At 45.3% G+C, this 132,581-nt stretch overlaps 3 protein-coding genes across 4 annotated transcripts; 1 reads left to right on the forward strand and 2 right to left on the reverse strand.

Moving 5' to 3' along the window:
- Positions 1-16,265: 16,265 nt before the first annotated feature.
- On the reverse strand, positions 16,266-26,468 carry FAM76B (family with sequence similarity 76 member B; the record flags this gene model as incomplete). The annotated part of the gene is made up of 10 exons (XM_084266487.1): positions 16,266-16,355; positions 16,976-17,077; positions 19,778-19,913; positions 20,592-20,672; positions 20,865-20,912; positions 22,901-23,097; positions 24,034-24,189; positions 25,654-25,708; positions 26,062-26,126; positions 26,364-26,468. 10 exons carry the CDS (start codon positions 26,466-26,468, stop codon positions 16,266-16,268), a joined length of 1,035 nt encoding a protein of 344 aa, XP_084122613.1.
- A 1,812-nt stretch (positions 26,469-28,280) lies between these two features.
- On the forward strand, positions 28,281-49,928 carry CEP57 (centrosomal protein 57). Its single transcript, XM_084279106.1, has 11 exons — positions 28,281-28,336; positions 34,045-34,201; positions 37,953-38,132; positions 38,461-38,582; positions 39,457-39,573; positions 43,489-43,566; positions 46,210-46,314; positions 46,470-46,550; positions 47,152-47,396; positions 48,041-48,185; positions 49,396-49,928. The coding sequence occupies exons 1-11, from the start codon at positions 28,322-28,324 to the stop codon at positions 49,627-49,629; spliced, it is 1,479 nt and encodes a 492-aa protein (XP_084135232.1). The 5' UTR covers positions 28,281-28,321; the 3' UTR covers positions 49,630-49,928.
- Positions 49,929-53,378: 3,450 nt separating this feature from the next.
- Positions 53,379-119,680, reverse strand: MTMR2 (myotubularin related protein 2; the record flags this gene model as incomplete). 2 transcript variants are annotated; one of them, XM_084279090.1, is made up of 15 exons in its annotated part: positions 53,379-53,540; positions 54,933-55,109; positions 57,807-57,920; positions 59,429-59,521; positions 61,693-61,899; positions 63,247-63,432; positions 64,936-65,124; positions 65,930-66,079; positions 74,263-74,346; positions 75,018-75,119; positions 77,179-77,289; positions 77,467-77,561; positions 80,741-80,816; positions 98,012-98,117; positions 119,598-119,680. In XM_084279090.1, the coding sequence occupies 15 exons, from the start codon at positions 119,678-119,680 to the stop codon at positions 53,379-53,381; spliced, it is 1,935 nt and encodes a 644-aa protein (XP_084135216.1). The 2 variants fall into 2 exon arrangements, with proteins under 2 accessions (XP_084135216.1, XP_084135215.1); XM_084279089.1 differs by lacking the exon at positions 119,598-119,680 and adding an exon at positions 105,863-106,019.
- Between the last annotated feature and the right edge of the window lie 12,901 nt (positions 119,681-132,581).

The following is a 132,581-nucleotide window of genomic DNA, read 5'->3' on the forward strand; positions in this document are numbered from 1 at the left end:
TTCCATTTGTAGAAGGGAAACTAAAAGAAGGAGAAGTGAAGTCTGGAGAAGGTTGGCAGAGGAACCAGAAAAGAAATCCAGCTCTCCTAAAACTATTGCAGTATCAAGCTCAAATCTTCCTTCCATTACTTCAGATTTAATAAAACACAAAATTATTATATTCCTGGTATCTAGCATTCTGCAGGTAGCTCGACTAGCTTTTAGGGTAACAAAACCATCCAAAAGATCCTCTAATTTCCTTTTTATCAACAGCAATTAAGGCTCATCAGTACACTCATCTGAGTTAATCTGAGCTTTCAAAATCCTTTTTTTTCCCCCTCTATGTAGATTGCAGGTGTTAAATGTCATAGCTGTAGGTTTTCCTCCTGCTTTGTTGAATAGCTTCCCCCCATTGTAATGAAAAGGGAGCACTGTCAGATATTTACTGAGATCTGTTTCTTTTCCTTCTTATGCTTCTCCATCCATGTATCTAGGAAGCCTAAGGACTTGTATTTTTCTAAAATAGCTGTATTTTACTAAAACGCTGTATTTACTGATTCCCCCCATCTTCCATTTTCTCTACCTTACCCACGTGCTTTTCTAGACTCATTATTTGGAAGTAAAAACAAAATTAGTGTCCGCAGATAAATTTCAAAGTGGTGCAAATGGATACAAACCTAGAGATGGATGACCAGAAACTCCCTCTCATGGTGTCGTGCATGGCAGTCATTCCTCCCACAATGCTTTTTATTCCCTTAGGATTGCTTTGTCCACTTATAATTTCTCAAAACAGCTTGCCATTTTAGCCAGCTGATTATATTGCTGCTGTAAGAAAAGCATTTATTCTCCATCATCTTAAGAATTATTTCTAAAACCTCAGCATAGAGACATTTTGCTCTAGGTCTTTCTGAAAGGCTTGTATTTGAATCAAGTCATAACATAATTAGTCTGTTTTACATAAATATCAACATAAAATCTGGATCTTAGCTACAACATCCTCATTTATTCACCTAAGTATTTCTGTGTTCTCCATTACTTTCGTGCTTGACCATCTCAGGTTGCTTAGTGTGTTTTCACAGGGCAGAGCTCTTTGCCTGGAAATGGAACTGAAGCAAGGATGGAGAGTTTGTGACTACGGCTCCATCAAGGGAATAAACAGACCCAGATTTGCACCCCTGATGGAGAGGCTGAGCGTGTCTCCCCACACGCCCAGGGTCTCAGGTTCCTTTGTGTGGGCACCGGCTCTGACACCACGGGGCTGTCAGAATTACACAGCTGCATTGTCTGCAGGCATTGGGACCACATACTTCTGCCTAGATAAAGCCTTTTTTTACATAAAACAGCTTCTAAAATACTCTCTTCTGAAGTGGTTGTAATTTGATAGGGAGTAATTTTTTCCATATAATATAATTCAACCTGCAGGATGTAGCACACAGTAATATTCCTCCTCAAGAAGTCTGCAGGGTGCTGCTGAGGAAGCCTGCCAACTCTTTTTGGATACTGGCAATGAGCTGAACCTTTCTCACAAAGCCAGGACGTGGATCACACAGGAGCAGCAAGCAGCAATAGGCTTCCTATTTGTCATGAGCAGGTACTACAATCCTCAACCAAGCTACTAAATCTTTTTTGCACTATTTGACAGAATGATTCAATGATATGTAATAATGCTGAGTAGCTTGATATCATTGAATCATTATCACTGATATCAGTAGGACGTGCCAACAGCAATTTGACCACGCATGCTTCCAAAGGGTTTTCTTAGCCTACTATGAAACAGCAAAGATTGGAAGAATATGGAAGTGATAAAGAAGTAACTTAGGGAGAAAGAAAGTGCTTTTAAAAAGCTCCATGATATGAAACTATGAGGGAGAAAAGATCCTTAAATCCTTAAGATGGTCTGCAGCCTGATACTCTTCATAACTCAGAAATTTGCAAATGGTTGTCATCATTGAAAGAAAACCTTGGCTATCCATATCTGCTTCCCCTTCTGGGATCCTGTGTTGCCAAGAAGTGTGTCAAGTTTCCAAGACTTGTTCTCCCTCAACTAATTTTTGTTAGAATTTTGTAATTAGTACAACTAACTTTTGTTAGAAGGTTGGCATCATGCCCAATTCATCCATGTTTCAGGATGAAACTGCTTCCCAAAGTACATCAATTGGCATTTACCTCCAGCCCGCCACATCCTGAAGGCTCATATTTGGAGGAGGAGAATATCAGGCAGAGTGTTTCCTCGGCTTCAAGGCCCTGGAGATGACTGACCCAAACAACCTCCCCCTGAGTTAACAGTGGCTGCCACACTTCAGCTAAATGATCAAATGTCAGGGTAAGAGGAGGCAGACTTCTTCGGACAGTAGACTTGCAAATAAACTTGAAACATCAGCACCAGAAGACACCTGGGTAGGCATAACTCTCCTGCCTCCAGAGCCAGGGAAACCCTGGCCCCAAACATGTACTTTGGAAAACACAGAGACCTAGACAAGATAACAATAGATAACCCATTTGGGTTCTAGCTGGTGACTGGAGGGGAGAGGTAAGCACACCTTTGAGTACTCCATGATTTTGCAAAGTACTAATGTAGGGATCATTTAAGACCAACATTAAGAATATAAAGTAAAAGAGTTATTAAATTGTGTTGATTTAGAATATTCCTGTGATTTTGGGTCTACCACTATGAAATGAATTAGCTTTTTTTCATAGTAGAGTTTTTCATTTACTTGGCAAAACTGACACCAACAACAAAACTATCCAAATGTCACTGGACCACACAAGAAAGTAAGTACATAGAAGAATGGTTTGGTTAAATTATCTCCTCTGGCCTCCTCGGAGGTAAACCAGGATTACTGAGCTCTAATGTTGTCAAAAGAGGCTTTGTAGAATACCATACGGCTAAAAACATAATGAGCTTGACTAGAGGGGAGCATAATTCTGAAGTTCAGCAGAAGGTGTATGTTTGTATGCAGTGACTAAGCATATGCAAGTAGGAGGCAATTACAGATGGCTGGAAATATGCTACTACTGCAAAACACATATGATGTTTTGTATCCCAGAGCAGAAAGCAGAAATGCTCTGAAGTACACAAGCTTGGTTACCAGCTGAGACTGGGATGTGGAATTTGTGTCGTTTAGAACCATAGCATCACACTCAGCAGTGCAGCAATCAGCAGCACAAGGGTCCTCACTTTAATTGAGACAAGTTAATACAATTATGGAGAATTAGAAGAGATAAGAGGAATGGACCAAGTGGAAAATGGTTCAGTAAGTTACCTCCAGTAAAAGCTCCATTATAAAGGTATGAGTTACCTATGAGACAGCGTGCTTGGGGCATATCGGGATGATACCTCTTAACTACATTTGCCACCCTGCTTTCGCTGCTGCATTTGGGGGGTTGGACCCAATGATTTAGCGAGGTCCCTTCCAACCCCTATGATCCTATGATTCTATGATTCTATGATTCTATGATTCTATGATTTGGAGTTGCCTTATCTATTTTTTACTATATTACAGCTCTGAGATTGGTTTGAGCTTAACAAATAGTGCTCTTAATTGTAAAATATTCATTTGAAGTGTATTAATTCTCTTAGATAGACTTTACATGTATATTTTCACTTTGATCTAAGGAGTAGCCTGTGCACTGAGAGCTCAACCCTTGCTGCACTTATCAGTTTGCCTCTTAGCTCAGGAGGTGTCCTTAAGGAGGCTTGGCAAGGGCTTGTTTTGCAAGTGTTGAGTGGGAACTGTCATTAATGTGAAGTTTGTTGAAAAGGACAGGGAAATAAACAGGTCTTGGGCCCTTCCCATGTATGGAGAGGAACAGACACTTTGCATTGGATGACAGGTTTGTATTTGGAAAAAAAGGCATTTACAAAAAAAAACCCAAAACCCAAAAAACTCCAACCTGCCAATTTCAGAACCAAACCACTCTCCACTCCTTTTTCCATCCATTTCGGTTTCAAACCACAGAAAATCCTACTGATGTCTACCAACTGATCAGAGGTGAGCTGAGTGGAAAGAGACACTTTGAGTTAAGAGAAAGCAAGAGAATGCATGAATGATGCCCTGCTTCCAATCCCAACAGCTTTTCATTGGGTGAGAGAAAAGACAGGTAAACAGATATTTATATAGATATAAAAATATATCACACATAATAGATATGAGTGTAGAATATATAATATATTGTGTAATATAGTATATTGTATATAATTATAATTTCATATAATCAATATATAAATTATATAATTTATATAAATTGGAGCTACTAACTTTTCCCTTTTTCCCCCCCTATGGTCTGTTCAACAGCCTCATTGTAGGGGCAGCAGGGCACAGAACTCTGCCTTTAAGCCTGGAAATTGCATCAACAAGAGCAATTGCATCTTGAAAGACTGGAAAAGTAAAAAGACAGGAGGATTTCCTCCAGGAATACAGGAGGTAATATACATCAGCATACTCTGGCTGGATTTTACGTGTGCAGCAAAGCTCTAAGAAAGAAGTCAAACTGAAGCCTGTTTTGGAAGAGTTACTCTAAGATCATTCACCCTTCCTCTGCTAGGAAGTTAGGGCCCATATAAAATGATGCAAAACATCCAGAGGACAAAGATGAGAATTAATTTTTTTTACTCTAAACTGGTCCCTAGAAGAATCTGGTAACTTGATAAGAAGCTGAGACTGACTGTCCTCTTAATCTGGGAAGTATGAATGGCCTTAAAAATGTGCTACAGATACTTCGTCTATTTTGGTAGAAACTCATCATTGAAAACATTTCAACTTTATCTTTAGCTGATTAAGACATACAGCCTCAAGTTGCACCAGGGGAAGTTTAGATTGTATATCAGGAAAAGTTTCTTCACCAAAAGGGCTATCAAGCACTGACACAGGCTACCCAGGGACATGGTTGAGTCACCATCCCTGGAGGTATTTAAATGGCATGTAGATGCACTTAGGGACACGGTTCAGTGGTGGACTTGGCAGTGCTGGGTTAATATTTGGTCTTGATGATCTTAAAGGTCTTTTTCAACAGAAAAAATTCTATGATAACTTGAATGAAGTCTGCTCTCCCCCTCAGTAGTCTGCCATCTGCCTTACCTCTTTCCTCTCCAAGAAGCCTCATACAAAATTTGGTCCCTCAAAGCTTGCATCTTCTGATTGTCTGCCACTGAGTGGTTGTTGTCAGGTTGACAGCATACCTTTCAACACCCTTTCAAACAACAGGACCGAGAGAGAAAATTCTCACCAGGATGAGTGCCCAGCAATTCTAACTCTCTATCCCATACTCTTTCCGAAGCAGCACTTCCCAGTTTTCTGGATTGTGCAGTGCAGTCAATCTTTAAGACATTGTATGCTCCACAACATACAATAACAAATGTATAACAGACAAAGACACTATCCTTTAACAGAGTAGCCATGGGCTCCAGACCTTATGTCAGGAACCACTGATACAGAGCATCTTCTCACTGCCAAGTAGGCATGGGGACACTATCTATTCAGCCTCCCTTTCTCATGCTCCACAGTGCAGTAACACATGGTGGCTTGATCTACACAACGTCTGATGACCTTGTGGAGAACAACTGTGGGTGGACACAGGCTGGACCTCAGCCAGCCCTGTGAGTGGGATGAGGAACTGGACTCACTCCATAATGGGCCAGAATAGCTCTTTCACTAGCTCCAACACCCAAAAACTGGGGGGTTTTACTGCTGGTAAAAAACCAGCATTTGAAGAAGAATCAAGAAGCTGGAAGTGCATTTTGCATTAAGGAGATGATGGTCCTTTTTTTCTTTTACCCTATATGCATGATCACTAATCTATTGACTCCTGGAAGACCAAATCTTACCGCAAAGAGAAAAAGTCAAAGGTGCTAATTAGCAACAAGGTAGTTTTATTGAAAAAAAATGCTAGGAGAATCTCTGAATATGCTGATCCAGGAGGGCAGGGTTGCAGCCTTCACTTTCTAACCCAGGAAATTTATTAACAAAGAAAGAAATGTCACAGAAGATGTGATAAAAATGATTAATGTATGGAAGTTTTTGCCACAAAATGCAACTGAGATTACAATGTTAGTAAGATTTAAGAAGCAGATATTAGGCTACAAAAAAATGTCCAATGGGGATACAAAGAAAATTTATATGTCAAGAGATTATTTTGTATCAAATACTATAAAATTTCTTTAACATTCTACTAAAGGAGCAAAGATTTTTTTAGACTAGATAAATTACTGTTTTTATAAGCTCTGACACTGTTCTGGTAAATAATATCTGTGTTCCTAACTATAGTCCAAAAATAAAAACCATGTTGTTTTGCCATTTTGTAAAACATACTAATTTTTTGGTTTTATGTGATAAAACATATTTATCAGCCCGATGGCAATCTTGACAGTAGAACCAAGTTTATGAGTGTACTCTGAATCATAAATTTTCTATTTACTGTTTTCCAAAATGATCTGAATTAATTATCTTTTTTTTCCCACTATCACCTAATTTACTCAACTTAAAATGTTAAATATGACAGCATTATAAATGGATTAAGAAGTTATCTGATTTTTGCTATGATTTGTTTGCCTGTACTTTCACTGAGGAGTAATGCTCTGCAAGTTGTTGCAAAGGTACTTTTCAGGGGAAAAAAAGCATCTGTTCTTTTCACAGCCACAAAACACAAAGAAAATTATATTCCTCATTCAACTCCAGGACTCTATTCTCCCAATAAAAGAAAAGATTAAGGAACTACTCTGTACTTTTGAGTTTGCTTTTTTTAACTGAACACATAGATTAAACATACATAATATTATAAATATTGTGTATAAATACATAATAGAATCATAGAATGTGTAAGGTCGGAAGGGACTTTTAGGGATCATCTACTCCAACCTCCCTGAAGTAAGCAGGAGCATCTTCACTAAATCAGGTTGCTCAGCACCCTGTCAAGCCTGACCTTGAATGTCTCCAGGGATGGGGCCTTCACTACCTCTCTGGGCAACCTGTTCCACTGATCCATCACCCTCATCTTGAAGAACTTTTTCCTAATATCCAACCTAAATCTCCCCTTTTCCAGTTTAAAACCATTACCCCTTGTCCTACTGCTCCATGCCCTTGCGAATACTAAAACCCAAGAATTCCAAAATACTGCTTTTCTGACCTAAGAGTTTGATACACATGCAAAAGGCGATTAAATTAATACTCAAGGCCTGATCCAAAACCTCTTTTAAGAAAACAGGAGCTGTTTTCAAATTACAGTGCTTGGGGTTTTACTCCCTGGTATAAAAAGGACAAGGATCTCCTTGAGAGAGTCCAGAGAAGGGCTACGAAGATGATTAAGGGCCTGGAACATCTCCCCTATGAGGAAAGGCTGAGTGAGCTGGGACTGCTCAGTCTTGAGAAGAGAAGACTAAGGGGGGGGGGACCTAATTAAAGTTTATGAATATCTTAAGTATGGGATGCAGGGAAAAATGGCCAGCCCCTTTTCAGTGGTCTGAGGAGAGAGGACAAGGGGCAATGGCTGCAAGTTGGAGCACAGGAAGTTCCGCACCAACATGCGGAAGAACTTTTTCCCAGTGAGGGTGACAGAGCCCTGGGACAGGCTGCCCAGGGAGGTGGTGGAGTCTCCATCTCTGGAGATATTCAAGACCCATCTGGATGCCTATCTGTGCAATATGAGCTAGGGAGCTGCTTTGGCGGGGGGGGGTTGGACCCAATGATCTCTTGAGGTTCCTTCCAACCCCTATGATTTTATGATTTTGTGAAAACAGGGGATACATACTGAGTGTGATATACAAACACACTTCATCCATACGTGTTTAATAAAAGGGAAGGTGGATGTCTAGGGAAAAATACTCATATTCTTGATGCCCTACATGCTTCATACCAAACTGATTTCAAATGTTGTTACTGAACATAGAGAAAATAATGTAAAAAGCCTTTAAAGATATATGCAGCATGATAAGTACTCTTTGGAACTTTACTGTTTTCAAATACATTTTTTCTGATTGTGCATATTATAAGAATTATATCATGCTGGCAACAGATTAATGGGAAAGAAATAGATGGGAAGTTACTGCTCCCTGCTCTGTTCACTCAAAACTTGCTACCAAAAATAGCTTACAGAAATGCTTCTTCATGCAAAAAATATTTATTTTACAAGCTCAGCGAAACATCTTGATGATTATGTAACAATCATGCACATAACTTAAAATGCTTCACTAACGCAGCACTCTGCCCCACAGGTGAAGTACTAGTACAAGAACTGTCTGTTTTTTCTCCTGTTCTGTTACAATGAACTGAACACAGTGAGGGAAAACTTGAAAACACCCAAACTTTTTTTACATGTTTTTTCATAACAAAATATTGTATTTAATAGATCACAGAATCAGTGATGGGTGTCTCCTGTCTCAGCTTTGGGCATCACTGAAAAGATCCTGGATCGAACCTCTTTACAACCTCCCTTTAGGTCTCAGTAGACATCGATGAGATCCCTAGAACCTTCTCTTCTCTAGGCTAAACAGTCCCAGCTCTTTCAGCTTTTCCTCACAGAAGAGATGCTCCCGTCTCTTCGTCATCCTTGTGGCACTCCATTGGACTCTCATTCCCAGGAGCTGACCAGTTAGCAGTTCCTTTACACTGCTCATAGAATATAGAAATGCAATTCACGAAACACCTATAGAGTATATGAATGAAAACACTTTCCCCCTCTACTGCAATTACATCTTTTTGAGTCCAAGACTTCTTAGAACCAGCCTGAATTTCACTAGAACCAGCTCCCTTTTACCTGAAAGTCACAAGATTTCGAATACATCCACGAACAGAATCAGACTGGGAACAAGCTGTATCAGAAGTGCATCAGACACAAAGAGCAAACCAGTAAGTCTTAAACCTTGTTCCAAGTTGTAAGGCTGTCACCTCTGTATTGCTATCCATACTATGAATACATCAGTTACATTCAGTAACAGTTTGTAAAGTTCAGAAGCTAGGTCAGCTAACTAGTGCTAACTAATGCTGATTTATTATACATCTAAATAAGACTTTAAGTTATCTGTAGCAGCTCCTTCGAAGAAAAAATATACTCAATCTCCACATTACCTGGCGAGTTCTGGAGTCGATTTTTCAATTCTAACAACGCCTTTTGTGTGACCTCAAGCCGTGTTATTGCATGGATCAGCCTCCAGACCTACAAAACAGGGATTTTTTTTTCTTTTTGAAGGTAATCAGAGACACCACCATTTAGTTCCAAATACTTTAATTTTAATATTTAACTATATTAAACATGCTAAATATTGCTGTCCTCAATTTTTCAAAATATGTTTCAATTTCTGTAAAATATATCCCAAAGTGCAGCTATTTCAATATTTAGGATCTCTTATTTGAACAGGAACAGCTCTCCACCTTGTAGGTACGCAGAAAGCACCTACAAACATTTATTCCTGGGAAATCCATGGGGTTTAAGCAGCATCTAGTGGCTAAACTTGTGTCGGCAGCCATTCCTGTTTAGCTCCATTTTCTCTTACTAAATTTAGCATCTAGGAAATACAGGGAAAAATGAATTCCATTGCTTTTGGTAAACAAGCTCCAAAGGTGTGATTGCTTAAAAATAATTTTATAAAATCGTTAGGTATCATTGCCTTAAATACAAAACAAGAGGTAAAGCATTATGGATTACTGATCAAACCCTAAAAAATAGAGCAGATATTTTATGGAATGAAGACTTAAGTATCAACAAAGGAATGCAGGAATTGTTTCAACTGCATCTTGCAAGGCACTTTGGGGTGTTTTATGCAAGATAAATCTCATGCCTTTCCAGTAAGGAAAGAACTGAGAGCTCAGTCCACTTTTGTGGATGGTATTTGTTCTTTGTTGTAGTTTTGCATGGTAGGGTTCTGGTGGAGGAGTGGGGTGGGGGGTGAGTGGGGGTGGCTGCAGGGGTGGCTTCTGCAAGAAGCAGCCAGAAGCTCTCTGTGGGGCCAGCAGAGCAAACACCAGCTGGCTCAAGGCCAGAGTTGTTGCTGACAAAGGCCGAGACCATCAGTGATGGTCACAGCACCTCTGAGAGTCACACTTGGGAGAAAAAAACGCAAGCAGCAGCTTTTTGCCACCAGAAAAAGGAGTGAGAAGATATAAGAAACTGTGCAGGCACCAAGGCCCGGGTCTGTCTCTTATGCTGCAGTGGAATCATAGAATCATAGAATGGTCTGGATTGGAAGGGACCACAAGGATCATAGAGCTCCAACCCCCCTGCCACAGGCAGGGACGCCAACCTCCAGGCCTGGATCTACACAAGGTTGCCCAGGGCCCCATCCAACCTGTCTGAATGCCTCCAGGGATGGGGCATCCACCACCTCTCTGGGCAGCCTGTTCCAGCATGTTATCACTCTCTCTGTAAAAAACATCCCCCTAATATCTAATCTAAACCTTCCCTCCTTTAGCTTTAATTCATTCCCCCTTGTCCTGCCATTGTTTACCATTTTAAGAAGTTGAATCCCCTCCTGTTTCTCTACTCCCTTCAGGGACCGGAAGGCTGCAATGAGGTCCCCCTGCAGCCTTTTCTTCTCTAGGCTGAACAAGCCCAGCTCCCTCAGCCACTCTTTGTAGGAGAGGTGCTCCAGCCCACTAATCATCTTTGTGGCCCTCCTCTGAACCCTCTCCAACAGTTCCACATCCTTCTTGTATTGGGGGCCCCAGATCTGGACACAGTACTCCAGATGGGGCCTCATGAGGGCAGAGTAGAGAGGGACAATCACCTCCCTGTCCCTGCTGGCCACCCCTCTTCTGATGGAGCCCAGGATACCATTGGCCTTCTGAGCTGCAAGAGCACACTGCTGGCTCATGTTAAGTTTCTCATTCACAAGAATCCCCAGGTCCTTCTCAGCAAGGATACTCTCAAGAAGCTCTTCTCCCAGTCTGTATCCGTGTCTGGGATTCCTCCAGCCCAAGTCCAACACCTTACACTTTGCTGTGTTGAACCTCATTAGGTTCACCCGGGCCCACCTGGGCCTGTCAAGATCCCTCTGGATGGCTTCCTTTCCTTTTGTTGTGTCAACCGCACCGCTCAGATTGGTGTCATCTGCAAACTTGCTGAGGGTGCACTCAATTCCATCATCAAAGCTGTTAAATAGTACCAGTCCCAAGACAGATCCCTGGGGAGCACTGCTTGTTAGTGGCCTCCACCTGGACATAGATCCATTGACTACCACCCCCTGTCTGCGTCCTTTCAACCAGTTAGTGGAATTCTGAGCTTACAAATGCAAGAGGTAAGACCTGTCATTCTGCAAAAAGTGAACCACTATGTGAAGAGTTGTCTAAGAAGTTTTAATTTTTTTCCCAAGGAATGTCTTTAAGTAAAACTCATCTTCAGGAGTTCCATAAAAAGAAACAACATGAGTTGATGTACCTGATGAAGGATGAATGTGAGTGCACTACATCTTTTACTTTATCTGTTGATTCAAATAAGGGAAAATAAGTTCAGTTTTTCAGCATTCTGTTCAAAATAAATTGCTATAAGATACTAAAATGAGGTGTGGGGGGGCACAACTGGAGCTAAAAATCAGCTTAGGCTGCAAATTCTAACACCTGCAGAAGCCATAGTAGGAACATACCACATTCCTAAGACTCAACCTGTAGGAAGATCACAGTGGTTCAAAGCAACTCTGACCTATTTGGTGGTCCAATTTATTTTTGTTTGTCCACAAACCTTCTGCAATCAAAAGAAGTCACTGTAAGACTTCTGCTTATGCCTCAAGGACCAATCTTTTGTGTGCAAACATGATCTAGGTTAATCTTCAGCCTTTAGTGTTCTCCAGAAGCTGGAAGGCCTCTTTTCAAAGTGACAATTAAACATAAATGAACTTGTCAAGTACTCCAGGAGTGGGAAAGCCTTAGTAAAAGGAAAACCTACACACAAATCTCTGCTTACATCACCATTTGTCATGCTTAAACCCCATTCAGTCAAAATGCAAAATTGCCTTTACCCACTAGGAGGAGAGATCCTAAAGGGAATTTCCCAGGAACGAGGGCAGTTAGAACAGAGCCAGGCTACTATAATGAAAATCCTAAAGCCAAATGGGTAAAGCCAAAGTTGGTTTCTGTTTGGGTTAAAGCCAGGGAAGTCATCGATTCATGTGCTAGTGCGTGGGACCTATCTTCAAGGATGATTTCTGTCTAATGTATAGGGACAGACACGATGGGTTCGGGTCGTATGTTGAAACTTGCACCATCACACAGCTGTGGCAACGGTATAGAGGTGTCTCTTACAGTTTTACCTACTTTTTCTAGGCCTACAGAGTGTGACCAACTGCTTCTAAGATGGATTTTACATTGTACGACTTTATGTTTCGATTCTGTTCATTTCTCAAATTTGGACTCCAGTAAACGAGAAAAACCAACAAACCTCCCTTAAGCAATGCTGCTATTTCCCTTTAAGACTTGTCATTTTTTGAACATACGTAGAAATAAGGCAGCCAACTGCATCCTGGCCTGCACCAGGAGCAGTGTGGCCAGCCAGAGTAGGGAAATGATTCTTTCCCTCGGAAGGATCCTTCCCACTCAGCCAGAACTAGGACAGCTGGTGAGGCTGCACCTGCAGTACTACGTGCAGTTTTGGGCCCCTCACTACAAGAAGGACATCAAGATGCTTGAGCATGCCTGGATAAGGGCTACAGAGCTGATGAAGGCTTTAGAATACAAATCTTACAAGGAGTGCCTAAGGGAGCTGGGATTATTTTGTCTGGAGGAGATCTCATCGCTCTTTACAACTACCTAGAAGTGGTGGTCAGCCTCTCCTCCCTGGTAGCTAGTGTCAGGACAAGGGGAAATGGTCTGAAGTTGGGTCAGAGGAAATTTAGATTGTGTATTAGGGAAACTTTCCTTAATGAAAGAGTTGTCAGATATTGGAACAGGCTGCCCAGGGAGGTGGTTGGGTCACCATCCCTGGAGGTGTTTAAAAGAAGAGTAGATGTTGTACTTGGTGATGTGGTCTAGTGTTGGATCTCGTAGGGCTGGATAGATGATTGGGCTCAATGATCTTGAAGGTCTTTTCCAACCAAAACCATTCTACTTTGATTCTATGAGTCTTGGGAAAAATGTAACCATGATTCATTACATCACTTACCATGTTACTTGTGTATCTCAGAGGTTTCTCTTCCCCATCAACCCTTACACCTCCCACTACCTACCCTCCTTCTCCACCAGAAGGACCTCAAACATTTCCTCTTCCTACCTTGTGTAATGCCCTTACTTCTGTGGGATTCAACAATAATTTGATTAATCAATTACTTTCCTCATGGAAAAGGTAAGAAATTGCACATACTGTATGAAAAAAATCTCTTCCATTGCAGTATTTTCAACCAAACCGATAATTTAGTAACTCGATGTCAATGTTGCTTCATCTCAGAATCACCCAACTTGTACACAAGGTATGTAAAGGAAGAGCAACCTCACGGTTAGCAGACTAACACTGAAATGCAGGTGCTTTTAAATATGAGTGTTGATGTTAATCAGAATATAAAAATCCTGTTGAAGGCTTTTAATAAAAAATCTCTAGATTTCAGTTAAACTGTAAGATATTTTTTCCTTCTTCACTACAAGAAAACGATTCTGTCTAGTATAATCCTATTGTAGAAAATGAAAACATTTCCTTGAAAATTAATCTGAAGATCTAATCTGTTACAACTTGTAGACAGCCCAAGGTGTCTGATCTTCCCAGAAATCTAAGTAGTAAATGTAAACATTAAATTCAGTTGGGGTTTTTTTGGCCACAGACTTTTAGCGAGAGACACAGTGTGAAGGATTAACCTGAAACACGAATTTCAGAATAATTTTAACAGGACAGATGAATGTTTTGACAAGATTTTATTGTGAAACATTGGATTTAGAAAAGGTACAAAATGCCAACGGTCAGATGTGTGCCAGTACAGTATTTCAATCGTCTATACAAGTGGACAGCTGAATAGCTTCACTACAGAATGCGTATTTAGATGTACTATCTAAAAGGGGGCTGCAATATTCACAGGCTTAAAAAGACATAAATAACTCGAGCCAAAACGGCCAGGACTGGTCAATGCTAATCAACGTCTGGAAAACAGGCTAAAAAAGCACAATACAGTACAACAATCTCCTTGCAGATCCACGTTTAAAGAACATCAGTTTATTATGTCAATAATCTACAGCTCCAGGACGCTTTTCAGGACTGGGATTCAGCTGGTTGGTTTACAATTTTAAGAATTTCATGTTAAAAATGAGATTACAGAAGTAAACCTGCAGGTATTTAATTAGAACTAAACACTCAGAAAACCCTAAAAATTTTTCAGATTGGGATTTAAAAAGTCAATTAGTTCTAATACAGAACTTTACTTTGGTCCTTTAAAATGTCCCTTCTGCAACATGAACAGACATCATTTAGTAATTTTGATACAAACATTTCAATTTGCTAGGCAGTTCTGTGTTTTAAAACTAATTTCACCAAACATGGGTCACAATTCAACTGAAAAAAAAAAACCCAGTATCAAAACACTTCTCTGAATTAGTGAACATCGTACACTTGTGTATTAAAAAAACCCCAGCTTCCCCGGAGGATAGCAGCATTCTCTACCCTAGTTCAGCCAGTTTAAATAAGAGCATTTATAAACATACAAAGTTCATTTTAGGGTATAAAAATACATGTGTATCATATGAAACAAGCTAGCTTGTTTTTTTTTTTTTTTCAAATTCATCAGTAGCCTGTCACTCCTGGAACTTACTTGAACTACTGAAAACGTGTTCGTAGTTCAGCACATGGGTGGACAGACAGGGAACTTTAGCTTTTATTTCTTTAATTAAAAGGCATGTAGCTTATTCTACATGTTTAAGCTAAATGAAATACAAGCAGTTACCCTGTTACCAACCAGTGCCCAGAGCTTTACTAAACCTTTACTTCTGTATGTCCACTTCACTCTATGCTGATTCAGAACTCACCTTCCTGAGCACAGACCTTGGGTAACACTAAATTATGCTCAGTAGAAGTTTCTGAATATGACTGATGTCCATTAGGAGCAGAGCTAAACTCAAACTGATGTAATTTAGAATCAAAATCTACTCAAAACATTAAAACACCCACCCCTTTGACACCACATCCACTCCCTTAATAGTTTTGGCTACCCTCTTCTCGTATGTGTTTTACTGGGGGGGTGAGAATCTTTCAATTCATTAAGAAGCATCACCATAAGTTACAACTAAGTACATTAAATCAGACAGCGGGGAATAAATGTTTTGAAAACTTTGAGTGTATCACTAATTAAGGACATGACATTGGGAGTACAATGCCTGCTACTGAATTAAAATTAGCGCTGTGCCAAATGGGAACAATATATAAACAAACCACTATACTCCAGTGTGGCAAGAAACATTTCACTCTTTGTTCTGGAAGTGTTTGGCATAAGCAGCACTAACAAAATTCTACACCTCACAGACACAAGCTACAAAGGTTATCTAAAGCCAGTACTCACTGTCCATAGATGAGCTAGCTCTTAATGCTGCTTCAAGCACTGCACTAGCCACTTTGATCTTTGTTTCAGGTTCCTCTGTACACACATTTATATTTACATAAAACATTTATTAAACATGATTTTAAAACATAAAAACCTTATGTACAAAATACCAACATTCCTATAAATAAACAGTTGGAGAAAGGCACTTTGCAAGAAAAATCTACAGTAAATCTTACAAAAACCACACTGCCTCTGTTACTGTACAATAGATAATCTTTCAGTAAATCCCTATCACAAGAATGTAAAACACTAATTACTTGTTATAACTAAGAATATAACCGTTACAGTTGTATTTACATGTACATATATGCTTTTTTTTTTCAGTTTCACTTGAGAGCACCATGAATTCCATTCTAAATTTATATTCTGATACAAAGTAAAAGAACAGTTGCCAGAAACCAGCAATCAGCGTCACAACAGACTTATCAACTTTTGGCTGACATCAGTGTAGTTTAAAAGACTCGGTTGCTGCTTTGTAAAAAGTACACCTAGTTTGTTATTGCATGTTGTCCTTTGAGAGAGAGAGCACTGCTATGTTCTCTATGCAATTGTTTAATACTATTGCTGGCAAAAAGTTTCCAATATCAAAAAAATAAAAACATTCTTCAAGCCAGTTGAAGTATTTCATCTGAACAGTAACTAAAAAAAGCTGCATATTAATTATAAAAACGTGTAGGAAACATGCCAACTAATCTGGTGTGCAAAAATATTCTTTCCACTACACAGGATTTTAAGGGCTTCACAGAATTACTCAAATTGACATTGAGTAACAAACCCCATGATAACCAGTTCCTCAAGGAGATGTTAGTATACTCCCACTTTTATCAAACTTTTTACCCTTTGACAATGCTGCAACCTGTTTGAGCAGTTCTCTGTTTTTGGCCTGCAACACAGACAAGAAAAGGGTTTATGAATCACTGAAGCATCTCAGATGGTACCATCACACATTGATTTCCCATTGCATTTAAGAAACAAGTGTTCAGAAAGTACCTGCTGTGAATATTCAGAGAAGCTAATGATCACTTTTCAGAGATTTGTATATGCATTTTCCACCTTTAACAGAAAAGGTGACTACATTTCCTGTGCTGTGAAATTTAGTATCTAAGGTATTGCACTGAATATCTGTTCAGTCTGTGATTTATAAGGCAATTAATTCAGGCTTCCTTCTCAATAGAGACATTTAAGTGTCAATTAGGTTACGCCGAGCCATTAAATCGGATCAACAGCACACCCACAACTGATTAAATACCAGAGGACAGACACAAAAAAGATCATAACCTTTGAGAAAGCCTGTACCTCTTCAGGTTCAAAAGCAATTCTTACAGTGAGTTTAATTCATATGGAGATTGTCTGTTGACTGCAGAACTGCTGTACAACACAGCTGAAGCTAAAAGTGGCAATGACCATTCAATGAGTTGGTCCTATTTCATTGCTCTCAGTGAACAGCCTGAACACATAACTCCACCTGAAGTATTTCTTAAGTATTGATAAGCAATTACTCACCTGCAACTGTTCCACAGTTTCCTTGTGAGCTTTCTCCATACTGTTCATCTTTGTCCTCAAGTTAGACTCCTGGTACTGGAAGTCTGCCTTCAGCTCTGTCAACTGAGAAGACAAGTTCTATGATGATTCCTCGACTGCTATAAAGGTACATCTTCTAATCAACCTGTGAAATCTCAACAGGTTGATTAGCCTCAAGAATCTCACAAAACACTTTATTTACTCTTTTAGAAAGTATGTCTATTTTCCATGAAGAGAACAACTGTACTTATGTAATCACACTGCTTGCCCAGGCATTGGTATAAAGGTGGTTAATCCTCAAAAAAAAAAAAAAAATCAAATGCAGGACTAATGATTTATAATCTTGGCTCTTCTTCCAGCTATGAGATACGTATCACAGTCTTCAGTTACATACAGTAACACAGAAAAAATCTTCCATACAAAAGCAACAGAAAGGACTCCTTCGTGTCCTTTTATACTACAATTTGTCCTACACAGAAGTGTGTTTCACTGCTTCTAGATCCACAACAATAGTGAATTAAACTGTATTAGAAACGTGCCATTAAAGCAAACGATGATTTAATTCTGAGTGTATGGTGTAGTGTTGCTGCTCCTGGGTCTCTGCCAAGACAGGCAGAGATAGAGATGGCATACACTAAGGTGAACATGTGTAAATTGTGATATTTGCTTCTATCCAAGCTGCTGAATGCTTCTTCTGGAATAATGTGCAGCTGGGTGAACTACTAACAGTCTGTTGTATATGGACCCCACAGTTTTAGGAGCCGCTTCTTAAAACAGTTTAGCTCCTCAAAGCATCCCAGACCCACCTGGCTACTTCAAACCTCTCTGGTCAACCTGGACTTATCAGGAAATTAAGCCTCTATGAGCAAAGCCCACTAGAGCAAACATCCCTAAAATGACTACTGAGACTGCTATTATCAACCTTAAATTGTGTCAAATCACGTTTAGTAAAGCAAGGTATTCCAAAGAACTCTTAATCAAATGATCCTAAATAAGGACCAGGATATCTACCTCACTACACAGACTGCTGCTTGAGGCAAGTCCTTACAGTAGGACTACATTCCACTGGTGGTAACATGTCTGAGATCCTGACACATAATAAAGTGACGAATGAGGATTGTTTGTAAAGTTGAGTTACTTTTGTTGCCACACGTTACTCATTTCAGAGGTTTTACGTTTGGAGTGCTCCAAACTGTTCAAATGCTGTCCCCACACAAATCCTGGGAGAAGGTCTTACCAGGATCTCCCACAGGCCTGGCTCAGGGTGTTTATCCCAGTACACATCTTTACATTTACCATCTCACAGTCAGAAAGTCTGCAGTAGGCTCATTTGTGGCAAGTTTTTCAGCTATGCAAACACTGTATGGTGTTTTTCTGCCCACCCCCCAGGAGCTGAAGAAAGTGACATTCTGAAAGTGATCCATGTCCAAAGAAGTCTAAGTTCAAAGTACTCAAGAGGACAAATAGCTTTAGCAGTGGGGATATTAAAATCATTAGGTGATCTCCCTGTGGAGAGCACAAAGCCAGTTACTGCATTGGTTATGCAGAGGTAGGTGATGTTTCCTTACCTAACCCTTTTGTTAGCTTTGCCAAGTTGATCAAATATAAAAATTAGGTGAGTTTCCTACTGACTCACAATCTTCTGCTATAAAAGAGATTCAGGCCTTAAGGTCTATTCTTTGAAGAAAATACCTAAAGAGAATCTATGACTACTTAGTTCTTTCACGTCAGTGGCTTGAAATAGCAAGTGCTTCAACACCAGGTATGTTATAACCGTGACATAAATGAAAAAAGGCTCAATATCTTTTACATGACACACTGAAGTGCAGAAATGAAGATACTGAGCTATAGTTCAAAAATGGAAGCATTCTCCCTTCAGAATCAATGAGCCTTTCTTAACCATCAATGTTTTGCTAGGCCACCATGCATCAATAATAAAAATTTTACTTGAAAATAGAGTTAATTTAATTATTTTTAATACAATCCCATAACCTGCCCAATCCTGAACAAACATTCTAGAGCCACCATTTACAGACAGTGTCTTAAAAAGCATCTGGTTAATCAAAGGGCAGAGAAACAGGCTCTAATGAAAGCAAAGTATGTATCTGCAATTACTTGTCTTTTCTTGTAGCTGTTAGGATGCTTGAAGGGCAAATCTCTTGTATGAGTTGCACTGTAGTCATTTGGGCCCAACTAGCAGCAACAAAAGTCAGTTTGTTGCTGCCAGGCATCTAATCTGAGCTTTTCTTCAAAGACTTGATAAACTACACAACACATACGCTACCAATCTTTTAACATCAAACACTTAGCTTTCATACACTGTACATGCAGGTTTGGACACCAACTCAGGAATTACAGCTACAGTGGCTTTAGTTTAAAACTGAACTAAACCCAGACTAAACTCCAAATGGTTATTTCTCTTCATCCCCTCCTGTCTCGCGTGCCCATCAGCCTATGTTGGTATCCAGGATCTTTGCCATGACCCAGTTTAAAACAGGTGAAAGATACAAGCCATCATTTTATCCATCACCTGTGGCACACAGCCTGAGTAAGAGAGAACCAGATGGCTGAACCGAGGTACAATGAATACCTCTGACTCAGAGCCAAAATATATTCATGATACCAAAGTCCCACGCTTGTCCTTTAAGCGGCAAGATCTCATTAGTTGCTACATAAAAGAAGTTTAGGTGATTTTTGTTTTATGCCACCATTTTGACATTGCTAGGAGTCTACAGAAGAGAAAGCAAAATGACAATGTTCTTATTAAGCAGGTGCAACTTTTACCTTTTTATCTTTCTCTAAAATAGTCTGATCTCTTTGCTGCAGAAGACGTTTGAGTGACATTACTTCTTCTTTCAGCTGACTTATGAGGACAAAGTTGTCAGTTCCTCCACTGTCTGCTGACTGATTTATAGAGCTACTAAAAATAAAAAACAATAGTTACTTGCAACACCAATAGGAAACAACACTAACTGTTTATAAAGTTCAATTTGGATAATTAATAATTCCACAAACATCCTTAAGGACTGATGCAAAAAGAAAAAGCATGTACCTGACAGAAATGGATGCAACTGGCAAACTACCTTACTAATGGCACACATTACATACACCTGCAGAAATATAATTGAGCATTAGCTTTGACGGGGACAAACACCTTTTGACTGAAGCAGCCACTTTTACTTTTATTCCAACTGTTGGGCCAGAGGCAGAATAAAGATTCAGTCTCACACCTTAAGGTCCAAAAAGACTTCTCTAGATACTAGGTCAGCTTAAAGGAGCAGATTGAACCCAGCATCTAACACCCAAGTTAGGAAGTAATGCTTCATTTCATTGGTAACTGTTGCCTCATACATAAGTTTTATTTAATTTTGCTCCAAACAACTCAAAGGCAGGAACACAGTGCCATTTTTCTCCAAATAAAGTCATTTAGTTGACTGACAGCACTCGGATGCCACCCAATAATCTGGCTGAGCAATAATTTCACCTCCCTCATTCTTCAAACCGAAAAATTAAAAAAGAAAAAAGAAAAGAAGCAACTGGCCACAAATCAGGGCTTTATTTGGTTGAAATGGCTCAGCTTTACAAAATATAACTTTACCTATCTCCATTTGATGGCTTGGATTCCAGTTTGGGTTTTTTCTTTGGAGTTTCATTCTGAATAGCTGCAGAGGATTTATGGCTGAAATCAAACAAAATGTAAACCTAAAGCCTCATACTATATAACTAGTATCACCATTTGGTACATGTAAAATAACTAACTCATGCTCCTAGCTGGAATGCTAGAGACTAGCCAGATATGCAAGAAAAATGTCCTTTAAACAGAAACTGAGAAATAAATTAAAAGGAAATTAGCAAATAGTATCATATTTACCTCTGTTTCCATAGTCCCTGATCTTGTTCTGGACTCAGACTGCTGATTCTGAAATACGTGAAATGTATTTGGTAACGGACCAAACATGCCATTATTTCTAAGTTCACATGAATGGTATCTGTACTTGAGAAAAATCCACACCCCCCTTCTGTTTTTATACCAAGTAAAGTTAACAGTTACAAGTTTTCAGTTGGACAGCTTATTATCTGTCATGTTCTTGATGATTACTCTTCACTATATCAGGATGCTATCGAAATAGTTCTTGGCTAAATGTTTACACTATTGTAAAACACAAGGGGTAGACTTCCAGACTGATGGCTAAACCTTTTGCTAGTACCAATTCCTGTGAAATTTATATTGCTAATCTTTTACTCAGCAAGCTGGTCTAAAGCCGTGTTCTGAGTCCCACGCTGCAATGTGAACGCTGCCTGTAGTGGTGCATATGTGGTGGCATAAGAGCAAAGTTAAGTTTTGGATTTCTGAAAGTATCTGCTATTGAGGTCTGAAGATTTGGTTTCAGTAATTTCAAAAGCAACTAATAATTGCCATTGATGTAGGAATGGTAGAATGTAGAAGATGGCACTCAATGGAATAGCTCCTGAATTGTATTTGTACTTCATTGTCTCTATTGTCTCATCTTAACAATAATTCAAATGGGTAATTAATTGTATTTATTGGACCAGAAGCAATAGGCCCGTGGCAGCTGACAGAGAAAGGGTGACCAAACAGAAGCACTGTGATTTGTATAGAGATACAATTATTTTTTTAAACTCACAAATATATTAGAAGCTCTATTCTGCAGTTAAGAGCTAGCTTGTTTTTATTTTAATCCTTCCTGTATCTCTGCCATACGCATTCAATTAGATTTAGCTTGTTGCAACTCAATTTGCAGCAGCACAGCAAAGTACAACAACTCCCTGCATGGCAAGAATAATTTTCTTCTTCAAAATTCCTAGAACCCCAAATTTTATTTTTCTCTTCGAGTGACAATACGTACATTTCTCTTCTCCCCATTCCCAATATCATTCTGGCTTATTCTGCTTCTATCTAAGCAGCACTTAGCAATGCAAGTTTCAGCCAAATTGGAAAATTATAAATATCAGATTGGAAAATTATAAATATCAGAAAAGTGAAGCTTAGAATGAAAGGGTTTGTGTGTCTGGGGACAGAGTCCTTACCACTGCTGCTGTAGGATTTACTACCCAACACAAAAATAAAACAAGTAGTTCTAAAATTATGCTTCCACAAGCCAATGACAGTAAGAATCACTACTACTATTTTGCCAGCATAGAAAAACCACATTAACTCTGTGATTTATGCCCAAATAAACAGGGTATGATTGTTAAGGTTGGCAAGTTGCACATGCCATGGCCAGAGATGGCACGCTGGGAAAAGTTGTAAAAGATGGGACAAAACTGTGTGAAATGTGACTGAAGTCCCAGAAACTGAACTGAGAGCATTATTTTCCTGTGTCTGTATGACAGCCATGCTCAGCCTGCCAATTCCAGCCAGATTTGACTATAAAAACTAGCAGAGAGATACAAACTGGTCCTAGACTGATGGTGATCCCACACCCTTGCTTCTGCTTCTCCACTGAACTGCATGTAAGTGGGCACAGACAAATCAGAGTGAAGTAAGCTAGGGTGAGGATACTGAGGGAAGAGGTTGTCCTGTGCTCACTGCTCACACATCCCTTTAACCCATAGGAAATAGCAACTACTGCTTAGGAAGCCAAGTTCAAGTTTACCCCTGAGTAACTTCCTTCCATAGCCATTCCTCAGGTTTCTTTTCTAGACTTGCTACCAATTTGAACACGGATGAGTCTAATGACCACCAAGAACTTCTGCTTTTTGCTGACCTCCCTTCATCCAAACTGTAAGAACACAAGGACTCTGATGGAAGAACAACATTCTGCTACTGTTGCTGATGCCGTGTTTTACACAGTGGTTCTTACTTCCTTTGATTTGATCTCAGTACCAACAGAACCCAGGAAAGGAAGAGGTACCAACAGCTATTCTAATTGCTGAGATACTTACTTATGATGACTGCTGCTGTGACGGTGATGATGGTGGTGATGGTGGTGGTGTTTTGAATGATGCTGGTCTTTCTCAGTAAGAGATGAGGATGAGGAGTTAGAATGCGAAGATCCTAGGCTCTTCCTCTGTTCTTTTGTCTTCTGTAGCACTCTCTTGTAGGACAGTGTGCAGAGCCAACACAACAACTTTCCATCAACCTTTTGGGAAATAATTCACAGCAGGTTGTTTTTTTTTTTTTCCAAGTATACTTGCACTAGAAAGATGTACTTCAACATTTGTGAGAAAAATTTGTTTCACTTCATCTGTTATCTCTGGGAAAATTCCAGATACCTCTTTGGTATGAAACAGCACCACAATATCTCCAAGGTATGCGTGTTTTTAGTAAAGCACATCTTATTCCATTTCTTTTGTGTCACTTGAAGTTACACTAGAAAGCAGTCTTAGCAAACGGCAGACTCACTCTACATCACAGGAGTGACAATAACTTTTTAAAAGGAACAAATCATTTTCACTTTAGACACCATGTACCCTCTCTCAACCCATCGTATTCCAGGCAGAATCAAGATGTCCAGCCAACGTGTTACTTGTACCAAGTAAATTCTTCTGTAAAAACAGCATTATTCTTGGGTTCAGGCAAGAGGCTTCTGAGGTCATTTCCTCAGCACCTTCTGGAATGAGAAAGTGGCACTCACCAAAGCTATTTAGGAAAACAGAACACAAAGGGCTGCTCAGAGCAGTCTGCCTCTCTGGTGCTGTACTTTAGGGCAAGGCAGGCAAATCGGAAGCAGTAAACTGGCAGATTCAAGGTACAGATATACGTACGGTCCAACGGATGAGGAAATAGAACATAAAAGCAAAGCACCAGGAACTACGCCAGCTGTTTAACCTCTGCTCCCCAGCTACGGCTGCCAGCTTACACCGAAGCTTATTTTCAAGAAGAGTGATTTAATTAAAAGTTAGCTCGGTAGCTAACGTAGCAACTGCAAGTTGCAAAATTTAATTCAACCGCTGTAAAGCACAGCGAATTTAATCCAATACTAGCAAACCTAAGTCACATCCCTGGTCACCTTTCTCTCACGGAGACGGAACACTGCTGTCAGCCTAAGTCATTCCTGCTGTGCAGCAACACTTACCTTCCTTCTTCCCTCCTCTTTTCGATCGAAAGCACACTGCTGCTTGCACTGTTCACATGTCTGAGGCGGGCCATACTTCTTCTCCGAGTTGGTGCAACGCTGGCATTTCGTGCCAATAAACGCTGCAATAATGTTACAATATTGACAAGGCTTGGGCTGAAAAACAAGGGAAGTTGGGCTGAAGTTAACACATTTAGTTTCTATAGTGCAAATGAGTATTTTCAATAACATAACAATGCTTCTAAGCTACTGCGGCTTCATATAACCCATCTTAAAGCAACTTTTTCCTACTACTTCTATCTTCAGTACTAAAGTCTCCTAAAATGATTCTCCTTCAATGGTCAAAGCCAGCCTGGATTTCCCATGAAAACCCAGGTATAGATTCAGCGAAAGAAACACATCCAATGTGATTGTTCACCTCTTGTTGGTTGGGGTTTTTTTTAACAGTCAATGCCACTTTCTCTCTGTTTTACTATATTATTTAAGAAAATACTTTAAAAAAAAACACTTGAGAAAAATAGTAATCCTTTTTTAGACTGGAAGTTTCTGAAAACGTCCCTAATTACTTGGTCACTTGATAACTCTGCTGCTCTAAGATTAGCATCCTCACCCCTGCGATTCTGCAGGCAACTTTAAAAACAAAGCAAAACGTTCAAGTACCACCATGCCTGGTCAACAACTTTTATACCATGCACTCAAACAGCAGAATACATGCCTGGAGGGTAACGCTGCTGTCAGGTTAGCAATGACTGATTATCTTCACAGAATCACACAATGTAGTTCCTTTTTTTTTTGTTTGTTTGCTTGCTTGCTTTAACAAAGTACTGACAAAAACCACTGTCAGGTCTGTCTTTCATTTCTTTTTGCCACATTGTAAGCTTCTGAAAGAATGTTCTTCGCTCAGTTTACATCTAGGCTCACAGAATGCCTGACTATGTACCAACAGCTGCTAGGTTTTTCAAAGAAGCTGAATTTCACCTAGGATGGTTTATGTCAAGGGTACAGAAGCTACTCGCTTTTGTTCCACAAGATTATCTTGACACCGTACACAAGCTACTACCTGCCGGGCACTCGGGTGCAGCGTGCCGACTCACAGGCTGAAGAAACAAAGCTCTCTAACAGAACTGAAGCTGGAGTTCAAGATGAGAAAACGTAAAGATGCACACAGACACTTGCACCAGAAGTATCTCTTCTACACAAACAGCTTCACGCAATTCACGCACACCTACATTCTTGAAGACTTACAAAAGAACTGGCAACCATCAGGTTTTCTCACTTCTCACTAAAACCACAGGCAGCTAACGGCCTTTCAGAGGGTTACTTTGTGTTCATACAGCGCAGCACCGTTGTGTTTGTTACGAGCAGCTGTACCACGGCTAGGAGTAACTGTTCAGCTAGATACAATCACAATGGATTTCAATCTGAAAACAGAAACTGCACGCCAGGAAGGAAATTGAGAGCTGCCAGCAATTTCCATCACCTTGCTGAAAGTTGAGATTTTTATTTCCCCCACACGCTGAAAAAAAAGGAACAAAGTTCTGCTGCAAGAGAACGTTGTGAAATGTAAAGACATGAAGGAGCTTTTTTAACTTGGCTACCTGGAACCAGGAGCCTACTCACCGTGCCGAACTGCTTCACGTTCTGGGCACACTTCTTGCATATCGTGTTAGTTTTGCTAAAGATAAAAATGCACAGTGGTGAATTCAGCAACAAACACACACCTTGAAGTTCTGCCCCGTGCCGTTACTGGAACAGATACACGCAGACAGAGACAGGCAGACAAACGCACACACACACAGACACACACACTGTGGTAAGGGACCAAACGAACGTCCTACGGCGTTTGTGCGGCACGCCCGTGTCACAGGCAGGCGGCGGGTTATTTTACCGCGGTTCTGCCCTCGTTAGTGTCGCCACCGGCGCGGGTCACGCCGGGGGAACGGCCGTTCCTGCCCCGGGCCCGCCGCCCGCCCGCCCGCGGCAGGGCTTCTGCGGGGCAGGCGCGGGGCGAGGCGGGACCCCCCGTACCTCTCCTGCTGGAACTCCGAGCGGCAGTACGTGCACTTCACGATGGGGTGGGCGATCCGACACTCCTGCGGAGAGAACGGCGGCGTTACTTCGCTCCCGGGTGCCAGAGCCGCGACACCCTCACACCGACCTCGCCCGGCGCCCCGCACCGCGCCGGGGGGCTGCCCGAGGCGCTTCCCGCCGGACCCCGCGCCCCCTGCCCGCCTCCCCCCGCCCGAGAAGCCGGGGATGCGAGAGCCCCGGCGAGGTGGTGGGGGGGGCCCGTCCCGGCGAGCGCTACCCCGCGCCTCGGCCCGCCGCACCTTGCAGAGCTGCTGGCCCTGGGAGAGCTCCTCGAAGGGGTAGCGCTGGTTACACTTGGTGCAGGCATAAAGAGCCGGGGCGGCCGCCGCGGCCGCCGCCGCCATCCGCGCCGCGGCCGGCGGGGCGGATACGGGCGGGCCGAGGGAGGGGAGGAGGGAGGTGCCGGGGCGAGGACCGGGGCGAGGGCCGGGGCGAGGGCCGGGGCGAGGGCCGGGGCGGCCGCCGCCGAGGTGCCGCCGCCCGCCCCCTCCCGCCGCCGCCGCGCCTAGGGAGCGCGCCCCGCCGCCGCCGCCCTAGGCCCCGCAAAGAGCCCGCGCCGCCGAGCCGCGTCCCCCTTGTGTCGGTGTCGGCATCGGCGTCACCCCGCGCCCCCCGCCCTTCCCTCCGCCCCGGGCTCGGGCTCCGGCGGCAGCCAATCACCGCCTCGCGCCAAACCTGCCTTCAAAACTCGCAGCCCAATCACCGCCCCCGTTGTCCCCGCCGCCGCCAATCCCGCCGCGGGCGCGCTGCCCTGCGCGGGGCGCTGATTGGGTGGCCTGAGGAACGCGGCACTGATTGGGCCTCCTAGGGGGACCTCTGTTTTCTGATTGGCCGATGTGCGGGGGCTCACTTTGACAAAGACCATCCTCTTCCGCCCTCTGCCCTCTGCGCCTGCGCGGCAGGTGCTGTGCGTCGCACACGAATCCTGCGCCCGTACGCTCCTCCCACGCACCTCCGCCCCTTTCGATCGATTGGCCGCAGGAGGCCGCGCCGCCTCCGTTCCTTTGAGCCCTCCCATTGGCTGAGAGCCGCCCCTTTTTGCTGCTTTATTGGGTAGAGCACATGCCGCTCACATCTGAGTGCGTGACGGACTCGCTCCCGGGGCCTCGGGGCCTGGTTCTTCCCTTTCATTGGCGAGCTGCGCTGTCAGTCAAGCGGCCCGTCACTGCGCGCGGCGCGCCGCCACGGCCCGGCTGTTGCGCCTTAAAGGGACACGCACTAGCGCGGGCTGCCCCCGCCCCCAGCGGCCATGGCGGCGCACGGCCCGCAGCGCACGGTGAGGCTCGGCGGCCGCCTTGAGGCGGTGGCGGCTCGGGGCAGGAGCGACGCTGGGGCAGCCCCAGGGGGCGAGGGCCGGCGGGGCCTCCTCGGCCGGGAAGGGGGAGGCGGGCCCGAGGCCCTAGTCCGCGCCTTGACCCGCCGGCAGCCGGACGGGAGCGGTGGTGAGGGGCAGGGTAGGCGGGAGCGGGGCCGCGTCCGGGCGGTGCGGGGCCGGCGGCCTGGCCCCTCACCCCGGCGTGGCGGCAGCAGGGCGGGCGCGGGGCTGGAGGAGGAGGAGGAGGCTCCGTTGCTGCGTGCGGCCCTTGCTGCCCCCACGCCGGGGTCTGCGGGGCGCACTCGGCGCGAGTAAGGCGCTGTAATGCCTTTACCTTCAGAGGTGGTTCTTCTAATTGCCTTGAGCCGAGACGCGGTTTCGGTTTGTACCCGCGTCTTCAGGCGTGTGCCTGGTTTGCAGGGCCAGCATCTCCTTCTGGAACGGGCTGCCCAGGGAGGTTGTGGAGTCTCCTTCCACGGCGATGTTGAAACCCCGTCTGGATGCGTTCCTGTGTGGTTTACCCTGGGTGATCTGCTCTGGCAGGGGGGTTGGACTACATGATCTTTGGAGTTCACTTCCAAGCCCTAACATTCTGTGATTCCCTGTTCGAGGGAAACTCAAGGTGCTGAGCGTAGAGATTGAACGGCCCCGCGCTCTGCCGGTGATGGGTGACAAGAAGAAATGGAGCCTTGGCTCGACAGAGTCTGTCTGACCCTGCAAGGTCATCTCTGATGGGAGCCCAGCTGAGTTTCTTGTTTGACATTGTGGCTTGACGTGTAGCTTGGGAGTCAAGTGGGGGTTTTCGATTGCTTGTTTTTCTTTGTAAGTGGCTGGGCCTTGTGTGATACTCTGCAGGAGTAGAGATTGTGAAAAGGACGTGGAATGACAGCACCCAAGGTATGTCTTGTGAGGATTTGTGGTTTGACGTCCCAATAGCTGCGTGGTGGGCACGCAGCTTGGTGTTCTCCGTTGTGTGTCTCCTCATCCTCTGCAGTGTGGCCCCATATTTACAGCTGCACCAGCAAGAGTGGTCACAGAGCAATTTGAGGACTAGTGGGTCCTTTGTGACTGGTAGATGCTCTGGTGTGCATGGAGGATGTCAGGATGTCTTAATTTAATTAAGCAGCCTGTGTTTAATTAGTAAAGCAAAGCTTTCAGGAAAAAAGCAATTGAAGATATTTTGTACCTGTTGCAAAAAGCAAACATTACGCTTCCTGAACTTTGAAAATAGTTGCTTTTAATACTTTTGGCATACTACAGCAGAAGTTTAACCAAAGCCATACTGTATTATGCCAGTGTTTGGCTATTTCCTTGTGTGCTGTGGTGGGTTGATATAACTAGATGTTGCAGATGTAACTAGAAGTGTTACAGAAATGTAGCACGCTCCTAACTCAGTCCATATCAGGGAGGCACAGGCAGCACTTCAGTTGGCCTCAGTGATAGGGGCTGTTGCTTCTTCCCTGCCCTCCCAGTAACGCAGCACCGAAGCACGAGGGCAGGCTGCCAGTTGAGGTTGTCTCTCCAAAACAGCTATTTTGAAAGCTTTTATAACTGAGTGCTTGGATGTTTTATGCTTGGTGAGCTCAATGCCTGCTTGTTCTGTTTTTTTCCCAGTCCCTACTTAGTTTTCCTGGGTTTTTGTTTTGTTTATTTTTAGCTGAGCGAGAAGGTTGTTGTGTGTCACTTAAAGCTTTGCCAAGATGTTTTTTTCTAATTAATACTTTTTGTTTCTGTTCTGAGCGCCCATATAAGAATTTATAATACACCCACTCTGATTTAGTCCCCTTTTCCAGTGCCAAAACACTGGTACAAGAGGTGCTGACTTGATGCCTTTATACTTCTTTGCTGCAGTTATTGCCTAGATACTTTCTGCTTTTTTTTTTTTTTTTCTTCTCTTTGGTTCTATAGTTTGTTCATAAATCATTATTCTTGCTGGCCAGTCTGTGTATGTTAACAAGAATAACATTAGAGGGTTTTTTTTCCTTTTTCCTACTGAAACAGAGCACTGGGACAGGCTGCCCAAGGGGGTTGTGGAGTCTCCTTCTATGGAGATACTATAGATCCATCTGGACACCTACCTGTGTGATCTGTCCTAGGGAACCTGCTTTGGCAGTGGGGTTGGACTCAATGATCTCTGGAGGTCCCTTCCAACCCCTACAATTCTGTGATTCTGTGAAACACTTGGTATAGCACTGATATTATCAGTCTGTGTGGTTTTTTGTGATACACAGTATTTCTTTACTACATCAGAGAAGTAACAATGTTATGGTAGGTCAGTTTTGCTATCTACACAAGTTGCATGTTTTCAAAAGGGTCTCTCTGCCCCAAGTTGCTGATTCTTATTAGAAAACTTCCCAAATGAGGTTGTGTCTTTTTTTAGCTCCTCCTGAGTGTGTTTAGCCTTTGGGAGCTTCAGGAGGTCACTCACAGGGTGCTACTGGTGTGTTAAGCTACCACTGCTCTGCGCTGTTAGTGTTCCCTTTTGTGTGTTTGAGTAGGCAGGTGGTACACAGTGGTAGCAGCAGTGAATTTTGGATGGTGATGTCCTCAGACCTGTGAAGGTTAAACGTGCTCAGCTCACCACCATTGCGTAATACTGGTGCACTTCAGTCCTTGGGGACTGTTAAGCTGCTTCATTTATGATTATGAGGCTTTAGTGTGGCTTAAGGAAGGAAAGAGAGGAGGTTTCGTTAGCAGGTGCAGCCTGGCTGAGCTTCAGAGCAAACATATAAAGTTCCCTGCTTCCAACATGTATTTTCTTACATCTCAGGACTTTCCCTGAGTGTCACGGTGTGATGCTCCCTGTGAGAATTTCTGAGAGCAGAAACAGACTGAAATGACTTGTAATGATTTGAGACAAAGCGAAGAGCAAAGAATCGGAGCGATATTTGAGTCTGAGGCTTGTGACAGGCAATTCCTTGATGCTGTTTTCATAAACTTTCTCAGGCTTTCACTCAAATGCTGTTAGAAGTCAGTGCTTGTTAAGCAGGATATAAACTGGTCTTTTCCTTAGATGTGCAAGGAATATATACACCTGGTAGCAAGTCATTAGGCTGAAGCAAAGAATGATTGCTATACAGTAGGCAGTAGTTCAGTATGACTTTTTCAGTAGCAGATACCTGTACAAACACTGTTAAACTCAGTGCCTGTACCCTGCTTCCAGGTGAAAATTAGAAGACATGCAACTAGGGGGAAGCCTGTATTTGCTTTGCTTTGTGTAAGTTGGTGTTGAAGTTTATGTGCTAGCTTTTTTGTTTTAGTCTGCTGTTGGCTAGATCAGTGTTACTTGTGCCAGTGAAAACAAACAAAAAGACCATAGTTTGTGGGGAGTTTATGTAATTACTTTAATTCACAGGAAAGATTTTACAGGTGGCAAAAAAAGACATCTTGCAAAATTGTGATGGTGGGAGCCCTGCATCAGTCTTTGATTACAGATTAATTCCCCTTTTCTTTTGACAAGTTTGTGGGGTACCTTTGATTTGAATCAATATCTGCTAAAAACAGGCTCTGCTGTTTGGGCTGCTGAGATTTGTGTTGTTCTTGCTGCATAAAGAAGGTACTATGTCTTGCTTCGTTCTTTTTTATTTTACTGTTTGTTCTTACTCATTATTCTGCACTCAGCAGTTGAGCATCCTGCCATACAGGCGGTATCTTTTCAGGAGTCAGGTGTAGTTCTTACATCACCAAGCAGGCTGCTGTCACTAGGCATTAACATCACATGCTGTACAAAGTTAGCCCAGTGTGGATATGCATGCACACAAAAGTATCTTCAAAGTATTTTTGCTAATATATTCTTAATTAGAGATTAATGTTTTAATTGGCTTTCTGTAGTAGCAAATGCCTGTGTGCAAATTCCAAGAAAAGCACTTGCAGTGTGTAGATTTAATGTCATAACCACAAATTGGAAAGTATTTGGAAAACACTGCATAGAAATACTGATTGAAACATTCAGTGTACTTAAGGCCCCAATTTCCTTGTCCACGGTGAATCACTTTAGAAGAAGAAAGAAGCTGTAAAGAGGCTTTAAATAACTTGCAAGTTTTCTTTATTTTTCCCCCCAGTATTATTTTTCTTCCTCATAATGTAGTTTGGGCTCTTAATTTGCCATGAGATACTTCCACAAATACTTACTGTATTTTAATTTAGGTCACAATATGCTCCCAATAATTAGAATTTGCAAAAGCTTAAGAAAAAACCCAACCTGCTAACATCAGCAATTGCTCAGTTGTCAGCTCAGGGAAGTAAATGCTCTGTGGGAAGCTGTAGGAGCATCGCACCTGCCTGCAGCCCTCTTCCCTTGTAGGTTGCTTTAAACTCTGTTACCAAAATGTTCGGTGGTGGGTACAGGTGAGAGAAATTATTTTGGCCCATTAAAAATAGGCTTTGATATTTTATTTATTTCCTTGGGCTAGGTAGCCAGGTTTTGAGTCAAAACACACAAGTAGCGTGGTCCTTCTGCGTGGAAGAATCTTGTTGGAAAGCACATGGCTTAACGGTGTCCCCACGCACAATGAGTTCACAGCTGGGTGGTTCCTTCTGGTCGTTGCATCATCCAAAGCACAGCAAATGTGTGGAAAGCTGATGGAGGCTGCTGGGAAAGCCGTGGTCTGACATGATGCATCCATGGGTTCTGAGGGAAAGGGTGGATGAAGTGGCCAAGCCACTCTCCATCCTATTGGAGAAGTCGTGGCAGTCTGGGGAAGTTCCCTCTTGAGTGAAAAAAAGGAAACATAAACCTCATTTTTAAAAAGGGAATAAAGGGAGACTTGGGGAACTACAGGTGGATCTCTCTGTGCCTGGCAAGGTCATGGATCAGATCCTCCTGGAGACTGTGCTTTGGCACGTGGAAAGTACAGAGGCAATTGGTGACAGCCAGCATGGCTTCACTAAGGGCAAATTGTGCTTAACGACTTTAGTGGCATTCTACAGTGGGGTTGGTGGATAAGAGAAGAGAGAGACTGACACCATCTGTCTGGACTTGTACTGCGTGATGTCCTTGTGCCTAAGTTGGAGAGACATGGATTTGATGGATGGACCACTCAGTGGATAAGGAATTGGCTGGATGGTCGCACTCAGAGAGTTGTGGTGAACAGCTCAATGTCCATGTGGCACCCAGTGAGGACTGGTGTTCCTTTAGGGGTTGGTGTTGGGACTGGCATTATTAAGCATCTTTGTTGGTAACAAGGGCAGTGGAATCTAGCATGCTTTCAGCAAGTTTGCTGATGACACTGAGCTGTGTGGTGCAGCTGTCACGCTGGAGGGAAGGGATGGCATCCAGAGGGACCTTGACAGGCGGGAGAGATGGGTCTTTGTGAACTGCATGAAGATCAACAAGGCCAAGTGCAAAGTCCTGCACATGGATTGGGGCAATCCCAAGCACAGCTACAGGTTGGGAGGAGAATGGATTGAGAGCAGCCCTGAGAATAAGGACTCGGGGGTGTTGTCTGATGTAAAGCTCAAAATGAGCCAACAACATGGGCTTACAGCCCAGAAAGCCAACTGTGTCTTGGCAGCATCAAAAGGTGTGTGGCCAGCAGGTCGAGGGAGGTGATTCTGTCCCTCTGCTCCACCCTGGTGAGACCCAACCTGCAGCATTGTCTCTGGCTCTGGGGTCCCCAGTACAGGAAAGAGATTGAGGAAGGTGATGAAGATGATCTGAAGTCTGGAGCACCTTTCCTGTGAAGAAAACAGGCTGGGAGAGTTGGGCTGGAGAAGGCTCCATAAAGACATTGCAGCCTTCCAGTACCTTAAGTGGTCTACAGGAAAGCTGGAGAGGGGCTGATTATCAGGAGTGCAGTGACAGGACAAGGGGTAGTGGGTTTAATCTAAAAGAAGGGAGATTTACATAGACATTGGGAAGAAATCCTTCCCTGTGAGGGTGGTGAAGCCCTGGCACAGGGTGCCCAGTGAAGCTGTGGCTGCCCTTGGATCCCTGGCAGTGCTCAAGGCCAGGTTGGATGGGGCTTTGAGCAACCTGGGCTAGTGGAGGGTGTCCCTGCCCATGGCAGGGGGTTGGAAGTAGATGGTCTTTGAGGTCCCTTCCAACCCAAACCAGCCTGTGGTTCTTTCTGTGAAAGGATGTGAAAGATGAAGCCAGTGGAAAAGACGTGCTGGGTCAATGCAGCTGTGAGGGTGCAGTGAGGAGTGACCGTGTCCTCTGCCCCAGCTGCGGTCAGTGAGCTGTTGCATCAGATGAGGAGGTGCAGAGCTGCACTCTGGAGGTCCTGGGTGTGCTTTATTGGGCTGGGCCACCTCAGTACAGTGTCTTGTGTGTTGTAAGTACAATCAGTAGTTAAGGTGGGGGCAGTTTCCCGGCTTACTGTTGTGTTACTTTCGCACAGGGAGCAGAGACTGTATAAATACATGGAGAACAGAAGTGGGACTAGCATGGAAAAGACATTTTCTTTCTGATTGTGATTTTAAGTGCGGGAGGGGGGGTGGATGTGAAAATGACACCACCTAAAGCTGTAAGAAAGGAAATAGAACTTTTGAGGTACCAGAGTCTGCCCAGTAATACTTCTGCACATCATCAGAATTGGATTTTTCTACCTTTGCTCTTGTTGTGACAAACTTGCTGAAGAAATTTTGTTTTGTTTTGTTTTCAGGATGATCTGCAGAAAACTTACAACTCTGTGTCGGGCATGGATGGACTCTCTGCAGCGTCCTTCATAGACTACCCGACGGACAAGCCGTTCCTTAACGCTGACCTGCTGCGCTCCCCGTGGAAGCCGGTAATCCCGTATCCTGAGAGCAACAGCAGAGGTAATAGTTCAGCAAGGTTGTTTGCTCAGCCGTTTCCAGATGGTGTGGTGGAATACTGTGTGTCTACATCTACACAGGCTGCAGTCTTTGTATTCCTTTATAATTTCCCAGGGATGTGCAGATCACCTCTTTTATAGGTCATTTGTGCTTCTCTTTCTGAAGAATACTGAATGAAAACATAATCCTACAGCTGGAGCTCTTGAGAGCTGTAAAAGGGAGGTGGTTGAGTCACCATCCCTGGATGTGTTAAAAAGACAAGTAGATGAGGTGCTCATGGATGTGGTTTAGCATAGGACAAGTACAACTGGACTTGATGATTTTAAAGGTTTTTTCCAACCTAGTGATTCTGTGAAAACTGGCCAACTACTTTGTGGAACTTTTCTGATATGCTTTCTTTGCTCCTTCCTCCAGTCCTCACCCTCAGTCTTTCCTCTCCTGAGTTCACAGCTTGGCTTGAAATAAGGAGACATTAGACCTCAAAATGGTTTGGAGCAAAGGAAGAGGTTTGGTGCTTTTGAAATAGGAGTTCTTCTCTAAGGTGTGCTGAGAGTATTTATCATATCAGAGAAGACTTAGAGCATACACAGAGACTATTATGTAGTGTAGTGCTGAACAAAGATCCCAATGCTAAAAAGGGAGGAGAATTTACTTCCATTTATTCTTCCTTGTTTGTAAGCTATGTCTTCTCCCTCCTTTCCCACTCCAGTTGTGGTGTTCATTTCCAGATAAAGAGTTTTATCTTGCTTGACTTAATGTGAAAAAAAAAACATTCTTGGTGAGTTTTCTGTTGTGTTAAGTGTCATGCAGTGAGATGTGGTCCAGAGCTACAAATACAGGTAAATACAGGAGGTGGTGGGGAGTTGGGAGGCTAGAGCAGGACCAATCCTTTGATGTGAGCTCAGGGTCATTGTGACAAGATTCCCTTTAAGACTGGAGTGTGCCCTCAGCAAATTGTATGGAGGCTTGAGGGTATGAAAAACTCAACATTTTTTTTCCTTATAGGGAGAAAAGTGAAAGATTTAGGATGAATCCTAATATTACTCAAATTAAATAAAAAAAAATCAACATTATATATATATCTCAATATATATATATTCAACAGCATATGTCCCTGTTACAATAATGTAATTAATGTCTGAATTATTAGAGGCTTCTATGTTAATGACCTAATAGAGAAAATTTGGGTTCTTGAGGTAGTGTTCAATATGCAGTAGATGTTCTCACGTGTTCAATGCTCTAAGTTTTGAGTGTGCCACTGACACAAAACTAAAGGAACCTTGTGACAGAGAAAAAAATTGGATGTGCAGGAAAGAGCTTCCTCATGAGTTATTGATGCAGACATGTTTGTGTAGTTTGTGTGGCATAATAACATAACACGTTGCCTTTGTGGCAAACTTTTGACTTGTCAATTTCTTTCAAGCAGGGAATCTGCCACCTCTGAATTAAGTACAGGTGGAGGGGGACAATCTGATAAATGTTGGCTTTGCCCCAGCCAGCAGCCAAGCCCCACCCAGCCACTCGCTCTCTCCTCACTGGTGGGGTGGGGGAGAGAAGCAGAAGAGTGAAAGTGAGAGAACTTGTGGGTTGAAATAAAGACAGTTTAATAGCTAAAGCAAAAGCTCTGCACACAAGCAAAGCCAAACAAGGAATTCATTCCCCACTTCCCATGGGCAGGCAGGTGTTCAGCCATCTCCAGGAAAGCAGGGCACCATCATGCATGATGGTGACTTGGAAAGACAAGTGACATCGTTCCAGATGTCCTCCTTATTCCTCCTTCTCCCAGCTTTTTGTACTGAGCATGACATCATATGATATGGAACATCCCTTTGGTCAGTTGGGGTCAGCTGTCCCACCTGTGTTCCCTCCCAACTCCTTGCACAACCCCAGCCTGCACGCTGGTGGGGTGGGGTGAGAAGCAGAAAAGCCCTTGGCTCTGTGTCATCACTGCTCAGCAGGAACAAAAACATCTCTCTCATCAACACTGCTTTCAGCACAAATCTAAAGCTCAGCCCCATACCAGCTACTGTTAAGAAAACTAACTCTATCCCAGCCAGCTCCAGAACATAAATCATATTCCTTTTTAAATATTATGAAACATTTTTATTTTTAAAAAATTTTTCAGTGAGTATGTACTGAAAATTTAACCCAAGAGTCAAATGATCCAGTATCTTGCTCTTTTTGCTTATGCAAAAATGCTTTAAAAAAATGCAAACATTTTATGGAGCATGTATTTTAGTAAGATTAAGGATGTAGGAATTAACTTCAGATGGGAAAGTAGATTTAATTGTTCTTGGGGATCCTTACCCCTCTTCCCATGCTCTAACTTCAAAACCAAACCAAAATATTGCAAAATCTTGAAACTGAGTACAGTAATTTCTGCTTATTTTGGTTTGAATTTGTGTGGTGTATGTGTGTGTCTCAGCATACACAGTTGGCTTTAATACTCTAATAAATTGTGCTTGGCCTTTGTTCCTTTCTTTAATTGCCTCATTCCTGTATTTTATTAGTCATTACTGTAACTATACAGAGATTTCAGTTTAGCTTAAACAGCAGTAATAAAGCTGTTCATAGTCTTGGCTGTGCTCATTTCAACTGAATCCTGATTATGGGAATGTAAGTAAAGTGAAGTGGGGGCAGCTGGTGACTGCTGCAAACAGGCCAAGCTCTTTGTAACGTCTTCTTAGCTGTGGCTGCTGTCACTCCCTTATTTACTTAGCAGGTAGTTTTTATTGATGTGACACTAATGTGCTCTTCTACATTTCAAGATTTAATGAGTTTTTACTCTGGAAAATTCATACTGATAATTATTTTTCCTCTTTTTGTAATCTGATGCTCAAACAAATAGTCCCAACTTTTCTGTGCTCGTACAAAGGTGGTGCATTTTTTCCCTCTAGAGTGGGCTTAAAGTGACCTTGCAGATTAGTCTGCTGTATGAGTTGTACACACGTTCCTGTGTTTTGCTTTAACAGGGCTATATGGGGAAAGGGCTTATGGCTATGGCTCCCTTTGCAAAATTAAACAATACAGCTAAGAGACGTAGTACATCAGATTACCAGCAGATGGTCTAATTGCAAGGTGATGTGAGTTGTATTACAACTGCTTTTCTTTTTGTGGTGTTGAATACATAAAGGTTTTGTTGAGTAATTGTTAAAGCAGGGAATGGAACAGCAAGAAGGAAGATTGCTCATGCTCAAAGGAGATGCGTGTCTTGGGTGGAGGTGGGGAACACAAGTGCAAAAATAGAAGAATCACAAAAGAGCTGTCACTTAGAGAAATTAAGACTGCTATAGCCTGATAGCTAACCTTTATTCTGCTCAGTGACCATTCCTGGGAATATTGTGTTGGTGTATTTGTTGTGCTAGGATGCACTTTTAGAGGAATCATAAAGAGATCCTACCACTGTTTTAACTGTCTCGTTGCTACCTGTCATTTCCTTCTGATCAAGAGTCTGAAGATGCACTGTTTGCACCTAATCTACAGAATATTTACATGTATTCTGGGAAACAGATGCATCTTTCCCAAATGTTTCAGATGGTGTGCACCAAAGGCATCTATTCATTTGATATTCACTTTAGAATTGGTTGTGGTTTAAAGGGAAGCAGGTTTTAATCCCTGGAAGGGCTTTTAGATGTTGATAAGGAACACGCTGACTTCCTTACATAACCTGCTTTTTATAAAATGTTTCGAGTTCAGTGTTATCTTGAAGTGGTGATTTGGTGATATCTAACAAAAGGTGTTTGTTCAATTACAGCAATATTTTCTGCTCTGAAGAATCTCCAGGAAAAAATTCATCGGCTGGAGTTGGAACGGCTTCAGGCGGAGGAGAATGTGAAGCACCTCAGCAGGGAAACAGCAGATTATAAAAAAGTGCTGAGTGAACAGATGCGACACAAAGAGCATGACAAGACTGAAGTGTCAAAGAGAAATCAAGGTGTCTGCAAACTTTACAGAGATACCACAAAACACCCATGTGGATGAAACTTGAGTTTTAACAATTCATAAAGCTATATTTTAATTTACGTTGTTTGGCATTCTTTACTTCACAGTGACACATGGAGCTACAAAGAAATAGCTTTGAAAGCATAGTTTGTGCTAGGGATTTGCATGCATAGAGAAGTTCTTTGGGCTTAATCAGTGTGTTTCTTTATATGGTCCTTTTTTTTTGTTTGTTTGCTTTTGGACATGTCCTGAAAACATTTAAAAAAAACCCAGGAACAAGCAGTCCATGACTTCAGTTTTCTGCCTTCTGTTATCTTCAGAGCTTGCTTCTCAGCTGGCAGCTGCTGAGTCCCGGTGCAGCCTTTTGGAGAAACAGCTTGACTACATGAGAAAAATGATCCAACATGCAGAAAATGAGAAGCTGCACCTCTTGGAAAAACAGGTGTGTTCTCAAGATTATCTCAGAGTTAAATTATACAAATCATGAGCCGTGTCATGTTGTGTTGTAGTTACTGTCATTCAGATCTTTTAAATGTGGATGTCTGTTTCATCTGGCCTTTATCTACTTAGGTGTGGTAATATCCCTACTTAAATTTCCTGCTCTTGTCAGGACCCTGGTATTTTCTGCCTTTGTGCACCTGGCGCTATAAGGCAGTGTCACAGGCTCTGATATTAAGGAGAATTGTTTGGATCTCTACAACTTGCTGCAGCAGCTCATCCTCATCCCTCAGTGTGGGGGTCCCATTTGCCACTAGGGAAAAAAAAACCACCCTCCCTTTTGTGTTTACACGTTTCAGTGCTGCTTTTTCAGTGCTGCTTTTGCTAAATAGAGGCTGAAATACTAATGCTGTATAAATAATAGTGAAGGGTTTGTTTCCCATTGTCAGTGACCATGAGATTTGCCCTTTATCTAAAATAAACTTGAATTTTGTTTTATAGGAGTACGGATCACCTCTGCCTGTTGGTATCTGTGGCTGTCCTAGTTCAGTCTGTTAAATAACTTATTGAAGAAAAAAATAATTAAGAAAGCTCTCTCTAATGGCTGAGTAATGATGTTTTTACCATGTTAAGTTTGGAGGGAGGAAGAACTGCAGAATTCTCTCATGTCTGAATCTGGTGGAGTGTGAGGTTCCCAGTATAGATGGATCAATGGCACAGTTCCTCCCTAATCGCAGCACCATTGGAAGCTGCACAGAGAAAGTAGTAGTACCTTTGGGCTGTTTGAGCTGCCTTTGTGCTGCAGACAGGAGGCTCACTGCAGATGGTCTTGTTTTATTGTGGTTTTAATTGTTTTCTTTCTCACTTCTCCCCTCAAGGGTTCGTTGGAGAGAGATCGTCTTCTTGATCAATCACATGTTCAGTCTAAATTGGAGAAGCTGGATATGCTGGAAAAAGAGTACAGCAGGCTTACCACGATGCAATCCTTAGCAGAGGTCTGTCATTTCTACTGGATACTCCAGCAGATTTAGCCTATTTATCAGCACTTTATAGCTGCGTGTCAGTAACAGAGCTGAGTAAAACTTTGTGCTGTAGAGAGAGGCAGCAACTAAAAATCTTTCTAAAGCTGAGGTGTGTAAAAACTTGTAGCTATTACTGGAAGCCTCCACAGCCAGGTAGGTTTTATAACACTGTGCTTCATTTAATGTTAACAGTGTCTGCTGGACTTCCTCTCCTGTGGTTAGTTGGTGCATGCAGGGCTGCAGGTGCTGCTGAGCTCCCAGCTTTGCCTTGTATGCTGCTCAATGCTAGTGGGTTTATTCTGTTAGGACCCCAACTGGCCTTAACTCATGGGTTTGGTGTAGTTTTTCTTTTAGCCACTTCTTTTTAAGAAAAGCAGTTTTTATAAATGAATTTGCAGAATTCTGAAGCCTGACATTGCTAGGCCTCCAGTGCTGGCTGGTTCTCAGTGGGCTTGACCCAATCTGCCTCTTCAGGATTCGTTCTGAATCGGTCGCTTTTGCAATTCAGCACGACTGTGCATGATCATGTTCTTCCTGTGTACCATCTCTGGGGTCGGCTTCTGAAATCTGGTCCACCTTCTACCTCTTCCTCCTGCTGTGGAGAAGCCACAAGACTCCCAAGTATGGGATCTACAGAGGGCCTGCCTTCCTCCAAAAGGAGTAGATAGTACATGGTTTGGTTGTGGTCTTGAGGACTGCTCTGGACTAGATGACCTTTAAAGGTCCCTTCCAACCTAACGCATTGTATGACTGCATGGAAGTTGTAAGCCCTTGCCCAGGTGCTCATGTAGATGGTGTTTTCTCAGGGGTATATAAGGAGATGTTTGGTAGTCTAGGTAATTGGTTTGTTGCAGGATCTTCAGAGAGTACAGTAATTCTTGGGAGTCTCTGACCCCATTTTGGTAAGCTGCATGTGTGGAGTAAAAGTGTGCCTGCATATGAGTGTCTCCTGAGCCTTGTTCACTGACAGTAGTAATACGTTCCTCCAGGGTCAGGGTTGAAACTTGGTTAAAGCCCCAGAGAAATCCCTGACTGCTAGCAGCTGGAGTTTGGTGGGGCTGGGCTCTTTCTATTTTTGTGCCTGGCTGGTGAGCATGATTTCAGTGCAACAGTTCTTTTTCTTGCCCAGGATAGAACTAGATGTCTTTGGGCCTTTGTCTTTAGGAATTAGTAGCTGTCACAAATCTGTTCTAGTGGAGCTGGGTGTTAAATTCACACAATTTGTAATTCTAGTAACTGAGAGAAATCTGGATTTAACTCGAGGGCATGTAGCAATAGGACAAGGGATAATGGTTTTAAACTAGAAAGGGAGCATTTAGGTTGGATATTAGGAAAAAGTTCCTCACTATGAGGGTGGTGAGACACTGGAACAGGTTGCCCAGGAGGCCCCATCCCTGGAGATATTCAAGGTCAGGCTTGATGGGGCTCTGAGTGACCTGAACTAGTGAAGATGTCCCTGCGTGCTGCAGGGGGGTTAGACTAGATGACCTCTAAAGGTCTTTTCCAATCTACCACATTCTATGATTCTAAGGTCATTTTTCTTGTGATGCTTTTGCTGTCACGAACTGTTCCCTGATCGACAGTCCTTGCAGACTGTTTCTACTTGAGCATCCATGTGTGAAGCATTACCTCATGATCCTGAAAGGGTGACTGCACACTTCTTAAAACAGTTTATCTATTGCCTCTGATCTCTGTTTTATTTGTGGTAAGAACACAGGAACATTTGCAAGTTTACTTTGAAGCAAGTAGATAAGAGAGGCTGTTTCTATAGGTGGTGTGCTGAATGGATGGAAAGTGGTGAGATGACTGCTTGTGAGCCAGCAGTGATTTGACTACTGCTGATTTCAGATGTGCCACTGGAGCACAGGTTGTGTGGGGGTCCTACCAAGAGCATTTCATCTCGGCAGAGCCACTGTCTGGCCCTATGAGAATTAAGTATTAACTTCAGACGGTTTGTCAGCATGAATATTGGTTGTAAAAAGGAACTGCTGAGGCTGGCATTCATGTGACATGCTCCTAGTTGGAGTACTTGTGCCAGAAAATGCTTCTGAGGTATGTTTACTTCAATCCTGCAGTCTCTGTACAGCTGAGAGAGGGTCTGAACATGTCTGTGCCCGAGGATGGGATTTAGGGGATGGGTTTGTACCCTAAAAGTGCTCTTTGGGCTCTGGTCGTGTGTGTGACCAGGCGGACAGAATTTGAACAGTTGTGTGTACCACATGTTTTGAAGAACTGTAATTAGTAATTGATCCTAATGCTGACAGAGTTAATAAAACCCCACTGTACCATGAACAACAGAAATAACAAATCTTCACATTCTGTTTTGGCTGTATGCTACCTGCACCCCTAGTTTTTCCTCTGGCCTCTAATTCCCAGGTGGTGAGAAGTAATGAGCAGGTGCTAATTTGCAAGGTGGTGAAACAGAGGGGTAAAACCTGTCTTCACACTGGAGACATTTGTTCTCTGGTGGAACTAATCTGGCTGTTTATCCCAGCAGCCAGTCTTTCAGAAACAGAGGTGTTCTGTGTCTTTGAGGTCCTGTACCGTTCTGTCTTCATTGGTTAAAGCTGTTGGAAATTTATTTCAGAGACATCTGGAAGGATGAGTGAGGTGATTGTGTGAAACTGAATTTCCCTTAGAGAATGGTCAAAAAGAAATAGCCACTGAAATATTTTCGTAGGGGGGGTTGGAACTAGATGATCTTTCTGATCTCTTCCAACCCAAAGCATTCTCAGATTCTATGATTTCTGGGTTTTCCTAGAATTTTTTTTCAGCATATATTGAAAACATCATGTGCTGTAAAGGGCAGAGGATTTTAAGTTTCTTAGAATATATCTGATTGGAATGAAGAAAACATAATTAGTTAAAAGGGTTCTTTTATTCAACAGGAAAAGTTGGTTCCTTTATACAGTGCCCTTGTCCCCAGTGTTTGTCCAGGGTTTTTCCTTTTAAGGCCTTTGTTTAGCAGCTGGTTACAGGAATTTTGCAGGTAATGCTTAAGTAAAACAGATTTGAAATAGTTACTATGTCAGCAGAGGGGGTTTATGAACAAAACCAGGAGTGTACAAATACAGCTGTTAGGTTGAATTGCATGCTGTTCTGGCTTAAGGTTGATTACTGTCTTTGGGGTGGGGGGGGAAGAAGTTGTTTTGTTTCACAGACCTCTGGGTCGTGTTTTCACTCTGCTGTATAAATCCAGAGTTATTTGATAACTCACACTGGGAGTGTAAGCAAGCGAATCCTGCTTTGTCTTGCTGGAACGTTTACAAAGAAATGTGGGCCTTTCCCCTTAACCTTTTTCTTTGAGAAGGGCTTTCAGAAGAGTTCTTACATCTTTTAACCACAGAAAGATGAAACCCCTTCAGTTTGCTTAAAGAAATCTCACAGGTGTCTTATAAACTTACCTTTCTCATCCTAGGAATTTCTGAGCATGTGGTCATCATCTTGTCTTTTTAAGATACAGGTTATTAGACAAAATACCTGTAGTGGTCTAAAAAAAAAGGCAAGTTTATTGGTTTGTACTGATACAAAGAGATATTAGTCCTTTTGTACTACACAGTCTTTCAGGGTAAAGTACACAAAACCTACTTTCTACATGGTGGTCTTTTTACAGCTGAAGAGAAAGCCCTCTCTGTTGCTCTCCTCATAGGCTGTGACTTAAATTCAGATACCAGTTGTGGAAGTAAAATTAGAAAAATTAAGCTTTAAGCATAGGCACTTGCTTGCTGTGTTTCTGCCTCTGCAGTCATTCTAATGATGAAGTCTTTGCTTTAAGTCATAAGTTGAGCTGAAATACTGTTGCTCAACCTCTTAGTATTGTTGGCTTCAGGAAAAAAAAAAGACTAGTTTTATTAGTAAATGCTCTTATTTTTATTCCATTTTGCCTAGAAAAAAATGAAAGAGCTGGAACAGAAACTTCAGGAGGAAGAACATGCGAGGAAGCTTGTTCAGGACAAAGCAGCAGAGGTAACAAACAGGAAATTGCTTTTGTACTCTTTATGCTGTAATTAGCTCTTCTTCCTTCAGCTTTTTGAGTAACTTGCTGAAAGTGCTTCCCTTATGTGGAATGAAAACCTTGTTTTAGTGTGGGGTGGTTTAATTTTTGGTTTGGGTTTTGCCCCTTCTCTCTGAGGTGCCAAACGTTCTGAAGTTCTCTGAGCTTTTTGGAAGCCTTTTTCCAGTGGTACCTGTACACTGAAGCTTGATTTCTTTTATTGAAGAAGCTAGTTGAAAGAGGAGTAGAAGTTCAGATTAACTCATGTTAGTCCGAGATGTACAAGGAACTCTGCTTTAAATATAACAAGGTCAACAAGGGTGCTCCCTGGTTCATAATTTTAACTAGAAATGTTGTAGGAGGAGGCAAAAAAAGAGGTGATATACTGTTAGTTATAAGCCAGTAACTACACCAGTGCTAACCTTGCTGCATTTAGTTCATTCAATAGTCATCACATGCTGAAGAAGTATGTTGGCCTGAGTTCGGAGGGGGAAGCTGTCTCAAATAATTATCAAGAATTGCTTGTAAATTATTCTAGTTACAGTTAGTTAGGAGATGATTTCTAAAGCCATGTGAGGAGGGTTGACCCAGGCTGGAGGCCAGGTTCCCCCCAAAGCCACTCTATCCCAGCCCTCCTCAGGTGGACAGGGAAGAAGAGATACAAAGAAAGGCTCATGGGTCAAGATAGGGATCGGGAAAGATCCCTCACCAGTTGCCCTCATGGGCAAAGCAGACTGGATTTTAGAAAAAAAAATTATTACTAATGAAATCAGAGCAGGGTAATAAGAAATAAAATCAAATTTTAAAACACCTCCCCCCACCCCTCCCTTCTTCCCAGGCTCAGCTTCACTCCCTGTTTCTCTCCCTCCTCCCCCCAGCAGCACAGGGGGATGGGGAATGGGGATTGGGATCAGTTCATCACCTGTCTATGCCACTCCTTCCTCCTCAGGGGGAGGACTCCTCATACTGTCTCTGCTCCAGCCTGGGGTCCCTCCCATGGAAGACAGTCCTCCATGAACTTCTCCAATGTGAGCCCTTTCCATGGGCTGCAATTTCCTTGGGCACCAGCATGAGTCCCATCCATGGGGTGCAGACCTTCAGAAACAGACTGCTCCAGGGTGGGGTCCCCATGGGGTCACAAGTCCTGCCAACAAACCTCATCTAGGGTGGGCTCATCTCTCAGAATCACAGAATGATAGGGGTTGGAAGGGACCTCTGGAGATCATCTAGTCAAACCCCCTGCCGGAGCATCCAGGTGGATTTTTGAATGTCTGCAGAGATGGAGACTCTACAGCCTTTCTGGGCAGTCTGGCCCAGGGCTCTGCCACCCTCACAGTAAAGAAGTTCCTCCTCATGTTTAGGTGGAACTTTCTAGATGAAAGTTTGTGCCTATCGCCTCTTGTCCTGTCATTGGGCACCACTGGAAAGACTGTCCCCATCCTTCTGACTCCCACCCCTAAAGAAGCATTGGTAAGATATCAGGGCCCTCAGTCTTCTCTAGGCCAAAAAGTCCCAAGTCCCTCAGCCTCTCTTATTAAAAAAATGTTCTACTCCCCTCATCACCTTTGTAGCCCTTTTTTGTACCCTCTCCAGTAGCTCCCTGTCCTTCTTGAACCAGGGAGCCCAGAACTGCACACCGTATTCCAGGTGAGGCCATGGGCTGCAGGTCCTGCTACAAGCCTGCTCCAACATGGGCTTCCCACAGGGTCACAGCCTCATTTTGGTGTCACCACCTCCTGCAGCATGGGGTCCTCAATGGGCTGCAGGTTGATATCTGCTCCTCTGTCACCTCCATGGTCTTCTTCACAGGCTGCAGAGGAATCTCTGCTCTGCTGCCAGAATCACCTCCTCCCCCTCCTTCACGGACCTTGATGTCTGCAGAGTTTCTTACATCTTTTCACTCCTCTCCCTGGCTGCTGTTAGTTTGGTTGGTTTTACCTACTTAACTGTTATCCTAGAGGCACCATCACCATGGCTGATGGTCTCATCCTTGCCCAGCAGCAAGTCTGTTTCAGAGCCAGCTGGTATTGGCTCTGTTGGACACGGGGGAAGCTTCTTGCAGTTTTCTCAGAAGCCATCCCTGTAGCTGCCCTGCTATCAAAACCTTGCCATGCAAACCCAAAACACTGCCACAGTTTCCTCTTGGATGCAGCAGCAAAGTGTGGAGCTCACTGGTGAAACTAAGAGTCCCAACCTTACCTCTTCCAGTGTTAGTTGTAGTTTGGTTGTGGTAGTTTTACTGTCAGACTTAACAGAGCAGGAAGAGTAGCTGTCTGTTAGCTCTATCCCACCGGATCTATTGAGCAGGGTTGGGTGACTTGACTTCCCTAATATTCTGTCAGGTATAAAGCACAGGTGATGCTCTGGCCCTTGCCAGCATCAGAGCAATACAGTGAGACTAATTCTCTAACTAGGATTAACGGTGAGTAGTGCTACCAGAGGAAGTATTCTTACTCAAGCCTAAATTCAGCTTGGACTGCAGAAGCATTCTAAAAGCTTGCAGCACTTGCTTTCAGAGAGCCTGTGTTTGTAACACTCCTCTTTTGCAGTTCTCAGCTTACTCTGGCTATCTGGTAATGTACTTCCAGTAACTCCCCTTATTCCCTCAATTAAAGCTTCAGACAGGCCTGGAAACCAACAGACTACTGATTCAAGCAGCATCGCCACTGCTTTCTCCTAAAGCAAGAAGACCCAAGAAGAAAACAAAACAGCCAGAGCAGGTAATATTGGGGGGAAGAGAAGGGCAGTTCCTGAGGAATTAAATAAGGGTGTGTGCATGCAGTCAGGAAGACAGGTTGCTTTTTATTACAAAGCAAAGGGGAAATGGGTTTGCTGTAGCATCATCTTGGATAAACATTTTTCTCTTTCCTTCCAGAAATGCTCTGTTACAAGCCATCTCACGACACAACCCCATTACAGACTTTGTCTGGGTGATGTGCCCTTTGTAGCTGGGAAGGTGAGCTGCTTAATTCCAAAGCTTCCTGCTCCGTGGCTTTAGCTTGGTGCGCTCCTGACACCCAGTGGTCAGATCATCTCATTTTCTTGGACTCTCCCAGTTTGTCTTCAGCCAGTTATGGATATTCAACAAGCCTCTCAAAGTGGCATTTCCAAGAATGGGCGGTCTTAATGCTGCTGGACAAGCTGTTCTTGTTAGTTTCTATTTGCTCAAACCAAAAAAATGCATTCTTGGCAGCAAACACAAAATGCCATTACGTGGTCCCCATTATTATCATAGGCACAGCCTGGTTTGGGTTGGAAGGGAGCTCAGTGATCATCTAGTGCCGCCCACTGCCATGGGCAGGAACACTCTCCATTAGCCCAGGTTGCTCAAAGCCCCATCCACCTTGGCCTTGAACGCTGCCAGGGATTCAGGGGCAGCCACAGTTTCCCTGGGCACCCTGTGCCAGGGCCTCACAGCCCTCACAGGGAAGAATTTCTTCTTTATATCTAAATTAAATCTCCCCTCATCCTGCTGTTACGTGCGCTTGTAAAAAGTCCCTCTTAGCTCTCCTGTATTACTGAGTAGGTTGGTGACAGTGCTGTTCTTCCTTTTCCAGTCTACCAGTCCCAGTCATTCAGTTGGTGCCAATGTGCAGCATGTCCTACACCTGATGAAGCAGCACACAAAAGCTTTGTGTAACAGCCGTGTTGTAAATGACACTCCACTAGCAAAACCCCTCAGTGCCGATCACCCTGCCAGCAAGAGCAGAAGGTCATCCCTGCCAAAGGAATCTTCTTCATCCCGGGAAGAGCTCTCAGAAGTGCTGCTGACGTTACAAGATGAATTTGGGCAGATGAGTTTGTGAGTTTGGCATATTCTCCATTGCAGTTTGTGAATGCAGGCGGTTTGTAGTTTTGCCCTTTGCTTTAAAGTTGGAAGTTTTTTCCTGAGGGAGGATTTAGTTTTGGGAAGTCAGTGGCATGTAGTACCTCTGTCCTGATGGCTGTGGAGGCTGTCATTTCTCCTTGCAGCTAAAATCTGGGCTGCATCCCTGTTCTTACGGGGGATGTCAGATTCGTGAGGGCTCAGGGGGAAGTGTGGTAACAGCCTGTGGTGCGATGGACAAACGCTCCCTCTGAGGACAGCTTCACTAGTCACACTGCTCGTTAGCAGAACATGGACTGTGACCCTGTCGTACAACTGTGGTGTTTAGAGACACGAAATAGTACCTGAGTGAGCGCTGGTACCTCCCCCTCAGGGGGCTGTGTGGTCATTTTGAGCGTGAGCTACTTATGCTTTTGAGGCTTCACGTTAGAGCAGGATGTGCTACTGCAATCGTGCTGCTAACCAGCAGAACTTTCCTTTCTGGTTTGTTATGGCACGGTGATCGTGTCTGGCTGCTGATGCTGTGGTATCCTAGAAGTGTAACTTCAGAGCTGGGTGCACAAGCACTAGAAGCAGAGGGAGACTGATGCAAGCTTTGTTGTGTCTGAATTCCATGCTAGTGATCACCAGCAGCTGTCAAAGCTTGTCCAGGAGGCACCAACCGTTGCAGTGAGAGAAGATCTGGAGAGGGACCTTGAGGCACTGGTGGGAAAGATGGAAGCAAAGGCAGACCAGATCAGCAAAGTCCGGAGGCATTGGTTGCAGGTGAGTTACTTATGACCACGCTCATGCTTCTATCTTAGGATATAATGCAAAAACCTCCTTACCTGAGCAGCAGTTGAGTAAAGCAGAAGTAACTACTGGAGAGCAGTAACGCTTAGGTTTAGCTTTGCTGTCCCAAAGTTAGTCTGCATACCTCCCTCTTTTTATTCCAGTATTTCTGCAGGCGTATCCTTTTGGTCTTGCCATGTCACCCTTGTGCCCATGCTTCATCCTGTCCTGGGCAGAGCTTTTGTATCTGCTCCTGCATTGCATTTTACTCTCCTCTCATCCCCAAAACAGGGAAGACTGTCTGCTGTGCGATAGCAAGTCCCACAGTATGGAAAGGCAGCGTAATCTGGCTGGGCAATGCACATGATGAGAGAGAGCAGAGAGCTGAAAGGTGTCAGTCTGCTTCCTGGGCCTGTGGTGGTCTGTCAGGGAGGTGTTTCTGGCGGGATGTCTGATGTGTCGGGTGATACCTGTGTCCTGATTGGTCACCTCACTCCTGGCATGTTGAACCAAAGCAAGATGAGGTGCCTAGTGACACCCACCTGCGCAGGTAGTGGGGGAAAGCCCTCCTGAAATCCTGCTCTTCACATTGAGTTTAGAGTAACTTGAACTGTATTTAGAGAGATTCCTAGATTCACCGAATCATTAAGGTTGGAAAAGACCTCCAAGATCATCTAGTCCAACTGTGCCCCTACCTCCTATATTACTCACTAAACCATGTCCCTAAGTACCTCATCCAACCTTTCCTTGAACACCCTGAGTGATGGTGACTCCACCACTTCCCTGGGCAACACATTCCAATGCCCAACCACTCTTTCTGAGAAGCAATTTATCCTTATTTCTAACCTGAACCTCCCCTGGTGCAACTTACACCATTGTCCTATTGCTACTTATCTGTGAGAAGAGGCTGACCCCCAGCTCATCACAACCTCCTTTCAGGTAGTTGTAGAGAGCAGTAAGGTCTCCTCTGAGCCTCCTCTTTTCCAGGGTAAACAGTCCCAGTTCTCTCAGCTGCTCCTTGTCAGACTTGTGTTCTAGACCCTTCACAGCTTCATTGCCCTTCTCTGGACACCCTCCAGGGCCTCAATGTGGGTGGTGGGATGGTGGGATGAGTGGTGGGATGTTTCAGCTGCCTGAGAGAACTGTACAACCTAAACTGAAATGAGGACACTACTTCATGTTTTCTGTCGGGTTTCTTTTTCAGCTGGAGAGACTTAAGAGGGAATGCAAGTCCAAAAAGACTTCTGCTAAGCAAATAAAAGACAGCAGGTTCCCTGTTAGTGAGGTCAAAGTAACAACCACAGTGACTACAAAAGGGAAGAATGCTGGTCCCATCAAAGTGAAACCTGGAGAGAAGAGTCGGAAGAACCTTCAGCTGTTGAGAGACATGCAGACCATACAGACCTCGCTACAGAAAGATGATATCAGCTGGGACTGACTGTTCTGCAGGAGACATTTGTGACACCGATCCCATCACACTTCCTCACGTTCTGGATATAAAGCACCTGCCTTTCTTGCTGTGTGAAAGAGACTGCTGTATGCTACCTGCACTTTTGAAATGCAGGCCCTTAACTCCATCCCTGGGTTTGGTTATGTATGTATATATTATGGTCTAGCTTAAAACACATTCCATTTTTAAGGTACCCAGCCACTGAATGCAACCGTAGGTCTCCAGTGGTTCCTTCCATGTGGTGGTTCCAGCAGCCCCTCCGTTGTCTCTGAGCACCACACGCCTCTGTGGGTTGGTGTCTGTGACATGCCCGTGCGGTTTCGCGCTGCCGTTGAGCCGCGTGTTGGGAGGCCGCTGGGGAAAGCGATGCAGTGGCCTCAAGCATTAAGGGCTTGTGTCAGTTCTGCTCTGTGGGCAGCTGCAGCATCTGAGGGAGAACAGGTAACCCCTGTTCACACATTACAGGAGTTCTGTGGAACCTTCCTGGTGTCAGTCAGTACTGATGGCAGTGGCGGGTTGAGTACTGAAAAGGAGCGAAGTAACTTTCCTGGATTACTTTGCCTGGTGACTGGCTGCATTCCTTGGCAGTCTGAAGAGTGAAACCTTTCTGCAGAAGTCCTGCTGTATGACACAGCGGTAGGATGGGGGATGATATCCTCTCTCCTATCCCACAGGTTTGGGTGGCAAAGGAGCGAGATAAACTGCAAGGGTTTGACCCTGCAAGTGCCCTGATCATGCCATTCCATCCTGGCCTCTTGCTTTTAGCTTGAAATACGTGCTTTGAGCATCTGCCCTGGTAGTGGTGCTGTTCACTTGCACAGCTGAGTAAATGTTATTTATTATGTTAATAATGTAAAGCATTTCCTATCAATGGAATGTAGAGAAGACTGAGATTATCTGCTGGTACAGCTGGGAAGTAGTGCCAGCTTGGCCTGTTGAATGAATCATGGGAACACAAGCACCCTGGCTTACCTCAGAGCTTGCTGCAGCACCATGCCCTATCCAGTGCGCTGCTGGTGCACACCTCCCTGGCTAGGGTGAAGAGTATAAGCAAACTGGGAGAACTGGTGAGCATTGGAGTTGTCCACCCTTCCCTGGAGCCGATGGGCAGGGGCTGGAGGATCAGCACAGGCACGAGGGATTTTGTTTTTAATTTTCTGTAGGTGATCCACTCCTCTCCAGGGCACAAGAGGTTTTAGCTGTGAGGGGAGAAATGTGCTGTTAACCAGACTTGGAGCCATCTCTGTTAACTTTTAGAGATGTGGGCTGAAGGTAGTTGGGAGAGCAGCTCATCCCAGAGGTTCCTCTAGACCAGTAGCTGAAGCTGCTCTCAGGAATTTTACTTGGGAGGGGGCTGGGGTTTAGCTGCTCAGAGGTGGGAGAACTCCAGCACTGCCTCTGGCTGCCTTAGCTGAGCTGGATGCAAGTGCTGGAGGCTCAGGAGTCCTTCAGGCTCCATATTTGCCTCACATAGGGAGGGAGGTGCCCAAGTTGGGATAAAGCCTACTAGGGGTGGGAGCTTCAAGGAGCAGGTGTTGAGCTGATCCCAAGTCATCCCAGTGAACCTGGGTTTAACTGGAGTTACACAGAAAAATGTGCCTCCTGCTTTTACGTGGATGTTGCTGTGCTGACGCGCTGTAAAGTGCCAGAGTTGTTTGGGCTCTTTCTAATTGTGGAATTATTTCTGTAAGGCTGAGCAGCTTCACACTGTGTCTGTGCTCACACTGGTCTGTGGAGGGCAAGAGAAACTTGTCCAAAGATCAACTTTTGTTTCCCTGTCCTCAATTTCAGCACCTGAACATGAGTGTCTTGCAAAACCATCTGCAGAAGAGCAGGAGAGGTTTGGGTTCCATACTTCCCCTGCTGTTTTATTAATGTTTGTGTGTCCTACGTGTCCTTCAGGGAGCCGTGCAGTTGAAAGTAAGAACACAGGAACCTTTCCCATTTATCCATTTTTATTAGTGTTAAGGAAACCAACAGCTTTCATCAAGAAACAAAATATACACACGTAGTCAGTTTGCTAATAGAGAATAATACTATGAACCATCTTGTATAGCGATTGTACGCAAGAGCAGATCTGCTCTTAAACCTCAAAGCAAATCCCAGTCCTTTAGAAGGTGTTTTGGGGGGGTCCTGTGCACTTGTTGACCCATGAGGTCTCAGGCCCCCTGTAACAAACGCCATGATGCTGTACAGCCGGTGATGCGCCCTGTTGGAAGGTGGCTCTGGATTTCTGTGGCAGTACTGAGACACTGGTTATGGGGAGCAGAAATGGAAACTGGGGGGGGGGTGGGGTGGGAAGCAGTATTACTGCCCCAGAAGGAATGTGGCTTTCGAAGGGTAGTTTCTTATGTGTAAATGAGTCTGCTCTTGTACTCTTGGGAATACTCTCTATGTGTGAGACAGCTGGGTGATGGGTGCGTTGAACAGGCAAGCACACTCTGGGAGCCTGTCCTGACAGCAACACAGGAGCCCAGATCAAGCAGGGCATGGAGGAGAAGCAGTCTGGAGTAAAGATCTCACACACACGTAACTTCCTTTGCTGTAAGCCCTATCATCTTCTACAACCCCAACTCATCTGTTGGGATGAGCTGCAGGGCAGTCACCGTTTCACCAAATGTGTTTTTATCTCCACTTCTGCAGTAAAATCTTGTATTAAAATTGAATCTGGCTTAAGGTCAGTCAAGTGATGTCAACGGGCGAAGTGTGCTGAGGAAGGACCTAAGCTGAGGGCTTGGAAACTGGCTGAGCTGTTGAGTCTACCAGAAGAACCTTCAGTAGCAGTTGCAAGGCAGGCAGAAAGGCTTCTTTGGTTGATAGACAGTTGCTTCCATTAGTTAACGGAAACCTGAAATCCGTTAAGTACGCTGCGAAGCTCCTGCACAGAAGTACTGATGGCTAATTCCTACCCAAGCAACACAAAGTGGGGGCTGGCAGCCAGTCAGACGTGCCCTCTCCCCGGGTGAGTATGAGGCACTGGGGGGCAGAGGGGCTGCGGGCAGCCTGGGGGAGCCACGCTCTGCTTCCCCCCTTGGAACTAAAGGTGTTTATGTTGCATCCTGGCACGGCCAATGTAAACCCTACGCAAGAGACAGAAGTTGCAGAGATGGAGTAAGCTTCGTCCTGCGCAGTCAGGTGTAGGCTGCTCCTCTACCGCCGTGTCTCACTGGTAGGAGCTGCCCTTTCCTTACCTAAGGCATCGTTCATGTGGCTTCAGTGTCCTAGATCCAAGCGAGGGGAGGAGTGAGAGGAATGGCAATTCTGTTGCTGTGCATCTCCCAGTACGTTGGCAAACACTCTCATAAATGCCGCTGCGCAGCCGGCAGGCCAGAGGGTTCCATGACTTAAGGCTCTGTCCTGGGCTCTGCTATTCCCATGTAGCAGAGGGGAGACGTGTCAGATGTGTGCGTGGATGTGTTTCCTCCACAGGACATCGTCCTGGTGTGCAGCCTCTCTAAAGCCAAGTGCTTTCCAGCACGTCAGGGAACAAAGGGCAAGCTCGCGGGTTCTTTTGGGTGGCAAGTGCAATTAGCTTGCATTATAATTAGCCACTGAGAAGGTTAATTGCATAGGGGCCCTTCTTTGTTGTTTTTGCTTAAGCTTCCTCTAGTGCTACAGTACTAATAAATTACCCTGGAGAGAAATAAATAAATAGATCGGCATCTCCCAGACCCCACGCTGGAAATCCGGAGGGTTTCCCGTGGTCTTGGGCAGGTACTTGGCAAAAGAAGTCTGTATTATACAACTGTCTGTACGGGAGCGACGCACTGTGCGGGAGAGCCAGCTCTCTCCGAGGATGAGGTGGAACGGTTGGTGATTTCTCTCTGCAGCTCCTCCACTTTCTTCTGCAGCTCAGCCCGCTTGGCCAGAAGCTCCTTGTAGCGATTGTGGACAGGTTCCTGCAAGGAAACGCGTAGGTGAGTCCTGGGAGGTAAGCAAGGAAGGCTGCACTACCACTGCTGCCCCTGGCCTTACACACAGCTGTGAGGGAAGGAGGACTGGTGGGTGGGCTACCTCATTGTCTGCAGCACAGGGACCAGGAGAAGTTGCTCTAGCACTCCAACATGCATAGTGCAGAGGTGGCTAAGCAAAACTAGTGTCTGTTTTGAAAGATCACAGATTCACAGCATAGTCAGGGCTGGAAGGGACCTCTGGAGATCAGAGTCCAGCCCCCCAGCAGAGAAGCATCACCTACAGCAGGCTGAACAGGACAGCATCCAGGTGGATTCTGAATGTCTCCAGAGAAGGAGACTCCACAACCTCTCTGGGCAGCCTGTCCCAGGGCTCTTGTCACATTCACAGCAAAGAAATTCCGCATCATGCTTGGGTGGAACTTCCTAGATGTGAGTTTGTGCCCATTGCCTCTTGCCGTGTCGCTGGGCACCACTAAAAAAAGACTGGCCCCATCCTCCTGACCCCCACCCCCCAAGAAGCACTGGTAAGATCTCAGGGCCCTCAGTTTTCTCTAAGCCAAGGAGTCCCAAGTCCCCCAGCCTCATATCGTAAGAGAGAGGTTCTAGAAAGATGATGTTACTCAACTCTATGCTGATGTTCCTTGGGGCTGCTGGCCTTGGCATCTCAGCCTGGCGGTAATTTCAGGGCTTTGGCAGGGGGTGGGGGGAGGTTAGAAACACCAACTTCTCTAAATCTTTTCACGTTGTTCTGTCAAGCTACTGAAGAGCCTTTGTCAGGTTTCTGGATCTAATGCCCTGCGTTGGGAAAACTTAACTGTGATTGGACACTGAGGCAATCCAGGACTTTCTGCCCCTTCCTATTACAAAGTGACTTTGGCATCAAGGGCCACGTTCAGACTGCTTGGGGTGCCCGTGCCAGCCTGGGTCCCTGCTGCCAGGGTCTGAGAGTGAAGCAGGGCTGCGGTCAGACCCCTGCACCTCAGGCAGCAGCAGGTTCCTAACACCACTAATCTAAATCCAGCCCCAAAACTCCCAACTAGAATCCCACAGCCAAAGAAGTCTCAGGGGTTTAGGCTCCCCTGCAAAGGAGAGAGACTTCAGATGACTGTCCCCATATTCCAAATGAGAAACTTTCCAAACTGCTGAGTACCTCCAGTCCCTGCAGATTTCGGAGGTGGTGACCTCCAGCCGAGCTCCTGCACCAGCCAGCCTAGATGCTGCTCTGCCACTGCCTGCATCTGAATCCGGGCTTTTGGGGTTTGATTTAAGCAGCAGCACCTTAAATAGGTTCCCTCAAAGGTCCTGAGCTCCAAACTGTGACAGCATTAGTACTAGCAGTGAGGGACGTAAAGGCAGGACTCCTTGGAGGAGACATACCTGTGGTTTCATCCTGGGGTTCCAGCGGATGTAGTAGCCGACCCACAGCTCGAGGTGGCGCATGCTGGCCACAGGATACAGGACGTGGTTGGAGTAGCTCACGTACAGGGGGTTAGTAAAGTCCTCCAGCTGGCTGTTGATGTAAGACCAAAGCGACACAGTCTTTTTTGGAAGACCCTGTAAGGGAAGGGGGTAGAGGAGGCTTCAGTTCCCATACGGATCCCTGCGTGTATCTACAGAGTATTTACAGTGGCATCTGTCTATCATTAGCACGGAGCTGGCTGCCTTCTGTGGCTCAGAGAACCCCACCGTCCTTGGGCTGTGGTTCCTGTACTCAAAGCCCATGGGCACACACATACCCTGGAGTGTTAGTGTCCCCTCTTGCCCACCCAACTGCCAACACAGACCAGGGGCATGGCATGGGGATGTGGGCTTGTGGATACTCACTGCTTTAGTTCAACTTCTCTTCAGAGGGCTCCTGTAGCAAAAACCCCCGCCCAAATCAATAACAAAACCCAAAGCAGGAGAACATCTGACTTCAGCCCTGGTCTAGGGGAATAATTAGGGATGTGAATCACTACAGTGAAACCAGTGTGGAAGTGGTTTCTACATTAAGCACCTCACTAGGGCTTAAAGAAAGCCCTCCCCACACCCACGTGCTGTCTTTCTTCTCTGGAAATGGCAATTGCTCCATCACTGGGGACCCCAGAGACACGGGGACAGAGTTATCCCTTCCCTAGTGCAGGAGCTATTTTTTATTTGTTATTTCTGAACTGCTGTGCTGCCAAACAGAACCACACTGGGGCCACGCAGTGCTGTCCTCAGCACACCTCTGAAATTTGGCTGCACCCATCCGGTGACAAAACGCTTCGCCCGTGGGTGGGTGAGACAGAACGAGTGTCATGGCTTCTCCCCCTGACACCAGGGGGCTCTGAACAGGGGGTGCTGGAATGGGGTGGAATGTACGCCCCTATCACCTACATCACCTTATCACCACCCACAGTTACCTGACAGGAGGTTGTAGAGAGGTGGGCGATGGTCTCTTCAGCCAAGTGACAGGAGATAGGACAAGGGGAAATGGCACAAAGCTGCGCCAGGGCAGGTTCAGATTGGACGTTAGGAGAAAGTTCTTCACTGAGAGCTGTCAGGGCCTGGAACAGGCTGCCCAGGGACGGGGTTGAGTCACCATCCCTGGCTGTGTTTAAAAGACGGGTAGATGAGGTACTTAGGGATATGGTTTAGCATAGGACAGGAATGGTTGGACTTGATGGTCTTAAAGGTCTTTTCCAACCTTGTGCTTCTGTGATTCTATACACGTCTCCCTTGGCAAACACACCCCAACCAGACCACGGGACAGAACTGGCTGGTGTGGGACATCAAGGCACATCCTTCCTAATGCCAGCAGCTCCGTCCTCTCCTGGGATAATGTGAATGCAGCAAGAACACACCGAGCCTGGCGACTTGCTGTAACCTATGTGCATGGAATGACGATATGGGCTTGGTAGGTTGACTTTGCTAGCAGGGCAACTGCCAGGAGAAGGGAGGACAAAAAGGTACCTGTTCCCAAAGAAAGGGTTACTTTGAACTGGATTTTAAAGGAAAATGGCATTTCCAGCTGTTTCGGAGACACAGGGAGCTATTCAGCCACCAGTGAGTAGCCAGAAGCCATGCTGGAAGCAGTGGGACTGTCCAGAAGGAAATGGTACAACTCTGAAGGTAAAGTCTCCACCAGACAGCTGTTTAAGCTGTTACGGAGGGGCCTGGCATTACCCAGGCCTGACCCCCATCCACTGTGGTAAATGGAGTTAAATCCAGCTGGGAGCTGGTCATCAGTGGGGTTCCCCTGGGGCCAGTTCTGTTTGTTTAAAGTCTTTACCAACGACCTGGATGAGGGAACCGAGTGCATCCTCAGCAAATTTGCAGATGACACCAAGCTTGGCAGGAGTGTTGATCTGGCAGCTCTACAGAGGGACCTGGACAGGATGGATCGATGGGCCAAGGCCAATTGCAAGAGGTTCAACAAGGCCAAGTGCCAGGTCCTGCGCTTGGGTCGCAACCACCCATGCAAAGCCACAGGCTTGGGGAAGAGTGGCTTGAGAGCTGTCTGGAGGAGAGAGACCTAGGGGTGTTGATCAACAGCCAGATGAATATGAGCCAGCAGTGTGCCCAGGTGGCCAAGAAGGCCAATAGCATCCTGGCCTGTATCAGGGGCAGAGTGGCCACCAGGACCAGGGCAGTACCCTTCCCCTGTACTCGGCATCGGTGAGACTGCGCCTGGAGTCCTGGGGGCAGTTTTGGGCCTCTCACTATAAGAAGGACATCGAGGTGCTTAAGCATTTCCAGAGAAGGGAGACAGAGCTGGTGAAGGGTTTAGAAGATAAATCTTATGAGGAGTAGCAGAGGGAGCTGGGATTGTTTAGTCTGGAGAAGACTGAGGGGTGACCTCATCACTCTCTACAGCTACCTAAAAGTTGGTTGTAGTGAGGTGGGGGTTGGTCTCTTCTCCCTCACAGCTAGTGACAGGACAAGGAGATGGTCTGAATTTGGGTCAGGGGAAGTTTAGGTTGAATATTAAGAAAAATTTCCTTACTGAAAGGGTTGTCAGATATTGGAACAGACTGCCCAGGGAGGTGGCTGAGTCACCATTGCTGGAGGTGTTTAAAAGAAGAGTAGATGTTGTACTTGGTGATATGGTCTAATGTTGGACCTCACAGGGCTGGACAGATGGTTGGACACAATGATCTTGAAGATCTTTCCCAACTAAAACCATTCTATGATTCTATTATATGATCTACCACTGCCTACAATGTCTCTAGCCCTGTCTGGCCAGCTAAAGCATCACAGCACCATGCCTTTGCCTCGGGGAGAACTTACCTCCTTCACTCTCTGCTGCTCACTGCTGCACAGGAACGTCCCGAACAAGCAGCTGTACAGGTGATCCAGGATGGTTATCAGGAAATACTCGTTGAACTCAAACGCTGTAGGGAACTTCAGACAGAACCAGAAAATGAGATTGGGATTTTAGAACAGGAATCACAAATAAACTTTCTCTCAATCTGCGGTCTTGCTAAGGAGTTGGCCTCTCTTCTTTATTTCTAAACCAGGATTTGTCTCTGTTCTTTGCCTGGCAGAATATTCAGGATCATATTTTCTCCTTCCAGGAGCAGAGTTTCTCTCCTGGAAAGCTGCTTTACATGTGCAGCAAGGAATTTTCAACAAAAGCCAGAGGTCTGAAGGCTCTGACCGCTGATTTTACACACACTCAGCGCTGCTTCAGATGGATGCTCGCCCTGCTCGCCCCTCCCGCAGACCGTGCAACCAGGCTGGGAACAAAAGGCTGAAGCTTATGTGAAATAGTGGTCAGAAAGCAATGGAAATTTCCTGGGGCCCAATGGAAATAACCTGGGTGTGTAACACAGCGCTTCCCCAGGGAACAGCAGGGAGCCATCTGGCCACGCTGGCCAGCGTGAGGAGCGGGTACATGGGCAGGGGCTGTGTGTGCTGTTGGTGTTCATGTAGGAACAATCAGACCCAGGGCACGGAGAGCTGGAACTCCACAGAGGGTCAGGAGGGACACGTGTGCTGAACAGCAGAGGCACACTGTGGGGAGGGAGAGCCTCACAAACCCCTCTTCTCTTCCCAGGCTGCCCCAGCGGTAACACCCTGAGTGCACCGGCTCAGGTCGGATGCCCACCTGTAGGAGCAACCCAAGGAGAGCGCAGTGAAAGCGACTTTGGATGGTGGTAAAGATCTTTCTCAGCCTGGATATGGATACGGATGCCCAGCAGCATCTTTTCCACTTCACCTCTTCACCCAGGACAAGCCCGAATTTTTTCAGTGAACTGTCTGACCATGGCTGACAAGTGCCATATGACACGTTGTGTGCCACAGCAGGAGCAAAAACCCTTCCATGGGGAAAACCTCCCAACCACATGGCATGTCTCCTGCCATGCCTGGTCTGAAGTGAGGAACTGGACCTATGACTCAGGAGCAGTATGTCTGCCTTCAGAAGTTAAAATGGAGCATGTGAATGTCTTGCTGCAGGTGTGGTTACAGGATCAGCTTGGGCAGAGGTACCAGGGATCTGCCTGCACCCTCCAGGCTACAGACTCATTACGCTTCTGAAGGCACAGTGGGCTGCTGAGGGTGGCTGGGGTGTCTGTCCCTGTCCCTGACAAATGTGAGGCAGCCGTTTTCTCTTCCAGGGTGAGGTAAACTGCTTCTCACAAGCTCATGTTTATTCTAGCCATGTGTAGGTGAGCAGCACCCACTAACAGCTGATCTGCTGCATCGTGGCCGTCCTGTGCACCTGTGCATCCAGGTGTTTGGCTAAACAGACCCCTAAGAAACTTGTTGCCTGAGTCAAAACAAGAGTAGAAGCCCAGGAAGGAAAAGCTGTGCAGGTCAGCTTGGAAATTACTCCTGTGGCTGGATACTGTGGCATGTCTGGGTACAGTGGCTTTGTGGACACGCGTGTCACACACCCAGCGATTTACCTGTCTCGTCATCTGCCAGACACAGTCGATGAACTGGAGGAAGACAGGAGAGCGATCTGCATCCGCGTGATTCTTGTCTCCATGGCCAACTCTCTGAAAGGGAGCAGGACAAAGAGCATGAGTCATGTGGGGCTCCACAGGGAAACTGCCAGGGCCTCCCCTCAGTCAGCCCAGCCTTTACCAAGAGCTGTAAGAAAGCTCAAATGAGTCCTGACTTCGCTTTGTCCACATCAGTGGGTAAAGGAGAAAATTATATCTGCTCCCTTTGTCTTTGAAGTGAAATTTCTTTATGGGGCTGTTTTCATGCTAAATTAAAACATGAGTTGTTTGAGTAAAGGCTCCAGATGCTCTGCTGGCACTGATTTCGGTTCATAGCTAAAGTTCAGAAGGGAAAAAAAAATAGAGAGAGAATGCTTTCTGCTTCAGTCACAGCTGTTGTCCTGGCTACTGCAGTAGTACAGCGTGCGAGATCTAAACACTACCTACAGGCACGGCATGCGGCGATAACCGTCACACAACACCTCGCAGCTTCCAACTGCTGTACAAACACTGACCCAGCCCATCTCCTGCCACCTCAAGGGAGGCAGTGATGAAAGCATCCCCTGCACTAGGCCTCAAGCCCTGACCATGCTGTGTGGCCTCGGATAAGGTGGGGGGGCTGGTTCCTTAGAGCTGGTACAGTACGTTGCTGGTTACACAGAAGCACCGTACAAAGACAGAACAGGAATGTACAAGTACCAGTGATCCTTACTGGTGCTGTAGTTCTGGTCCCCTCACCACAGGAAATCACAGAACCACAGAGTGATTTGGGTGGGAAGGGACCCCAAAGCCCATCTAGTCCAACCCCCTGCCATGGGCAGGGACACCCTCCACTAGCACAGGTTGCTCAAAGCCCCATCCAACCTGGCCTTGAACCCTGCCAGGGAACCAGGGGCAGCCACAGCTTCTCTGGGTACCCTGTGCCAGGGCTTCACTACCCTCACAGGGAAGAATTTCTTCTTAATGTCTAATCTAAATCTCCTCTCCTTCAGCTTAAACCCATCACCCTTTCTTGTCCTGTCAATGCACTCCCTGATAAACAGTCTCTCTCCAGCTTTCCTGTAGGCCCTTTCAGGTACTGGAAGGCTGCAATAAAGCCTCCTTGGAGCCTTCTCTTCTCCAGGCTGAACAAGCCCAACTCAGCCTGTCTTCATAGCAGAGGTGCTCCAGCCCCCGATCATCTTTGTGGCCTCCTCTGGACTCACTCCAACAGCTCCATGTCTTTCCTGTACTGAGGACCCCAGAGCTGGATGCAGCACTGCAGGTGGGGTCTCACCAGACCAGAGCAGAGGGGCAGAATCCCCTCCCTTGACCTGCTGGTCATGCTTCTTTTGATCCAGCCCAGGACATGGTTGGCCTTCTGGGCTGCAAGCCCATGTTACCAGCTCAATCAATAAACCAATATAATTATCTTCTTTGCACAGACAAGGAAGCTAAAATCCTCATGGTTCAAGCACAAGGTAATAGTTATGCCGCAGCAGAACCTCAGTTGCTGAGTACCTCAGTTTCTCTACCTTCCTCAGAGCATCTGACTATAGAACCCACCACCACATGTGCTGTAAGCAGGCCTTGTTCCTGCCCTTGCCAAAATTAAACAACCACAAGAGGCTACAAACCAGCAAAACACAACAGGACAAAGGCTGACAGAACAGTCCCCAAGGTGCACACAATGCCCAGCACCACACACTGTAACACACTGCTGTGACATGAGGCTACAGAGCTGCCTCTCTGCCAGCTCAAGGGATGCAGCCACGAGCTACACTTGGTTTGGTCTCAAACTGGTGATTTCCCTCAGCCGTTAAAAGCCTCCCCAAAAATACAGTGTGAGGTCAAGGCCATAACCAAACTGCCCGGCGCTCTCAGAAAATGGACTGAACTGGAAAGACAGACAAGAACCACCCCAGTGGCCTGTGCCACCTCCCAGCAGAAATCCCTGTCCTGAACCCAAACCCCATTGTTAGCTTAAGCCTACGCATGGGAACACAACGTATCAGTCAGGCACCCCAGAGATTTAGAGCAACCTGTTCCTCCCATCTGACCAGTACTGTCTCCAGGGAGGTTAAGAGATGACTGGAATTACAGGCAGAAAAAAACAGCAGCAGCATTCACCTTTCTTCTGTGAGTTCAGCTGGGAGAGCTCTCACAGGAAAGGCTGAGCTCCTGTGAGATCCTCCAAGGTGGACAATAACTGTGTGTTCAGTGCCTTCCGAGGGCTAGTGACTCACCAGCTGAAATCGGTGGCCGAAGCTGAGCCACTCCTTCTCCACCAGCACTTCAAAGCCCCTGATAGTTCGGTAGTAGCCATCCAACATGAGCAGAGAGAGAGAGGTGAGCTGGGCTGTCCGGTCCCAGCCATCACTGCAGTGTACAACCACAGACGTCTTCCCCGATTCCACCTTGTCGGCGATCCGAAGGGCTCCAGCAAGAATGAGCTGGGACAGGGAAAAAAAAGGGTTACAAAATCACTTTGGAAGAGGAGCTATGAATGAAAAATGGTCTGTGACACCACAGGACAGACCAAGGGCTCTGTCTGCCTCGAGGAGAATGGGAAATCAGATCCAACTACTTTGTAACTAGGGCAGCAAATTGGAGAACACATTTTTTGTTCCAGCAAGATGACAACACATCAGAACTGTAGCTCAGGCACAACTCTACAAGAGCCCCTGCATCAAGCTCAGTCCTTGGACAGACCAGGATCTAAACGCAGGAGCATTCTGTCTTGAAGGTGAACAGAAAACGGCTGCCTCTCTGAATTAGCAGACAGACAACACAAGCTGGGAGTTTTCAGGAAAGCAGGAGCGTAATTTGAAAACCAAAACCTGAAGAAGCTGAAGGATTTTGCCCCAGTCATTCCCATTCTACTTGGATTCCTTCATGGTTGACGGGACACAAACTCCCAGCATCTGCTGGTCTGGACCAGACAGAAATGCCAGGATGTTGAGGATCCCCAAGTCAATATGTTGGACAATCTGGGACTCTTGTGCTCTAACCAGGGCTTTCATAGTTATACGTGACCCAGTGTCCTGGTTTCAGCTGAGATAGAGTTAATTTTCTTGCCAATAGCTGGTACAGTGCTGTGCTTTGGGTTTAGTATGAGAATGATGTTAACACACCGATGTTTTAGTTGTTGCTAGGCGGTTGTAGTGTCTACACTAAGCCAAGGACTTTTCAGCTTCTCAGACCCTGCCAGCTGCACCAGAAGCTGGGAGAGCACAGCCAGGACAGCTGACCCAGGCTGGCCAAAGGGATATTCCCCACCACAGAACGCTGTGCTCTGGATATAGGGGGGAAACTCACCAGGAGGTGGGATGGCTGCTTGGAAAGAGACTGGGCACCGGAGGGAGTTTTGCATGTGGCGAGCAATTAATTTATGCATCACTTGTTTATATATCTCATTATTATTATGCTCTTCCTTTGCTGTCTTAACCTCAACCTGAGAGTTTTCTGAGTGGTTTTTTCCATTCTCCTCCCCATCCTATTGCTCAGGACCATAGAATGAGTGGCTGCCCGGTGCTCAGTTACCGACTGGGGTTAAACCACAACACCCAGGAAAACACTCACTTCCAAAATGGAACCTTCACTCTTCTCCCACTTCCCATCTCCTTAAAACTTCCCATCCTAGGAAACTCTGGTTTGAGTTGTTTCTAAGTTGAAACCAAACTCTAAGGCTTCACACTTCTCACGAATTGAAAGAGTTAAGTTCTGGGTACGTGTCCCAGTGAATGCTGGTGTGGACCTGTGGCTCCTCAGCCACAGCCATTGGGTGCAGACACATGTACCTTGATATGCTCCAGCCAGTGAGTTGACTCCAGATTAGACAGCCAGTGAGTCTCCTCGATATTGGGATACACGATTTCTTTCAGTTTTCTCAGTGATTCTCTCATAACATGGATATTGTGAATGTCCAGGAACACTAATTCTGCATTCTGATAGGCATCCTCGCTCTCGTAGCCCCCTCCTTTAGCCTGAAGAACGAAATCCATGTAAAAACCATTAAGCAAAACCATATTTTGTGTTTTATCTCCCTGGCCTGTCATGAGTAAATATCAGCTGACAAAACACCACAGCGACTGTGCCATCCAAAGCAGGCAGTGGATTTTTCTTACAGCTGGTAACACGCACACGCTCCGTGTCTCCTTCCCGCAGCACTAACGAACGCTGTAATTTTTCCCAAAGAATATCACATTACAAACTGCCTTTTTCTCTGTAATTATCATTTATCCCCATTCAAGCTGCTAGCTCATTAGCTTCACTATTCTGTCATTTACAAATTTACCATGCTATTAGAGAGGAGTCTATCCCCCACACTAATTGCCTTTCCAAAGCGCTGGGAAAGATGGATTATAAAAAAAATTAAACCCCAGGTTTAGCCCAACAAAGCAGTTCTACCATTAAAATGGGGCTTGGGGGACAGTATGAGGCTGAAGAGCAACAAGAACACTGCAACACTGCTAAACATTAAACTTCTCCAGCCACTATTTTAAAATTAAATATCATGATGCCTGAATTTGGGAAGTGCTGGGTAACCTCTGCTCCCATCGGGGAGAAGGGGGGTGGAGTTCTGGGGCTGTTAGAGGAAACTGTCTTTCAGCCATGTGAAGTGAACAATGGTGATACACAAGGCCCGGGGTGCTAGAGTCTGACCTCAGTACTACTTTGATTATTTGTTTTTCCCTATCAATCTTGTTTCAAATTGTGGGTTAATCCAAGTGGGCCTTTCACCCACTCGTCACATTGACACCTGCTGACATCAGTGCAGGTGTAGGAGTCTGGCAGAGAATCAGATCACTGTGTGTGGACCTCTCCAGAGTAGAAAAAAAGAATCATTTGAAATGGTGGTGGGAAGTGTGCTCTGAAACACAGAATCACAGATTCAGAGGTTGGAAAAGACCTTTAAGATCATCGAGTCCAACCGTTCCTGTCCTATGCTAAACCATATCCCTGAGTACCTCATCTACCCGTCTGTTAAACACATCCAGGGATGCTGACTCAACCCCCTCCCTGGGCAGCCTGTTCCAGGCCCTGACAACTCTTTCAGTGAAGAACTTTCTCCTAATATCCAATCTGACCCTGCCCTGGTGCAGCTTTGTGCCATTTCCCCTTGTCCTATCTCCTGTCATCTGGCTGAAGAGACCATCATCCACCTCTCTACAACCTCCCTTCAGGTAGTTGTAGGTGGTAGTTGTAGCCTCCTCTTCTCCAGGCTAAACATCCCCAGCTTCCTCAGCTGCTCCTCATATGATTTGCCCTCCAGCCCCTTCACCAGCCTGGTTGCCCTTCTCTGGACTCATTCAAGGATCTCAATGTCCTTCTTATGGTGGGGAGCACAGAACTGGACACAGTACTCGAGGTGCTGTCTCACTGATGCTGAGTACAGGGGCACAAACACCTCCCTGGACCTACTGGCCACACTGTTTCTGATACAATAATCATGTTCCCAGCTCCTGACAGAGGACAAAGCACCTGACCTTATTGGCAACAGCATTCACACTAGGCCTCGCATCAAAGATGAAGATTTTATGGGACTGAGCATTAGAATCCATGATGGCTTGAAGGTACTTTTCATCTTCCTTGCTTCGTTTGCCACTCACTCCCACCATTGGCTGGCTACAGCGAGTGATCGTTGCTTGACTTTCTGGATGAATCCATGACAACACCTTCAGAAACAAATGAGAAAGAAATGAAGAAGTGGGATTCATTAAACCAGTGAAGTGTTTTACCTATAATGGCTTGTGCTGGGATCCTGCCACAGATTAGCTGGTTCCAGTGGGCTGGATTCTACTAAATCATGATTGATTGAATGAAGAAAGAACTCTTCCGCCCTCACTCATCCATTCTGGTGCCATTCCCAAAGTCTGAGCAAACAAGACCTGACCAAATAGGTTTACGTCTGACTTTTAAACATGATGCAGACTGATTGCTCACTGTTGTGTGAGTCACAAACACACTTTCTCCCTCCGCAGCTGTTGGGCTGTGTCTTACTCTATGTCACACCATGTAAAAGCACTTTAGGAACAGATGTGATTCTCTACAGACCTGAGAAGCAAACCAGGGCGTTTTCAGGTAGCGCCGAAATAATCATTAACGATGTCTTTTGGCTTAATTTCATTTAATAAGCATTTTCAGGAAGTACTCCTCTACCCTGACAGTCAGGGGAGGCCAGACAGTTGTAAACAACCAAATAGGGTTGCTTCACGTTTCCTAGGAACTGAACCAGGATTTGGTCTGGGTTGTGCCACGTTATCTTATCTCCTCATTTTGGTTTAGTCTACATCTCTTTCACAATAGCAGTTCCAGCAGATAATGTTGCTTTCTAACTTCTCAAACATTTTGCTGTCACTTTTACTATCCACTGACCATTTATTTGGTCCCTGAAATCCACTAAGCCCGATCTCGGTATTATTTATGGCCCAAAGGTATTTAACAACCCCACATCAAAGTTGTTTCTTCTGTCACACTCACTGGGATGCGTCCTCTTGATCTGAAAGATGCTACTCTCTTTAGTTCCTCGTCAGGAATGTTTACAGGCACAGCCAGAATGGCAGGGTATGTATCACACAGCTCATAGCGCTCATTAATCTTGGTCAACCTCCAGCTTTCATTGGGAATTCCCTAAAGAGCAAACAACAGCGGGTTAAATGAGTTGTTCTGAGACCTCAGCACAGACAAATCCCCAGACCTGAAACTCTTGTTAATGAAGGACATTTAGGGCTGGAGCCTGGGACTGTTTTATCTTGGTAACTTGGGTTTCACGTCTCTTCCCAGAGAGGTCGATGTTTTCCTCAGGTCACTGCAGAGCAGGAAAACTAGGAGACTGCAGACAGGATCACCTATGGCAAAGGAACTGCGGAGGCTACAGATGTGGCAACACAGGCAACCCGCCTGAGGGCACCTTGAACACACCTCCTGGTCTCCTCCTGGTGCTGACAGGAGAGCCAGGAGCAGCACAGAACGGGTGACTGACAGTCCTCACTCCTCTCTCTGCACTTCGCTCAAACATGGATGGAAAGTGGAGTTACCAGGCAGGATGGAGGAGGGTAAGACAGGAGAGCAGGCAGTAAAACACCCCCCCAAAATATCAGTCTGCTTTGGGCCTTGTTCAGTGTTTGTGGCACATCTGTGGAATCCCCTAAAGTCACCAGAAACCTCATAACCATACATCTCTGTCTGCGTGGCTCTGTGATCTGGAGCATGATGCACAGCTCCCATCTTCCTCTCAGGCTGAGCTCTCTGGCTGTACTAGTTTGACTGGGCTGGGAGAGCAGGGAAGCTACACACACCACCTACCCTGGAGCTCAGCAGGTCATGATGGGCAAGCAACTACCCAGGTAACTGCCCAGAGGAGCTGTGGCTGTCCCTGGATCCCTGGCAGGGTTCAGGGCCACAATGAATGGGGCTTTGGGCAACCTGGGCTAGTGGAGGGTGTCCCTGCCCATGGCAGGGGGTTGGAACTAGATGGGCTTTGAGGCCCCTTCTGACCCAAACCGGCCCGTGATAATCTCCAGGTAACACTGACAGCCTGCAGGCTTAGTCTGGCTGATGCTGGGAGTTAACAGACCCAGACGGCGTGGTTGCTACTACTGCCTGGAAGGAGAGATCTACCCAGACCCTTGCTGCAGCAGGGGTGAGCACTGACACAAAGTGTCTCTGTGGGGAAGACAGATCTGCTACAGTGAACGTGGCCAGGCTGTTAAGCACTGTGTCTGTTTCAGAGGAACACCAGCTTTTAAAGAATGCGTGCTTCTGTTCTAGCACACAGTACTTCATTTTAAGGAGGGTGGTGGGACACCAATTACCACTGTCACAGCTCCCACAGGAAATAAACAAGACTAACACAAGTCAGATGAGCTGTGGTAGTTATGGTTGACCCACGCAGATTGCAGCTGGTTCCCAGTCAGAGCGGTGAGTCATGCTGTCAAAGCAGGTCATGGTTAGAAACCTGGGGAGAGGACATCCCCCCCTCTGTCTCATACTGGTCACATACCCTGCCTGGGAAGCACTCCTGGTGCTGGGGCCCTCCCTGGGAAGGAATCGCAGAATCACAAGGTTGGAAAAGACCTTTAATATCATCAACCATTCCTGTCCTGTGCTAAACCATATCCCTAAGTACTTCATCTACCCATCTTTTAAACACAACCAGGGTCAGTGACTCAACCCCGTGTTTCAGGGCAGCCTGTTCCAGGCCCTGACAACTCTTTCAGTGAAGAACTTTTTCCTGACATCTAATCTGACCCTGCCCTGGCACAACTTTGTGCCATTTCCCTTTGTCCTATCTCCTGTCACCTGGCTGAAGAGATCATCTCCCACCTATCTACACCTTCCTTTCAGGTAATTGTAGGTGGTGATAAGGTCTCCCCTCAGCCTCCTCTTCTCTAGACTACATTCTCATTCTGGGAGGATCCTGGCAGCTCTGCTGATTCCTTGGAATCACAGGTACCCCAAAACCCTAAAGGAAAGCGATTTTTGGCAGAAGCGGTTGGCAGAAGCGGGCATCAAGCAGTGTGCATACGCAGTTCAACCTCAGTGATGAGTGAAACATGCTCAGAGGTCTTCAGGATCCATCAGCAACACTCAGAGACTCCTCATCCCCCAGATCAGAATGAAAACTATGCTGCTGGCACACTCTTGGCAAGAAAAATGGACAAGCCCTCACATGGAAGAACTCCTTTTTGTCCTACCCCGCAACCCCACCAGTGCTCACCGAGAAGAACAAGCAGTCGCTGGCACTGCAAAGCACCCTCTTCACAGCGCTGGGCAGAATGACTTCAGTACACACTGCTCAGGCCAGAACCAACACCTCCAAAGCTCCTTCAGCTGCCCTCTCAACAAATTTGGATGAAATCTTTCCTCTGCGATAGCCAAGACCAGGAAAATCCACAAGAAGCCCCGAAAGAAAGACAAAATGTTGCGTCAGCATTCAAATTCCCTTTGAATCAGGGGGAACATCTGACTTCCCCTGGCACAGGAGCTTGGATCACAGAACCACCCAAAGAGGAATTTGGATTCAGATCGTGACTTTCTCCAAGGACTCAAAGCAACGAGCAGTAAGCAAAGTGGGCTAGAAGGGGAGCAGAATTTGCACCTTCCCAGGACATCTGCCACGATGCAGAGGAGCCTTCTGCATGTATTCATGCTCCTTCAGACTTCTGCTTTCTCCAGCTGGAACCAATGGGAAAAGCTAAACACGACAGAAAGCACACTGGCATTTCCTCATATAAGACACATTTCACTGCTTCCTGGAAAGCTGTAAGCACCCAAAAGCCTAATATCAAACCAGCCCAAACGGTCACAGATGTAACTCCAGAAGCCTCTGCAGGCTGGGAGTCACCTGCCTGCACACCTGCAGAGGGAACCCAGGCACGGCTGGCTACCAGAGGCTGCAATGGGCCAGAAGCTCCTAGGGAACTGCTGGATGTCCATGTTAGCGACCAGCATCTGCTGCCTCGACTGGTGCCCAAGGTCTGTATTCTCCAAGTAAGACTGCAAAATGTCCCTGATTTCAGAGGAATTCACATGTTTGGCTGCTCCCAGAGGGAAATTTGAGGAAGGCAGCACAGACATATCTGCAATTGTACATTAAACGTGCCCACGCCTGTTCTCACCAAGACCATCATGCACCATGCCACAGTGCACCTGGCATCCATACCATTAAACTCATTTATCTTCAAAACAGAGCTGTTTGTCCAAAGTGGTGATCCTTGGCTGGTGCCAGCCTCTGAACCGTGAACAGGTTTGGGCCTTGCAGCCCTCCTCTTCTCTACTCGACAAGGTAGAGTCGAGCAGAGCTCTGCTGTGACTCAGTTGCACAGCCACAGCTCAGACCACCAAAGACACTGCAAAGCATGTGAAAGCTGTCTGAAAATCTATACAAAGGCAGGCAATGTAAAATTGCTGGTAGCTCAAGGTTTCAAAGGATAACATCATGAAATGGCACAAAATCCAAAAGGAAAATCCCTCAAGCCCAGTGGGCAGTCATTGGGTGAGGACCAACAGCTGGGTCATCTGTGTGCTGGTGCTGACATTGCTGATGGAAGAGGGCAACAACAACCCATCTGAGAGGTGCAGAGGGTGATCCTTCACCTCTCACTGGTGCCTGTCTGGCCAGGAAAGTCTCTTCAGATACCTTTTCTGAGGTGCTGAGTACTAATGCTCAGCATTAGTGAAGTGAAATCTTAGCTATCTTGTCTGTGTGTCAGACAGCAAATAATTGTTTCATACTGTCATTTGCATACATCTTGTTGGGGAGTATCTTCATGCATGGCTAAGGATACTCAAACACATTGACTCAGAAGAGGGACGGTAACAGTCTGGACTGAAGCTATGCCTGGACCTTGCAGTGAAGGTGTTCTGTGCTTGGGAACACTCTTTCTGACCATACTGTATAACCACAGAGACACAGCCTTTGTGTCGTCTCCACACCATCACCACAAAATAGCAACTTGGTTTCCTTCTGGATAGTCATTCATGCCTTACTTTAACGACCTGAACTCAGTTATCACTCAACAGTGATATTTATCTCAAAAGAGTCCAACTCAGGGCCACCAACACGATGAAGGGAGTGAAACACCTTCCTTATGAGGACAGGCTGAGGGAGCTGGGCCTCTTTAACTTGGAGGAGACTGAGGGGTGACCTTATTAATGTTTATAAATACATAAAGAGCGAGAGTCAGGAGGATGGAGCCAGGCTCTTCTCAGTGATGGCCAGTGATAGGACAAGGGGCAATGGGTGCAAGCTGGAGCAGAGGAAGTTCCATGTGAATGTAAGGAGAAACTTTTTCACTGTGAGGGTGATGGAGCCCTGGGGCAGGCTGCCCAGAGAGGCTGTGGAGTCTCCTTCTCTGGAGACATTCAAACCCCGCCTGGATGTGTTCCTGTGTGATTTAGTCTAGGTGATCCTGCTCTGGCAGGGGGTTTGGACTAGATGATCTTTCGAGGTCCCTTCCAACACCTAACGTTCTGTCATTCTGTGACCTATGCAGGTTGTAGAATATGAAGTCTCTTCATTTGCAGGGAAGACCTACCAGCATGACACTGAAACCAGCACCTTGCAAAGCACGTGTTTAAGTTTATGCTCCCAAGGCTCTTTCACTGACAGGAAAAGAAATAATTGTCTTGCTGTTATTGCACACAGTCCCATCTCTCTACTGGACACAGCAGACCAATTCTGAGCTTAGCCACATGGGTACACCTGCAGTGGGCAGGGTCCCAAGATACACACGGGGAACGTGGTCTTGAACTCGGTGTGAGTCACGAGATACCAAGAGGCTGAGCACATTAGCTCAAGCACATCCTTACACCAACCCAGGATACAGCTGCCAGAGCTGGTCCCTCCGCCATGTACCCAGCCCATGTTGTGTCCACATAGTGCCAGAGAGCTGTGACAGCAGAGCAGCATAAGCAGTTAAACGGTGGGACAGTTAACAGTTTGATTCTCACATTACTCCCTGAAGTTACACCCAAGTTACTCTAGGATGCTGTTCTTGTACTCTACCTTTCCCACTCTGCTTGTGTATTACTGCTGGGTTCTTCTTTTACCCTCAAAACAGGGTATCTCACCTTCTGAATTAATAATTTCTGTATGTTTTCTCTGAAAGCAGCAGCCCCAGCCCTGTACTGCGGTTCCCCAGTACACACACCCAGAGCACGAGATTAGACGAGCATGACTTCTGTAGGGAAACATCACACATCTCCCACTTCACAGCCCCTTGTAATATTTTCCAAATGCTCCCCACCTTGTTAAGGAAAATGAAAGCTTTAAGTTACTCCAAAGGCATCTCAAGGCCTTTTGGTTTCAACTGAGTCTTATTCACTTTGCAATTCTGTTTTATACTCTGCCAGCCCGCATGTAATAAAAATCAGGGAGCAATTTCAGTTTTAAATTTCATTTGTCACATGTGATTCCATTTACTGACTAAATCCCAAACCTCTCTGAGTTCCTTTTGTTCTCCGCAGGTTGTTTATTACTCCCCATAGCTTTATACAATAGCAGATTTCTAATAAGTTACATATTTCCATCCTTCCCAAGAATGCTAACAGAGAACTCAGGGGTTTACTGAATATCCTTCCTAATGGCTACAATCTCTATCGTATCAACATACTTCCATTAATCTGAAGAAAAAATAGGATAAAAAAATCGTGCCACACACAAACTTGCCATGTCTGCCAGTCTATCCCACTCTAAAAAGCTTTCCTGGATGCCTGGTAGTTGGCTTCTATTTTTGCTCCACTCCCCTCTCCCTGCATCCCAGCTCCCACAGGGAAATGTCCAACCTGGCCTAAGACATACGGCGTTAACGCCTGGCTGTACCGCTGGGCTGCTCATGCCCTAGGCCAGCTCTTCTCTAATAGTTTTTAAACCAATTCCAAAGGTCCTGTAGATAGAGCATACGTCCTGCTTTTCTATTTCTGATCACAACTCATACAGTCAGAGACAGGTAATCCCGTTATCTGATTTGATGATGCCAGTTTGGATTCACTGTTAAAGAATCCCTGCTGCCGTTGAGGACATAATCCTGATTTACTGTTGTATTTGTTATTGCTTTAACAGAACCTGGTTGGATTAAGAAAATTGGCCAAGACATTCGTGCAGATAAATTGAACATCCATAGTTATAAATGCTGAAATTAAATAAACAGACCGAAATACCTAAAAGTTTTGGAAGGGACATAAAGCTTCATACTACAGGATCTAAATCAACACTAATGGAAGGGATGAAATTCTCCTCCTGGCCAACATAAACATCTACTGTGGTACGGTTTGCCTCTTCTTCAGCAGCTGGTGCTGGTCACTTTTGGAGATAAACTACTGGAAGAGATGGATTGCGTGATCTGGAACGGGAACGACCGTGGCCCATCATGGAGGAAATTCAGATAGGCCTGATCCAAACCTACTGGGATTCATTTTTACAGTTCCTGATGTGAGCAAATGCCTGAGGGCCTCAGTATATAGACATCAGTTTGATTTCCTGACAGAAAAGCAGTCGGGCTAAGCTCTTCCCCGGTGCTCAACACTGATACAAAAGGAGGCCATGACAAGAGCAGCACACGCCGCAGCGACGGCTCGGTTGTGACACACTTTACACCCAACAGTGCTACCTCGTGCAAGCAGAAACAAAGACACCATGGCTCAGAGTCTCGTTCTCTTTACAGAAAGGCTGTGAAGAGCTTCAAATCCTACACATTTAAACCTATCTGTCCTTTCACCCCCAAATTTACGGTGCTGCCAATCACAGTATAAAACCTAACGCAGATAGAAAAGCTTGTACTCTACAAACAGACATGCCAGGATTAAGACACTGGAATAATTTCCCCTGAAATTCTCCAGGGTCACCCTTCCTTCTTTCCAGATATTGTAAGATGCCTTTTGTACTCTCCCTGCTTTCACTGAGGCTTGGCTAAGTGAATGCTGTGCTTTCCAATGGAGATCACTCTGATGGCACAGGCATTCTTTGGTCTTTACTCCAAAAGTTCTCAGTCCTGTAAAGAAGCATCTTTCCCACACAGCTTGGGCTGCAGATCCCCTTCTTTATAAACAGATCTTTCCTTAAAATAGCTACCAAGAAGGGGGGTAAAACCTAAACAAAGCAATAATCGCTGCATTATCTGGGCTTATTACTCAAAGTCAACCTTAGATACAGTGTGTGTTGTTGATTACAAATGATTTGAGGATTTTAGGTTGTGGTATCTCGTTGCAAACACAAGAGGTAAGATATGTCTCACTTTCAATTAGCAGCTTAGAAGCCAGTGATCTATCTTAGGCAGCTATTTTAGGAGGGAACAAATCACCCCCAACAGTGAAGCTCTCTCTCCCCATCTGTTAATGACAGGCCTAGATAACCAATTTGGAAGGCATGCCCAGCTTTTGGAAGACTAAAGCTCAGAAAATCAATCCTTTCCTTAGGTTTTAGATGTCAGGCATCAGATGAGCAACTAGGCTAGGACAGATGTCTTGTTTTGTTTTGCTTTATGAGAAAGACCCAAATAAATCTTTACATTACACGGCCAAATTACATGGTAAATTCCTTAATTTTACAAACAAACATTGATTTTATCCTGGCAGATCTGGATGAAACAAAAGTTTACGGTGTCCAGGGCAAAACTGTCACCAAACTGTGCTGTTTCCTCAACTTGAGGATTTTATGACAAGAGTGGTTTCATTACAAAACCTGAACTTCTCCCATCTTTTCCACCAGGGAGAACCAGGGAGTTTTTAATTGCAGAGTTCCTAATAGATGGCCTACTGCTTCATCATCCCTCACACCTTCGACCAGTCTACTCCAGACACACTATCACTGTCTGTTCCAAGCTACAGCTCATCACAACACTCTCTACAACACCCCTACATTGATTCCCCAAGAAAACAAAGGCATTCTACATTTAATTTCTCTTTTTCCTTCCAAGTTCCAGTTTGAGACATCTTAGAGAAAACTGGAAAGAATTAAAACCGATGCAAGTAAGAGCTGAGGTGGGAAACTCAGCAATGGGATGCCTACCTGCAAAGCACACCCTCCATTCTTCACTGTCAGCAGTGGCTGATGACTAAGCCATAGCAACAGTTCTTTCTGCCAAAGCCTAAAGTCAGGTCTCTGCAGCCTGAGTAATCCCCACCAGCGGATGCTACTATCACTAGAGCTGCACTGCTGCCATCAATCACTGCAGTGTGGAGAACAAGCCCTAGCCCAGCCTGCACCACATTTGTCAGCAGGATCATTCTCCACTCCATGTAATTATGTCCCTGCACAGAACCTCACTTCTGAAGAGCAGAGAGGATGAGGAAGGACACAGCACAATACCCACCTGCCTTCTGTACTCCCAGGCGGGGTCATACACCTTCCATCCATTTTCTGGGAAAACTTCTTTGTATTCAAATGCAAAAAGTGGCTGAAAGAAAGAAAATTTACCATTAAGAGACCACTCAGAGTCTATTTCCAGGGTGTTTGATATCTCAAATAGTAACTCAGGACTGGTCCTTCTTTTTTTTACCAGCTTTTCTTTAATAAATACCTCACTGTCACAGGTAATTGGTACAACAGTGTGATATCCTCTATACTCCCATCTTGCTTGTCTAACTACCCAGAATTTCATGGCAAAAAGGAGTCTATTACTAAAGACAGAAAGAAAAGATTACATAGGCAAGAACGCTCTTACACATCAAGACCTAGATCCTGTCAACCATTATTTGAAGCAACAATTGCAGCATCTTAACATGACAGAGCAGGTAAACTGCATTCCAGATTTGGGGCAGTGCAGTCACCATTAGCTGTGAACCTCTGATGGATATCACTGTGCTTTGGTTATATTCCCTCTGTTATGAGAATGCATCAAGTAAGACATTCTCCATGTATAAAGAAATCCAACCCCATGGTAGCAGAATTTTCCTGGTTCCTATACCATCTAAAGTCCTACAGAATTCCTTCTAAAACAGAGTTAAAAAGCTGTTTCTCCTCCTTCAAGAAAACATACCCTGTGTGAACACCGCGCAGACAGGACTGAACGTAACAGCTTACTACCACTCTGTGTCTTTTGGTGAAAGCTGAAAAGAAAATACTTACAAGATTATTTGAAACTGGGAAAGCATATTTCATTAGGTTCTCAAATATGGATCGTCTGGTTCTCCCTTCAGGCTTATGAGCAAAGCGCAAGTTTCGGATATCCTAGGGAACAAGAAGGAAATCAAATTGCAGATTTCTGACCTGCATCAAAATCCAAAGAAAATCCCAGCCAGCAATGAAAAGGGGGTCACATCATGATGCTCTTTCTAGTACTGATTTAATACCAGACACTGTTGTACTGCAACTCTGGGCTAGTTTTAGTGGTTGTCTGCAGCCTCCGGCAAGGCCAGCCACAACTGCAGAGGAGCAGTGCTTGCTCACACAGCGTCTTGCCTTCACATGAAGCTCTCAAGCTGCTGAAAGATCGGGGCAGAGCCCTGCTCAGTGAGAAGCTCTCTCTGATCAGCAGGACTTTGTGAGACAGATCTCCTAGCTCTTACTGGGCTCTTGCACACAGCTGTGCCAGAAGACAGCTGGAAGGGACTGCCTCGCCAAGTAGTTCCACGGAGCTACTGCACATCGGGAGCCCAAGTCCAACCAGTCTGGTGAGAAGCAACCAGTGCCACGTCCCTTTAAAGCTTCTGTCTCACAGAGGATCCAAGAGGATGTCTGGAAACTCCTCCACTTCACACAGTGGCACCGTTTCCACAAAGAGTGGTAACCCAGGACCTCCTTTCCATACTCATCTACAGAATCAAATTTGGAAACTAAATAAAGCATCTCTAAGATGCCAAGATTTGCCAGCCAAGCCCACAACTCAAACACTTGTAGTAAACAGTTTAAAAGCCACCAGCAGGAAATGAGCTATCAAGTTCAAGCATATGAAGATGGTACAGCAAGTCAGAGAACAAGATAAACAGCTCAAGATGTAGCTGTGTCACAAGACTGAGATCAGGTAATTGCTCTCAGACAGAGAACATTTCAGAATGTATAAGCTGTATCTGTACTGCTCTGTTGTCGCATTAAACTACTCAGCATATCCTGGGCCAAGCAGGCTGGTGTTTTATATATATGTATATACACACACATACATATAATGTGCTGTATAGGGCCAGGGTACTTATTGTATAGCTTATGGCTGGGTTTCCCACCCAGAGAAACAATGTAGTTCTCTCCAAACCTGCTCCTGTGTGCAAATTTGCATATAGGCAAAACAGCTGAAGACTACGAATCCAGATCAAAACTGGGAACAAATCAGCTTGCCAGCAGAAGCACCCTGAGGTTAGCCAGGAAGGATCACAACTGCATCAGGACAGGGGAGCAGCTGGATGATTCGGTATCGATTATATCAGCTGCTCTTGACCCAGCGCACCCACAGCCTGAGAGCCTGCTTAGCTTCTTAGTGCCTCAAAATCATAGCAGCGATGGGACTTGTTTCCATTCCTCCATCCCAAGTGGGATCTGCTGTGGGATTCTCCCCCCCTTCAGTCTTGAGGGGGCTCTGACAAGAGCTCTAAGCTGCCCAAGACCTATAAGGTCCAGAATCCAGCTCTGCCCACCCAGCTGTCGAGGGAAGCAAAGGGGCCATGCCCTGGGGAACAGCAGAGGTATGAATTTAGGACTGGAAATGGGGTTTTATCTATTCTCTGGGTCTGCAGCGAGTAGACACAAGGAGGTGAACTGTTAATTTTTATTTAAGTTTGCATTTCCAGTGATTCCAAGGGCTCCTGAGAGGCCCATGCAAAATATGTACTGCCTTGGGAGATGAAAGAACAGTCTTGAGGAGGACTGAAGACATCTTGTCAGTCCCTCACCACAAAGCACAGCAGCAGGTAGAGACAAGCTAATGATTTAGGGGGAAACATGCACCCTTCTCGCTCTTGAAACTCGAGGTAGTGAAAGGCATCCCATACTCCACAGCGACCGGAGTTTTCCTGGGTAGTCTGCTGGGCAACCCTGAGAACCACAGTAACAGGATGCAGGCCTAGATTTCCAGTAGGAAGAGAAGACCTTTCTTAGTGCCAAGCCTGAACAAGGGTTTGGATCTCACCTTGACTCAGTGGGGCTGGAGAATCCTGAAAATTACTTTTAAAGTCAGATAGGTTTTGAAGTGCATGAAGTCATACTGACTGAAACATTTGCAGAGCTTCCTACAGTACCACATAGAAAACCTTTTAAAACATTTCTTCCCCTTCCCCTACTTCAAAATACAGACATTTACCTTGCATACAATCTCCAGCCCGTATGAATTCTCACCGCGACTGGAAGCTCCTCCAATTTTCTCCACTCTGTTGATTACACCTAAAGATGCATCTAGGACAAAAGGAGGGTCCTGTAGACAGTTGAAATTTGTGAGTTTAAAAAGGGGAGGGGGAAAACCCCCCAGCTCCTGCTCCTTTATGCCTATATGCCCAAACACATAGCTATGATTTACACAGAATTACTCTCAAAGAACACCTAGGTTTAAAGACTGAGTAGCCAACAAGAGCAGATGGTTTCAAAAGCTTACCCGTTCCATGCTTTTAAAATACAGCCTATAATTGGTAACAGTAAGGGTTCCTCTGATTGCTCCAGTGAAGGGGCAGATGTAAGTAACATCCTTAGCTTTAAGAAAGGGAAAAAAAAAAGTTGTTAATTTCATGGTTAATTTACAGGAGAAAAATTAACAGCAACAATATCTGGGGGCTCTACTTTTCAGATCACAAAGTGAAAAACTTAATCTGAGGTTCTAGCCTACAGCTAACGTGCAAGTTTTAGTTCTGTGGAAAAGGTAAGAGTTTGATTATAAACCAAACTACAGGCCAATACCACCACCTGAATTCCTCCAGCTGCACAGAACTGCTGCCCCTGTAAAAAAGGCAGAATTCAGCTGCAAACTGTTCACTCTCACTGAGCAATCAGTGCACTGCCAGCAGCTGGGAACACCACGCACAAGAAGAGAAGGTGATTCCTGCCTGGATGCATACAATGGAAGCTGACAGCAATTTGCATAAAAGCTAAAGATTGACAGTGAGCTGCTTTGTGCCACCAAAGACAGAACACAGTTCTGCATGTGGCTTTTAGGATGCTTGGGTCCTTCTGCACACCCCTGCGCAGTCAGCCCCAGGATGAAGGCCCTCATGCTAAAAGCCAGTGGAGCTACAGCGATTTCCAGCAGCCAGGAATCTGTACAGCACCCAACCACTAGTGATTTTAAGGCTGAAGTCGGTGATCAAGTTACTCTGCAACAATTCAATTATTCTTGAGCCTGAGTGATGGTGACTTAAACCAGTCCCCTTCTTAAAAGGCCTCAAACGTTTCTCACTTGTTCCAGCAAAAGGCAAGAGGTGCTGCTGGCTTTCCACAGCAAACACCTCCCCTAACTGCCCTTCTGGTTTATATCAATTAAAAATGGGAATGTTTAAGTCATTCCCTCTCCCTTCCACCACCCAGCAGACCCATCACATTTTCTGCCACTGAAGCAGTGCGCTGGCTGGGCCACGGCAATGGTTTACGTGATCACCATCAAGTACTGAGATCTTCTGAGAAGGAGACCCACTGGCCAGAACTGGCAGATCCAGGAAAAAAACCCCTGGACCACTGTAGTAACCTAAAGCCTCCAAACCCTAGGGAATCCGTTCTGCAAGGTTCTGTGTGAAGTCAGGAGGGCAACGCGCCTCCCAGACAGGTGACAGCCACCACACACAAGAGGTGTAAGGATACTGGGGTGCAAGTAACGGGACCTCAATTTCTTCCACCTTTATCCCATAAGATTTAGCCTGGAGGGAGGAAGAGAGACTGCCTTGCTCCAGGACACTGACAACTGATGTAACTAAATCATCCTCACATCAGCTCTGCCTCTGCATAGTCTCCACTGACTCTCAGGACCTGGATATGGAGAAGGATCCTTAAAAAAACAGGAGTGAGTAATTCAGAGAAAAATACACAGCACAGAATCTTTGGTTAAAAATAAATTTAAAAGATATATAGTCATTATTTATTTTAATGTACATGCAGTTGTTGGAAGGGCCATTAAACACAAAATGCTTCTAGCCAGTTCTAATTAAACCAAGTGTTTCATTATTAGCCAATTATTAAACACTTATTTTCAACAACTAGTTTGACAGAGGTTGGAAAGCAGACTCATGAAGCATAATGAAGGTGAGGGCAGCCTGCCTGGTTTTTCCACTACAATTCCCATTATTCAAAATGTAACTTCAAAATGTTTTCTTAAAAGAATTTTTTTTTTAAATGTATTAATAAAGAGAAGTGTGTGTTTACATCTGAAAATGAACAGGATGTCTGGGTAAAGAGGAAAGGTGCTAGAAATACATCTTCCAGGTAAGGAATCTCTGGCCCCATCTCAAAGTCTGGCCTTCACAGCTTGTAAGGCACATCCCCGTTCACAGTTACCCTTGATTAGCTTGGTTTCCTAGGGAAGCAACTGTACGTAACTGCACTGCGCGTGTCCACGCGTACCTACGCGGGCGGCTCGTCTGACTGTAACCCCACGCGGCCGTATGATCTCAGCAGTGTCTATCTGATAAACAGGGATCTCCACAGCACTAAGATCCTTCTTTGTGTGTGAGAACAGATGTATGAGAGAGGCCACAGTAGTGCTGCTACCAAGGGAAAGTCGAGTAAGCTGAGCTTTTGGTAGATAGAAGAGAATCCATATGGCAGAAAGATACTTGAAGCAGGATTTATTAATTCTCTCCCTTATGGAATTCCTCTCTTTTACAGGGACAATTCTGAACCACATCAGCTGAAACAATTTTTCTTCCCCTCACGTAAAACACAAAGAGAATTACATTTGCCTTTCTTGGCACTTTTAATAGGAAACAATCAATGCTGATGAATAACAAAGGTTTCCTTTTTGCTACCTTGAACTTCTTGCTGAACCAGGCACCTGCTGTCTGGCTTTCTCTGAAAGTCTCTCTCTGGTGGCTCACGGCATCATTTGCCAAGAGACAAAACACTGGTAACTCTGATCTCTTAAATCATTCCCCAGGAACCCTTCAGAATACACTCTTGCTGTCAGAGCGAGCTGTGCCTGTGGAGTGAGTTACAGCAGTCTGTGGTGCGTGGTTGGAGTACGAGCTCAGAGTCCTCAGGAAAGGAGAAAAGGATTGAGGTGGGAATTTTTTTTGTTGGTTAGTTTGGTGTTAGCTGTCTTTTGTTGTTAGGTGGGGGTTTTTGGTAGGGTATTAGGTTTTGTTTAGGACTGAAGGTGCTTTCTTCTGTATCGTTTTAAAGAGGAAGGCAGCATGTTAAACTAGCAAAGGCAAAATCTCCCACAGGCAATAACCGAGAGGCTTACTGAGCCTCCCAGACTAAAGCACGTGAGCAAAGCCAGCACATGCCAGAAGGTCAGGATGGAAAAAGAAAAAACAGAGGGAAAAAAGACCCATCCCCAATATCACAGCAAGTTCTCTGCAGCAGCACTGTATCCTCTCCTGCAACTCGTGACAGAAATTCGACACACAATTGTGCTGCCTCAGCCTGCAAAGTTACCCTGTGGCAAGTGCAATGTTAAACTGTTGATCCATGAGTCCTCAGGAAGCAGCAAATGCAAAGCTGCCCAACCCCTCTCAACACTCATGCTGAGGTATGTTGAATTTCCTTGTATTTGCTAAGCCCAGACATACAGTTCCCTTGTGCAATAACTTGATTAACGAAACCACCTGATCATGGCTCTCAAAATGTCAGCAATTCGCTGCTCTTGGTCGATAACTGCCCAGGTATTTTGCTCTATGGATAATGCATCTGGTTAACAAACAATATGGAATTTCCTCTTCACATACCCATGTCTTTAATGGTTTCTCCTGGCAGCAAAGGTGGCTCTTCCATTTCAGCCAATTTATTGGTCTCCCTCAGGACCTAAGCAAAAAAAGAGAGGTAGAAAAAGAAATTAATCATGTGTCCATAAACCAAGAAGTTTATACTTACCTGGAAAGGGTCAACAATATCAAGGACAACAAATATTCAGAGATCTGGAGGTAGTGCCTAACATCTCAACCTTTGAAAGGTCAACACAAAGCCTGGGAGAGACCTCTGTGCAGTCCTCTAGCGTAGCACCGGGCTGAGTAGAAGTGTTTAAAGCAAGAGTGTCTGCAATGAGGAGGCTGTGCAAAGCAGGCCGTGTGCTTCCCAGGTAGTGGCTTTTCATGCTCCAACCGTCTCCTCCCCAGCCCATCATCACAAGTCAAACGTTCTCTCAGAACCAAAAGGATCAGAACATACGGACCCAAAAGGATCAGCTCCTTTCTCAGTTGAAGTGATCGACTATTACCCTGACGGTATCAGCTGTTAAGCAGAGAAATTTCTAGTTTACACTGAGGAAAGCTAAAAATTTGACACCTTGTGTCACCACTGTCGTCAAGTGAGTGTCCAACGACCGCAAAGATTTGGCTCAGTAGTAGTGACTCATTACGAGGGCTTTGATGGGCATGTACAGGAGGCACAGTTTTGATTTTACCTTTTTGTGCCAAATGGCCCCTCCTCCACTGCCCCGTGGGTTAAAGTTATACCACAGGGCATTACTTTACACAGATACCATTGATTTACACAAGGCTTTTCACAGGAACAGCTGCTGCCGCGAGCAGACAGACATCCTAGGAAAGCCCAGCTTTAACTCTTAAAGCACATCCTGAGGGCTAAACCTACGGTAGGAACTTGAGGAGAAGAGCGTATGTAATCGACCAAGATTAAAGCTAAGTCTGTATGGCCAAATGCAGGCAGATTTCATCACATTGCCCACGCCTTGAACTGGCCAAAACGATCACAACACAGCAACACACCCATTGCTTGACCTGGTAACACAAGAAGCAGGTTAAGTTAGACTCTGTCTCACGCTGAAGCCACCACAAGGCTTTGGGTTTAAAGTTGGCGTGCATCCCACCTCATGGAGGCAGGTAGAGTGCAGACTCGCCCCAAAATGCTTTATCTTAACATGAGGAAAGAGAGAGAATTGTTTTAATTTGGTATCAGGAAATCCCTGCAAAGAAAATTCAAAGGAATGGCCTAAAGTAGCACTCTAGAACCTGACACGTCTGCGGGAAACTTTCATGTAGGATCACGCCAGAGGGAGAGCCTCAGGGAAGAAAAATTCTATCAGCTATGCAAAAAAATGAAAAGAAACCCCAAGGAAAGCTCGTGCCACAATAAAAGCACGTTCCAGCATTTTCACACAGTGGATTGATGTATAGATGAAAAGATTAACAAGATCAAAGCCTGCTTGAGAACAAGATGTACATTTGAAAAAACGCATTCAAAAGACTCTTAGAAAAATAAAATAGTAAAAGCAAGCATAGTCCTGGCTTCCTAGCAGGAACCTCACAACTGCACCCACTTAGGCCATCTCTTACTGGGAAGGCTGCTGGGGTAGCTGGACTGGGGTCTACAGGATGGGTAAAGGGTGGTCTATACTACGGAGCAGCACTGATGAGGAAAGCTTCTCCTCCCCCACGTCTACAGTACCAGTAAAAACAAGGTTCTGCTGGTATAACTCGCAGAAGTCTATGCCGAGGACTTCTTGTCAGCACAGCTGTGTTGGCCAAAGATCACACACCCCATCAAAGCCCTGGCTGATGGCTTTCCCGACATAACCCTGTGATGTAGACCCGCTCTCAACTCCTTTGTGCCGTTTTCTGCGCTTGAGTAACAGCCTTGAAATTAGCAGGGTAACATCTGGATTGTGCCAAATGAGAGGGAGGCTTCTGGCTAATTAGTCCGTAACCGGTGGTCATCTTTGTGGCCTTTTGTCTTGGAAGGACATTAATAAAAATACACTCTGCGTTCAGGACACGATCATAAGTTCTTTGAGAAGGTCTGTACCCAGAGCGGGCAGCAGCTGCTGCAGGGATCACTTCTGGCAGCAGCTGGTCCCACGGCTCTCCTGCCGATGTCAGCAGGAGCACCTCCAGCGGTAAACATTTGGGGGACTGGGCTGTATCTTATGCCAAAACAAATAGGAGGCAAGATACATTGAAAGGATGGACAAGGTATGACAAACAGCTGCCATGATCACCAGGTGGGCAGTGCTGAGGTGGCTTTAAACACCGTGCTGCAGGCGGGGGAGAAGAGGGGAAGAGGCAAGCGGTACAAAAGACAAAGACCTCTGTGTCAACACCATTCCACTACGAACAAGGTTGAGTGTTTTTTCGGTTTAAAAGCTGTCTCTCCCAAGGCTCATAAAACCCATCTGCTCACACACACTCTTTGAAATGTGGAGTCCCCAGGGTAAGAGGAGACTAGTGATTCAAACCTGTGCTTGCTTCAGCACAGGGCAGCGGATGGATGGCCTCCTGGAAGCACAACACTCCAAGGTCAACAGCTTCTGCCCCATCACCTCCCTGTCCCCCTTCATTGGGTTTTTTTTCCCTCCTTTATTGGCAAAGTTCAGGATAAAACTAATTTACTCCATCCCCCAACTGACCTCAGCCACACAACCCGACCTACCTCAGGTCATGCAGCACCACTGGTCTTCATTAAGATTTCAAAGCTGGCACATCACCCCTGGATAAGTCAGCGCTTCCCAAGAGACTGAGACAGACATGGCCAGAAAGCCCAGGACAAACACTTCTTTGGTGTGTTGGTCTTGGCAGCACCTGCCCAGCTCTAGACCTTGAAAGAGCTCCCAGTTGGAACACGAATACCTGAAACCCATCCTGGTAGAAACGGAGAACTGACTGCTAGGCATTTTCCTGAAATCCACTTCCCTCGATGGCTCCTTAAAGTTGATTTGGGGAAAGGCAATCTGTGTGCAGCTGACAGGGCAGGCAGCAGGCACAGGAGAAGACATCTGGAGCAGCACTGAAGGGCGTGGGGTGGCAGGAGGGAAGAAAAGTGGGTGGATGAAAAGAGGAGTTTTGGAAACATTGAGAAGAATGGAACTGGACAATGCATGTGGAGCTCTGGGAGGATGCTCACTGCCCCTATATGAGTAAAGAGAGGACATGAAAGGCTCCTCCACCTTCCTATCATCCTCCCCGACCTCCCCAAATTAAAAAAAAAGCTCATTAAACTGGCAGAAAATTCTTTTTTTATACATTAGCCTATTTTCAACACTCTAAAAATAACACTCGTGAACCCAAATTTAGCCCTCTGCAAATCCTGCAAAACAACACTCAGAGCTCCAGTGAGGCAAGGACGTGAGCAGGGGAGTCAGGGACACGACTGCAGCAGCTGGGCAGCAGGAGTGACGCTGGCTGCTGACGCAGTAACGCCGTGGAGGCAGGTATGGCATGCATCTAACTGCAGTGTCTCACCTCTGCCTGCCTCAGGCTCTTCAGCTGTTCAGTAGGAGCAAAACCAAAGACAGCTTTGAGATCTGCAATGAAAATCTTGAGAAGAGGAGCCTGAGGGGACCTTACAACTACCTGAAAGGAGGTTGTAGAGAGGTGGGCGATGGTCTCCTCAGCCAGGTGACAGGAGATAGGACAAGGGGAAATGGCACAAAGCTGCTCCAGGGCAGGTTCACATTAGATGTTAGGAGAAAGTTCTTCACTGAAAGAGTTGTCAGGGCCTGGAACATGATGCCCAGGGAGGGGGTTGAGTCACCATCCCTGCATGTGTTTAAAAGATGGGTAGTACTTAGGGATACGGTTTAGCATAGGACAGGAACGGTTGGACTCGATGATCTTAAAGGTCTTTTCCAACCTTGTGATTCTGTGTGAAGGCTGCAGCCAGAGCTGGGCAGCGTCAGTGTTACTTTGGAATAGGACCATGTTGACAGAGAGTCACACACTGGCTGTATCTGTCACAAATATCACTATGACATTTGCTGTAGGAAACAAATGCAAGCACCAAAACCCAGCAGACTACTCTGCTTTGCCTCTATGCCAAACAAGGTCTTCATTATCTCTGCCCCACAAAAAATGTTACACTTGGTAACTGAACCTCTGGGGGAGTGAAGAGTTCAGTTACACACCAGAATAACCTTTATTTCTGTCGTCTTTTCCCTAGTAACATAATTTGCCCATTCCACCCTCAGCAGCTCTCCCTCTAGATAAAACAGCTCCCTGGGATGCTGAGCACAGCAGTACCTCAGCACCTAAAACCAAGCTCATAGAGGGTGTGAGGACTCGATGCCACCACCTACCTTTGTTCTCTGCTCAAACAGCCACTTGGCAGAACAAACCCACACTTGCTACATTTAACAGCCGCTTTTCTTACTCCAGGATCCCACCTTGTGTTAGCTCCAGCCCACCTACCCGTGCCTGAAGGTGCAGAGCTCTCTCATGTCCTCCCACCCACAGCACCCAAGGCAGGAAAACCCCGATGCTGTATTGTTGACACAACTTCCACATCTCTGCAACAAAGAGATCACCTCTTCTGCTCACACATCTGGGGTCAGGGAAAGAGGTTTCCATCCTGCTACAAAGGTAGGACTGCTCCCTGCCTCATCCCCTAGCTCTCCATCCTGCGACTCAGGATACCACTGTTCTGCCAAGCCTCTCCAACCAGGAGTTCACACTGCTGCCCGACACAGCAGCCTGCACACTGCTCCCAAAATTGCTCTCCTGACTGATGTCCCTGCACGACTTCTGCAGGCAGCTCATCCAGAGCAGCTACAGTCAGTTCTGGGTGGTAGAGACACAGGCTGTGCTGGGACTCGAACTGCAGGGTCTCGGAGGTCTGCGCATCACTGAACGCTGCTCCAGAAGGACCCGAGCACACAAAACTCTTAATTCAGGGGCTGCTCTTGCCTGTGAAGAAAGCAGTAGGTATGTTTTCCTCTTGCACAGCCCGAGGAGCCTCATTTGCCTACCAGCAGAGCTGCACAGCCAGGATGGGAAGACACGTCCTGCGGTGGCTGAGACCGAGCCAGGATTGCTTCCTCCCACCCAACCTGCCAGTGCTGTAATCGCTCCTGTTTCTAGTTCAGTCACGATGCCTGGGTTTGCTTCACGGCTTTTTAATGGGTGTTTTTCCATAACCTGGATAGTTTTGCCAGGACTGGTTCAGGGTGTCACTACAGGAGTGTTTAGATGGTGTGTAAACCCAGGGGAAGGGAGGCAGGGAGGGAGAGCAGCCAGGAATGATTAGGGACACTGCTTTTATCCCTGGACACTGATGTCTGCAGGACAAGCCTCCAGCTAACAAAGATGTGAAGAGTGAATCTGAGGCACCCCGGCCACTTTATAGTTACTCACTTCCACTTTCTCCTGTAACTTGAAGGAACGCTACAGGTCTGTGTTGCTGCTTTTCCAAGCCCACAGAGATCCCCCTACCCCGAACCACAATCAAAATGAACAGAAAGACTCATTTTGGTTTAGACAAAATTAAAAGGTACCCTTTTTTTGTGATATTTTTTTTCCCCCTCTCCCTCCTGAGTTACTCTCTCCTTGGTAACCTCCTACACACTCCAAATTGCTTTGCACATTTTGGAACAGGTCTTTTCATGCAGAAAGCTGCAGCGCTGCTGCGACGTGTCTGACCCGACGTCGTGACCACCTCGCTCACGCGTTATTCCTTTCCCCAAACCCACGCCTGCCCCACCTATTGTAAAGACCAGCTCTCCAGGCCCAGGGCTGCTTTTGCTGCAGCTACATGCAGCCCTGTTCTGTCTGCTACAGCAGGAAGCTGGTTTTGTAACCAGTCCCTTGACACAAACGTACATAACCTGTCTGTACAGACATGTTACACACACAACACCCCTCTGCACCTCTGAACTCATGAGTCTGGCGTGTCCATCCTCCCCTGAGCGTGCACTGGTCAGCAGTGACAGATGGGACATACACTGCAGGGACAAGACCATGTGCACGGATCACATGGGTGTGCAGGAATGCACACACACAGTTAGTAGATTTATAAAAACACACAGCTTTTCAGGGTATGGGTGAAATATGGACATGAAATTCAACAGCCAGGTGAAAAGGTTTGTCTCCTACAGGAAATTATCCACCTAATACTGCACATTTTAACAGACTGCTTGCAGGTAACGTATCTAAACTGTCCTCGCCCCTTGGCCTTCTTTTTTTAAAAAATGTCTTTCTCCCAAGGACTTGCACATGATTAAATGCTCTCCTGAACTAGCACCCTTGCCCCTCCGCAGGCAGGGCACTCAGTAAACTGCAGGAAAGTCCATTTAACCTAAACCTGGAGATCCACGTCAGGGCTGGTCGCCCCAGGCGCTCCGTTCTCTCCAAGCACAAGATCTAGCCTGGGAGATGGACCTTTAGGACAAGTGACTTTCTTCCCACCGTGGGCTGAGAACTAGGGGAAGTGACTCTGGTGCAGATCTCTGGTGCTTCGCTACAGCCAGTGCAGCTGCGCCCAGGCGCCTGGACAGCCCAATCCAACTGAGCAGTCACAGTCTGTATGTTGCAGAGAGGTCCAAATTTACGCTGTGCAGAGAGGCAGCTGGAGATGAGTCAGGCCAGATCCAAAAACTGCTTGAACTTCATTGAAACAGGTGTTATGGGTTTGCATGGCAAGGTTTTGGCTGCAGGTGGCTTCTGTGAGAAGCTGCCAGAAGCTTCCCCCATGTCTGACAGAGCCAATACCAGTGGGTTCCAAGAACAGCTGCTGACCAAGGCTGAGCCCATCAGTGACTGTGGTAGCAGCTCTGGGTTAACAGAGTTAAGGGGGAAAAAACAGCGACAGAGGTGAGTGAGATGATGTAGTAAACTCTGCAGACACCAAGGTCAGTGAAGGAGGAAAGAGAGGAGGTGCTCCAGGCACCAGAGCAGACATTTCCCTGCAGCCCCTGGAAAAGACCACAGTGAGGAAGGCTATCCCCTGCAGCCCATGGAAGGGGATAGAGATCCACCCTCCTCACCTGGATGATGGAGGAGCAGAGATCCACCTGCAGCCCATGGAGAGACCCCATGCTGGAGCAGGTGAAGACACCTGAAGAAAGCTGTGACCCCATGGGAAGCCCACACTGGAGCAGGACCTACAGCCCGTGAAGAGCCCATAGTGGATCAGGTTTGCTGGCAGTACTCATGGCCCCCCGGGGGACCCCACACTGGAGCAGTCTGTTTCAGAAGGTTTGCACCTCGTGGAAAGGACACACACTGGAGCAGTTGGTGAAGAACTGCAGTCTGTGGGTAAAGCTCATGTTGGCGAAGTTCATGGGAGGGACCCCAGGCTGGAGCAGGGACAGAGTGTGAGGAGTCCTCCCCCTGAGGAGGTAGGAGCAGCAGAGACAACGTGTGAGGAACTGACCCTAACCCCCATTCCCCATCCCCCTGTGCTGCTGGGGGGAGGAGGGACAGAAATGGAGAGTGAAGTTGAGCCTGGGAAGAAGGGAGGGGTGGAGGGAGGTGTTTTAAGATTTGGGGTTTATTTCTCATTACTCAACTCTGTTTTGCCTGGTAACAAATTAGATTATTTTTTTCTAAGTTGAGTCTGTTTTTCCCAAGAGGGGAACTGGTGAAGGATCTCTTCCTGTCTTTATCTGGACCCATGAACCTTTTGTTACATCTTCTCTCCCCTGCCCAGCTGAGGAGGGCAGGGATAGAGTGGCTTTAGGGGGTACCTGGTCTCCAGGCTGGGCGAACCCACCACAACAGGCACAACTCCAAAGCTTGTGGAATAGGTCTTATTAGCTGAGTTAACCAAAGGCAGCGTTTGGGTCAGAGATGGCTGCTTTCTGCTGCTCCAGAGAACCACATGAGGGATGTCAGCCCTTCTGCAGAGGCTTAGCACAATTACTTGGTGGTTGTTTTTTATTTTCTTTGTAGACCAAGAACAAAGCATATACACTTACATAACTGATGTTTTTCTCCTTTCACATGCCTTTTGGTGGGCTCAGACCACATTCACCTATTCCTCCCCTGAACTGTCCTCCCACTCCATCCCTTTCCTTTTTCATGGCTGCTGTTATAAAAGTCAATCAACAAAGGACAGTGCTGCTATGGCAGGTATATCAAGACTTATCATTACCTCAAAGATGGTGTAAAAACCTCTGAAACAGAGTAGATAGCAAGCTCTTTCCACTTAACTAAAGGGAAAAAATGCAGAGAGGTCTAATTCTGTCCAGCTGACGTTGACAGAAACTGCAGAACTGACACAAACATGAGCAGAATCAAGACCCATGTGCTTATCTGGGGTAATTTTCCATAGGTGCATTGGTTTCTTTTCTAAATAAAAATCTGAAGATTTCTTACAAAAAGGGCACATTGTTTTCCTAGCATTTTACTGCTTAGATGCTTCAGTCTTCTCAGCAATCAATTCTAAGGACCAGAAACAGTAGCCATGCTCACCAGACAAATCCTGCTGCGGGCTGCAAACGCTGTGCTTGAACACTACATTTTTCAGCTGCCATTTATAGCTATATCAAGGGTACTCTGAGAAGATTTATGCACTATGCATCCTACTGGAAATGTTAATAAAACATAAATCAAGCAAGTAAATGGACTTTGTTGATTTTTTTTTAATCAATTAAGAATACTACAGCAGAATGACTACAGGAAACAACAGCAGTGTCTCTGCATGACTGAGGCATGGGTACTTTTCTTGAGGATTACGACCAGATGGGTTCAAAAACTATGTTAGAGACGTTCAGGCCAGCAAGAATATTAATTGCAGGGAAATACTTTAAGTCATGTTCTTTTGGGATATTGGAAGTCCAGAGGAGGAAAGACAAAACACCATGGACACACAGATTGTTTCAGAATAGTACACAGAGAATCAAATATACCATCCAAAGACCACACCAAGCCCATTCAGCTCAGAGAGAGCACTCAGCCAGAGAAGGCTTCCTATCCTGGTTAAAAAAAACAACACAAGAGGCATTTAAGTCATCAGTAAAATGTTCTGATTACAGACCATCTCTTACATCTATGTCCCTGCCCATGGCAGGGTATTGAAACTAGATGATCTCTGAGGTCCCTTCCAACCCAAACCAGTCCATGATTCTACGATTCTACACTTCTCTAGAGACAACAACCACATACAACAGCCCTGAACTATGCTTTCCTACTCTCAAAAAACCACTGACAACTAAAAAATCTAAATCACAAACTGTGATCTCTACCTATGGTGTATATTTTGAGAAAGTATAAAAAGGCTTGAGAAATCACTTGCTTACTTACCACCGTCTTGAAAAAAATCTTTACAAAGAAGCTGATGATTAGTGTATTAAAGAAAAAACCCCTAAAAACCCCCAACCAGTCAGCAGGGCAATATACAGGCAGTCCTTTGGAGGAGGAAGTAGCCACCATGCAGGGTTTTGCTGGGTCTTTCTGCTTTGCTTTTTCCACGATGTACTTCTCCACTCAGACCTGAGTGTCCAGCGATGAAGAACAGCCTCTCTGGGCTGGTGAGTCTCCTGGGCCCTCGCTGCACAAGCACAAGGCAAGGCTTAGAAGCTCAAAGGAACACATTGTCGAGGGCCACTCGCTCAGCCACGGCTGGCTTGTCTCTTCAAGTTTGTATGGCTTGGTGCCTCAAGACAATTCTCTCATTAGGCTCTGACAGAAAGTCGTCATTGACTCAATGCAGCAACGCTCCCTGGCACAGAAGGTTGCAGATATTATCTATTCAGACAAGTCCAACATTTTTTAATACAGAACCTTCCTCAGTGCCAAGGGTTCCACATGCATCACAAACGACAACAGCTCCGTTCTCTACTGGCCACTCGAAAACTCTGTAAAGCCTGACTCTATCCTGTCTTTATTTTCACAGTATTTTGTTTAGCACACAACTTGCATGGGGAAACAGATTAAAATTTTCAAAAAAGCATTAAACTAGTTCAGTAAAGTTCCTATCAACAGTCTTAGGTAACAAAAAACACCCTGGCCAAAGAGTTATACATACTACCAACAACATTCTCAGAGAGGTGTCTCTGTTACTGAGAATTTCACTTTGGAGTTTAGTGATATGACAGATGAGGATTCAAGATACAAGTAATTACACTGAGTAAACAATCCCAGAGAGAGGGACAAAGCTGTTCCATTCAGTGCAAAAACATCTATAGGAAAAAAAAAATCAAATTCTGGCAGGTACTGCACGCAGTCACAAATCTACACGCTCCTAAATACCATGCTTGTTCATTCCTGCCTGATTTGTGTTTCAATCTACAAAACTATAACTGGAGGGAGTAGGGGGGGAAGGAAGGGGAGAAAAGAGTCACCTCTTACCCAGTTGTAGTCAGCAAAAGGAGAATTCTTGCACTTCGTAGCTAGGAGAAGTAAGGCAGTCAATTAGGAAGAGATGAAAATATTTTTGAGGAACATCTGAAGGCCATTTGCTTATTCTCCTTAGTTTTCCATTCCTAATAGATGGCAATCATAAATGCTTCCAGAGATTTCCTTCACTGTGCATTACTTCATATTCAAACATTCAGGTACCCCTACATAAGAAAAATCAGCAGCGCTTGCTGTCTTTGCTCTCTTCGAAGTAGATGAGCACTTAGGGAGTATTATTGCCATGCAAAGGAGACAGAAAACTGACTGCATATGCCTTTTCTCCCCATCTAATTTGCATGAAATCAATATTTGCAACCCAGACGTTGGCTACTCAGGGTTTCTGTTTCCTTGAAGGGGGAGGCGCAGAAAAGGACTCTCTGGAGAGGTGCGGGGACCGGACCAAGATTTTCCATCTCTCAGGACAGCTCAAAGAAAAGGACTGTAATTTTCATGAAATATCTAACACTTACAATACTGGAAACTGGAGTCCTAGAAAAACATGGCAGTGGCTAAATTCCAGTCACTCATGGGGCTGCCCTGGAATGACCATGGTTTTGGACAAGAGCATCATTCATTCTCCAGAACCAGCCCTTTGTGCCTTTGTGCATTGACAGCTTAATGCTCCAAAGAAAGGAAAACAGTTTCCCACAGACACACATGCACAACTCGTATGGCCAAAATCAGGAATTTGAGATAGTTGAAGTATTTTCCCCATAAGCTTTTCCTACTTCTTCTCTGCTGCTCTTTAGGTCTCTCCACTTGATAACTTTTGGTAGAGTCAAGCATCGCCCATTCTTGGATTTGGCCTTGAATCCAGCCCTGTGTGCAAAGGGACCTGTGGAAACATGACACACGGACCAGGTAAGGGCTACTACTGCCTGCATAGCTCCTGCTGCTGGACACCTGCAAAAACTGAGGTGCATCTCTCTGTGAGAATGTATCTGAGCCCAAAGGGATGACACAGAGAAACACATGTGGTCAAGTTTTCAGAGAGTGACAGGGAAAGGATTTCACTGCTCTATCACCAGTTCACACGTAGCCATGTCTTTTGTGACCGCAGGTCATTTATCTTCTCCATCTGGTGGCTTCTGCAGTACTGTCTGTAATTTAATAGAGCCACAGTCTGGTGCACTGGGAGGGAAAGCTCACACCAGAGAAGACTTATTTGAACTTGCTCTAAACTAGTCTTTCTGCCAGTCCAAAACAGTCCAGCCCTTTATCCCCAAACACCACTGAGGGTGGAGCTGACTGGCAGGGCTGAGAGTCTTCGACTACCTCGGAGGTGCCTGGGCAGAGGATTTTTCATGATTCAGTGCTTCTATACTGGCATCACTCACTAACTGAACAGTCTCTAAAAGCAAAAGTAAAAAACATTATTTAAATGAGTGCTTAAAGCCTACAAAGTTATGCTGCTCTCTAAACCCAGCTCTTGTTGAACATGTGTTACACATAACCAAAGCCTGACACACTTCCTGCGTTGGCAGGGAGATAGCAATGGAAAAGCTCAGCCAGGCTAGTTTTAGTGATTTACAGCAAAGGGGGTGGGGGGAATCACATATTTCTTCAATATGTTTTTCTGTTATCAATATATATGTTCTACATAAAACTAGTCTAAGCCAGTTTGCACTAAAGCTAAAGTAACACAAAGGTGGCAAAGTCAGTGACTGGCATTTCCATTAATCCTGCCCAACATCACCTGAGGGATGGGATTTACCTCAGTTTTAGGGGTCTACATCTGGAGAAATTACCCTGAATTCTCTTCATAGTCAGAGGAGAAACACAATAGGCTTCAAATGAGACCAAACTACACCTCTACTTGAGCCCAGCTAAAGCTGGGATCCACTCTGAGAAATCAGCTGCTAACATCCTACAGCAAGGACTCCCCTAGCTCAGCTACGTGACGTTCTCACCTAGCATGGGCATTTCCTTAAAGCTGAAATAAATCAGACCATAAAATGCCTTATTTCTTTCCATTGACTACAATGGAATTGTGACTGGCTAGCTCAAATGCAGACTTGCTCAAACAGATTTCACCCAGCAAAGTTGGACTAGATGATCTCCTGAGGTCCCTTCTAACTCCTATGAATCAGTGTACCTGTAAAGCCCAAGGAGACAGCGATGGCATCCATTTACTGTCTTGGAAGGAGAAGTCTCCTTCATATACCTTTGTCACACATCAGTCATGTATCTTACAAAATGAACCACACAAGCTTGTCTGTAGTCTCCAACCACATACACAATGGACAACAAATTCAGATTATGCAAGCAACCATGTTCCTTCCCTGTTCTAACCTTCAAGTCCTGGGCTACAATAATCCTCTTGCATCTCCTATACAATCACAATGTAAATCCATTGATTCCTTGTAAATTAAAGGAGAAAATTAATAGGGAGGGAGCAAACAATCATGGAGGATGGGACACGTGTTTGTACAATATTCTGTTGGGCCTCAGACGAATACTGGGAATTGTGGATCTTACTGTTACCCTCAAAAGGGAGAATAATGTGGTGATCACAAACAGCCAAGCCAAGAACAAAGATGTGCAGCCTTCAGAAAAAGTGATTCACAACTGAGCAGGTGATGTATGGGTCAGTTGTACCACTCTCCTCTGTCCACAGAGCGTGCCAAAAGCAGGAAACAACATAGGAAAGCCAGCATAAGAAATTCCATCCTCTGGCTCAGGTTTTTGCTGTATACAATCCAAAACCAAACACAACAGACATTAACAAACTTTTAGGCAAAGGTGCTCTTAAGGGAAGCGGCAGCAGGCTCTGCTGGCCACATCCACTGCTTCCTAACAGCAGACGGAAGGCATCCAATCTTTTCATGACAGTCACTCCAAAGCTTTGAACATGGTAACCTTCAGGCACTATCCTATAAATCAACAGCTCACCCACAATTAAAGTCCACACTGAAAAAAGCTAGAGTATTAGCAAGCAGTCTAAGAGAAAAACTATAAACTGCACATCTGCTCATAAGCACAGGGAAAATACCACCTACAGGACTTTGGAGCAAGTATCTCACTGTACTTCAATACCCAGCAAGTTCCCAGATCCCTAAGAGATATTTATGCATCCCTTTGGCACTGTTGGCTCTCAGGTGGTTTTAAAACCTCACCCCAAATTACAAAGTACCTCTGAATTTCCAGCTCATTTTCACTTCCAACTACTTCTATTCAATTCTCTCCTTGCCTGATCTATAACTTATGTTAAAACATATGGCAGCGTATTTGCTAAATATGCTGCCGAAAAGTCCTTTCCCTAAATCAATTCTAAACAGCTTCAGATTTGAGATCAGGAAAGGGGTGGAGGGGAGAGCCTAATAGTGCTTTGTTGTTTTTCTGTTAGGGTTTGGGGGACTTTTCTTTTTTTTTTTCCTATGAAGCCAACTGAAACAGCCAAAAGTTATTTAGAGCTAGCTTATGAAGTGAAAATTCTATAAAATGTAGTGGAAAGGCAATTTAATCATAGTTCCAGATATTGAAATGCTCAATATACATTAAAAAAAAACCCCAAAAACTCAACCCCAAGCCTCTTCATAAAGGTTATTATTAAATACTTTGGAGAGTGATTTAGGAAAAATACTGCACATGGGTTCAGTAGGAATCCCCAGTGGTTGTCTCATTTACCTCATCACACACATGCGCCTGCACACACACAGAGCGCTAATTGCACGCCAAAAGAAAACTGCAGGCACAGACTGCAAGAAACGATGTGGGTCCTTCCCCTGGTTCCCTCCTCCCGATGGACGCCTACTATTCTTCTAAAAATTCCCCACAGAAAAAGGGAGTGCTAATTGTAGCTATCACAAAGTGTTTTTCCATCGTCACAGAAATTTAATTCCTAAATTTAAGTCAACGCACACGCAGAGGCAAAGACCAAGTAGAGGTAGGAGTGATGATGGATCCACATAGCAATTCACTCCAGCGAGGAAAATTTAAATACACATCAAGAGCATAATCCCATAATTGGCTGATCCACTTCAAAATCTTGAAAAGCTTATTTTCAGCCTCTTAAAGCTAACTGATGCAACACCTTCCTGTGAGAACACCATGTAGCCCAGGCACTTGCCTCCCATACCACAGAGCTACCACAAAATGCATTAGTTCCCACTCCAGGGCTTATTCTCTTACATTTTTCCAGGAACAATGCCCTTTTTTTCCTCAGAAGAAATAAGTTGCTTAGTTCAAATCTCAGTATCTGTTAAGACTTAGAAGTTCGCACTGTCTTGTGCCGATCACAGCTGTACAAGACGCTCAGGAAGTAAGTGAAGGACTAGAACAGAGAACACCCTCATGCCATTGTATCAGTCAATGGTATGACCTCATCTGCAGTATCAAAGGTAAGGCCACATCTCGGGAAGATCAAAGAAAATAGTAAGAACTATCAGGATCTTGCAAAACCTCACAGAACTGACTTTGAAAGGTTGGAGAACTGTCAGATGATAGAGATGTTAATTCAGCGAAAACATGACAATGAATGACAAACCCAGAGAGAGGACATCTGTTATCGACTCAAGACCTGAAAGAAATCAGTGTTAGCTGATCTCTACTCATAATAAATCTTTTATTTAGGAGCTATTCTAGGCTCCAAGAGCAAGCCCAGGGAGCCAACAGGAACACAGTAGCACCGACAGCACCTGATTTGAGGACAGGTTGTATGACTGCAGTTGCACTGGCAATACCAAGACAAGAGGCTGTCCACAGGTAGAGGATAGATCCCACCTTCCCAGGCTTGTTCTCCAGCATCAAACACCCTCAGGAACGGAGAGAGAAATTAATTCCTCTAGGAGAGCTAAAGTCAACCTGCATTATTGGAACCTGCCTCTTTCTCCATATACCCTAACGCAAGTAGGTCCACAGGAATGCATTTACTCCAGGCCTGCTTACCAGCCCACAAGCAATTGCTTGAGCATAAAGGCAAGAGCCAGCTTTATGCCTAGACACTTCGCTGCTACAGCCCTTCTCACCATCTCCTGCAAGAGCAAGCTTCAGGTGAGCACGGCGGGCCTACGCAGAATTCAGGCCCACCGAGCTAGTGCAGGTTAAGAACAAGCAGCACTTTGCCCACAGAAGCACATGCTCACACTTGGTCTGTGGCGCCTTTCTTCTGAGTAGGTAATTCTCTGCTTCATCATCTCTCCTTAAACACTATTCTAAATAAAAGGGCTGCAAAAAACCAATAGAGTAGGGCAGGTTATGAAGAAACCACTGTGAATTACAGGAACTGTGGCACAGCAAGGAAGGATGGGCTTCCTACTGCCACCAGAAAATGACACACACGCCTTCTGCCTAAAAAACATATCATGCAGTGAAGTGGATATTCCTCCATGGACATTATTTTGACCGAGGTACAGAGGCCCTGTTGGATGGGGAACCAAACAAATCCAGGGCAGCAGGAATCCCTGCCCAAGCAGCTTACAATTCACAGAGACGAGGCAACAAGAGGAGGGAAGGACCCACAAGACGCAATTGGGCTTACAAGGAAAACACAAGTTAAGGAGCCAACTTAACCCCCAGGAAGGAAAGACAGCCTTGATTCTAGAAAAGAAACATTACTTTGTTCTCTACTTGTAAAGGCAATTCTCCAGTGCACACTGCAGTACAGAAATTAAATAAGGAAATAAAATAAGTTTGTGTAAAATGTTTAAAAAATAATATTATACAGTTAGAGTTGTAGCAATTATTTGTAAACTTAGGTATATTCATATCAATCACTTAGTCTCAGCCTAAAAACTGTGTTTTCTGTATTTTGGAGTAACTTAACACCTCAGCTCCACAGGGGAAAAAACTTCAGGCCTGTTACGTACTTCTCTACCCAGGCATGTTCTGAAGATTACTTTTTCTATCCATAGGTAAAATGTGTAAACCATCATTAGATTACACAGAAACTACTGATTCATTTTCATATCTTAGCCGTATATTGGCTAATAAGCTGCCTTCACAAAGAAACACGTATGTTCTGACTACTTAAGAAATGGGTAGGCTTTCTGCTATTAGTTACTGAGACAACACTCATGGGACAAAAAAAATATCATAGAATCATAGAAGGGTTTGGGTTGGAAGGGGCCTTAAACATCAAGGTTATCATGGTTGTCAAAGGAATTAATGTTGCATTTAGAGGGTTTTATGTATTTTCTCTGTGTTTAGATTTTAGAAAGATGCTGAACCACAGCTGAAAAATGGTAAAAGTCATTACAAGAATGTAACATCAACATTTTTATACTCGGGGATTTCTTTTACAGCAAGGGTGTATCAGCAAACCCCTTGATTTCATAAGAGGAATGCACGGATAGCTTCCAAAACTCCTGTGACACTGAACTGGAACTTTGGATTTATAATTAACAAATCTAATAACAGACATGAAAGAGCCTTGTTTGGACCTTTTTATGTCAGAGCAATTTGTTGTGACAGAAGATTATTTTATCAGCTTGCAGATAGTGATCTTGCTCTGAAAGAAGATACTTCCAAGGACTCAATGTTTACAAACAAGCAGGAGTTCTCAAAAGAGAACATTTCATATATACACACAACAGGGGGAAAAAAGGGATATACAACTGGCAGGTTGAGGATTTCACTTACTTTAAAGCACTTAAAAGAAAGTGGAGTTCCTTTGAAAATTCATCTCGAAGTGTGGGTTGCAGAGTCAGCTTTTTGAAGATTAAACAACTTTATAAAGAAGGAAATAATATGGTAGAGATTAAACTTCAATTTCTATTTCACCTGTTTTACTTTGGGCCCTTTCATGTTTTGGCTACATAAAATTTGGCTTCAACCTGAAAGCTGAAAACATTTTATCATATCCAAACTCACAGGAGCAAGAAACATCCTCTCAAGGAGGCCGCAAGATAGATAGATAGATAGATAGATAGATAGATAGATAGATAGATAGATAGATAGATAGATAGTTTTCTCTTTTTTAAGGCAAAACATACATACCCTTAAGTCTGGAGAGAAGTTGTCTGCCGAGGTGGAGACTGAGTCGGACGATATGGCAGAAGCGGATTTGGTGTGAGCAGAGTGGTCCGACTGAGAGGTGGAAGCGCTGTAAAGAGAAACATCATCAGAATCACGCTCGAGGACGCTCAGAAGCCGACAAGCAGAGCCACTCGCTCGCGGTCGCATCGGGCATCTTTCACTAACCCCACCCTTCCCAGTCTCAGTCAGTCAGCCCTCAGCAGCAGTTTAAGAGAACCCACTGCACTCACTGCTGCCACAGATAACCAAAGCGTGTGCAATCCATGACCAGGTCCCAGCTCAGGCTGAGCTGACATTATCACGCTCACACACTCGATCAAATCCTAAACCACAGACACTAAGGGGCTCCATTTCAGGCGTTCAGATGGGAGATATTAGTGTGCTGCAAGGGGGTGAAAACAGACAGCTCCTGAATGCACACCAGCACAACTCCAACCACAGCTTTACAACCATGGAAGAAACTCAGAATGCAAACTCATTCAATCACATGTAACTTTCCTCCTTCAGGAGTAAGTACAACCCTTGGGAGAATTACAGACTCTCTCTGGTGATACACAGTGCGATTTGCTAAATAGCAAAGTGAAACAGTTCTTGTCTTTCTCTGTGCAGTTTTTTTGCTACACCTGCAAGCAATTAAAATAATCTTATTTTATAGCATTTATATGCTGTGACCTCTCCTGCAACCCTAATTGCTTAAAAATTAGCATTTGATAATAATGCTCTTAACCCCCCAGATGACTGTAAAGAAAGTTCCTCCGTGGGACATTACACCCCAAAGCCACAGTACAGCAGCAAACACTACCTGCACCAGTTAGTTCCCACAGTATTACCAACCCCAGAACGGTCTCACCTGGGTAAGGATCCTAAGGATTGGCTATCAGGCTTGCAAGCCTAGCCTTGGCCAAAGCAGAATACCAGCAGGAGTATTACCATTACTAATTGTATTAATTAGACATGTGACAACCTAGAAACAGCTATATCTGAGCTTCCAAAGGGCCTGGAGATCTGTTAATTGTCTGAAAATTGTTTTGCTGCTGGTAAACAGCCACCGAAAGGCCAAAATGTTCCATTTTTAATTTCTGTTCCTCAGAGTTTGGCAAAGTGTTGCACAGGCAGCGTTAAGAAAAAAAATGAAGGACTGCAGCAAAATTGGCTCTTGCTGGGAGTTAGTCCTTTGTCTCCAAGGCTTAAAGAGCATTGGCAACTCTTTCACAGTACAAAGTAGCAGCTCAGAAATGGAACCTCTGGGAACAGTAAAAAATTATTTAAAATAAATGACACTGGTGTGCCCAGTGTATACTACAAATCCACTGAATGCATTTGTTGTACATGGCTCAAGAGGTAATCACTCAGCTCTCCAGCCTGCCCAGCTCTGCTGGTGTTGCTGGGTAAACTCACATCATTCCGAGGGACAGCCGCACTGCGCACGCAGCAGCAGCCCCCGGGCCCCCGTCCCAGGCAGAAATAACCTTACACTACAATAACAAGAACTGGAACTGCAAAGCCTTTTCTTATGGATAAAAGGGCTCCACATGTACACCGAGTATACATACAGTTCCACATTACAACAAAATTGGTATCAAGTGTGTGCTACCGCTGAACAGGCGCTCGCGATCCCCTCTCTTCCTCCTCCTCCTCTCAACCTGGGCTGCACACTGCTGCCATCTCCGCTGCACTGGAGAAGCATCACAGGATGCACAGTTCAATTTGCTGATCTGCCAGGGCAGTAAACTATTAATAAACATGAAGAGAATCTTCTGTTGGAGAATAGGGCTGATTGGATTCATTAGATGGCCGTATAAATCATCAGATGCAGCGCACGGAGAGGGAGGGAATCTGTATCTGGAGATGATGAGGAAGGCTGAGCGCACTTCCACGCACAGCAGCAGCCTGCAGGCATGCTAAATTAGGCTTAGCACTAAACCACATTTTTACAATATTTTACTTAAACGAGCTCAGACCCCTGGGTGTGTTCCCTTGAAACTCCTTTCAGACTGGTTTCTGCATGGTCAGCCTTCATCTTCCAAGCATCCCCCCTCATGTTTGCAGCTGCTTAATTAATTTGATCTTTAAAAGCATGTTAAAAAAAGAAGAAAAAAGACTCACATTTAATGTACTCAGTCCAAAAAACAGCACCAGTTTACTGTACAGCAACCAATCCATAAGGAAGTGGTACTTAAAGTTATCGATGAAGGACAAGCCAATCCTGTAGATGCCTTTATCACTGGGTGACAACTCTTGACTCCTGTCCCTTGGGTCCCCATCACCCCTTCTCCTGCACCGGCTCCAGCCGGGGGAGCCAGAGGCTCAGAGTAAGCCTCCAGAAGCCATGTCTTGGAGCTCCCTCCCCTTTCAGGGCACAAAAATTTGTGTATTTAAATACATTTTACAGGTCACCAGCTCTGCTGAGTCTACAAGTTATTCAGCGTGGATGTAAATAACTAAGCAAAGGGGACACCAGCAGCTAACCTGGCTCACGTGCACCATGCAGGACAGCTTACTTGCAGAGCGAACCTCCAACATTTCTACACCACTGAGCACAGTAACCTATTAACAGAAGCACTGGCATAAAAACTTCACATCCTTTAGTCGCAGAAAAGGGAGCTGGAAAGGTTTAATGGGGTGTGTTAGTCTCTGCCCCCAAGCAAGGACAAACTACACCCAAACAATTCATGACCTGGACGTCTAACCTGCTCTTAGCAGTTCCCAGGGAGTGTTAACAAAAGGCCCAAAATTTCACTAGTTCTTCTGCTTACACGGTATGTCTGCCCTCACAGATCCTTGGAGTCTACCTACTACACAAGCAGCGACTGACTTGTCATTGTTGACCAAAGCCTTTTATGAAATTCTTATTTCACTTCACTTCGTCAGGCTGAGGGAAGAACTGCTTTATGCAGGGGGAGAGCAAATAAAACAGGAGAACCATAACCCACAGCTCATCTGAGCTGTGAAAGTGTTTTGTGTTTGTTGATCACGCTCAGCTTCAAGTGGGTTTTAATGAAGGAAAGTATTTGCATTTTAGAAGTGGATTTTCAAAACCTCCCCACACCAGTGTCCCTCTGCTCCCCCAGAGGCTGTGACTCTCTCCAGCAACAGCAGCACAAGCATTTGGGAAGCAGTGCCTGTGCATACAGGGAACAATACCACTTGCATTATGCAGCTCTGCACAGTATGCACAGGTTGCATGTGCTCGGCTCGCTGCCGCTGCTCTCCTCATCCACCACTCAGAGGGAGCTGAGATGTAAGGAAGGAGCAGACAGCTGAAACGCTGCTGGCTTGCGCCTCCCTCCTCTTCCAGTTGTCAGGGAGTTGTGCAGCTCCAGCTCCGTTGCTTTGCAAACTAATTAAACTGATGTCCCTGCATGCACATGAGAAGTTTATTAGCTTCAGTGGTTTAGTCAACCTTGAGCTCTTCTCTGCTGCCAATGCAAAAGGAAAGCTCCTCAAAGCAGGCAGTTTCACATGCCTTTGAGTGGGAAAGGGGGAAAAGCATCCTGGGGCCCACATGCAAACTCAGAGCAAGGAGAACAGAGCACCATCCTCACTTTGCCACTAGCCCTTCCGCATCATTGTTTACTCCTGCTACTCCTGCTTCTGTCACGCCCTGTGCATATTAACCCTGCTTTTGCCAACATAAAGTTCAAACTGTCTTGTACAACAGTTTTGGCACCGTGACAAAGTGCTCCTGGGGCCAGTAAAATGCTGAGGATGGCACTGAGGAAGCTCTGTTCTCACAGGGACATACCCCCAACACCTGTGTTCTACCAGTAAGACAACACAGAAGCAAACCTGAGTGATGGAACGGCACGATGGTCAGACAGAACTGCTGGGTTCAGGGGCACCTGACAAACACCTGAGAACACAGGCAGGTTTGGCCACATTTCAGCAAGGGTCAAAAAAATCCCTGGAGTTGTGCCAGTGACTGCGAGCTAAGGGTCTGGTTCAATGTAACTTCACAGACATGGAAAATGACGCTATTATCTCTGAACCTTATCGAGGTTCTAGGAAACAACACATACTCAGGTTCACAAAATACTTTTGAGTTCCTCCTACAGGAAAGAAAGTGAGTACAGATGCTCCTGTGAGGAACCTATGAAGACCAAGGACCTCCTGGAGCATTTCTTCCCCCATGCTTCAGGCCAAACAAGTCCACACCATTTCTGCTGATGGATGCCTGTGTTCAGTGTCCTAAGAGACCCCTACAGTGGTTCAAAAGCACCTCCTCCAGGGAAAACACCTTAGTGCCATCTCCTTTTAGTCCTCCCTCCCCATGCAGAAGCAGCAAGCAGGATTCGGATGCAATTAACACTGATGTCTGTCTTATGCCTATATTCACAATTATTTTTATTATTTAAATTTATTTCTTATGGCCAGATTTTGAATGAGAACTGAGTCCAAATGATGGCTGTCAACACAATCGTCTTGTACAGTATCTGCACACCGTATAAACCCCTTGGCTATATGGAATACATAAATGCAACTAATAAGAGAATTACAATGGAAACAAAGCCCAATGACTCAACTCCTGATAAAGTGCTCATTGTTATTATTAGGACTATCCCACAACATGCCAGATGGTTTTCAAACATAATTCAGACTCAGACAGATGCCCTCTGGTGATTCTTGTTCAGGCAACTGAAAGTTTTACTGCATCTGCAGCAGAACTGAAGGTATGCCAGGGTGCTTAGCTTAAACTGTCAACAAAGACGTAAGGAAGCTGCAAACAAAAGTGTCTGAGACACACGAACTTACACTGTTAAACTATGAACGTGCTGGGGAAATATTTTGGGGGAAAACAGAAGAGTCTTAAACTGCTTTAAAAAAGTGGCATTAAATGGCATCTGCCAAAGCCACCCAACGAAATCTCTACCCTCAGACCCCTGCAAGCTAGAAAGCCCTGTGCCTAAAAAAAGCCAAGGAAAAGAAATAAAAACTTGGAATTGCCATTTGTTTTGCCAACTGTTACAGAACGAGTTTGAATTGAACTTACTGCTTTCCTAGAGTAGATAAGTGAGAGTTTTCCCTGGAAGGAGAAAGCCCAAGTACAGCCTCTGAAGACAGGAATTTGACCGTGTGAGGGTCTGAGCACGACACAGTGGACTCAGGTCAGATAGAAGATAAGCATGGAGACACAGAGGAAGTGCCCAAATCTCACTGTGAAGCCCCACGGCTTTCACCCGATGCAGACAAATGCATCATTTATGCAGGACTGAGTTTCCCTCCCCCTGTCCTTACTCTTATTGTAGGAAATTTAATACAACATTCTGCGTACTCCAAAAAGAGGATGTTTTCCTTCCCTGTCCCCACCCTCCACAGGAAGGAAAACTCCTAGGAGATCTCTATGAAGAGCTTTCCGTGAACGTCAGCCTACAGACAACCACACTATACACAATCTCTGCTCTTAGGCCACATGACTCAAGAAGTCACAACAATTCCATGTATCACAAGAAAACTTGGCAGAACTTGAGACAAAGGTCATGACATGACTGTAAAGGACAGTCCAGCTAAACCATCCCAGCTTGTAAAAGTGGAGAACTGTCATTTCCAAGGAAGCATCTAAAAAGTTGTGCCTTTCTCTTCAGCAAGAACGTAAAAGTACACACACATACACCTTTGCAAAGATAAGGCACAATCCACAGAAAGACACTAGCTATGATGAGGGTGGTGAGGCCCTGGCACAGGGTGCCCAGAGCAGCTGTGGCTGCCCCTGGATCCCTGGCAGTGTTCAAGGCCAGGTTGGATGGGGGACTTTGGGCAACCTGGACTAGTGGAGGGTGTCCCTGCCCATGGCAGGGGGTTAGGACTAGATGGGCTTTGAGGTCCCTTCCAACCCAAGCCTGTGCCTCTAGTGGAGGGTGGCCCTGCCCATGGCAGGGGGTTAGGACTAGATGGGCTTTGAGGTCCCTTCCAACCCAAGCCTGTGCCTCTATGGGTAGCAACTCCCTGAGAAACTACTGTTGAAGAAACTTGTTCCAACTTTGAAAAGTGAGGAAGAGACTTTTGCCTTGATCAATAAAAAAGGCAACAAAAGAGGGTTGGGGGTAGAATCAAGAAAAAAAATCCATGACTGCGAACCTGAGTTTAACACCCAGAGTTCTGTGGAAAACTAATGGAACAGGAGGAAAACACACCTCTGGAAAACATACCATTTTTATTTACAGCATACACACAGGGCTCGAGGACCAATGTCTTAAAATACTGACCTGGCTCACTCCTGTAACACAATCAAAATGCATTCAGTGACAATAAAGTCAGCTCTCCAGCACCTTCTTTATGAATATTCCTTCCCTGCCAGTACAAGTAGCTGCTTCATTGCTTGCAGAGGTGTGCCAATTACTCAGACGCTAATAGGCTTGAGCTGCTCACCCCATTTCTCTTGTATCAAACTGACTGTTTTGTTTCGATAGTCACTGAACTGACATGGGAAACAGGTGATAAAATGCACCACTGGGCCACACAGCTTCAGCCACAGAGGTCACAAATGAGAAAAACACTGCAGAGGGCAAATTTCCATTTCCTCTCTTCCTGTTTTTGTAAAAGTTTCTCATCACGTACATTCCTAAAAATTAATCAAAGGTGAACAGTGCAAATTAATGATGACTAGTGGCAAACACAATTTAATTCGGAAGCTTTAGATGCCAAGAGAGCAGGATCCAATTTGTTCCAATTTACAGCATGGCCCTGAACAGGAGCACCTGCAGTGCTGGGACACTTCTCCCAAAGCATAAGGACATGGGCACCTCCTGCTCACTTCCCAAACTCAAGCTGACAACTCTCCCTCCTCAAAACTTTCAAAAGAAGGGAAAAGAAATACTGGAAAAACTTTTGGGTCACATCAGAGCAGAGGGAGACAAACTGGTGCTTGTTCCCCATGAATATGACTTTGTCTTAGCTAGTACTGCCTGAACTGGCCTGGGAAACCCAGCTGCTGCCCACATCATGCTCTCCCATTTACAGCAGCTGTCTGTGGATCTGTGCTAAAGCTAAGTGGTCCCCATAGTCCTTACCTGCATATACACACACAGACTCCCAAGGGTACCCAGACGTGCCTCATCCACCCCTCTTTGGTCAAGCATTTGAAAGCATGGCCAGCCTCTGACTGAGCCAGGCCCTTGCTGCAGGAGCTGGGTCCTTTCCACTGGCTTCCACCCCACCACAGGGCTGTAACATGCTCTGCCACTGTAAATTAAGTTTTAGCTTCTCAACACCATCTCTCCCAGGACAGGAATCCCACAGTGCCCAGCACCACGCATGCCCGTAACAGCTCTCCCGAGGAGTTTACGTGGGCAAAGAAAGGAGCAGTATCTCCAGCGAGCAGTGACTTGATCTTAGTTCTTCACAGCAGAACAGGAAATCAAAACACTTATTCTACTTTAGACAACAAGCACCAAAGGAAACTACCTACAGCACACATGAGATGCTCCCTCAGCCTCCCCGAACACCCAGCACGCACCTTTTAGGCACACCCAGGACAGATGATCACTGCATTTCAGAAGTACACGGAACCCACAATTTTTCTAAACATGTAAAGGTCCCGTTTTAACCTCTGTTTGACCTGTAACAATCTCAGAGATGGAGGGTGTGTGTGGGGGAAATGTAAACAAATATGCTTTTGAAGGGAAGAAAAGCACTGACTGCCAGGCTTCCTCTGGCATTTAGGGGAGGCAGACAGTTATATAATATAATAATGTACCCTCTCCATTCAAAAGGGTTGGCGATGTCAGAGCTTAACAGTATCTTAAAAGGAAGTCATTTCAGCAAACAAATCACTGTGCATGTGTGCAGCAGACCTAAAATAGCCCCCCATGCCACTTGCCTGAATGAGAAAGATTCACTCCTGTTGCCAAGCAAAGCCGAGTCTCAGTCCGATTCCAATGTTCCAAGGGAGGAAAATGTCAGTTTTCAAAAGTTGATCCTTCTAAGTAGCATCCTGAGCTGAATATATAGTACATGTTTTCCCATGAGCCATAAAGAGAATGTCCTATATTTTGACCGTGAACAAGTTTTTCTAGGAATGCAAATTTTGCTCTCAATAGTTACACAATGGACCACAGTGTCACAAGCCCCGTTCGTGCTCCATTAGTCATTCTTTTATTTTTTTTTTTAAACAGAACTTCACAAAAGGCCTACAGTGCGTGGAGAGCTCTTGCTAAACAATAGGCTGATTGTTTGAAATATTTGCAAGATTCCGAGAATAGAAAGGCAACACCCAAAGACAAACCAATACGCAGCACGTAATTAATGCAGCACGTAATTAAGAACAGCAAGCAGCCCGCAGTATCATGCTTTCATGAGTCAAACAATCCAGAAGGTAAAAAACCCCAGGAAGAACAGCAGCTCTCAGAGGTTTGAATTGATATCCTCTGATCAGCACGTGGAAGATACCTACAAAATGGTCTGTATTCACGAGAGGAACAGAAGGGGAGTTAGTTAGCTTTCTAAAGAGCTCCAGGCTAGTATGGAATGGTGCTCAGCTACAAGAATCACTGAATGGTCTGGGTTGGAAGGGACCCCAAGGATCATACAGTTCCAAACCTCCTGACACAGGCAGGGACACCAATTTACACAAGGTTGCCCTTGGGGCCTTGAACACCTCCAGGGATGGGGCATCCACCACCTCTCTAGGCAGCCCGTTCCAGCACCTTTACACTCTCTCTGTAAAAACCTTCCCCCTAATATCTAACCTAAACCTTCCCTCCTGCAGCTTTAGTCCACAAACAGAAGAAAAAAAAAAAAAAAAAGATATATATTTTTGAAGAAGTCATTAGGCTTCTGGTGGGAAATGATATTTTACCTCTCTTTCACCAACTAAATTTCAGCCTGTACCCTAGAGAGTGCAAAATTAGCTACTACCTCCTAAAAGCAGGCTGGTAATCCAGTACTTCAGTCTGACTCCAGCTCCTCATGGAAATGTCTGGCTTGCAAAATCTAGCACAGGCACCTTCACTTGTAGCATTAGTATTTCGGGGTGGGCAAGGCAAGCAACACCCCTCACCCAGGTGAGACATGACAGAAAGGCAGCGCAGTCATTCTGGCTCTGCCCTTGGTGCTTGGGAAAAACGTTTGACAGACATCCTGGAGATGCTGCGTACGTCCAGGTCTGTGCTCCAAAGCTCTGGGGTTTCCAGACACCAGGACACAACCTTAGCTCTGAAAATTAAATAAAGAAGAAGAGAGGCTCGAAATGAAACCCTGCTTACCATCAACACAAACAGGGTTGCCTGCTAGAACAGTGCTCCCACATGCTCACCTTTGCACCCTCCTACACATTAGGTTTTGCTGTGCTTTCTGGGATTGTTTTGGACCGTTCAGAAGGGGTTGGAGCCTTTGTTTTCAAACAGATGATGCTGTGCCAGGCAGGACCGAAGTCAAAGTGAGGAAGATCTGCTTGAGAAAACAGTACTTATGTCAAAAAAACCAACAAACAGCTGAGAGAGAGAAGTTCCAGCACTTCAGGCTTCAGATGGTTGAAGAAGTGCTGCACAGCGACAGAGAGAAAAGCCATTAGGGAGATCACCGACCCACGGGGTGTCTGGGAAGTGATGTCTCCGGCTGTGATGAATCAGCACATGTCCTGACTTGCAGCTTTCCTCCTCCCAGGCAGCAGCCAAGGGCAGACCACAGCCAAGGGGCTCTTCACACAGTATGACTGCCTCTAGCAAAAAGGCAACACAAGAATCCCAATCCAAGTTTCCTGGTACTACCAGGCTCTTCTGGTCAACCCACCATGAAGATACCCGTGTCTCTTAGCCCTACCCATGGAAGAAGCTTGGGACATTTTGTGGGAGAGAAGTCAGAGACCTAGGTGGTGCTGCTATCTCAGATCCACCGCTGTGCCCCATAAGAGAAAGAGGGCTGGCAACACCTGTCTTCAGAGGAACTTTGAATGCAGTCAAAAGCCATTATCAAAATCCTCCACCCAGTTCAAAACCACTCTTTTCATTTACCAGTATTAATATTTACCCTACAAACTTTCACGCCTTCTTTAAAATATATTAAGCCACAGAAAATAATACAAATTAAAAATTAACAGGATTTTGATGCAAGTTTGAACAGTGCCATGACAACTTGCAATAACTCCAGAGTCTGAAAGGAAGAAGAAGAAAACATGGAAACCAACACAGGATTATCAGATCTTCCCTTTCACTTTTTTTTTTTTTTTTTTTTTTTTTTTTTTTTAAGAAGCCTATTAGCTTGATCAAGGAAAGGAACAGAAATACCTACATCAGTAAGCACTCACCTCAGGACAGAAAGGAGAACTGGATAAAAAGACAGATATTACTTCTCTTTTACTATTTGTATTCTGGCAGTGCCTTAATTTCCAGTTACATACTAAGAACCAGTTATGCATAGTTTAACCAAATTATATATACACGTCCCACAGTTCATGTGCTGTCTCAATTCTTCTTTAGATTCCTACCTATTTCCCTATTAAAAAACCACCTCAGTTAGAACATAACAGGTATTGTTAAATGTTCTGATTTTCTTTCAAACACACACAGTGCAACCCCCTCACCCCAATAAACCAAACACCCACAGGAATTAAAAATACCAGCAATTTACTCATCAATGACATTAGTTGTTCCATACTGAGAATGATCAAAAGAAGGAGGAAAGAATGTATAAATACAGCCAATCTGGAGAGTCTTGTATCACCTAGAAAAACTGACGTTGACATTGTGTAACACCTTGATAAGCTTTCACAGATACTCTGTGGCTGCGTGCTCTGCCACTTGGCTCAAAAAAGGATTGGGAACAACTATATTCTGTAGGCAGCCCAGCCCCTGCACAAAACTGGTGCCTAGCAGAGTCCCAAGGCTAAAGTCAGCCACATGCTCTGCAGTCTGAGAGCTTTATTTCCAGACACGCATGCTAAGACAACACAGAACATTTTCAGAAACATTAAACACCTGTATCTTGTCACAGCTTCCAGAGAGCCCAGCAACCTCTGAAGGTTGTGGTCCATTAGTCAAAGTCCCTAGGTTGCACACTCACACCTGGGGCCAGGTTTCCTCCTGAACTCAGTCCCATTTATTGCCCAGATGCAAAGCCCAGTTTCCAAAGCGTTCAGAAGCCACTGGTTTCTGTGTGTTCCGGATCTGCCAGAGCACTCTGCACACTCATTCACCCCACTGGCCAGGGGGCACGTTGAAAACAAAACTTTCAAATTCTTCCACCTTACAATGAAAGGAGGCACACAAAGTTTACAAGCTCATCTGAAGATGTTCTGCACATCAGTTCTCATACATCCGCAATGAGGACTAATCTAAGATCACCCACAGCCACTTCCTCCAGCCACTTCTGCTTCCTCTAGCAGAAATCAGTGTATGTGAAAAACAAAGTAATTCAAAGAGGGGTAGGACTGGTGAAGTCTGGATGGTTCTGCTCCTGACAGTAGCTACCACAGGTGTCTATGCTTCCACTTAGTCAATGGAAACCCAGATGACAATTCAGCTCTCCCAGAGCAGACACTTGGCTTTGTTCAGTTGAATTACTTGTGGAGTGTATTGAGTCTGCTGAGGGTAGGGAAGTTTTACATACCTCCATGTGAAGTAGGTATCACAATCTGAACCAGACCTGTTCTGGTTTCCAAAAGATGAACGTCTTGTGGCAGAGAAGTTTGATTTGCTTTTTGTTTTCAACTGAACTCCACCTTCTGCAGACAGCAGAGAAGGACCAGGAGAGAAGGAAATGTACAAAATGAGAGAATATAATGATATTTCTCTAACTTGAAAGAAGTCTTGTCCAAGGGAATCTGCAAGTATTTGTGACATCTTTCTCATCTAGGTACTCCCTAATGTTGAAAAGGGAACAAGCTTTTTCTGTAATGGGAAAACTGACATGGTCTCCCTTCCCATCTCTATCTTTGTTTAAAGACAAAACCTGTCATAAGTTACTACTTTCACTCCTCTGTCAAACGTGGTTAAAGCTGTCCAAACACTACAAAAACTAATTGACAAAGCTAACAGATGTACATTGATGAAGGAATGGGCTTAAGAAACCAGACTACAAATCTTTGCTTCCCCCTCAGTTGCCAAGACATCCAGCTAATAAGTGAAAAGAGCAAAAGAGACTTAAGAAATAGTTCTTTCCTTTTTCTTTTTGAGTGGAGAACAACTCAAACTGAATGCATTTTTTTGTCCCTACCACAACAACTGGGAGGGAGTCCTGTGTGGATGGTCACATAAGAATTACTCACTGTAGGCTCTCCTTACAGTCACTGAGGAGAAACAGAGATTACTTGCTCTTTTTTTTTTTTTTTCCCTTTTTTTTTCCTACAGACAGAAACCCAGAGACCAGCAGAGATCTGTACCAGTTCACTGAGGTGAGACATCTCATCCAGGGTTCCTGCATGTAAGGTTGAAGAAGGTGGAATCTAGAACCAGCACATGTTTTAGCACAAAAAGATGAAAGATGTCCCTCCGTGATGCTGGAGGCAGCATGACAAGCAGATGGTAACAAGTGAAGGGCCAAGACTCCTTTGCTGGCACAAGGCCTGAGCACATCCACACACAGTTCCACCACATTCTTCTTCTCATGCCTCAGCATTTAATGCTGCTTCACATTTGAGCCAAAAGATCTGTGAAAAACTCTTCTCATGAGTGTTGGGGGGTTCGTTTTCAGTGTAGAAGTGGGATGTCCATTCTTAGAACGGAGGATGTAGCCCGAATTTTCAAGAACAGCCTACTCCAAAAATCAACTTGGGTAAAATGCAAACAAAAGATACCACATTTTTCCTACTTTTGTCAGAGGTGTTCTACTTGCAAATGAGACACTCACCAGTTTTGACTTAATAAAGGTATTCCACCTAATAGTTAAACCAACCTCTACTCCCACGACTGATTTGACAGTCATCCTTCTGGTACTACAGGCTTCAGTGACCTGCCCCTACCTTCAGTATCTGCTCTCCACAGCAACCAGACCGCCCTAGATGTAACCAACTCATCCACAGGCTCCAGCTCACCCATGGGCAGATTTAGCTCAAACAGTTGGTGGGGTCAGCCCTACTACCTACCTGTGCAGTCTTTCTTTTTGAGCAGACCACCATCTTACAGCAGAGGCAGCACCAAAATCCACAATGAAATACAGCAATAAAACCAGCACAATGTTTTCCTTTCACTAAAGGCAGGAGGTATGAATGAGGCCATAGTTTGGGAGCTCAGTAATTCAGATACTACAGCTTTTTGTGCTAGGGGAAAAAAAACCTCCCCACCAAACACTGCTCACAAAACACCAAGCAATGATCAGATCTGTATTCACTCCACCGGTATTTTGTTCCGAAAAACATAGCTGAGTTAACCTTTAGCCCTGTCATTCAGTGCTGCCATTGCCCTTCATAGGCTGTAAGCTTTGTAGTGAATTTCACAGAATCACAAGGTTGGAAGAGACCTTTGAAGATCATCAAGTCCAACCATTCCCATCCTATGCTAAACTATATCCCAAAGTACCTCATCAACCCTTTTTCTGAACACATCCAGGGAAGGCGACTCAACCACCTCCCTGATTTTGAAGTGTTTGGGACTGAGGTTTGTTACTCTTGCTTTGCCTGACCTTGTCTTGGTCAGCCTGCAGCTTTATTTCACTTGGTTGAACTGTGACTGTAATTTCTGTAATTGGCCAGGTGTCTATATCTGGTTTATTTCTGCGTATGGGGCAACCACAGTTGTGTACAGATAGCAGTAACAAGCAGTTATTCTATATAGAATGACATATTTACTACTTGTAGCAATGTTGTAGACAGAAATACAACAGAGGCCAGGAGAAGGGGAGACAAAGGATGTGGCATAGGGTGAGAAGAGACGAGGCACAACAGACCATGGCTATGAACATCTCACCAATGGTCCATTAAAGAAATGCAGACCTGGCACTGGAAAAAAATGGTTTTAAGGCCAAGAAAGAGAACAGAGAAATAGTATCTCATGCCCACAGAAGCAAGCAGATATAGCAGAACTCAGATGCAATGTGGAATTGCAGACCAATGGAAAGAGACATAGGTATGAAGTTGTTTTATCAAATGAACTAAAATGATCCCTGGTGGATACTACAGCAAGCAAGAAACTGACAATATGAACCTCATACGTCTTACAGCAGAGGGCTCCAGATGCTGGCAACTTGCTGTAACACCCACCACTACCAGCATGAAAACAGCAGTTCTGGAACCCAGAGGAGCAGGGAGCAGAAGACCAGGAAGAGAGGTAGAAACTAAAATCCTTGTATATGAGTTTTAACTGCATGATTACTCTGTCATTTTTTGTAACAATTGCATCTAGAGTAAGATTAGACTTTAAGAACTTCAGTTATGCTGACAATAAATTCTTTGCTAGATGAAGACATGCTGCCTTTTTGCCTGAGAACAAAATTTTGAGTGTAATACTTTGTCCAAGCACGTAGTCTCTTTACATCACAGTAAATAAATCCAACTAAAGATCTTGTTTTATTCTAAACAGGTGTTGCCCATCTTCCAAGAACAAAGGAAAAAGCTCTGTAAGCTCATGTTTTTCTAACTGGTTCAGCAGAAATATGATCACATATCCACACCTGAAGCAGATCAAATTTGAACCACTGGGTGATCTAACACTGATGCTTCTGGAGCCATGGCCAGAAGACTATAGAAAGGCCAGATCTGTAAAGGGGAAGCATTTGTGCAGAGCTAACAAAATGACCAGAACATCACCTTGAAGGGGCTATGAACTAGAAAACTGCTAACACTTTCTCTTCATCAAATATATCAGGGCTTAGAAAGCAGTGGAAAATAATTCATAGAGCAGAGAGGCAAGGAAAAGAGCTACCTTGAAATCACTGGAAAATTACTGAGTGAGAACATTGTCTGGCAAAAGAAACTACAGATGGTAGGAAAAAGAAAAAACAAATACTTGAAAAGTTCCACTGATTTTTTTGTTGTTGTCTTTCACTGAATTTTTCTTCAATTGGCTCCCAGTTACTGGGGCTATAAAAACAGACAGATGTTCTTTAGTTAAAAATTAAGATGCAGTAATTACTGTGACAATCTCCCTTCTGTATTATCACTTCCCTGGGTTACCCCAAAAGCCTCTACAAACCACGTGCTTCATTACCTTTCTGTCACCCTCCACGCTGGAACAGACTTCCCATAGACAAGTAACAAGACCACTCTTTTCATGTCTCATTTTACAACTAAACCTTGTACATAACACCTAATCAGAGTGGCCTCTGGAAGGTTTCTGATGCATTGTTAATGTATGCTTGCTAGTTTATTTCCCCAAACTAAGCTTTCTGGTAAGGTATGTCCTTTGGTGTATGGATCAGGTCTCTATTCACACTACTTGATACCCTCAGCACTGAAAAAAACAGTAACAGCAAAGCAGGTCATCAGGAAAACATTCATGAAAAAGCAGCTCTAGACTACTGATTGTGCTAAGCCATTCAAGAGGTGTTATGACCTTTCCAAATGCAGTTCTTGCATTTGTATATGAGCTATACAAGTATTAGCACAGGAAGGTAGATGGTAAAGTATCAGAAATAGATAACAAAACATGTTTGAGACAGGTGGTAACCTACAACTGAAGTAACAGCAGGAGTACAACCACGTAACAGCAACTGTGTAATTTGACATCATCAGGTCACCCTCAATCTTAAAATTCAGGTTCTGTAATTACACCCCTGTTGTAAACAGCCTGTAGTTAAGGAACAACTCAAAACTGTCTAGCAAATAGACTGTTAGTCAACATAACATTACCACCTCTCTTCAGAAAAGGCAGTGCTTGATAGGACCCAAGAGAGTCATGTTCTGAGCCTAGTCTTACTCCTCACCAGCTGTCAGATCTTGCCTCATCTCTCCACAGCAGTTTTTCATCTCATCCTTAGACTTTCTCGCTCTTCGTCCAATCTCTCAGCAAGGAGTCTCAGCACTCGACTGCACATCCAAAAGCTTAGGAAAACTACCCACCAGGCATTAGTAAAGCTAGAGTACTCCTGGCTTAGGCATGTTTAAATAGTTGGTCTCTGACTCTTCAACACAGAAATCATTGTCTTCTGTATCTGTATAGCAGCTAGAACCATGGCATCCCAAATTCCAGTGAGGCCTTTAAACAGCAATAACATTAATTACAACACAAGAAACAGGTGAGTGTTGATTTATTTTATATTCTCAATTTGAAAATATACTTTAAAAGCACATACACTTCTACTGAATGGTCAGAACAGAGACCTGCGTGTGCCTGACCGAGCAGAACTTCTAAGGCCAAAGGTCTCACACTCCAAGAGAAGCAGGAACAGTTTCTGCTGAATGTAAGAGCCCAAGCACATGGCAAAGATTGCTACTAAAACCCAACTGCTGAGTTCTTCAAAGGAAACACTTTCTCTTCACAACTGCCCTGTGTAAATTAAAAGCTCTAAAGTATTTCTTCTGAATGTTGTTTTCACTATTTTCTGACCCAAATCTTCAGACTTTAAAACATGATTCTCCTCACTTTGTGTGGAGGCAAAACTCCTCTTTATGTTCACAGTATACAAATACAGAATCACAGAAGGGTCAGGGTCAGAAGGGACCTCTGGAGATCATCTAGTCCAACCCCCCTGCAAAAGCAGGATCACCTAGAGCAGGCTGCACACAGAATCACAGAATGACAGGGGTTGGAAGGCACCTCTGAAGGAAAGGAACAAGAAAACTACACAAGAAAACTATCTCAGAATTAATTTCAGTTGCAAATAAATGTTATAAATTATCACTTACATAGTAAAATTAATGATAATGAGCCCATCTGGAGTTGCTAATTGGTTCTAGGTATGGTGTTAAGTTTCTCAGATGCAAAAGACCAGCTCATTGTCAACACTCAGACAGCAATGTACTTGTTTTTAATGGTAACAACTCTTGAGAAATCCTGCTTCACACATACAAGAAATCAAACCAAGTGCTCTCACAGCCCATGAGGAAAATGACAGCTACTCACATTTCACTGAGCACCAGAACCGGCTAAAACCTTCCCTTCCAAACTCTAACTTCAATGACTCATCACAAAACAACTCAATCAGCAAATCTCACACATCTGGTAGCAATGTGGTGCTAGGAGCCCCCCTCAGCCAACAGCTCACAGACCCAACTCCTTCCAGCATCACTCTCGCCAGTGGGGAAAGGATTACTTCAACACAGCCTTAAATCAGAGCAGGTATTGACAGGACCTTATATGAGATGGAATGGGGAGCTCATACCTCTTTGAGCTATTGCTTCAACAGACCTCACTGCACTGATTTACACAGAGTTTATGTTTTCAGAGCTATCCCTGCAAACACAAAGACAAGGAGCATGATTGTTCTCATATGGTTCAGTAAAAGTGCAACGCATAAGATTCACTGTATCTGCAGAGCTCTGTGGATGATAACCACCAACAGAGAGGTGGTAACAGGCAACCAGAAAGTGGTAACATCAAACATTGCTACAGTCATGTTGGCAGGAAACATCTGCCCACTGCCTTATCTCTTTCTCTCATTTTATACTGAGGTTGAAATATCGCTGACATCTCCTGCAGCAGTTTCTTTACAGTAAAATCACCTCCACACTTCTGCACAGGCAATACAAATTTACCTTCAGCAGATCTAACAGAAAGCCTCTTAAGATATCTTACTGGATTGTTCATACTGGACTGTAATACGCCTTTTCAGATAACGTTGCAGAGGAATACAGAGAGATATATGTTCATTCAGAAACTACAGCACACAACCCCACAGACTGCAGGAACAAAACGCCTGATTGCCATAACTGGAAAGCGAATATCTGAAGTTTGACATCACCTTTTTCCTAAAGTCTTATGTTCTGCTGAAGTCATATATCACAAAAGGAATGATTATGGCAGGATTGTGCTGGCTGTTACTTTGAATTCTAAAGGTCAGAGGATCTATATGTAACTTCCAATTTAAAAAAAACCAAACAACAGAGAGCTCCACACACAACTCTACCTAGATTCATTTCAAGAGAGGTCTCTGAAGAAGCCTGATTAACTAACACAGCTGAAATGTGTTCAGCGCTCACCCAGGATCCCCAGGCCATTTTATGTATGCAAGAGCAGTCCACAACACCGAGAAAAGCTTGCTCTTCTGGACATAACCATGCTGTAGCTCATCAAACATTAGAATCAGTGTTTTACCTGGGTCCTTCCTGTCTCAGGCGTTGTTCCTGGCCTGACACTGCAGACACACAAGCGCTCCCTGCAAGCTGCTACTTAAACACCACCACAGCTCTCCACGGGTAGTTGGCTCACGGTCACCTGTCTTCCATCAGAGTGGGATGCAAGGGGAAAGTCCATCCTAAATACTGACCTTTGGAAAACAGAGCTGCTGAACACAGTGCTGTGCTACCCAAAACTAGCACCGGGTGAGCTGGCTTAGACTTGAAAAGCAGAATAGCTGCTTCAGCACAACTATGAGGGCAGCAAAGTTAATTAGCTGTGACCTGCTCATTTGAAAGAGTTTAACAGAGTATTTCCACGTAGGGCTGGGATTTTTTTTTACCATGTACAAACAGCTACATTGTGAGTTTCATAAAGAGTTTTTCAGGTATTTTTCTAGTTGGGACAGAAGGTAGATAACATTTACTTAGTTATTCCCATCTCCACAGGTACTACGCATTACTAAAGTCTATTAAAACATCAAAGAAACTGTCAAATGCAGTTACTGACATATCTCATGTGCACTTACTCATGTCAGCAACCTTACATGTAAATAAACTCTATCAAGTGTACCTTCTTGAGGAGTTAGATTTAAGTATCTCTGGAAATATGAAACCCCCTTAACCTCTGAGCTGGAGTTTACAGAATCCAAACAATGCACTGCTGTACAGATTTCATACTAGCACCTTTCCAAGTCTTCTAAATCTTGCATAAAATGATTCAGTCAACTACAACCCCCAAAAGTTTCACATTTCTAGATAACAGTGAATCTGGGATGAGCGGCCTTCTACTCTTTTTTTGTTCCTTTTAAATGAAACGGATTATAAAACTGATGACAGCACCCTCACGATTCATTGTGCTCCTCACATCATCCCTAAAGCTTTTTCTTTTTAAACAAAATCACTTAGTGAGAATGTGTCACGTCTCTATAGTCATAGGTTAACAATTCAGAGTTGGTCTAGCTATTAGACCACAGTCGCAGAGATGAAAATAAGTACGTTTCAATGCATACAAATAGTCCCATTAGCTTCACAGGAATTGTTCTAATGCATAAATCAGATTGCAGAACAGCTTTAGTAAAAAAAAAATTAAAACCCAACTGAAAATGGATCTACAGCCCAATTCACAGGGAAATTATTTATTTGTGTACGCATAAGTATCACTAGATGTGCAGGGGAAGCTGGTAATAAAACATTGTGAAGGTCAGAAGGCATGTCTCATTACAAAAATCTTATTTTACTTTCTTATAATTTTCCCCTAATCTTATCCATTTCAACTAAATAGTTTCATGGCATATACCAACTCCAGGTGAGGTGTTTTTATTAATAACTGCATATTAATAATATTTATATACATCCAACACATGGTTAGGTAAAAATCTATTTTGTTTGGAATACATTAAAAAAATCAGCCACCTTTCTTCTAAGAGTTCTAGATGCTGGAGGAGCAGAGACTTGAAACTCTGAAAGCTTATGGATAAGCTTTTTTATATCCCAAGAAATCTGCTCATCCAGGCCTTTTCAGGGCTTGGAGAACATAGCTTTGTGCATGCCCAACAGAAACAAGATTTATCATCTCAAATTTCCAGCAGTTCCATCTGTGCAAGGCATGCTGCTGTAAGGCTGAACAGGAGTTTCCTTGTAGCCACTGGCTCTTCTGAATTAAGCTCTCCTTTGTGTCCCTAGGCCTGTGTCTGTTACAGTAACTGACATCCAGATTGGTCCAAGTTACCTAAACTGATGCAGAAGGAAAAAGAAGAGTATATTGGGTCAGGTAATTAAGGGAGAAGGTGGTCTGTAGGCGTCAGGCAGGGCACAGGTAAATTGCACAGGGAAGCGATACAGAGAGCAAAGAACAGAACAATTTGATGAAGGAGGGTGAAATGAGGATGAGTCGTCATGAAGGACTCAGGAAGAAGCCGAAGTGCAAACTGGGCACTGCCTGTCTGGGGAGAAGCTCTGCGGGAAAGGCCCTGGAGCGGGTCCTGCTGGGGAAGAACAAGCACAGAGATGCTGGCACCAAAGAAGTCACCAGCACCCTGCGCTGTAAGAACAGAGGTAGGGCCAGAAAATCCAGAAATGGGTCTCCCTCTACTCAGCACTCATGAGAGCGCTTCTAGAATACTGCAGTCAGGTTTTAGTCCCCCAGTGCAGGAGAGACATTGATGAGCTGGAGTGAGTTCAGGGAAGCACTACTGGGATGGTTGGGCTGGAGAACCTGGCTGGGAGGAGAGGCTGGGGAACCGAAAAGCAGTCCCAGTACCTATCTGGAAAGCATTCAGGAGATGGAGGTTGTGTGGTCTCCATCTTTGTAGGTTTTCATGATGACCAAACTGGGTAAAAGCCATGAGCGGCCTGACGTGATCTCAGAGGCGTCTCTGCTGCGAGCAGGAGGCTGGACCAAGGGATGCTGAAATCCCTTCAGCCTGAGTTACTCTGTAATCCTGAGCATGTCAGGGGCAGCGGGAACGAGACAGAATAACCTTCGGCCAGCGAGTTACCCTGCTCTCAGGCCCTACCATGAAACCCAGGGCCTCCCGTGCCACCACCCCTGCCCATCAGCAGATGATGCACAGCCCAAGCAAGACATACTCGTGAGTCACAAAATACAAACCTCACCAATTGCCCCAGGAGGACGGGAGGAACAAGAAAGTCTCCTTTTGGCTTTTGTGGCTTAAAGACCTTGGAAGTTACCCACACGAATTAGAAGTCATTCAAACTGCAAAGCCACTGCTCTCAGAAAAATCTGTGGTGGTAAAACCACAAAGGCTCGACACACCCCAGGAAATCTGTTCCTCGGAAAAGCACAGGTTAGGGCCTGGCTCAGAAACAGCAGCCGGCAAGATGGAATGAACCTGGTGCCCTTCCAGCAAAAGCTCACCTGCACCACTGATGCCCTAACCCCCCCACCCCCCCGCACGCCCCAAAGACAGGCAGCGCAGAGCTGGTTATTTAGAGAGCTTTCATCAAAAGGCTGGTGGGGGTGGCACCGCCTTCTCTGACTAAACGCCTTGTAAAGGAAACCGGCTTGGCCGCAGCCGAACGGTACCCACGCCTGCACCCTCACCTCGAAGCCACCCCAAGTGCCAGAACACCCCGGGGGACATCCCACGGGGACAACCCCAGGGGGATCCCTCACGGGGACACTCCGCGGGGCAAGACCCGGCGGCGAGGCACGCCAGAGCCTGCTGCCCAGGGAGGGTGAAAACGGCACCAGCTCCGCCTTCTCGGATTCCTTCTCCCTGCCAGCCGCTCTTCTCCCTTTTCCTCTCCCCCCCGCGCCCCGCGATGGCTCTTGACTGAGGAGGGGCCCCTGGAAACGCCGGGCCCCGCGGCGGTGCGGCAGCGGCGGCCCGGCCCCCCGCGGGCGGTGGCGGCGGAGGGGGGCGATGGCGCGGCGGCCGTTACCTGGAGAGGGAGTCACCGCTGGGCGGCCGCGCCGCCGCCGCCCGCCCGGCGCCGAGGCTCTCGCAGCTGGAGCTCTCCTCCATGCCGGGCGGCGGGGCAGCCCCGGGACGGGCGGCTGTCTGTCAGCCGAACTGCGGGCTCCCGCCGAGGCGGGAAGCGGCCATGTTGGCCCGGCGTGCTGCGCGGGGAGGGCGGGCTGAGGCGGAGCGGCGAGAGGGGGCCGAGCCCGCCGGCTGCGGCAGTGCTTCCCGGGGCTCGCTTACACTTAGCCCGCAGCCCTGGCAGCCAAGAAAGGGGCGGGGGTGCCATGCGGCTCTTTCCCTTCCCCAGTCTGAAGGACGTGGTTGGGCTGCCGAAGTCATGGGGCCGGATGACATGCATCCCAGGGTCCTGAAGGAGCTGGCTGATGTGGTTGCCGAGCCGCTCTCCATCATATTTGAAAAGTCGTGGCTGTCAGGAGAGGTCCCTGGGGACTGGAAAAAAGGTCATGTCACTCCCATTTATAAAAAAGGGAACAAGGAAGACCCAGGGAATTACAGGCTGGTGAGCCTCACCTCTCTGCCTGGGAAGATCATGGAACAGATCCTCCTGGATGAGATGTTGGGGCACATGAGGGAAGAGCATGTGATCCGGGACAGCCAGCACGGCTTCACCAGGGGAAGGTCATGCCTTACCAATCTGGTGACCTTCTATGATGGAGTGACAGCATCGGTAGATAAAGGGAAGGCGACTGATGTCATCTACTTGGACTTGTGCCAGGCCTTTGACACAGTCCCCCACCACATCCTTATCTCTAAATTGTAGAGAAGTGGATTTGATGGGTGGACCGTCCACTGGATAAGAAACTGGTTAACAGACCGTAGCCAAAGGGTGGTGGTCAATGGGTCTATGTCCAGGTGGAGGCCGGTGACAAGCGGTGTCCCCCAGGGGTCTGTCTTGGGACCGGTGCTCTTTAACATCTTTATCAATGACATCGATGATGGAATTGAGTGCACCCTCAGCAAGTTTGTGGATGACACCAGCTGAGTGGTGTGGTCAACACCCCAGAAGGAAAGGAAGCCATCCAGAGGGATCTTGACAGGCTGGAAAGATGGGCCCGGGGGAACCTAATGAGGTTCAACACTGCAAGTGTAAGGTGTTGCACTTGGGACAGAAGAATCCCAGACACAGATACAGACTGGGAGAAGAGCTTCTTGAGAGTAGCCCTGCTGAGAAGGACTTGGGGATCGTGGTGGATGAGAAGCTTGACATGAGCCAGCAGTGTGCTCTTGCAGCTCGCAAGGCCAATGGTATCCTGGGCTCCATCAGAAGAGGGGTGGCCAGCAGGGACAGGGAGGTGATTGTCCCTCTCTACTCTCCCCTCGTGAGGTCCCATCTGGAGTACTGTGTCCAGATCTGGGGCCCCCAATACAAGAAGGATGTGGAACTGTTGGAGAGGGTTCAGAGGATGGCCACAAAGATGATTAGAGGGCTGGAGCACCTGCCCTATGAAGAGAGGCTGAGGGAGCTGGGCTTGTTCAACCTGGAGAAGAGAAGGCTGTGGGGGGACCTCATTACAGCCTTCCAGTACCTGAAGGGAGCTTATAAGCAGGAGGGGGTTCATCTTCTTGAAATGGTAGACAATGGCTGGACAAGGGGGAATGGATTAAAACTAAAGGAAGGAAGGTTTAGATTAGATCTTAGGGGGAAGTTTTTTTACAGAAAGAGTGGTGAGGTGCTGGAACAGGCTGCCCAGAGAGGTGGTGGATGCCCCATCCCTGGAAGTGTTCAAGGCCAGGTTGGATGGGGCCCTGGGCAGCCTTGTGTAGATCCAGGCCTGGAGGTTGGTGTCCCTGCCTGTGGCAGAGCAGTTGGAGCTCTATGATCCTTGGGGTCCCTTCCAACCCATGCCATTCTATGATTCTATGATTCTATGAAGTCAGCCACACGAGGGAAGAGATGGGGATTGAAGCTGACATCCCCACAGCACACCCCACCTCCCTTCCCGCAGCCTGAGTCTGGCCGGGGAGCTCCTCGTCCCTCTGGCCCAGGGAGCGAGAAGAGGGTAAGAGACAGGGAGCCAGGCAGCGAGCAGAGATCTTCGTGCTGGACAGAATTGGCCTCCTTCTCCTGGTTTGGCCTCCTGAAAACCAAGGGAAGGCAGCAGCTCCCAGTTGCTCCCCCAGGGCACGGTGGTCATTCCCAAGAGCAAGGAAATGGTCTCTCTCAAGTATCTCCCTTGAAGTCATCTTCATGTTTGCATTAGGCTACCCTTCTAGCTCATCTGTGGCCCCTTCTCACACTGGACTGTGTACCTGTGATAAAAAAATGGTTGTGCTTCTGAAATTGTTAATTGCCTGTATCTGCTCAAGAATCCCATTGGGGTTTATTCCTCAAATGGATGGGGCAGGAGCTGTGGAACGTCAAAACCATGCCAAGTTTACAGGGTGCCAGCATGGATCCTCTGTGCTCACAGGGAGAGATGTTACCTGGCTGGCAGCTCACCTGTGTGTGCATGGATTTGTGCCCTGGAAGCTTTGCAGTCACAGCTTGTTATCAAATGTCCTGTTGTGGTTTGTCTGGTTCCTTGGAGCAATTTGGTGAGCAAGAGAAAAGTTCTTGGCGTTGCTTACTGAGACTGAGGAACTGCATCTTAAGCCTTCCGTATCCAATGTGAAGTTGTCATCCAAATGCACATCTGTTTCAGCAAAAATCTGACCAGGCAAAGAAACTGAAATGCTGGGAACTTGTTAGTAGGCAGGTGTTTTCCAGCAAGTCTTGCTTATTGGTAAAGAGAGCACACGATGTCAAGTGCATCAGTCCAAATGGACCTCCCTCTTTGACACACTCCTCAGAACAGCATAAACGGTGTATCTCCTAAACATCTGAATACTCTGTGGCTGTAGTGTACATCTTTCTGGTTTTCCCCATTTTGTTCTTGTCATCAGCATAACTCCAGAGCAGTTCAAATCGTGCAGAAGCTGGTGAGCACAAGTCGGATGCTGAAGAGGGTTGCAATGGCCCCACCCAAGACTGCATGATGCAGCTGTGAAATTGCCTCTGTCGCTCTTTCCTTTGGTCTGTCAGCTGCTGTTGAGCAAGCTTAATGTGAGATGGTTTTGAAGCTGGTTTAAAATTGAAAACACAGCTTTGCCAAAGCAATTTTTCCTGTATTTTTGACTTAATCTTCTGAAATTAAAGTTTATAAATTGGCAAATGAATTTATCTAGTGGTTTGGGGTTTTTCGCAGCCTAGAAAATCGAGCTTGAGTAGGCTTTTTTTTTTTTAAATGAAAACTTAGTTTTCTGGTTAGAATTGAGATGTTTTATTTTAAAAAAACAAACTAATTGCCAACATTTTATTGCAGTGTTCAAACACAAACAAAACGCTTTGACATTATTAAAATTAAAAGATTGAGAGACCTGTGCTGATTCTGTCAGTAGTTTTTTTAAAATGCTGATTTTATTAAATAAACAAAAGTACCATAAATTAATGGAAAATGAGATACTAATGAGATACTATTGCCCTCCCCCTTGCTTTTCCTTAGCTTTCCATCCCCACCTATGTCTGGGTGAGCTGACGCTGTCCTCTTCGGAGACAAGCGGGCAGGGGGTGCTGTAGCAGCAGCAGTTTTGCATCTTTGGTGAGCAGTCACGCAGCTCCTGGTAGCCTTCTCCCACTAGTGCGCTCTTTTTCCAGCCTTTCCGAGGATGGAATTCCTGCTGGTAGTAACCCATGGGAGGGGTCAGCGTTGCAAAACGGGCGCAGAGCGGCGGACGTCTCCCTTTCACAGCTTATCAGGCTAATAGCCTTGCGGTAAGCCGGTGTTACTTCTGTTCCCTCTGTTCCCTCTGCTAAGCGTAGTTTGATAGCGGTGCAGTTGTTTAAAGAAAGTCAAGTAGGAATAAAAACAAAATATAACCCTCCTTTGCTATATGGAAGTATTAAAGTGCCTTCCTTTCTTCCTAATTTGCTATTGATGTGGCATCTCTAAGTAGTTTATTGATGAAGTGTTCTATTTGCTTTTCACTGCCCTGTTTTGTTCTTGGCCTTATCCCCAGGGCCTGTGAAGCCCTTTAGAAATTCCCACTGGTGCTTTGTAAATGAGAACAAAGCTAATCACCTCCTGGATCCCTCCTGCTGCTTGAAAGAAACTAACAGTCTGCTCCGTGAGTCTTTTTGCTCAACAATGCCACATTTTCAAAGTCAGTCAGGGTTCTCTCTCCGTGAAGTGAGTTACCTCAGGGCTCTTAAAAGTGATGGAGAATTAAATGAAGGCCCTGACATAACCAAAACCAATTAAGGACTGGTTTATAATTTATGCAAATAATTCGGCCAACCTATTTTTGCTTGTCACATCCCTACCATTACCTTACCAGTACTATCATTTGGGGGGTTTTATGAGGGACTGCCCTGCCATTTTGTGATTTCAATGCAGGAAATGGTAGAAGAATATTAACATAATGGACAAGTAATAAAATCATCTGTGTTCACGTTTAATGCCATGTGGCTGACACTGGCAGAGTAAATGATATCCTGAAAGAGAGAATGACAAGGAAGTTTCTTGAATCACTGTGTGAAAGAATATTTCCAAGTATATTTCCAAGTAAAGGACAAGCAGACATCCTCCAATACTTCCTCAAATTGGTACATACCTTTTGTTCATAGCACATAAGAAGTGTAAAATACATAACCTGGCTTCTTAGGTGTTGAGAGGCTGTCAAAGCTGTGGTGAATACAGCACAGAGAGGATAACTTTACATACCATGTAAAACATGATTAAGTGAGAGGAAGCAAAACTTGCTTCGGTCCTTCAGTGTGAAAGGGATGTAGCATTTACGCCCATTGTATTTAAACTACATGTCTGTTGAGTAAGGCTTTCTAGCTGTGTGTGTATGTGCAGTCCATACATCTGGCGTATGATAGATGAACGTGCCAGATGTTACAAATCTAGATGCTTCCATCCCTGGAACTTCCCAGCTTTGCTGTTGCACAGGGCTGTCACGTCTCCCATTGTGAGCACAGTGCTCCCCAAGGCTAGGTACAGTCACACGTCCCAGGGACCCTGGTACAACCTGCTGGTAGGGGTTTTGTGTGAGTGTTTGGTCATGGTCTGTGACTCCTTGAATAACTGTACCTGGAGCATGTGGTGCCAGAGCAGAAGGGGAATGATGCTGCTACACTGGGCAAAGGGGGTCTGTGAAGCAGGACCATGTGCTCAAAAGGTTCTAAGAAAACATGCTCCCCTAATGCAGCCTTTGTCATAACCTGCCCCGACATGGTACAGCTCATCAGCATTCCCCTCCCTCCCCATTGTCCCCATCACAGAACCCAACTTGGTTATTTGAAAGGCTGATAAATGACAAGGGAGTGGGAGCCCTAATCCCTTCTAAAAATGGTCACCTTGTCCCCTTCACTCCAGCCCCAACGTTAAAATCCTATCCATTCTGAAACTAGCTCTCCTTGCTGGAGCCCTGTGGAACTTCCCCGTTTCCCTGCTACACTCATGCATTCCCGCGCCCTGTAGCCAGCACATTAAATAATTCATGGCAATGGCAGCCTCACACACTGTGCCTTCCTCTCTACTAGTCCACACCAGTGAGTCCAACAAATCTGCAGCATGACTCAGTCCCATAATTGTTCTGAAAACCACACAACCAGAGACACCCTCATCTCTTCCTTTGATTCACTCAAATGGTTCTCAGATTTATTACATTTTCTTGTCTCCTTAATGTACAGCTTAAGGGCAGTGGGCAACCGATAAAAGATTCTCAGCGCCTTAGGAAGGGTGGCATGTCACTGACGAGATCCCACTGTGATGTATGATCATCAAATCACACTGGAGGTGGCATGTGTTCCTTTTGTCAAGCTCCATCAGCTGATAAAGTGTGAGGTCAGAAACAGCGAGAGCTTTGGCACACGCAGAGAGGCGGCTGAAGAACAATGTGCTGTGGCTGTGATTTGGAGCTATTGCTGCTTGTGGTTGCAAGAACATCTGTTACAAGATGATCATGGGGCACATGCATGGATTTGGTCCTGCTGATGCACAGTGCCTGTGCCATCACAGCTGGAAACTGGTCAAACCAATGGAGACACTTAGAGCGACACTTCCATTGTCACTGTGACTCCAAGATTTGAGATTAATCTGATCAGAGTGGTCACCCCAGCTCTCCCGTGATGTGGTGGTTTACTGGCTGTGATGGCACCCTGGCAGTGCTTTGGCCTTGCAGCCCTCATGAGTCTGATAGAAGCACGAGCTGATGGTCAGCTGGCCTCTGACACATTTTCTGATTATGTGGTTGGACTTTTTAAATATTTTTTTTAATGCAGTCATGCAAATACATGCACATATTGGTGCAAGGTGTTGCAGATGTGGAGCTCTGGACTCAACCTGGACCTAATCCTGCATGCTGTAGCTTTCTGCCTGTTTACAGAGCACTTTGGATGGGCAGAATATTTATTCTGCTTGTGTGCAGTGCGTTCTGGTCCTCAGTTCCACCACCAGCTCCTGGCTGCTCGCTGAGCAGTGAGGCATGAAAGACCAGACAGGCTAATGGGTATGTCAGGATCCTTCCAAACGTGTGCTCAGTGTGTAGAGAGTGCTGCCTGGAGTTAGGCATTTCACCCAGCTTTTAATTGCCATATGCTTTTAATTTTTAATGGCCTCTGCAGATAGAGATTTATTGCAATGCACTGTAACATGCATTTGCTTATAGCTCAGCAATGATACCAGCACAGTCCAGGGCTGGCAAGGTACAAGTACGCTAGTGCTGTAGCAGGCTGTGAAATCAGGGGGTGGAGAGACCCTGTTCTGGAGAACATGGGTGTCTCACCTGCTGTGTTCCTTGGGCTCTGGGGACAGCACTTCCAGTACATGCTGCAAAACATACTGCAGGTTTAGAAGATCGATTTTTAGTGTCACTTCAAATAAAATAGTGTAGTATCTTTCCTCCTGAAGGACTAAACGTATCACAGCAGCTGTCTGGCTGTCTACAGGTTTGGACTGCAACACCCCAGCAACTCCTTGCCATCTGGGTAATGGTCTCCAATCTGGCAAACATGAAGTAAGAATTACTCACAGAAGTTGAATTTGAAAGTTCTGGTGCTTGTTAAACCACCACTGCTGGAAATAAATGCGTTTCCAGAACTTGTACGGTGATCAGGCAGGACTGTAGCAAGAGTTGGTTTTGATATTGTCAGTCATTAGGAGGGTGGTTTTCCAAGGCTCATTAAAATGGAGGTAGGTGTTCATATGCAGGGTGAGAGTCTCTGTACTTCTTGGATCTGAAATCTTTGGTTTAGAGCCTTGATCTATATACCAATTTCTAAGTAAACTGTCATTTTAAATACAGGTAATTCTATGTCTACATTGTCTGAAATAGTACTGTCTTTATATTGTGTAAGTGGGCACAGACTTCTGAAAGCGAGATCTTAATCTACAGCTGGTGTATTTAACAGCTACAATTAGGGAAATGGTTAAGAATACTTGATTTTATCTCATTTGTGCTTCTCTTCCTGTTAAGGAAGATATGCATTTGTGATAGTGTTTTAATAAAACACGATAAAATGATGATGGTAAGATCTGGAGATGATATTAATAATGAGAAGGACACATTTAGAATATAGACTACAGTAGAAATTAATTCCTTTTCATTTCCCTTTTATTTACCTCAATGGCTCAAAATTGCCATGTGGAAAGCTCATACCATTGCCTGACTTTCTTTTAGAAGCAATCGGTGTTCCACTCTAGCGATGAAAGGACTGAGGAGTTGCAGGCTTAACAGCAAGTGCAATAAAAATGAAGTATTTAAAGGCATTTGATTGTCCTCTCTGTGTCTATCTGCAGTGGACAACATTCAGGAAGCCACTGAAGACACATTAAGCCCCTGGATACAATGAGGGAGGAGGTTTACTGCCATTTCCAGTGGCACTATAATTTGGAGATGACAGGTCACAGGGCTGTCAATAGTGCCAAATAAGAGAAATGGGGAGCAAAATTGTCCTGACACCTTTATTAACAATATTACTAAACTTTTAGCTTACCATCTGGGGTGGGGTGAGGGCTTCAATCTGCCATCTTCAATCTGCCCACCTTGCCTTTCTGGATCTACCACTGGGTGAACTGACTTTGAGATGGAGGTTGCCCCAGTGAGGGCTCTCGGAAGCGGTCAGTGGGCTCCTCAAGCATAGTGGCAGCAAGCTGTGCCTTCTCAAACAGCCCAGTGTTCTCCTGCCACACCTCCAGATGTGCAAAGCATGCTTGCACCTCCAGACATGCAAAGCATTCCTGCCATAAAGATACCTGCCTGGTGGGTCTCCCTTTGTAGCAGATGTCCTGATTTGAAATTGTCTCCAAGATGAAAATGACATCTTAACAGTGTATTGTGGCCAGAGGAGAACCAGGCTCAATATAGTGTGGATGTGGACAGACTGCTCCAGAAATGGTCCTGGTGTGAGCAAGAGCAATTTGCTCCAACTGGCCTCATGGCCAGAGTGTCTCCCTGCCTGCTTTTTATTTAGCAGTGTGGCCCTACCCAGGGAGCTGTTTCTCACTTCTCCAAGGCCACTACACACCCAGTATGGGGACACCAGTTCTAGGAGCACCAGACCACTGGAAAGGGGAGTGCATGCTTCTCCCAAAGAGGTGGTAGCGAGGGAAGTGCACAACTGCAGGAGCGTGCAGTGACCTACGAGCCCTCTCAGACTCTAAAATTTTGGTGGGAGCTGAAAGGCCCAGTTACTGTTACCACTCTTGTAGACATGAATTCCACTTCCCTCCTCTTGGAGCTAGCTTTAGATCATGGAAGTAGCAGCCAGCATGTGCCTACCCCACTGCTTGTTTTGTATTCAAATCTATGTTGGAGTCATCAAAATACTGTGTGAAAGAAATACTCTGACTGCAATGCCATGTGCACTAAAAGTTGGGAAATGCCTGGTTTAAATCTCTCCATATAACCCGAACAGATCCTGCTCAGATACCCCATCCCAGTGCTGGATGCAGAGAGGGTTCAAGGCAAAAAGCATGTAGGGGCTGTGGAATTACAAATCAGTTTAACGCCTGCACCTCAGCGTGGCTGAATTCCACTTGCACGAGAAGCTCCAAATGTGCCATTTCTGGCTGTATTCCAGCAGATGGATGTCAGCTGCTTCTGCCCTGCATAACAAGACGCTGCGGTGCTGATATATAAACTGCTGCAATTTGTGGATGCCAAAACTAAATACCAATTATCTTACACAAGTGTAATAAATTACCTTACTGTCATCTACAGTTAGTGACCCCTGAGTCCTCAGTACTGTAACTCAGAGGCTTTGATGTCCTGATACCCTCATTCCTCTCTCCATGGCCGTGTGGTTTGGGTCTGGGATGTTTGAAAATGATCGCCCTCGTGTCTTTGGTTGGAAGATAAGGAGGAGGAGTACAATGCAGTATCCTTTTTTCCTTCCCTTGAAAGGCAAGGGCTTCATGTCCCTGCAATTTGTCTGAGAGATTGAGAGGGATGTGTGCTACTGTTGGGGAGTTTGTCGGTGGAAGATGATAGCCCTCATTTCTCAGCTGGAGAATCCCTGCCTCTGGCAAGGAAGGGGAAGGACAAGAAGTTTCAGTGCTGGATCTGATGGCATCACTGTGGAGGGAGAAGAAAGAAGCATAAGGTAACCTTTCTTTTTCCTTCCTGCCAGGGAATGGCACCCCTCCACCCATTGTGGGGGCCCCAGAGTGGTGTGATGGGATGGTGAGGTGACGCACAGTCCTCCACTGTCTCCCAGCTGCAGCTGCTCTGGCAGTTCAGCGGTGTCTCCAGGCGATATCTGCTGCTGCTCTGCCAACAGGTTCAGCCCATCCTCAGCATGCTGATAGACAAGCTTGGGTAGTTCGTTAGCGGAGACAGGTTGGAGGCTGATGTTTTAGCTGGGACACGTTTTCTTTGGCCAAGTCTGCTACAAAAGCAACTGGAGAGAGCAGAGGTGCTTGTGGGGCTGGCAGTGCCTGAAGCCAGCAGGAATTCAGAATGAGCCCTGGCTTGAATCGTCAGCGTGTGCCTCACAGCTCCCTGGGATCCTTCAGCCGTGCTGGAGCATTGCCAATGTGCTTTCCAGCCTAAGAAAACTGAGAAAAGCAAAAGAACAGAGGTTTAACATTAAATGTCTCAACCAAAGCAGAGTAGACTTTCCCAGGGCAAAGATATTTCTTCACCCCCCCAGGGCATTCCCTGTGTGGAGTATTGAATGCCTGCTTCCAAAAAACAGAGGTGTGATCTCTGCTAGAGAAGGGTCACGAGAACCCTTTGTAAAGGCAAGGGTTAAGTAATCGTAATGTAGGATGGATTGGCATCCCTGGTAAAAGGTATTAATTCCCTTTTAGAAAGGAAAAGAAGGGAAGGAAATGTCCTTGTTCTGCTCAAACATTTCTTCACGGGCAAGATTTAAAGCCTTTGGCTGTATGAATATGTTGCTCAATAACCTGAATATCTGTTAGCTCAGTGCCTATTGTAAAAAATGCTTGGATAATATTCTATAGAGCACATTCCCACTCTGATTAAATCTAACACAAAAACTGAACGCATTTCAAATTTGTACTGTGGCGACAGTGAAGATGAACAAAGTTATTTTCCTCACCATTGGGCCTGTGAAGTCACAAGTAATGCAGCTGTGTGAGGTGATGGACAGCTTGGGAAATCGGGATTGCCTTTGCTCTGAATGACTATTTGCTTTTGCAGAGAATTTCCCTTTATTCTCTAAGGATGATATCAATTGCTACTAATCCAAATTAGCTTTTCCAGTGATAACATCTTTCAGAGAGCTGGGCTGGAGCAAGGAGAGGGGGAAGATATAATGAGTGAGGTTTTCACCTTTGCTCTGTTCCTTCTGTAATGAATAAAATAATAAGAGCAGTGAAGAGGAATCCATAAAAACCCCAAATGCAGCTGGAAGAGATGCTCCCTCATGCAGAAAACGGCCATCACTCTGCCTTTTAAAGATGCTTTCACAAACACTGGCCCTGGTATTTTGAGAAGATGCTGCCAGAGACAGAAAGGCCCAGAGCAAGAGCTCAGCCCAAGTGTAGAGCAGAGTGGCTGCCCTGGGCAAAGCTCTTGGCGTCCAGCAGGCAGTTGTTGTGGGGTGGGTGCCACAGCTTCACCAGGGTCTCAAAAGTCATCTGAGCTGGGGGTGAGGAAACAGGCCAAGGTAAACACTTTTGTTCTGTTCCTGGAGTTGCAAGTTTCTCAGTTCAGTACAGGTCTGATTTAATGTCATAACCTCTCTTAAAAAGATGTCTCTTTTCCTCTAGACTCTTCCTTCCTCCCCTTGGAAGCTAAGGCACTAAATTTACTTGAATCCTTAGCTAAGCCTTCACCCCAGAAAGCACCCACTGACCTGAGAATCTCACCAAGAGTGCTTCTGGCTATGATCTGCTTTATCCTAAAAGGTTGTAGAGAAAGTTCCCTGTTTGAGAACTGAAGAGCTCTGATACTAGGTTCAAGGCAGATTTAATGGCCGAATTGGTGACCACCCCTGGCTGCCCATCCCATACTACCCAAGAGAACCGGGAGAAGCCATGGGAACTCCTGGCCGATTAACCCACAGCCCAGCGTCGCAGGGTAAATTGAAACCACCAGCCAGGATCCTTGCCTTCTGTTTCCCAGAGAGGAATTTTGAGCTGACTTTTTTATTTTTTTTTGTCCCTGCTGGGGATTATTCCCTGGTATTTTAAATTGTGAACTTTATATCACAGTTTTATGCTGCAGGATAGCACGCTCTTCACCCATCTGATAGGAATCATCCAGCATCTCTGCATAAAGCTGTTAGGTCATGCCTGCATTTTCCAGCTATTGTTTTTAGGAGTCCCCTTTCCGGTATTTAAAAAAGGGAAATATCTTCTTTAGTATCGTCTTCCAGCTTTGAAGCTGCGCTGAACAACAAAGGCAGACAAACATTTAATTCTCCCCTAATCCTTTAAATATCCTCACAAGCACATGGTGTTCACACACTGTTAAGCCCGTCTCCTATAGCAGCTGTACGTCTTCTTCCAACTCTGCCTTTAAAGCCTGCAGCTTCAGCCGGGGCGGAACAGGAGCCCGCGATACTTCATCCCACGGTGGCTGTATTTCTGGGTGGTACAGAGGGGGGATGTTTTTCCATAATAAAGCGATCATCTGGATTGAATTGCAGATATCTAATCCTCACACAAGCTACTCCTGTTTGGTTTTTGTGAAGCGAACAAAGGCATCAACTTAGACATGCTCTGGGCTGGATTCGGGGATCTCTGGGACCTTCTGATCATTCCAGCGATTAGCCAGCCTGCCTTGATAACTTTAACACAAAAGGGAAAATATAGAAAAAAAAAAACACCTTTTATTTTTTCCTTCAGGAAAGGGGCTCAAATGGAAGACTTCCTTAATTTCACCCCCAAGGAAAAAAGACCGAGGCTGCAGTCGGGACAACCCAAAACTCTCCCCAGCCTCCTGCTATGTTTTTATGGTATGGGAACTGAGACTGATTTGAGTAGTTACATTACAGGATTGGGGGGGGGGGGTGGGGGGGGGGGGTTGGTGATGTCCCTGTGGATTGCTGAGTATTCATTGATTTAAGCCCCACAAAACTGTCTTTAATGATTCTTTTCCTATTCCTCCTCAACGTGAAAAATTTCTGCTTGTCTTCCACAGTTATTCTCTCTTTCTGTGAGGACCCAAGTCAGTCCACTCCTCTGGTTGAAGGCAGGTGAACTGTACCAGTATCATTTTACAGGTGCCTAACCAGGTCTCGAGGTCCTTCAGGCCCAAACCCACCTCAGACAGTCCATCCTTGTATTATCCTTCCTGTTCAAAACTTCCACTTGGCGCCTATCCTCAACCAATTATTTCTTGGCCTCTACAAATCAACGTGGAAATACATGATCTTTTCCCCTGGCAGCAGTTATTTATGTATTCAAAGGCTCCTTGTCCTATTCCCACTCAGAACTACTCTTCTTTAGGCTAAACAACCTCAGTTCTTCTTTATATATTTTCT

Source organism: Gallinula chloropus (assembly GCF_964237585.1).
Source record: "Gallinula chloropus genome assembly, chromosome: 1".
Lineage (NCBI taxonomy): Eukaryota > Metazoa > Chordata > Aves > Gruiformes > Rallidae > Gallinula > Gallinula chloropus.

Excerpts from the sequence above, each read along its gene's own strand:
- CEP57 (XM_084279106.1), top strand. Across the intron at positions 38,133-38,460 it reads AGTGTCAAAGAGAAATCAAG|AGCTTGCTTCTCAGCTGGCA; the intron begins GTGTCTGCAAAC and ends TGTTATCTTCAG. Across the intron at positions 39,574-43,488 it reads CGATGCAATCCTTAGCAGAG|AAAAAAATGAAAGAGCTGGA; the intron begins GTCTGTCATTTC and ends CATTTTGCCTAG.